General features: G+C 41.2%; 5 protein-coding genes across 11 annotated transcripts; 3 read left to right on the top strand and 2 right to left on the bottom strand.

The window, feature by feature from the left end:
- Positions 1-15267: 15267 nt before the first annotated feature.
- Positions 15268-18784, bottom strand: LOC122864713 (stathmin-like). The gene is made up of 5 exons (XM_044172326.1): positions 18670-18784; positions 16858-16901; positions 16594-16766; positions 16198-16389; positions 15268-16097 (listed from the first exon to the last, which is right to left on the bottom strand). The coding sequence occupies exons 2-5, from the start codon at positions 16871-16873 to the stop codon at positions 16035-16037; spliced, it is 444 nt and encodes a 147-aa protein (XP_044028261.1). The 5' UTR covers positions 16874-16901; positions 18670-18784; the 3' UTR covers positions 15268-16034.
- A 17939-nt stretch (positions 18785-36723) lies between these two features.
- On the bottom strand, positions 36724-65556 carry pkib (protein kinase (cAMP-dependent, catalytic) inhibitor beta). Of its 3 annotated transcripts, XM_044170962.1 has the most exons (4): positions 60664-62015; positions 57992-58178; positions 39908-40061; positions 36724-38753 (listed from the first exon to the last, which is right to left on the bottom strand). In XM_044170962.1, exons 3-4 carry the CDS (start codon positions 40047-40049, stop codon positions 38671-38673), a joined length of 225 nt encoding a protein of 74 aa, XP_044026897.1. In that variant the 5' UTR covers positions 40050-40061; positions 57992-58178; positions 60664-62015; the 3' UTR covers positions 36724-38670. The 3 variants fall into 3 exon arrangements, with proteins under 3 accessions (XP_044026897.1, XP_044026898.1, XP_044026896.1); XM_044170963.1 differs by lacking the exons at positions 57992-58178; positions 60664-62015 and adding an exon at positions 64839-65556; XM_044170961.1 differs by lacking the exon at positions 57992-58178 and having other exon boundaries at positions 60664-62010.
- serinc2 (serine incorporator 2) lies at positions 63885-72764 on the top strand. Of its 2 annotated transcripts, XM_044170959.1 has the most exons (10): positions 63900-64188; positions 65594-65755; positions 66095-66282; positions 66448-66527; positions 67189-67326; positions 67743-67912; positions 68185-68275; positions 68431-68593; positions 69358-69573; positions 69660-72764. In XM_044170959.1, the coding sequence occupies exons 1-10, from the start codon at positions 64150-64152 to the stop codon at positions 69796-69798; spliced, it is 1386 nt and encodes a 461-aa protein (XP_044026894.1). In that variant the 5' UTR covers positions 63900-64149; the 3' UTR covers positions 69799-72764. The 2 variants fall into 2 exon arrangements, with proteins under 2 accessions (XP_044026895.1, XP_044026894.1); XM_044170960.1 differs by lacking the exon at positions 67189-67326 and having other exon boundaries at positions 63885-64188.
- Positions 72765-73662: 898 nt separating this feature from the next.
- On the top strand, positions 73663-112636 carry hivep3a (HIVEP zinc finger 3a). 4 transcript variants are annotated; one of them, XM_044171940.1, is made up of 7 exons: positions 73663-73742; positions 99321-103567; positions 104184-104362; positions 106492-106661; positions 106770-106844; positions 108909-109522; positions 111298-112636. In XM_044171940.1, exons 2-7 carry the CDS (start codon positions 99710-99712, stop codon positions 111844-111846), a joined length of 5445 nt encoding a protein of 1814 aa, XP_044027875.1. In that variant the 5' UTR covers positions 73663-73742; positions 99321-99709; the 3' UTR covers positions 111847-112636. The 4 variants fall into 4 exon arrangements, with proteins under 4 accessions (XP_044027875.1, XP_044027873.1, XP_044027874.1 ...); XM_044171938.1 differs by lacking the exon at positions 73663-73742 and adding an exon at positions 74197-74290; XM_044171939.1 differs by lacking the exon at positions 73663-73742 and adding an exon at positions 89953-91026.
- Positions 112637-121446: 8810 nt separating this feature from the next.
- On the top strand, positions 121447-124897 carry edn2 (endothelin 2). Its single transcript, XM_044171042.1, has 5 exons — positions 121447-121652; positions 122291-122444; positions 122572-122685; positions 123296-123379; positions 123486-124897. Exons 1-5 carry the CDS (start codon positions 121589-121591, stop codon positions 123583-123585), a joined length of 516 nt encoding a protein of 171 aa, XP_044026977.1. The 5' UTR covers positions 121447-121588; the 3' UTR covers positions 123586-124897.
- The last annotated feature ends 19282 nt before the right edge of the window (positions 124898-144179 follow it).

Below are 144179 nucleotides of genomic sequence, written 5' to 3'. Positions count from 1 at the left end.
AAATGGATGTAAAAAGGGAGCGCAGAAGACAGCGCGCTAAAACCAATACAACAATGTTTAGGCGGTTTACTGTTGTCAGACAGCATGAATTTGCATGTCACAGTTCTCAAAACTACTAAAAACAAATTAACTGAGCACATTCGTTCCCCCCAGATTACACACCCTTTCAATTCTAATGACCCTATAGCCTTTTCCTTAGCTCCACCCTCAGGCAAATTTTTACATTTTCAGATCTACTGGTAAGGCTCTACAGTAAGAATAGCAAAAGTCAGTGTTGCTCGTTCTGTCTAAGGATTTGTTCAGGCTGATGACAAAGCAAATTGTAGGGGCAGCGCAATTGCATATTAAGTCCATGGGAAGACCATGCGGATTGAGGTGAAGAAGCTTCCATGCAAGTGTTTGCACTTTCCCAGAAGCTTTGTGCCTCCACTTCATTAACCTACAGAGACGAGAGGAAAAAAGTAAAGAAGCTACACACATGGTTGGTGTGAAGAATGCACAAATTTGCTGTGCAGTCACTTTTGGGAACAACAGTGTTTCCCAGCCTGGTGGTCGGGACCCGGACAAGAGGTTGCAAGATAAATCTGAGGGGTCGTGAGATAATTAACAGTGGGGGAAAGCAGAAAAAAATATATTTCTGCTACACAAAATGATGTTATTTTTCCAGACGTTCATTTACTTTTCACTTCATTGTTTTTTGTTTAGTTTTTTCTTGTAGTTTACTGACTAATTTTACTTTTTAAAACAAAAACAAGGGGAAATAAATCAAGGGGGAAACTGGTGACAAGGGTTTGCAAGTAGACATTGCTTTTTTTAAGCTTTCACAGACTAAAAAGGTTGGGAACCACTGCTTTACGGTGAATACCCACTAAATGTGACGAAATGTAACGGGAGTGGTATGAGAGCGAATTGTCTCTCAAAGCATTGTGGGATAGCAGGCAACGGGGGGACTGATGCAAAACCAACGCAGGGGTCAGAGGTTGAACTTTTCTTTTTAAAGATCATTTTTGGGGCTTTTTGCCTTTATTTGATAGGAACAGTTGAAGAGAGACAGGACATCGTACATGGGGCGGTACCAGGTGAGCTACCTGGACGCAAGCTACTCGCTAGCTTGTAAGTGCCCGCAGCAACAAGTGAGAAGTATCGGAGGTGATGCTCAATTTCTTCCCTTCCAGTGGGTCTTTACGTTTAAGGGCTTTGTCTCACCAACATTTATACAGTAACTGTAATATTCTGGACTGAAATTAAGTTATTTCCATTGACTTGCCATGATCAGTTGATTCAGCGTGTGGAGGCAAAGTAACTTCGTACAATGTTTTCGTTCAACTTTTGATGCAAATTCCCACCGCTGACTGCTGTCTTGACAGTATACTGAGAGTCAAAAATGGAAGAAGCTAATATATTAGCTGTGTTGCAGCAATCAGTTTTAAATAAGTCACACCAATAGAACTTTACTCTTTGTGTCCATTTTGCAAAAAATGAAACTAGCCACAGCTTGAAAGTAATTATTATGTCACAAAGTCTCCAGGACCAATTTCTCATGGACATGCAAATTGTGCAATTACTGTGCCACTTTCTGGTGTGACTGGCCACAAATACTTATATTTTTTGTTGCAGATTGGTGCATTTTCTCAATGAACATTGTTGCCTGTACCAGCCAACAGTGGAGCTTTTCTGAGACCAAAGACTTTTCTTAAGAAACAGTCACAAATGTTTGAAACTGGCTATGAAAAACCTTTTTACTGTATGTAGTTTGAATCACTCTTGTGGGCCAAAAAGCAGCAACAGACACTTTTATATGAAGTGAATTAAATTTAGATGCAGCTGAGTCACCCTGAGCCTCCATCCTGCTGCTCTGTTCACTTGGAGACTAAAGTTGTTAACTGTAAACTTAAAACTGTGGAGTGCAAGACACGGCCCATCTGGAACACTCACACCTCACACCTTTACACACAAATTAAACTGCATCTACTGTATCACAACATGTCACAAGAACAGTGGCCAGAAAGTACAACTGCAGACTGAAAGTGAGAATCTCACTTCTGGATGGTAATTGGAATCACATTTACTTTTCATATTTCTTCAGATAAATCTTTATCTAAAACTTGCAGATGTAGCCTCGGTGTATTTGGATACACAGATATTCACCCAAGCAAGCTGTGCTTGATGTAATTAGGCATTCTTCCAGTTTAATCAAGTAATCCCAACACCAGACACACACACACACACACACACTCACTTCCTCACTGTTTGAAAGCAACTCAATTTTCAGGCAGAAACATCAAGCAGCATTTTTGCCTGTAAAGTTCCTCTTCCCATTCACATTTCTGGTTATCTGCTCTTCATTACAGACTCCCTCTATCATCGCGGCTCAGAGTTGCTGCGACTTGACACCGCTTCCAGGAATGTGCTTCACCTCTTAGAAAAACAGCTGCATAGTCACCAGTCAGGATTTAGTTGACTTTTCCACAGTGGCTTTGCATAAATCAACTTTGGAAGTGATCCCTGAAGGGGGGGTTCACCATGGGCGCTGAACCGTGATAAAACCCAACAATCAGTTATTATTCTTCACAATAGTGGGAGCAAATTGCAGAGACAGCGCACTGTGCCTGAAAAGTAGATGAGATTTTTTGCTGCTTAACTGTGGGTCATCTCCTATAAGCACTGAGGCGTTTGGATTAGCTACTCCTACACTGCTGTACTGTGGGACTGTTACACGTGAAAAGTACGCATGACTCGGTGATGGCGCACACACAATGTAGGGCCTCGCTGGATACACAGCGCTGTTGATCAATATGTGTGATGCAGCTTCAAGTGAAGAGATACTTGGCTTGCTGACACCTACACAAAAACCAATGCTTACAGAGACGTTACTCTAAAACATCCTCCGCTTGACATCACTTATTTAACATTTATATCAACACTTTACCGAGCGGCTCTGATGGAGCATGTACAGCGTGGAGAACCTGAGAGGCTTTTTGAGGCTTCAAGTGTTGTACTGGTTTGCAGATATTATCAGGCCCATATTTTTATTAGATTTTATTGCAGTATGTCATTTAAGTGATTGGAGTGTGGCACACATTTGGGGCACTCCAAACATAGCTACAGACAACTGTTGAACCACCACTAAGTGTAAGTAAGTGTACAGGGTACATTAAACTGCAGGTAACCACAGCAACAATACTTAAGCTTGACTCCTCATTACCATTTAATTCATTGGTGAAAGTAACCTAACCGCCATATGTTCTCCCTTACCACAAGAGGTAAAGAGGCACGTAGATAGTTTTGGTTTTATGTGCAGAGGTTTTGAGACCTACTTCCAAAAGTTGTGCCCATCACCCCGACGCAGTGGAGGTAAAAGGAATTTTGTATGTGCTGCTCAAAGCAAGGCTGTAGCTGCCATTTATGACACAGAAGTCATGTCCTTAATATTATTTGGGGGAATTTGGATTTAGACTCATGGCCTCAGTATTTACAAAATCTGGGTACAGCCTTGGCTCAAACCAGTAAAGTGTGACATTTAAAAAACAGTGCCCCGATAACTGTGAGTAATCCACTAATCTTGCTCTGGATTACTTTTATCCATTTTTATTAGGGACTATTTCTAGTTATACAAGACCAAGGCTGTGTTCGAAATCACATACTAACATACTGCCTTCTACATACTCAAACAGTATGTACTACTGCATACTGCCTACCACTCAATGTAATATTTTCCAGGCAAATTAAAGGCTGTTGTTTGTTGTTCACGTTTGATTTAAAGAAGAATAAAGAATTAAGGTAAAATAACTATTCAAATCAAAGCTGGACCGGCATTTTAGCAGCTATGCTTTACCGAGAAGCAGAAGAGGAGGCTGCCGAGCTGCGGAGGCAACTGCAAGTTGGCTGGCTAGCTAGCTGCCCCCGCAGGCACTCGCGGAGCTACTCAACTGTGAACATGTTGGAGCACATTTTTGATTCGCCAACAATTTTCGTAAAACTGCCAATATTTGAAATCTACACAGTTGATTTCTCGCCTTAAAAATTCTCAGAAGTGATTTAGTGATGAAATAGCATATGAAAGTTGTAAAAAAATATATATATATATATATATATATATATATATATATATATATAAAATACAGTTTGGTGCTAGAACTGTCTATCTTAGACAACTTAGTCACACCCACTTCCTGTTTAAGCACCATCTACGTCCGCTTTAATCCCCGCCCACTCTGAGTATGGATACGAATACAGATCATTTAGTTGGTTAGAGATACAGATACAGATAATGGTGTTCTCGCATGAACACGTTAGTATGCGACAGTATGGCGAGTCTATCGCCATGCTAGCAGCTCTGTGAGGCTGTACTTATGCTGCATTCAGAAGAACAGGAAAAACAGCCCTTATTCTGACTTGGGAGTGTCCATGTATTATTCCAAGGAGGTTCGCCCCAGTGCTAACTTTGTATTCACACTACATAAACAAGCTAAATTAGCAACTTTCATTGTGTTACATATTTGAAGCAGTTTGTCACCAAGTGAAACTTTGAATCAAACAAACAATGTATAGGTTCTATAAAATTAGCTGAATCAGTTGTATCAGTGTTAATAGTGGATTTTATTCCGATGTAGCTGCCAGTGGTGGTGCATTTGCAGCCATTCTGCCAACAGTTTGTTGACATGTCTGTAGTTCTTATCATCAGCTGGGAGATTTCATTGGTGTCAGAAATTTGCGACTCTGATTTACAAGTTGGTGGCTGATGTGAAAGGTTTTTTCCACACAGCTGCTCATAATTACAGTGTAAACGATATGATGTGAACGCGGCATTAGGCACAGCGCTGTTTTGACATAAATGCTAATGTTAGCATGCTACTTACAATGACAATTCTAACATGCTGATGTTGAGCAGGTTTATGATGGTCACCATCTTAGTTTAGCCTGTTAGCATGCTGAATGTGATGATTCAGTGCTGAACATGAATGTCTGACCCGTTGTTGGGATATTTGAGTGTGGACCAAAGTGGTGGACCGACTGACTGCCAATTCAAGCTGCTAGCATGGTTAAAAGCCAAATTGTCTCACTATACCACAAGCGGTAAGCAATGCAGATAGTTCGGTTTCATGTGCAGTACATGTGAAGGTGGCTGGAATCTTCTTTTGTGCAGCAGTAAAATATGACATTTGAGAAACCACAACATCTCTTTCCAAAATCTATGTCCTGATTTCTTTGGATAATCCACACTGTGGACAGTTTTACTAGGGACTATTTCTTTTGCACAAAGTCAGCCCAATTAATCAGTTGTTTTCAGGATGTTCCCAACACTTATTCCTCTGCCAATAAAATCGCTAGCTGTGCAACTTCTGGCAGTCTTTCAGAGCTATAAGGAGACTAGGGATGCAGCCAGGATTTTAAAAACACTGAGGTTATGAGTTCAAGTCCCCCAAGTACACGCCACAAAAATCCAAGTCTCTACAAAATGTTTTACTTATTTAAATTTATAGTAATTTATTTATTTAACTGTTCGATGACAGCTTCTGAAAATATTATAACAACATGAAAGTCTTAATTCCAAAATCAGAAATCATTTTCTGGAGGGAAAATAGTGACTTGATTATTTATTTATTTTGCTGGCAAGTTGTAGTAAGATTTTAATTTAGTCTTTACTGGAATCAGCCCATTAAATACCTAACCATGTGTAAGTTTTCAGTTGTATAATGTGAACTCCCCTAATTGTCAGACTGACACATAAAGGTTTGTGGCCTTCATCCTTCCTTAGTAAGTGTTGCTGGAGTTTTGACTCTTTATGACTGCTTTCCCTTTTCCATGCAGGGGTGTTTTGGGAAGTTTCTATGGGGTTTTGGTGCTTATTTTACCATGTAACTGCTAAACACTAAATCTAATAGGGCAGAAAACTGTTGCTGTCCTGCTCTATATGTTCCAAAAATGTTCAAACATGTTGGATTTGTGGCCACACCCCAATCAGTGGTATCACAGCAGGTGTTTTGGCTTCGCTGTTTGGAAATGCCTGTCATGGCATTGCTGATTGGGGTGAGGCCAAGTGCAGCATGTCTGAGAGTTTCAGCCCACAGAGAGCAGTGCAGCAGCCCTTTGTGGTTTAGTCCTGATTTACCCATAAAGAGCTGTTAACATTGCCAAAAGAATTTCATTAGCCTGGCCGTCAGTGGAGCCTCCAGACCATGGTTTAAAGGCTTTTCAATCCTGACAAGAAGAGCACTGTGAGGGAAACACTGAATACATGAAACCTTTGACATGAAAATGGTCAGATTCAAACATTCTTAGCAGAAAATAACAGCAGCAGCTTTGATTCCAGAACCACACTTACAATGGATATATACACTTTTTTTCATGTATTTATTTTTTTCTATACAACCATTGCTGTTCAGTATCAGAGTTCCTAATCCACATTATCATATCCACTCTTTGTTGGTGCATAGAAACAAGGATTGACTCGCTTAAATGAAAGAGACATTGGTCATTCGTTCATTCTGCTGCAAGCACAGATATTTCTGCTAGTGCTTTAATCTGCTTTAATTGCATACTGAAGAATGCTATGACTGAAATGTCTGTGCAGTTTGTTTCTGCATTGAAAAAGGAATTGAAAACATACCAAATGAAATCTTAGCCATGACCTGCTTCAAATGAATATCTTCATTTATTTCAAAGATCAGCAGTGTAATGAGAGAGTGAATACTGGCTTATTTGAACTTGGTAGCCCCGATGCTTCCCTATTAAAAGCTTAGGGAAGTCTTTTCTCCTGTAAAACCAAAAAGGACTGTTTGAAAGCATAAATCTCACCTTTGTGTTGCTTGTATGAGTAAGTTTTCTAGTGCGGCGTATTATTCGTCTGGTGTGTCGAGCCGTAATGGGTTCATTACTGCCTCCTGTGGCTGGATTTTCCTCCAGCTCCAGAAAACACCCACTGCAACATATAGTATGTTATAGTTATAATTTGTTATTACAATATATGTCGAGTTATTATATTTTTAGTAAAAAAGTTGCCACGAAACTAATAATGTAACAACTTGCATAAAATGTAATAACATATATGCAAAACAGTTGTTACGTTATTCCCTCAATGTTTTTATTACATTATAGGCAGATTACTACATTATTAGTTTTTAATACATTTTTATGACATTATGTGCACTTATTACATTATCTGCAATTGTTGTGTTATGAGTTTCTACAGTCCCAAACGGGGCTAGGGTATTGCTTACCTTTTGCATAGAGGAATGATCCCAATGAGTTAAGATTGAAAAACAAAAAAGTGCCCCAGTGCCAAATCTGCACTCATACTGGCCAAAACCCTGAATTTAGGTATCAGAACTGACATTGGGAGGGAAAGAAGAGTGGCATTGGTCAAGGCTGGATTAGCAACCAGACAAAATGAGCAACGGTCCCTGGATCCACAGAACTCCGGGGGCCGCTGGCAGAGAGCTCCAGGTTTACTGTGTGTTACCAGTTTGTGCTTTTGTTCCCCCCCACACACACACACACTAAATTACAATATAAATTGACACGGTAAGGACCTTAGAAGCAAATTCTGGTATATTTCAACCTGGGGGGGGGGGGGCATTGTACTCACATCGTGTTAACAACAAAGTAAACACAGAAAGTAGCCCCCTGTAATAGCCATTATGGCTAACTGCATAGGCATCTACATCCAGGTCAGCTTGGCGGCTGACTTAATCACCCTGCACATTCATCCGCGGATGTGCATGTTTGTTTGTGTGAAGCTAACTTCCACTGTGTTTATATCGTCTTCTAAGGAAACTCAAAAACCTAAGTGTAATGGTGGATTATCTCGTGGACTATTAGGAGGACGATCGTGGGTGATTTCACTTTGATGGCCGACCATATTTATTCGAACCAGAGTACACAGTACATATGACAGTACAAAGTAGCTAAATCAAATGAAAGAGGAAAGACGGAGAATGGAAGCAGAGGCAGAAAGGCAACAGGACCGTCCCAAAAGACAATGTACAGTATGTCAGGAAACTGTTGGTGTTCCTGTGCTCACTGATCTCCACAGCCGTCTGAGGAGAGTGGGACCGGTTGATACCAGACGTGGAAAATCTAGGTGTGTCCACGGATGAGCGTAATTCCAGCTGTGTAACTACAACAAATGTTTGACCCACCAGTAATAAACACTAGCATCTGGTTATAGGTTTTCTTTGACCCACTATTAGCACAGTGGGCTAACGTGGCCATTCCAGGGTTAGGCTTAGGCTACTTTCTGTGTTTACTTTGTGTTGGACTCAGACACAAGTGTTTGAAATGATTCATGTAAAAATGTGGAAAGCTGTAGGAGGCTCACGCATCTTGCCCCATCTTTTGCACGAGTGCTCGTTCCCCAAATCTCTACAACAGAGGTGGAGAGTGCAAAGGGAGTATTCCAACATAGAAATTTTGTACACATTGCACAGAGAATGGAAAGAGCAGGGGTTAATATATGGGCCCAACAGCTAATTTCTGCCCTGGGGCCCCCTGGCAGGTTGATGCAGCCATGGGAATTGTGCATGCTTACGAAATACCAATGTTAAAAAATATCCATATTTAATTGCTATTGGTACAGTATCTGCTATACCAGCCTTCAAAAAGCTTCATCAGTAGTACTCTGAGAACAAAAACCCTCCAGGCAAACAACAAAAACACGACATGATTGGTCAAGCCCTGGCTGATATCAGTACGCATGTTCACTCACCTACTACTTTCAATACTAACAGCATCTCTTTGCTACATTAAAAACTCAGTCAGCCCTGTAATAGTATTTTCACGTCCGAGATCATCATTCCTCCTCCCGTTCCCATCCTGCCTTTATCGCACTCTTACTCATCATCTCTGCTGATCTGTGTTTCTCAGCCTTAATGTGCCTTCTGCACCGCCTCCACTGATCTCGCTCAGCTCCGCTTGCCTTATCCCTCCCTGCCTCAGCATATCTGCCCACCGTCTACACTCCCTGTAGTCCTGGACTTAGCCTGGCCCTATTTGTTGTTTCCCCACAGACATTTTCATTCAGATGATGTCAGGATAGACTCGATTCATTCTGCATTATGTTTACTCAAGGAGATACAGGCCGGAACATCTTTCTTCTTTGCTGTGATCTTACCAGGCTCAACGTGGCTGTCTTTAAATAAATAGAAATAATTGGAAAAACAAATTCAAATGGAAGAAAATAAGATAAGAATGTGGCAGAGAAATGATTAAGTTCTGTACATCATGGATTTACTAAGATATTGTGATTAAGATGCCAAATTAAAACATGAGAAACTGACACAAATTGCCTTTTAACTAACCTTAAAGAAGTGGTTCCCAACATGGGGGTCAGGGCCCCTCCTAGGGGTCCTAAAATAAGGAAGAGGAATCATACTGACTTCGGTGATCCCCAGACTTTTCTAGCACCACCAGCAGGTCAAATTTTTCACTTATCCTGTGAAATATCTACTGGAGGGATTTGGCACAAAATTTGATAAAGACATTCATAGTTCACAGATGATGAATCCTAATGACTTTGGTGATCTTCTGACTTTTCTTCTAGCGCCAGCATGAGGTTGACATTTGTGGCTTAGCTGCTGTATGGATTGCCATGAAATTTGATACACACATTCATGCCCCCCTCCGGATTAATTGTAATCAATTTGGCGATCCCCTGGCTTTTCATCTAGCGCCATCATCTGGTCAAAATTTCCATTTTATCTTTGGTTTATGGCCAAATACAAGCAAAACTAATGACATTCCCATCAGCCTCAGCTGTAGTTTTTGTTTATTGCTAATTGGCAAATGCTAGCATGCTAAACTAAGATGGTGAACATGGTATAAAAGTTGCTTGACATGCTGCTTAACATCAGCAAGTTAGCATTGTCATTGTGAGCATGTTAGCATGCTGGCGTTAACATTTAGCTCAAAACACTGCCTCACAGTGTTGCCAGCGTGGCTGTAAACTGTTGTATTAACATGTTTGAGCTATTATTGAGAATGAGCAGCCAAAGCTGTGACAGTGATTGTCAAAAGTAGCAAAAAAGCCGTGCACACCTCACTGAAGGTACAAGTCACCGCTGGAAGACCCACTATTAGTACTTTAGCTGGACCCAGCATGCACCTATTGGTCGTGCAACATTTTGGGTGTGTTGATTTTGATAATTTTATCAGGAGTTATTTTACAAAGCTCATTCAGAACCACAGAAGACATTATCACAGAATGAGCTTACCATGACTAGTAAGCTGACCTTTAAATGTAAAACCATTGGAGAGCCCCTGTAAGAGGGGTCACGAGCCAAAAACGATGGGAACTACTGCGTCAAAAACAGGTTCAAATGAAGGCTCCACTTCAGAGTGAGTAAATTGCTCTGTATTTCCTTTTAAGATAACCACAGCAAATTAAAACAAGCGATGATGCAGTAAATGCATGTGATTAGTACTCTGCAGGCTGTGCACTAGGAAGCAATAAGTAATAATGAGCGCCCAGTCTATACTGTCAGCACTGTATTCAGCTAGTTTTCGTCAAACTTTGTGGAACTAACACTGTGTGTATTTAACATTAAGAACAGTCCTTTCATGCTGTGTGTATCAGTAATTATCAGAGCTCTTGTGCATACAGAGCATTATTGAGCTGCCATGCAGAAGGTTGTCTTGGGTCACTCCTGCTATGGTAACAGAGCCAAATCACAGAGGGTTATTACAGGCCGTTTGTCTTTGGAGTGGGCTCTGTTTCTAGTCATGTTCAAACTCCACAGTTGGAGACGTTAATAGTGCATTTCACTTTTTAACCCACACATTCCTCCTTTCCTCAACAGTGTTGAGTCTCAATAGATTTTTCTTAATTACTCTCTTCTGTGCGAGAACAGTTTAGCAAATCAGGCATGGAGAATGAGTTCTCCGACAAGGACTTTAACAGCCATGATATTTCTTTTGTCATTCCTTTTTTTGTTCTTGTTTGAGATAAGTGCCAGGCTTTGCTGTGACACACTGATTGTCACCTGCATTACACACAGCATGTGTTCAGCCAGGCACTTTCTGTGAGGAGCCAAGAGCGGGGTTCTTATATGGTCTTAGAAAGTTTTGACAGGAATTCTACAGGATTTAAATATTTTTTTATGTATTTTGCAGTTAATAAGTAAGCTGAGACGGCGGCTCCCAAACTGGGACTCCCAGGGGTTCTTGGTGTTTTAGGGGTTTATAGACCCAGTGAGGAATAGTACATTTCTATTTTCCAAACTTATGTAATTATCTCCTCATACTGGTGGAAAGGGACTAATTTAGTCAAGTTCTGTATTTACAGTAAGTACAATTTTAAAGTACTTGAACTCAAGCATTTCCATTTTATTCACTTTATGCTTTTATTTAACTACAGTTCAGAGAGAAATATTTTTCACAGCTATAATATATACTACTTACGCTGCAGATTAACATTTTAAAACATATGATCATTTAATAAAACATGATACATTTTTAGCCGTGCTAGCAGTGTGGTTGTAGGGATGGTAATGTTGGTAGGTGGGTCGGTCCACCACTTTAGTCCAGACTGAAATAGCTCAGAAGCTATGGGACGGATCGAGATTACATTTTGTAAAATAATCTAAAATATTTCACCAACTATGTTATGGATTGTCACGAAATTTGCAGTTGTGAGTAAGGGGACCTTGAGTTAAAGGTTATATTGATGACATCACTTTTCCTATAAAATTATGATTGTGAATTACTCATTTTAAAATTTTTGACGGGTCCAAAATGAATGTTTTGTTTATCTCTTTGTTTCTGAGTGATAGGTCTGACGTTTGGTTCCTGCTTCTAACAAGAGCCAATAGTTATAATGAAGTTGGTCACGTGGTATAGTTGCCAGTTAGTGTGGAAAAAAATGGACACTGATGTTAGCATAGTATATTAGCTATCTTAGCTTAATCGTCTGAACAACAATAACCCATAAAATTGCAGTTCTGAATATTAAACCCAATATCCCAATATATTACCAGTGTGGCATGTCGAAGGTAAATTAAAGTTCAGAACTACTGTAAATCTGCTCATTATAGTGTTTAGACCCAAAACGTGACTTTTATTGAGGGTGTCATTTCATATAGCAGTCTAGCCATATAGCCAGCTGCGTTGAGCTCAACAGCTACAGTACTCACGTTGATATAAAAATCTGAAAATACTGACATGATCATACAGTCGCCCTTTCTCCCTGTAGCCATTGTTGCTGTGTGGCGCTCAGCTGTTTTTTATAATCCGCTATGAGATTTGTTTTCAGCAAGAAAACACTTTGAATAATGTTAGGTCAACACTAGCTAACGTCAGGTTTTACTGTAGCGGTCTGTCTGATGTGGAGCGCTGTGGGTTTTCATAGCATCCCTACGATGTAATGTACTGTACTTTGATTGGATTAAAATGTAAATATTTACCTAATGTCTTATAGTGTAAGGATGATTGAAATGTCATTTTACGGATAAGTGTTGCAATATAGGACCTCTATAATCATCAAATGATGGGGGAAAAAAGGGTTACCTAAAGCTAGCTAGCCATATCCTAAGATTACCATAGATAACGTTACATGAAACACCACCACACAATGTAATCTACATCTATAGCTAATGTATAGCTATATGTTGCTAAATGGATTCATTGCTGTACTCGACCATTCATTGTCTCACTCCACTCGACCATGAAATATGCAGGTTGTGCAACGAACTGGCAACCACTGCAGTGGAACGAGGGGGGGAGTGCGTCATCTAGTGGCTGGATGTTTTCAGTGTTATCAATAGCGCCTTTAAGTTGTTTTTTTTTTGTCAAACAACTTTGTTTCTTTTTGAGCAGCTTTAACAATAAAATGATGCTTACATGTTACTGCATCTGTAATAACAAACCAGTGATCTACAGTATGTATAAAATATGTATATGGCAAATACTTTTGAGCCTTCTGCATGATAAGTAAATAAGTTTGATACTACACATTTTACTGATAATACATCGTTTTACTTTAAAAATTGAAAAAATGAAAACAAGACTTTTATGTCTAATTGAGTACTTTTCCATTGTTGTATTTCTACTTCCACTACATTCAGCATGTTGTATAGTCCTACAATTCAGCACTAAATCAACAACTTCAGTTTTTTCATATGCAATGAGGCTATGTGACCCTAATGTTTGAGAAATCCATAGTCCATTACTCATACAAAGTTAGTAAGTGATGCAACTAAATAGCACTGATTACAGTTTAGTGAGGTGCTTGGAAAATTTGCTGCTGCAATCTGCAAAAGTAGGCTTTTGGTGAAAAAAAGAGATGAATTTAATCCAAGATTTTAAAGATAGTCCTTATTTTAACTGATATGATGGGTACTTGGAGAGAGGAAGAGAGGGGGGGGAGTAAAGAACAACATTGCCCTCTACTGGTCTGCTGAAGTGTTTACTAAAAAAAATAAAGAACACCATATTCTAATTCCTACAATGTGAACACAGAACGGTGAGGTGTGACACAATAAAACGTTTCCCCAGACTCAAAGACTATGAGTAGAATAAAATAAAAAAACGCCATTCACATTTAGTTGTAGTGTCTATGTAGACTGATATTGTGCCCAGTACAGTTTTGAGGTACATATACTTTGCTTAAGTATTTCCATTTTTTCCTACTTTATACAATAATATATTTTACTCTGTCACAGTTGTTTAACAACTATAGTTACTAGTTACCTTTCAGATTAAGATTTTACATACAAAACATACCGTGAGTTCATCATGTATGACGCATTGCTATAGATCTGACTACCCAGCAGCATATACAGCAGTTTTAGAATGGAGCAGAATTAGCTCCACCTTAACCTGCTACAACATTAAAGTACTGATACATATGCATACATATCAATGAATCGATAACCAGCACTGACTGATTATTCTGCTTTATGAGTACTTTTACATTTAATACTTTGAGTACATTTTGTTGCTAATACTTGTGTACTTTTAGGTTTTGAAGGCAGGACTTTTGCTTGTAACTGAATATTTTTAGTGTGGTGTTGCTACTTTTACTTAAGAATGAAATGATCTGAATACTACTTCTCTCCTTCAGTATGGCTGCCAATCACAGGAGCAGCTCTCATTAATGAGATTTGTTATTTAAATAAATTTGGGAGTTTTTCTTTATCCAAATTAAGGGTTGAAGGATAGAGGGCGCCTTATGGTGTACAGATTGTATAATCCTCTGAGACAAATTTTGGACAGGGCTATATAATATTGTGTATAAGTGAGTCATTAAATCTATAGTTCATAGTTACTAGTTACTTTTCAGCTGCTTTTTACTGAAATACACAAATGTATGTATCTCATAGACACCAGCTTAATATACTGTATAAAACTGCAGGATAACCCTCCCTTTAATTGCTGCCGTGCCCAACCCCATATAAAAATTTTAAAATATCCATTTACAATACTGTATGTGCAACTCATTATTTTGTATCGTCATTTTAATTTGACTTGTTTCTGTTATTTCAGGTTGGCCCATGCTCTCAAATCTGTAGCAACTGATCCAACTTCTTTGAATGGTTTAAGCTGTTTGAGCCAGAATAAAATAAATGCCATATTCAACGAACATCTATAGGGATGATTCGCATGAAATTGTGTCACATTTGATTTGATTCAGCTTTTCAGATTCAGAAACGCTACCTGGGACTTTAATCAAAACCACCAGCAGAGGGAGACAAAGACTGCAGTTTTTGGAAGCTGGTCCACAGAGTGGACTAGTTGTGATCATGTGTAATGATGTCACTGGTCTACAGTATGTCACCATCAACTTGAAGAGTTGTCTCTTTCAAAATGTTGGATTTTGTGGTTCTCAAATCATCAAGTCATCAAGTATTAATTCACTGCATCTGTGATTAGCCAATATTTTAAATGCATGACTACAGTTAGAGGATTTGTAAAGTCTGAGTGTTTAGGCAGTTTTTCTACCTTTCCCCCAGCAGAGGGCGACATATACCTGAGCATCCTTACATAATGAGACAGTTATGTTCAATAACCTTTATACAATCAGTTACTTTATCCTACCGGGAGACATCAGTATCTACAGAGTGGGCATTAGTTTGGTTCGGTGTCGTGTTATTGAAGCCCATTAAAAGAGTGAACAAACCAGTCTCATTATTTGTCTGCTCAAAAATTATCAAAACTGACACATTAAACCAGTTTCCTCATTGAGTGCTTGTGTTGTAGCTGAGCCCGCCTCCTTCCACAGTATAACTATACCACTCATAATATAGGACACCAATAGTTTCAACAGCAAGAAAACAGTGTTGTTTGTTATTTTTATTTGTTTTAGTACAACAGTTCAAGTCAACTAACCACGGTATCTATTGAGATGCGGAAGTGTATTGCTCTTTAGCATTCCATGTGTGGGCCCCTGTTCAGTGATGTTCAAGATGGCATCCATTTCCATGTGTGGCATGTTAATTCACAGCTACACAGCAAGAAGTCATGTGCTTTCAAGACAGCGCCATATTTTTACAAAAGCAAAGAATCAATCAGCAGCACAAAACATGATCTGCAGGAGCAAACTAGCAGAATCTGGGTAGCAAAGCGGCACTAAACACCTGCATGTATAACAGCCAACGCCTTGATCAAACCTTGTGCTACTTGTTTCGTTTGTTTTTTGTTTTTTTAAATATACATAAGTGCCGAGAACATCAACGGTTCACAGGAACATTTTCAAAAACGCACTATGAAACTGGCAGGGATGAAAGACCTATGCATAGAAACATGCTTCCTCAAAAAAGGATAAGAACACACTGCTAATTTTCAAGAAGGGCAGAAGCTGCACTGACAAGCTACATATCAAATGGATTAGACTCAACAAGGGGGGGGGGGGGATGATCCACATGTTATACCAGCGCAAGTACACTTATAGCAGGAGAATTGAAAAATTCACAAAGTGGAACTTGTATTTATTATTATTTCAAAAAGGTGGGTCGTGAACACAACAAAAATACTGGCTGAACAAAAAATAAATCAATCTTTGGATACGTAAAAAACCCTCTACAATCCCCTGTTTGTAACTTTCAGTCTTCCGAAGTGCCCTCTTTGGTTTCCTTGTTCTTTCGCACCTCTTCCAACTTCTTGTCCTATTAAAAGAACAGGAAAAATTAAGGATTAAATTCCAACATCCTGGTGAGAAAAAAAAACATGCAAGTTCATCCATTTATCATCATCTGAAACACTGACCTTCTCCTTGAATTTCTCATTCATCGCTGCCATAAGTGCTGTGCGGTTCTCTTTGTTGGCCTCCATCTTCTGATTAAGCTTCTCCTCTGCCATCTTACTGAAGTTATTGTTCTCCTCCATAGCTTTCTGTAGCACTTCCTTTTCATGCTCACGCTTCTCGGCCAAGTGCTTCAGAACCTCAGCTTCATGGTTCTGAAAAGGGATGTTAAACTAAAATGTTACCTCCAGCCCACCACATTTTCATTTCTCCAGCCGACATCCACCACAAGCACTCAAATGCTGATGAACTCAATTTGTCAGAGACTCAGATATAAACAGCTCATAGAAAAAAAAAAAAAAAAAGGGAAATGTTTAGGTTTCTAGGCTCAAGGTTTATTACACTGAATACATTTTTACCTTGCGTCTCTCCTCTGCAGCATCCAGCTTCCTCTGAATTTCCTCCAGTGAGACATCCTTCTTCTTGGGAGGAGACAGGGGGAAGTCGCCCTTGGCATCTGGGGCGGGAGCAGCCAGGATTACCTCAAAGGCTTGGCCAGAGGCCCGCTTGTCAAGCTCCTTGACCTGGATATCTGAACACACACAAAAAAGGTAATTAAAAAAAAAAGGCACAACGAACCATAATGCAGTAATAATTTACATTGAACTCTTGATATAACTCACCTTCAGAGGCTGCCATTTTAAGAGTGCGCTGCAGGTCAGTTTACCTGAAGGGGAAATATAAGAAAGACGTCAGATTAATGGGATTGTGATTCACTGTGTCTGTGGTGAATTCATATCAGATAGCGCTAAAACTTAGTGACCTCTAGCGGATGTTTTACAGCATTTCCACAAACCTTCATCTAAAAACAAGCCAAGCTAAAAAACCAAGGCACAGTGGCAACACCCCATGGCCGTCTTCAATACTGCAAGCAACCACCGCCCATCAATCCACACAACACCACTGGCATTCAAAAACTGCATGTTACACACACAATTGTTTCTTTCATCTTGTGGCAGCAACAACATTCAGATCAATCTGGGAGCACTTGAAGCGCTTCATCATACAGAGGAGAAAGCCTACCTACCGCTGCGTTAGTTGTTAATGAACGACACAAGCCACATTTTGTTGAAACAAAAGGCTGTGATCAGGGTGGGAACGCAGGCAGCGGCAGGTGCACACAGGCCTGGACTCGGCCTACGAAACAGCCAATATACACCATCCCAAATGAGATTAGTGAGCAACGAGCATATCCGGGGGGGGAAATTATCATCAGGAGCACCTGTTCCTTGCACCATGTGTTGGAGCCTCGGGGGGGGCTAACCACGCAGACTAAACATGCGAGGCGAGCCCGAGAAGCTGGATCCTTGAGCTCAAACGTAATGTCAGTCATATCATTTGAAAACTTATCGAGTTACATCTACAGAATCGCTGGAGCAATGGCAACAGCCATCATGCCATTTGGTCAAGTGGTTAATGCGAGTCATAAACTATCACCAAAATCAGATGGTGTTATTGAGTGACCCCTCCCATAATATTTCAAAAGGCTACCAACACACGCTAAATGTGGCATTTGTATAATGTTAGCTTTCCATATAACGCCATACACAAATCTCATTTTGACTTAAATAGTGCAAGGTTTGGTGAATGCCCACACCTTACCATACCAAATTTACACCCACGGTTGGCATTTTAGTGAACTGCTGACTCACTTCGCCTTAACAATGTCCTCGCTGACAATGACAGAACATCGCCTTCGTTTAGAGTCAGTTTCAGTGAGCTTCCTGGTGTCTTTAGCTCAAGCATAACAAGCAGCATCAAACAAAGGCGCATTTAACGGCAACGTGACGAACAGCTGCAAACAAAGACGGGCTGGCGGCAGTTGATTTCCACAAACATGTCGAATAAAAGCAAAGCTTTGCTCACACACACACACTGGTGTCGTTGAGGGGTGAATAATAATTGACAAAATGGGACTGCACCCCACAAATACACAGACATGAAAGAAGTCATCCAAGTCTACCTTCATCTGCCTGTCTGTCTGTCTGTCTGTCTGTCTGTCTGCCTGTCTGTCTGTCCAAACTGTGCCAGTGTCTCCCACCGTACAATAGGCTAACAACCCGCCAACCACACGCCACAAAAGAGCAGTAGCAGCAGTCTCAGTCTAATTTTTTTTTCATTGAAATAAGTTATTCACAATAAAAATAAAAATGCCGAGGTCGAAGAGATCCACCTACAACATGTCAGTCATAATGTTAGATAACGTTAGCTCACATGCTATGCTGACAAAAGTGACACATACCATTCACAACAAAAACGGTCAAGGAAAAATTCTACATACTATGCAAAAAATGACGACTAAAATATTAAACATGTCTCGCCTGCATCTCTTTACAACGGCATGAATTCAGCAAAGTCCGTAGTTAAAGACGAAAAATAAATAAATCAATCCTATGGACTTTTTCGGTTATAAGGATGCTGTCTGTCACACCCACCTTCAACAAGCTGCGGACGCTGTGCTCCTCTCTCACAGAATTGACCACGAGCCCTCTGCGCGAGCGTCTCGAGCGCGCACATAAATGGACCAAAGCGAGTGCCGTCACGCCGTCTACTGCCAATCATTGGTTGGCTCGCCCACTCCTATGTGCCTCTGGGAATTGTAGTTTTATGCGACTACGTTTAGACAATGAGCTTCAACTATTCCACGGGTTAAAATTTGATTAATAGTGTTTATTATTACAATGGAGGTAAACTGGGTGAGGCTGCAATCCATAGTAATGTATTAGAAAGCAGTAGGCCACGTAGTAGGCCTGTGGCAATGTTTAGGGTCACTGTTCCCTGTGACAGTGATTGTAGTCATTGCTCCACCCAGTGCTTAATATAATGGAGTTTGCAAGTTTCACTGTCACAAATGGTTTTTATTTTTGGCATTTAGGTTTTAATTATTTTTAAATAAAAATACCACTCAGAAAATGTGTTATGTTTGAGCTTCACTGTGCAGAATGGTGTCCATGTTTCAGATGTGCACTACAACAATGATTTTGTGACAAGTTTGGAAGAAATTCTTTTTCAAAGCAGAGTATTTGTGTATGTCTTAAAACGTGTCTAGAGGAGATCTTAGAAGTAACATGGCAGCAAGAAAAACTTTAACATCATTTCAGGGGAACAGGAGTTGACATCGTGATAAGACATGGTGTAGAAACGAGAATAAATAAGTAACGTAACATACAGATAAAAATAAGGAACGCATATTTCACATTCAAATAAAATCAAAAGGAAAACAATCCCATACACAGGAGCTTCTCAGCCATGAATGAAATCCAAACAGGCACGATTTTTCTATCTAAAAAGGTTCTCCAAAGAGACCAACTTCCAAACCACCAAGCTTCCAAATAGACTCGTATAATTATGTCACAACCATTGCATCTACCTATTCTTTTAAATCTGGAAACTGTAATCATACCCACCATGATGAGTGAAAATACATATTTGGATATATTTGGTATTTGAGATCTTTCCCCTAGTAAATAATCCAATGGTTTTAGATTGAAGGCCTAGATGTTGGAGCAGAGAGACAGCAAGCTGAGTTCAAGACAGGAAGAGACCACTCTCAAGCCCCTGTATCAACAAGCATCCACCATGGTAAAGTGTCTCTGAGAGGGAAGAGAAGGATGATGGGGTGTCAACAGGGAAAAGATCAATGTTATCTTACACTGAAATGCATACAGTTCTTGGATGTAATTTGTGACATAAATGTAGGTGACACTGGAAATTGTTAAGGAAATTTGACATGCTGCTGTGTGCTCACTGTTTGAGCCTCCATTCCTGGCACAGTGTTTGACTGAGACATGCAGCCAGCAGAAAGCCTCAAAGCAAACTGTCGTACAGAAATCTTTTGGGAGCAGTCTGCTGCAGCCCACTGTTCCTTTTCTGCTGATACATGTCAGTGGTATCAGCACAGCCTTTACTGTGTAAGTTAACAAAGCTGAATTAGCAATACCAACTGGTGCGTGATTTAAGGGTTGTACTGCTGCATTTGGAGGACCAATATGCTGGGTGGATCAGTGTACAGAGAAGTTGCACAACCCATTCTGTCATAAGCATTTCACCTCGACTGCTTAAAGGTTAGAAGGCCACGTTTAAAGGACTGGCAGGATGTGGGAGCAAAGCAAAGCTACAGAGCAAATTCACCTTAGAATTCTACACATTAACGCCTCAGAAAACAGCGCTGAAAAAATTGCCACCTCGCTTGCTTGTTTCTCATTCCTGCGATCGTCCCTTTCCTCCCTATTTGTCTATATTCTGACAAACAATTGCTCCGAAGCAGGAGTCAGCCCTGTGTGTTGCTGATTCGTTTCCAGAAAGCTGTTGTTCGTCTATCTTTCCCAGAAGTTAAAGTACCTCGCATGCTGCTGCCTTCTTCTTAATATATTAGTGTTCAGATCCAATTTAGCGCTAAACAGTAGGTTTTAGGTGATATCTCGGAATCTTTGTGGCTCCTGCTCCACAATTTCATACAGCTCTCCAATAAAACTGCCGGGCGTTATGTAAATGCCAATGCTTGGACTGAATTCAGCTTCAATCGACCTAACCCAGACTATTTGATTTCTGACTATTTTTAGCTTATCATTATTCTGACGACAGGAGGAGCAGATCAGTGTTTGTTCAGTCACAGCGATGCTGTGCCGAAAATATTTGTAACTACAGGACCTAGTTGGATCTATTTTTACTGTTGCCATGTGGATGTCATTTCATCTTGTGATTTAGGCCACTGGCTTATATTTTTGTTGAAAGCACTTTCAGTGGGATGTTTCAGTGCAGAGAGAGAGAAATCTGTCCATGCTGCACATTGGTGGATGGATAACATCCTCTCCTCCATCAGGTCACTGAGTGAAGCTCCGGCTGGACGGATCAGACGGTAACAGACGGCCTGATTCAGTCTCACACTTTACAGCAGCAGAGTCACCAACGGTGACGGTGCATGGTTTCACATCTGTGGAGAAACACAATTACTCACATCAGCACTCAGGCATGATTCTTCATTTCCCAAAGGTCGCTGGTACAAATCCCCAGGGCGAGGGTGGGAGAACTGAAAGAAAGGGCAAGATGCCTTTGAGCGCAGAAGCCGCTGTTAATGCAGTTGTTACTGCAGGACCTGCACACTGGTCAGCGATGTGAGAGGGCAGTTGGATACTGGGCAGATCCCAGTTTTAAGTAGTTCCAATCGGAGCTGAAACAATTAGCCAGTTAATCGATTAGTCGTTCAACAGACTACTGTTTTGAAAATCAAGTAATCGTTTGTAAAAGTCATTTTTTATTTTAGATAGATTAGATTTTATTAGATTATAAGAGGTTTTAGGATGAACCTCATACATGAACTCATTTTCAGTTACAGGATTTGAAAGGATGTTGATATAATTAGGATTTTAGATGCGGGCATGGATGTTATTGAGAAATCATTGTGATATGTTGATGCAACTATCACAACGCAATGTTCATAATGAAGAGTTACATATACTTATGTACAAAATAAAAATAAAAGTTTGCACACTACAGAGGAACCAGTCCAAACTTAGTTTGAGATACTGTGAGCAAAAATATCACTTAAAAGTCTCTTGAACGTCCATTGGGAACCCCCGCCAATCATGCACCAACACCACTCGTAGTCTGACCACATTCACTGGCAATATCAACCCGTTTAACAATGATGAAAGTGTTGTTAGCTTAGCATATAACCTGTTAAACAGTGAGATTATTCGAGTGAGATTAACAGTGAGGTGCTGGGAGGTGGATTTTATCGACTCGGCCATGTCTGCCATTGCTGTTATGCAGAATTATTCACAATAGCATGCTTGGTGTCATATACTGTAGTCTTCCTATAGTATTTTTCACCTATCAATAGGAGCCTGTGGTGTCCCGAGTGTTCAGTCCCAGTTAGTTCAGTGTGGCCGAGCTGCTCTGTCTTAGTGAAGAGGAGCAGATGGCGTTTGCGGCCTGCCAGCATCGGTCTCCCCCACTAACAGGATCTGTGGTGCTTCACGGGACAAAGACGGGCGAATGAGAGACAGAGACAGAGAGATGGGGAGGGCAGGGGGAGGCACAGGAGGGCTGTCTGTCAGCACAGTCCAGAGGCAGCACCAGCCAAAATTTGCAGATGTGTGTGTGTGTGTGTGGAAGAGGATTTAGGTCTTGGTTGAATATCGGCTGTGTCTGGGGGAGCAAGGTTTTAGACTTTGTGTGTGTGTGTGTTTGTGTTGTTGATTATCTTTTCATACATTCAGCCTCGTGGCTAAGATTCAAAAGTCAGTTTTGGTATTCAGGTCATTGCTTTGATTTAGGAAATTTGCTTACTCATTTGCATTTTTCGATGAGTTTTCAACAACAAAACCCAAACATGTTCTATGCCTCACTTTTCCAAAAACAGCTTGGCAGAAATGATTCATGGTTCAATTTGATCACCGGGGAGTAAAATGTGCTTGCTCGTAGTTTTTTTCAAATGTAAAGGTCTAGTTTATATGTTTGCAAGAAGTTTAGCTTTGACGTATTCGCGCTGCCTCCTCGGAAAGGAATCTCCTGCATTGTGAAAGTGAAACATTTTCACGCTGAGGATGGATGCTGTCCGACGAGGGGTGCACGGGGTTAACTGCGTGGAGATTTCAAAGCTTTGTGATAAAAAAAAGAGGACAAGTGGTTGCATGATGGGAAACACGGGGGGTTATTATTAATCTATGCATCTCCTACCGGGCTGCCACTGTGTGACACACACACCAGCAGCTGATCCACAGAGAAAGCATTCCTCCTAAGACGGCGGAGGAGTGGGACCCTCCTTTCAGAAGCACTCAGCCATCCTGGTGTGTGCTGTGGCTGGAGCTGGAAGCCTGACCCATTTTTAGCCCACACAAACACGGTGCGGGCCGCCTCCCCCCCCAGTCCACAGAGGCAGTGGGATCCAATAGTGAGCGGATCAGGGAAATGGGGGGCTGGGAGTCTGCATGTTTCCAGGCTGCGCCTCTATCGGTTTGTGCTGTAACAGGAAGCCTGGCAGGTGTAATGTTCGTCTCAGGGGCATGCAGAGAAGTGGCAGGTAGCAGAACACAGCAATTACCCATAACCCATTGAGGTACTGAGTATTGGAAGCGTAGATCAAGAAAAACAGTGACATTTGCTGCTTGTGATGAACGCTGATAAGGTACGGCAGAGAATTCAACCCTCTGAGTAATCCAACGCTGATTCACAAGGAACACAAAAGCCCTTTTTGTAAATATTGCATGCAAGACGATACAGTATGTCCTCTGTTACCATGACGCTAAATCTATAGGGCAGTCATGTTTAAATGTAGTGATAACTTTTATGTAACTGTGGGTTACATAATCACCAACTCAGCTGCTCTCCTCTCTGGGAGGCTGCAGGCTGTCTGGAAGTGGTTTCAGCATCCCTGCCCCCACCCCCATTTGCTCTGCATGTGTGTACTCTGTGTGTGTATATGTCTGAGTGATGTATCCTCATGTGCAGAATGTACTGTAGAAATATGTTGTGTTGTTATCTCTTTGTCTAAAAGTGGATAGCAAAAATCATTGAAAAAAAATGATACTGGGCAACATTTGTGACCTGTCAGATGATATTGAATTATTGCTCATTCTTACTCTTGGAACTTGGTGTTTTTCTTAAATATATCAAAACGAGTGCCAAAAGACTGTGCGATGAAATAAGAAAGAAAAACACCACAGCAAACAGAATAGAAGAAACACATCACAAAGCTACTTTTTTTTTTTTTGCTCTCCACTAAACATGACCATCTCCAAGATAAATGGGTGTATCCAGTAGATGTGGCATGATAAAGATAAATGCCTTTCATATGGTTCCTTATGCCAAAAAAAAAGTCCAACAGATCAACTATCAACATCTGTGTTGGTTAGGCCAGGTTCTCAAAGCGCACCTCAGTCATATTTGAAAAGGGTCATTAAGATGGAATCCACAAAGGCAAACTGAGGCAGGAGGACAATAACAACTGAGCAGGCACAGATGAATCTTTCCTGGGGTGAAGCCCAGCATGTGGCCCAAGACAGGAACAAATGCGAGTGATGGTCAAAGTCTCATGTCCTGCTGTGAATATAAGTCAGTATGTGGAATACATGTATGCATGGGCACCTGGTTATGTTTTAAAATGGGGGAGCAAACTTGGAAAGATACATAATTGGCAGGGGGTCTGTGGGTTCTCCCCCAGGAAAAAAACAAAAACAAATTTAAAACAAATTTCCTGCTTTTCTACATCACCTTACCTGACCTTTGGTAACAATAGAGGATAATTCCCAAAACATAAAAGAATTATAATTTCGTATAGGCCCTACTCAATCTTAGATTGATAATAATGACACATTATGAGACTGTGTGTTCCTCACTTTGTTGAATGTAACTGCATGGCTCATAAAATCCCATTTGAGCCAGTTGAAGCAGGGTTGGATGGAAAACATGCGTGCTCTAATAGAGGTTTGGGAAACACTAGTCTACGTTATTCTGCTGTTGTGTGGGGCGAGGGAGAGAGCGGGGCAGCAAATTAGCCTGAGATATTAACAGAAATTGGATCAAATCACAGAGGGGATGTAGTGGTAAAATAAAAGGTGGGTAAATGTCCGCTGGCTAAACTGTCCAGTGTTAAGTAATAGTAAACTCTAAAGGTGAGTAAACCCTATGATGCATTTGAAAAAGGTGGGTAAACTGTGTTTATGAGTGTTTACCCTCCACTGCATCCCAAATAATCAAATCATCATGGCTAATGTTGATTTTAGGTGGAAATATTAATACAAGTTGACAAGCAGGTGGGTGTTTATGGTCTTTTATAGATACTTGCATGCACCTGCTGACCCTTGAGGTCAAAGCAATTGCCCCTGTCAAGATCCAGATCCCCAACCTCAGCTAGCACCCCTTCCTCAGTGGTTTGCAGTAAAGCTGTCCCATTAGCAAATCATTTGGTCTCTGCATTACTCCTCCTGCATCACCCCTCCAGCCCAACCCTTGGTGTCGACCTCCCACTGTCCTGTCGCCTTCAGTCCGCACACAATAGTCCTGTTTTGGGTTTTCTCCCTAATGAGGCCCAACAGATGGGACTTACAACCACTGAAACAGCAGGCGGGGACAGAGCTGAGAGTGATAAACCTTTTTGTTGCAGTTGCCCAGAGAGAACAACAGTGCATGACACTGTACAGTAGTTTGTACAGCTATCACGAGAGAGAACATCGACCGGTGGTTGATGTTAGCTTTAAATGACTGGCTTAATAATCCATGCTGGCAGCACGGAGGATAACAGCACTGTGTTGGCTTTGCCTCATCCGCAATTTCTGAAAGTAGACATTCATGTCTCAGTATAACAACTCTGCCTTAAGACAGCTATTGATTGTTATCCCTTATGAGTAATCAAATCTAATCAAATTTTTCTGTGAATTTTCAAATGTACACTCAGTTTCCAGTTATACACCTAGCTCATTCCAGCTGGAGCAGGAAGGTGATTAGTCTAGCTTAGCATAAGGCCTGGAAGCAGGGGGAAACAGCTACCCTAGCCCTCTACAGAGTTATGCCTACTACAATGGCTTAATATGCCTACTCTAAAGCGTACTAATTAAAACACTGTATCTTACTCAAACAGAAATGTAAATGACAATTTGTGTTTTTAGGAGGAGATACATGGTGGATATTTCTTTGACGAACAACAGTTTATCCACCTGGTATACAGTATATACACACATATCCGGCTATAGCACGGCTTGCCAGTTGGTGAGCCCAGATTTTAGTATAGGTCTCTATGGTCTCCGTACAGACACAATAATACCACACTTGGCAACCTCAATGTGACAAGACTCCAGGAAGTCATGCTATTCCCCCCAAGAAAATAACAGAGCTAGCTGTTTCCTCCTATTTAAGCTATATTTATACTTCTGCATTAAGGGCTTATGCATGCTTAGGCAGCTACATGCATAGGCTCCGAGGTTACGTCGTAGGCTATACTGTAGCTGACGTGCACCTCCTATCAATGATGTTACCTGGCAACGTATCCTCATACAACGGTTTGTAGATATCTTACGAAAAGTAACGCACCATTTTTCGTGCATAATCCTACGAATGTCCAGCAACCAGCAACAGGCGTACCGGACCTTCGTCGTCATGGTAACAATAAACACGTGGTTAACGTTGTGAAATGGTTGTAGTTTGATTAGGTTTAGGCACCAAAACTACTTGGAAAAGACGGTTACGGTTAAAATAAGTAAGTTATGTAACTTAAAATATCACAATGTTGACTTTTGGTTTCACACAGGATACGAACCCCGGTCTCTCAGGTGAAAGTTCTCGGGTGAAAGTCCTTTGTGAAGTCCTTTTTGTCCAGCCTCCATCAGGTGCAATCCCATGCTCAACTATAAATCAAAACTTATGCCAGGGGTATCTGCAATGGGACTCCCGTTAACCCCTTGCATCGACTATAAATCCAGCTTTACAGTCTTTATGCTAAGCTAGGCTAATCACCTCCAGGCTCAGGCTTCGTACTTAATGCACAGACATGAGTGTGGCATTGATCCTCTCATCTAACATCAGAGAGAAAGCAAATTAACAGATTTCCCAAAATGTTTAACTATCTGTTTAAGTCTGTGAATTAAGTTAATTAATAGTAAAACAGTAATAAAATAATACAGTGTAGTAGTCTGGTCTACTCTTCATACTATTCATTTGTCCATCTAGGTAATTATAATTGTTCTATATTTATGTAAATTGGGCATGGAGACAATTCATAATTTATTAGAATAAGATTATTTTAAAATAGTTTAAACTCTCTTTTTACATTTATTTAATATATTGAATATTTTTGCACCAGAATTAAACCACCCAAGTCACAATGCATTAGCACATTACTGCAATATTTTTTTTTTACAATTCTCTTAAGAATGCACAGTTAAGGCGGTACCATAGGACAATAGATGATAATGGTTTACAGCTTGGGCTTAAGTGTTGCTTAGACTTTTCTTTGTCTTCATTTGCTGTTTTTATTTTTTGTATCATGTCACAATAAAAGGAATCTTTTCATGTTTGCCAGGTTGATGCCCTTTCTGGCCAGCGTACAGGATCCTTTCCCATTTTGACAGTGCTTTTAAGCAGCATTTTTTAGAATTCAGCTCAAGCCCTCAGACCTCTTAACTTCGAGTTGTACTCTTTGTTTGACATTTCTTTGCTCTGACTTGACTGGGGAAGCTATCTAGTCTGAAAAGACGGTGAAATGTAGACGGTAATACTTTGATGTCCTCCTCCATATTCATGCTTTAGATAAATATTTCATTTTGGTGTTGCCCTGATGTTTCCCAGTAATGTACTGTAGTCGTCCTAGGCACAGCCGATGGTGAAATAATAGCACTGCCCACTTGGGAGCGGTTGTTTTCAGCACAGTAAAAGCAGTCTGAGCTCCGGAGCCTGCTTAAGACCAGAGGGGTGGGGTTATTTTTTTGGGGGGGGGGTGGCAATTGCTGACTGAAACATAATGCGGTGGGGGCATAGATGGGACTACTTGGTGCTGAATCAGGGCTTGTTACCATCACAGGGCTCCACTGGGACTGTGATGTCAGCCCCGGGACAGAGGGAGGAAGGGAGGCAAACAAAGGGATGAGAAGGACGAGAGGGAGGTGTAGGTGGGGTGGGGAAACCACAGGGGGATTGACAAAGAAGACCTGAAGAGATGATCCACAGATGGCTGCTGGAAGCTGCAGGCTGAATATCAATGGAGATGTATTAGAGAGCTACAAATCAGATTTTTGTACCCCGTGATGAAATTTGTTTTCTGACTAGAATGATACATTTTATTGATTTCTTCTGAATTACACTGATTGGCTACGGAGCCCCCTGAAGGTCATGGCAAGAATTTTTTTGAGGACTACTTTTGCATTCCCTCACGATATGTTTTGCGTTACCTCGCAATACTTTTGCATTACCTCGCGCTACATTTCTTCTTCAATTCATTCTGAGCCATATGTCTTTTTGGAATGGAAGGTAGTGTGGAGATTCTCAAGTTAATGCATCTAGCATTGTTTATGGACACCTCACCTTATATGATGTCTACGGAGCCCCCTAAAGGGGACAGCAAGAATTTGTTTGAGGACTACTTTTACATTCCCTCGCAATACTTTTCTTCTTCCATTCCTTCAGAGCCATATGTCTTTTTCCACTCAGCTGCTCCCATTGCAACTCAACAGTATATCAGCTCACTGAATTTCACTTTGAACTGGGCATTAAGTATGCTGATATAGTATATGGTACATCATCAAACTTCTGGGTAGAAGCTGTATGTATAAGGAACATCAATTATTGCTCCATCTACCAAAACCTGTTTCAGCATTGAAGGTTACTTTAATTTGTGCAAAGAACAGAGGACCCTGTGCAAAAACACAAAAAGCTTTCCATCTTGCGTTGGTCTGCAGTCCTGATGTATCTCCGCAAGTGGTTCAATGCTGTCAGCTCTTTCTGTGACAGAACCACAGACTCTGACTGTTTGCAGCAGTCACATTGTTTGTTGCTTTTTTTTTTGACTCGTACAAATACAGCACATTAGCTTTATGAAGTAGATTCAACTGCACACCTGTAATTCCACCTCTGGAGACGTCTCCTTTTCCTCAGTGAAACCCCTCTGGGGTCCAGTCCAGTACAGAGCACAGTAACTGTTCACGAATGAAACCGACAGCATCCTGCAGATCACCGTACTGCTTTCTTCTGGACAGACCTCTTGATCTAAGAATTTGTTTAATTTTACATTCACTAATTACATAACCAGCAGTAGTACTACTGTATATCAGCATACTTAATGCCCAGTTCAAAGTAAAAATTCATTGTGGTGATATACTGGGGCGTTGTAGAGTGGAAATAGGCACATGACTCTGAAGGAATGGAAGAATAAAAGTATTGCGAGGGAACGCAATAGTAGTTCTCAAAAACGTTCTCGCTGTGACCTTTATAGCGCTCTGTAGATTGGCTTAATGAGGTGGCGCTAAAACATTTTATTTACATGTTACTGATCTGCCTCAGCCTTGGAAACATGTTTACAGTTAGATTAGTTCTGAGGTGGAGGGAACTCTGTTTGTGTGCTGGTGAGCGATGATCATAATCCCAATCTGGGCGATTAGTGTTATCCTGATATTATCATACCAACATCCACTCATACAAGCCAGATGTCTGCATGTGAGGCTCAGCTCAGTTCGTTTCAGAGTATTATCTCAGCCTGTCCAAGCGTTTTAGTTGTCCTTAGCTGTCATCTCTTAGACATGACACTGATCTCTTTAGCCATGCTGTGAGATGAAGAGAATCCCATACAGCTTTCTGTAATTGATGTATGAAATTAAATAAAGATGTGGAAGGAGGAACCATTGTGGCCTTTGTTATCTCAACATATAACTTTGACTGCGTCTCTTCAGTATGAGCATTTACAATAAATTTTTGTTCCTACAAGTCTGCAACATGCAGCAGATTAGGATTTCCAGTTTCAATTTGAATAATCAAACAAAGGTAGCATTACAGCAAGGCATGACAGGTGAAAATGGCAATAGCGCCACTATGGGGTTCACATTAGTGGTTTTCAGTGAAATGTCTCAACAACTATTGGATGGATTGCTATGAAATTTGGTGCAAACACTCATGTATTAATGCCATAACATTGTCATTGTGAGCATGTTAGCACAGTGACGTTAGCATTTAGCTCAAAGCACCGGTGTGCCTAAGTACAACCTCACAGAGCCGCTTGCATGGCTATAGACTATAGTGCCAATGGCTCCCAGGAGACTGTCTGAAAGAGTACGCCGTCATCCCCATATTTAGATGATCCTTCAAGTGAGGATCAGGTATAAACACTTTGACTTCCTACGTGGTAGAAAAACACGTTCTACGAGCATAACTTGACCCTTGGTCTCGTTCTTTTTCTGGTGGATAACTAGTCAAACTGTAGGCAAGACGTATTTTCAGCGCTGTTACAATGGAGCTTGATTGCATTTCATCAAGAGTCACACATAGTTAAATTCACGACAGGTGTGGTAGCCGTATCCACAAACCCCCATCTGACATGCTCAGGCATGTTCAGGAACACCATATGGGCACTGAAAAGCATTATGGGATATGTAGGTACTTCATCCTAAAATTGTTCCTGGAATACGTTAGACATCACAGATTTTTGATGTCCTGCAAGAGGTGTTTGTTGTTCCTTTGAGAGGGCACTGCAGCTAGCTTTTGAACAGTTAGAAGACATAAAATACAAACAGTAAATGCTAGTTCAATGTGCTCTGCCCACTAAAAGTCTATATAAGGCAGTCTGCAGAGTATAGCTAACAGTAAATCCACTGACCTATTACTGCACAGAGAATATTGATGAGATGGAAGAGGGACAGGGGCAGTCCTCCCTCAGAGGCTGCTGCTGAAGATCACCAATTAAGAACAGACTTCAGCTGAAAGACAGAGGAGAGGTCAGGATTTGGGAGTGGGGAAAGTCTGTCCCTTTCATCTGAGTATAATTTTTATCAAGAATATGCTGGGGAAGAGGAGGGAGATGGGACATTAGAAAGGCCAGACATGCCAGACCGCAGTGATAGCACCACATACTGTTTGTGCAAAGTGACTTGGTCTCTGTGAGAATGGGGTCAGGCTAATGCTCGTTCCATCTTATTGGGAGAGAGGGATGCCAAGCTGAGCTGTCTGACAGAGAGCTTATGGAGAGAGAGGAGTTGCGCTATCCCACTGTGTATGTGTGTGTGATGCCAGGCTTACGCTGCCAGTCTCCACCCCGTCACTGCTTGGGTGATGTCATATGTCTTTGTGTGTGTGTGTGTGTGTGTGTGTGTGTGTGTGTGTGTGCGAGCATGTGTGTGTTTCAACCTTGTGATCCAGCGCTAGACAAAGAATGAAGCCACTGCCAAGCTTGGATGCACTGGAAGGAAGGAAGAGGGGAGGCAAATTTAGAATAAAATCTGATTGGGAAATTGCCAAATTGACCTAATTTTTAGCACATTAGGTTTGTTCAGTTTCAACCCCCCTCATTTCTTGACAGTCTTGGTATTTTCCGTACATTGAGGACAGAGGATTAGAATGGTGTTTTAGTTACACTTATTTAACTCGATTAATGCTTGGCTACTGCTAAGCAGTCTGTTCATAGATTAAACAGCGAGAAAGTTCTAATCACTGTCTGTCAATCTGCTTAATTGTCAAGCACCGAATTCTTTGAGCTGATTGTTTTCCATCTTACAGTTCATGATCATTAAAGACTAAGTCTGTTATTGTATATGTGTCTTATTGTCATGAAATCCAATGACAAGAACAAAACCAACAATGTGTCTCTCATCACTTTCTGTGGCCCTCTGCCCAGAGACCTATAAAAACTTGTCACAAATGTAAAGTTTCACAAAAAGGCGCAGTAATTTCCTAAAACAGCTGAGCACTGTAGTTTCCAGCAAACATAACTCAAGCAGGAGGAAATGATGCATTTGGTGGGGACTATTTTCATTTTGAGACACCAGGACAGTGTATGTTGGTTTGTACCGAAGATTTACATCTTGAGGCAGAGTGCCACAGACAGGGTAGGGAAATCAGAAAGTACAGATGGACTAACGCATTGTTGGTTTTGGTCTATATAATATTTTGGTGGTGAATGATAATAATAAATGCAGCAACATTGCTTTGGAGTTTTGTTGAATTGATTCTCCAGCAGCTCCTGTATCGTGTGTTTCTGTGTTTCTCCCTCTCTCTTTTACTGTCATTTGCTCTCTCTCACGTCTGACATCTCTTTTTCTTCTCCATCTTTCCTCCTGAGGCTCCTGTGTGTTGGAAATGGCACATTGACTTCCACGTGAAGGCTTTTCTATTTGCTGCCTCCCTGCCTGCATGCCTGTCTGCCTGCCTGCCTGCCTGCCTGCCTGCCTGCCTGCCTGCCTGCCTGCCTGCCTGCCTGCCTGCCTGCCTGCCTGCCTGCCTGCCTCCCTGCCTTCCTGCCTGCCTGCGTCCCTGCCTCACTGCCTTCCTGCCTACCTGCCTGCCTGCCTGCCTGCCTGCCTGCCTGCCTGCCTGCCTCCCTGCCTGCCTGCCTCCCTGCCTCCCTGCCTGCCTGCCTGCCTGCCTGCCTGCCTGCCTCCCTGCCTCACTGCCTTCCTGCCTGCCTGCCTGCCTGCCTGCCTGCCTGCCTGCCTGCCTGCCTGCGTCCCTGCCTCACCTGCCTTCCTGCCTACCTGCCTGCCTGCCTGCCTGCCTGCCTGCCTGCCTGCCTGCCTGCCTGCCTCCCTGCCTGCCTGCCCTGCCTCCCTGCCTGCCTGCCTGCCTGCCTGCCTGTCTGCCTGCCTGCCTGCCTGCCTGCCTGCCTGCCTGCCTGCCTGCCTGCCTGCCTGCCTGCCTGCCTGCCTGCCTGCCTGCCTGCCTCCCTGCCTCCCTGCCTGCCTGCCTGCCTGTCTGCCTGCCTGCCTGCCTGCCTGCCTGCCTGCCTGCCTGCCTGCCTGCCTGCCTGCCTGCCTGCCTGCCTGCCTGCCTGTCTGCCTGCCTGCGTCCCTGCCTGCCTGCCTGCCTGCCTTCCTGCGTCCCTGCCTGCCTGCCTGCCTGGCTGGCATCCTCTCTGTGACCCACGTCTGGATGGCCTCAGTGGCAGTCTTATCATCCACCCTCCCTCCCTTTCTCTATTTCTGTCTCTCTCTATATGCCTCTATAACACTTGCTGTCTCCTCCACAGCAGCTAGATCACTCACTCACTGGCCTTGTCATGGGGGTGAGAGAGGAAGAGAGATAGAAATTGAAAAGGAGAGCGTAGTGGGCTACCTAAAGGCTGCAGCTGCTGTTTATTCACTTAGCTTCGATTGATAACAGAGCGTTTGGCTCTAACCTGTCTGTGAGAGGAACCACAATGCATTTCTGTGAGACAATTACACAAGTTTTCTTGAGGAAAGCCAATAGCTAACCGCTTATACCATACTATTCAATTATGTAAGAAGACAGAGAGCTTTCCTCTCCACTGCTTTTCTGTTCTGTGGAATTAGAAACATGCTGTCTAGTTATTTTTGATTTGTAAAAGTGTGAACTGTCAGGTTCACAGTATAAGAGATTAATGTTAACATTTAGGGCTGGCAGTTTGTTACATCCAAAGCTATTTTAAAATATTGTTTCCACATTGACTTCTTCTCATTTTGGTTTCTTTTCCTATTTTCTATTATAAAAATGAAAAGCTACAAGGTCAAATTTGCTCTCACTTGCAGCTACAAGGGCCTGATACCTTGCCATACCCAGTTGACATCATGCATATGCCTCCTTTGCTCATTGCAGCCAAAGCCTTCAAATCAATTCTTAACCTCCCCTCATGCTATTAAAAAGCATGACTGCATACAATAAGGCCCAAGCTTCTCTCAAGGCTAGGTTACCCTAGCAACAAGTTACGTAGAAACAGTCTGGGCGAAGGAGCTACCTCAGAGGAGAGGAGGATGCCTGAGAGTGGAGGTGGAGACTAACAGGGATATTTTAGCAAAAACAATGAGTCTCAAATGGATTACACATTTCTGTTTTGCTTGAATAAATGACCAATTTTAATACATAAATGTACCATATGCAGTAGAGCCATTGCTCTGTATTTAATAAAAAATGTTTCTGTTACACATCTATTGACCACAGCATCAGATAACAAACATAATGTATTGTACACAGTGTTTAACAGTGGTTGTGTCTGCAGAGAGACAAAGAGCCCTTGGGTGTATGGATGGTCTCATCTCCTGTCAGCAGGGATTCTGGGACGCAGCCAGACAACCAGCCTTCATGATCACAAAGGTTCACTCATGGCTTCCAAACAAATTCTGTACACACACGCCCTTCATTATAAACCTCCACCTCCACAGGTTTGGAGCAGTATTTGAGACGATTAAACCAAAACTAATTCAAAAAGTGTTGAATTTTTGTCGAATCACTCCCTACTGCTGTATGAGCATCGAGACAACACTGGGTGTGTCCAAGTAAAACTCCTTACTGGGTTTAAAACTGAACGTTATGGAGCAGGAATGTGAAACCAGAACCACCAAATCATGATTTTAGTCACCATGTTTATGTAACTTAAGGTATTTATATAAATATTGTTGTAAAAATTGCATTTCAGCCATTTTCTTTGTACCAGACATAACAAAGAAAGTCTCCCGTAGGTTTAGGAGCATGACGTGGGGTGAATGATAATTTAGTGAATGTCTCCATCTGCTGCACACCCACAGGAACTGCTGCATTATGTAACAGGAGCGTACTAACTTGGCCATTCTGGAAGGAATAGAAAGAGTGCTCGCTTCAAGTGCTCCTTATACGCTCTTACTTTACAATTCAGAGGATGTTAAAAATAATTGCCGCCATTTCAAGTGCCTTTGTGCATTTCAAGAGATGGTGGCTGTAATCAAATGGAATAGAGCAATGTAGTACTTAGCAGAAGAAAAAAGTAGAAAAGTGTATACTTTGTTTTTGTTTTAATTTGGCAAAAGCTTGATACATTACCTCCAGCCACCGAACCACCAACACCATTTTTATAGCTGCATAAGCTACATCATAAAAACTCAGGCTTCCCCTTGAATCTACTGATTTAGTTGGCCATGCTTGTGTTGTCAACCTGCAGCAGTAGTAGGCAGCATAGCGTTGATACAGTATAACATACAAAACAACCTCTGCACTATTGCAAAACAAAGGGTGTGTCTGATCAGCTGATTCAGGTAAAAAAAAAGTATTTAAGTATTTGAATAAGTATTATTATTTATAATCACTTGTAGTTAATAAAAAAAAAAGAAAGAAAAAGGAAAAAGAAATTCCATTGTCATGACACCCAAATATAAAACTGCTGTGGAGTGTGAATTTGAAAGCTATAGTCATCAAAATCAAAATTGTTTATCCTCTGAGACCATGAATAAGCAACCTGTCTATATTGAGATATCTTGGGTTCAAAGTTAATGTTTAGGCCTGAGGGTGACGCTACAGAAAAACCCATGGAGTCCAGACTGGAAAGGATTCATCCTCTGGGCAGCATGAAGCCTTTTATGGCAATTTGTCCGTTAGCTTTTGAAACTTCTTGTGTATAAGTGACACTTACTGCAGAGTTCTTGCTCTCCATTTAGTCTTATAGACAGGCTCGTTGGATCATAAACTCAGTACTCAGGACTTGTACTCAGTTTATTTACAACATTTTTGGTCCTCCGACCTTCATCAGAATTCAAAATTCATTTATTTTACCTCATTTGCGTGATGAAATCATGAATACATTAATCTTATCTGATGAAGGTCTGAGGACCGATACACCGTAAATAAAGTGAGCAAAAGTGAGCAACACTGTGTCGGATTTCTTTTTTGGTTCTTTCACTTGTGTAGAAGTGAAACCTTTGGCCTGATGGTGGTGCTTCGACCTGACGGCTGCGTGAGAGGAAAGGTCAGCAAAAGTATTAGCAATCCTCCATTAATATCCATATCAAATTTCGTGTCAGTCTGGCCAGACTAGTCCTTCAGCGTTAGGCCCCTTCGCTTGTGGGGCTCAAACTGTATGTCATTAAACACTGATATGATAGGGTTGATCAATATCATAATTACAAAAAACAATCAAATCATTATCATCATCAAACATGCAGCCATCTTTCTCATCACTATTACAAACAGCAAAACTCAAACTCAAATTTTAAAAATTCTAAAAAGAGTACGCCACTGATTTATCATTGCACTCCTATAACACTGTCGGACTCATGATGGACAGTTTTACAAAAGAATCAAAATCATTGCAGCAGAACCAGAGATGTCATCTTTTTTTATTCCACGCATTCTTCTTCCTTGTCAAAACCTGGCGCCTGCGTTACCCACAATGCAACGTGACGGGCGACAGTTCGGTCAGAGATGTTGTGCTAGTAGCGGCTAATGTAGTCTCCAGCAGAGATGAGCAGCGGGCTACAGAGGTCTGGTAAGATCACTTCTTTCTAACGCCACACCCCCAGATTTTAAAACTTTTCAGACGCAACTGATGCTGACTCAAGTGACATCACTTGAGGACATTTATCAGACTTCACACAGCTCTGTCTGGAGACACAAAAGACTATAACTTTTAACACCTTTTTTTCACAACTACAGTAGTACTCCACAAGACCTGTAAACAGACTCTGATGTGTATTATTGGTGGTGTTCCCCTTTAAGTTTTAAGACTTTTAAGTCTTTCTGCTCTACCTGCTACTAAGTAGATAGACTTAGCACGCAGAACTCCTTCTCTCTGATAAAATGAGTTTACAATGGCGACAGCTGCTATAATATATTTGGGGATTCATCAGCTACTGTTCCATGTAGACAAAGATTGTCCATACAAATGTCCATGTCAATTCACCAAAGTGGTGTACTGACCATGCCCTCCACAGAGCCCTGCCGCTAGCGTGGCTAAAGACACTCTAAATACTAAATGATATCATAATCACTTAAATATTGTCATTATTTCCAACATGCCGTGGCTATGCCAAAATGTATAGGTCAACCACTAGTATTGAGGGCCTTTCAAAGAAATGACACTATTCAACACACAGATGTATATGTAAAGCTTGTGGGTTTAATATGGCAATTTTCACCACCAGATAGAATCAACATAAAGGATCCAATCCAGCAAAGTAAAATATATGCACCACAGAGATCAGGACACTACAAAATACACCTCTGATTCATCGACCCCCAAAAAAGTGTTGATCATACAGCTTCAGATAGACCATAAACATCATCCTCATCAGAATTAGTAGTAGTACAGCATCAAAACAGAGGCTGGGCAGCAGCACACCAGGCTTTCCTTGTTGCATTTGTGAAACATCCACATAAAGACAGCCACCGGCAAAACATCTTCAAATAGAGACAATTACAGAACATCGTTTCTTTGTGGGTACAGTATGTGAATAAAGTCTGGTAATCATACAGGCAGCATGTATGACACACATTATACTACAATACAGCACAGTATATACACAGTAGCAGTGAGTGGCTAGCTGACAAATGTGGATTGCTGCGTTTCTCACTCTCCGTCTTGCATCTTATTCACAGCTCTGCTTATGTGTTGATGAGTGTGAACAGACTTTTCTCCGTGCGGAAAGTGTACTGCCATTTTCGCACTCAAAACACATTGTGGCGTTGGTGTTGCTTGATGCTTGCTCCCGTGCCCAGTCAGCGGGCATATGCTGCTGTTGCTATAAGAAGCACGCGCGAGGAGCCTCGCGCTGCAAAAAAAAAAAAAAAAAAAGCCCTGCTGAAGTTTACACAAAACTGACTGCGTTTCTGACAGTATACAGTAGGAGTGTAGGACCTGGACCAGATGCAGGTCTGCAGAATGTTACAAAAAAGTGTTTTTTCTTTCATTTACAGTTCAAGCAGTAAAGAGGTGTTATGATACCTCCTATTAAAACAGGAAATATCAGTAGCCCAAAATAGTCAATAACAGTACTTCACAGAGAATGAACACAACACAGGTTTTCGGTTGTGAACTGCCACTAGGCACATTTTCAGAGGTTTGGAAAATGAAGAGACTTTTAAAAGCAGCCTTGAGCAAAAAACAAAAGGAAATCTTTGACTTTTCTCAGTATTATAATGAAGCAGTGTGTACATTGCTGGCAGTGGGACACTATTTTCTAAAGGAATGTCTCAAGATATGGACGGCTCCACGTTATCACCTCGGACACCTAAAAAATAAATGGATCAAATCCCTGGTCGTTGTTGCTAGGATGAAAACAGTCTCGTGATGAGGGGTAAAAACTGTACATTTCTAATGTAGATATACTGTACAACAGCCTCAGATTTGAAAACATACAGTAGATCATACACATTTAGTGTAAAAGGATAAGTGAGCAAGACAACACAAAGAGTTCTCAGTTTTCTTAAATCTACAGTTTTCTTATGTCACATGTGCCATTTTGCATCCAGCTGGATTAAAAAGCTTCGAGCCACTAAAGGCTGCTATCAAAGCCCTCCTACTATTGTCAGTGTAAAATAACACACATCACTATAAAACAAAAATTAGCAGGAAATGCAAGGACATGGTACACATTACAGTTTGACTTATGAGAACCTGTTAAGTTTTAAATAAATCATACAAAAATAGTAGTGTACAGTATACAATCTGTCATGGTCCCTTTGATTCTCAGTGTAGTGTCTGCGGTGAGTGTTTAGCTCACCTATACACACACACACACACACACACACACACACACACACACACACACACACACACAGACACAGACACAGACTCACTGGTTCATAACTAAGTGATGTCTGACTCTTTTCAGATAGTGCTGAGTGCCAAACAGTCCTAAGCTCCTGGCTCCAGTCCTTGGGGAGTCGGTCCCTCACTCTCCCTTCGTGGCTCAGCTGCTTTGCAAACAGACTGACTCTCCACAAGATAATCACTCTTTCTCCCACAGGTCGCCCTCTATCTCGTTCCTCATCCCGTCTCACAGGTTATCTTTGCAGGTCTCCGGGGGAGGTAAATTAACGAGTCCCTACGATCCCTCTTTCCCCTCTGAGCTCTCCGGCGGCGCTGGAGGCTCCTCCGCCGTGGGTGACTGGGCCCCTCCCGGACCATCTGCACGCAAACCCAAAAAGACACAAGTAGAAATATGTTGCAGTCACTTTCAAGGGCAAAAAGAAAGAATTAGACTTTCCAAAGCAATTGCTGATCAATACAAATGTCCTTATGGTTATTACATCACTAGGTGCTGACATGTTTTGCTTTTGAGTCATTTTATGGCCCCTGTTGTGTGAAAAAAACAGCAAAGCCAGTTTTAAAACCGTCACAAAAATCAAGTGTGTTTCTCACACATCTGGGACTAATTTGGGGCTATAGGGGGAAAATGCATCATGTCCAGAACTCCAGGATCATGGGGAGACAAGCGTAATGTAACAAAACGTTGTTAATTAATTGGCAATAAAACTATTGAGCCTGACAGTCTGCAAGTCAAGATTTGAGAGTGCACAGAGATGGGCTTGTAAGGACAGAACAAGAGTTAGCAAAGCCAGATTTGTACTTCATACATTTTTGGAGCATGCAAGACAAATTGTGTCATCATATTTAAATTAGCAGCATGCTTGTTTGCTTGCTACCCATGTAGCCAAAAATACTCAGCCCAACAGTGCTCTATATTTGGCCCGCGTGGTAGCCACACTTATGCCAGAGTCGTGATGAATGACTTAGGATGATTCTGGCATGGAATTGGCAAGTTATAGCCAATTCCCAAGTGGCAATCCTAGCCCACAGCTGGCCCGAATGCTTCTAACTGGAGCTGATTCTCAACGCTAAGTCTTCAGGCCCAAATCTTTGCCATATCTGGCAGCCATATATGGACCCGAGCTGGGCCCGAAGGACCAAACGTCACAGCCGAGTGTGCTCAGCTACCGGGGTAGCTAGCAGTATCAGGCCTGGGTTGAGTTTAAATTAGAAGTGACGTGTCTTCATGTTTAATTTGGCTATTTCCCAGTCCCATCATCCTTTCTTTGTCTAAAAGACTTTAACTGTTAAAAAGTATATACATCCCAACAACCAGATATGGCCTGTTAAAGTTAGACCAAAGGTCATGGCAGGTAACCTTTTTACATTCAAGTACTCAGACTCTAGCAAGATTGACAGATTTTGAACTGTGCATGATATCAGGACTTGCACTACAAATTCAAGTTGATTACAGATTACAGAACGTGTGCTCAATATTGTAATAATGAAAACGAAAAGATTGCGTACTTTACCTTTGAGGGACAGCTCAGCCAGCTTAAGAGGCAGGTCGCCAGGGTTTACGCCCGCAGGAGAGCCCAGGATGTCAGGCAGGGCATTTCTCCTCCCAGAGCGCCCCGAGGAGGCAAAGTCCAACACTGGCTCCACCTCCGTCATCTCAGGACCCCTCTATGATAAAAACAGGGACACGGTACCATGTTACATTTATGCCTGACCTTGAAAATAGTGCTTTATAACAAGAAAAGAAGAGTACACTTTGGATAGCTTAGCAGTCCTGTAACAGTATGGACTGAAACAGTAACAACACACTGGTTTGTTACAATATGAAAACTTGTAAATTAGAGTGTTAAACAATATACAGTATTTCACAATAAATTCAGCAGATATCTTTCTACGCTAACATGCGATGGAAACATCATTAATTGACTATATTTCAGTGTAATTTAAAAGTTATCCGTGATATTAGCTGAATCATTAGCTGTACAGTTACAGTATTACTGCTTTGTTTGCTCTGTTAGTTCGTTAGCTAGCTCTCGCTAACGAGTCTGCTGGACAGTTAGATAGCTAATAGCAAAGGAAGCACAACTGTAGTGATTACAGTACCACACACTGGCGCAAATTACATGGGGTTCAGAGTCTTTAACTCGTAGCCATCAGTTAGCATAGATGGGAAAACCCATGTGTAGGAAAGTAAGAAACGTGAAGGAAACATCAAGTCAACTTAACATTATTCACTGTTTTTTACTGTAAATTCTCAAAGTCATTCATGATATGATATAAGCTGAATTAATATTAACTGAAAAGTTACGATATTATTGGATTGTTTGCTTGGTTTGTCCAAAAGACTAATTACTTTAGCTAGAGCTAGCTAACTGGTCTACTGCACAGGTGGATAGCTAATAGCAAAAGAAGCAGACTTGTTGTAATGTTAAATAATCAAAATGTGCATTTCAGCCTGATTTATAACAGATTGACATAAATTACACGAGGTTCAGGGTCTCATTACTATGACCATCAAACAAGTGTGCTTTTGTTATGTATGGGGAAACCCCCTGTAAGTACAGTAACTAAGTTCTACTCCAAGCACATTTTAAATGATCTTCCCTAAGCTGATGTTTACCCCGGTAATTGTAATGACATTCTAATGATATTACGTTTGAAATGATTGATATGTTAAATTTTGAGTAATACAGAGCACAGACGTGGCCATTTATCTTGACATATCTCAGAAAACAAAATGTACCTCATCTGTTCGGTGATTTGAGCGTCAAGAGAAAAGATTTATCATTGGAGCGGAGGATGTGTCTGTCTGGTCTCATGGCAACCAGCTGCTGGGGAGCCAGCTCTAGGCTGCACTCATGACAGGCAGAATTACATCCCTTGTCACACACACACACACACACACACACACACGCACACACACAAATACAGCGAGCTGCTGTTGCCATGGTAACAATACAGAAAAAGTCCCACTGGCAGGTAAACATATGACTAAAATCCATTCTCTCACTATCTCACTTTCTCTTCCCAGTCTCCCTCTTTTGTTGTGTTGCCTCGCTTTAAATAACCATACCATTCTGTGGAGCAAAATCCCATTTCCCATCGCTCTCTTTCAACAAAGGAATGACATGTGAGTTAATGTGTACTTGCAGCTATAAACTCACACACATACACACTTGCACACACACACACGCAGTCTAAATCGCCAGAAAAAGGGCCACAGGTTGGCCATCTGTTAGCCTCAAGCGCTATTGTAGCTTAGCCACTGAGCTCATATAAGCCACAGTAGTGCATTGTAGCTTTTTTTTTTTTTTTTAAATAATTCCATATTTCCTCCAACACTTTCACATAATCACATGTTGACCACTAAGCCCATGACTCTGCACACAGAGGGAGGAATGGGCGATGCAGTGTAAACATAATCAAATTGTAGCTTTTGCGTGGCTTTGTTTGATTAAAGGTGACAGATGTAGCATTTTTGAACCTCAATATATAATTTTCAAATTAATTGTGCTACCTATGATTACCAGAAATTATTGATAGTCTTTATTTAAGAGCAGAAATAATGAAATCTATAACCACATTACCCATAAGGTCTATGTCCACCCTCTCCCCTCAGCATCCTTGGCTTTACTGTACAGGATAAACATACAGTAAGATACTAATAATTAATGCAGTAATGATTTACTGATGACAAATGCTGTTGCACATTTATGTTGATGTTTATGTTCAGTTATGTTGTGCCCTGTCAAACACCTTACAACAGCCTAGTCCAATCAGGGCCACAGCCAGGGTTTAAATACTGAGGTCATAAGTCCTCCCGACGCACCCCCCACCACCCTCAGAATCATGTGACCAGAAACCAGAAAGAAGTTTGATATTTATATTTATCTAATTATTTTGATTTTTCTTTGGATTTTTCATATTTTGTTCAGTTAACTGTTCAATTATACTTTCTTTGATTTTTAGATTTCCCGACATAAAGGTCTAAATGATGTTTCAAAGCCTTGCTGAAGGCTTATTCATTTATTATTTTGTTGGCATCAAAATAGTCAAATTTAAATGTACTGAGTGATAAAATATCCACCATAGGGCTGTCACATATTTAAAAAATCAAGTTTGAATGAATCTGAATGCAATCCATGTAGCCTAATCTGAATTCCGTTCATTAGCGGTGCCTCTGCTGCCTCACAGAGTCTTACAGAGTCCTCTCAGCTCTTTTAATTACGTCATTTTGTTGCATCCTCTTCTTCTGCAATGTTTAAAGGCACCCAACTGGAGAATTAGTGCCACAAACTGTTTATCTCTATGCAGCGATTCCTAATTTTGTGGGTCAAACAGGTCAGAGGGATAGCATTTTGGGAACCCCACCACCTGTTGGAGTACAAGGGACAGCCTGTATTTCACTTTTGAAAAGCCCTAATCCACCATTAGTATGTTTTCAATTGTAGAACGTGGCTCCCCCCATGTTGCTAAACACCATAAATTTACATAAAAATACAGAGAACGTGGCCTCAATATCCTCTACGACCACTCCAACTTCAGGTCAACTGATTGTCAATGAAAAGCTAGGATTTATCTGTTAATCTGGATAATTAAAAATAGACTTTGCCTGAAATATTGACTTGCTGTTGTCAGGTCCACAGTGACCTTCTATTTAATACCAGATACTGGCCACAACCCCCCGAGGCTGATGTGACAGCTTTCCAGTGCGATGTGGGAGGATTTTCCTCAGCAGCTTCAGGATTTTTAGCCTGTAAAACCTGGAGTGGAAGATTCCTCAGTCCACCTTAAGAAGTTATTTCCCCTGCTAAAAAAAATACTTTGTTTTAACATTCAATGATGATTTCAATGTAGCTTAGAGGTTATGATTCTTTGTAATTTTTTGTGTTAATATGAACAAAACATACGAAAAGTACAAAACATGGGCTTTCAGTAGCTTGAATCCAGAACTATCCGTTTCAATAACAGCCTCCACCATTAGTCCAGTCCTAATTAGAACATCTGTTTGGTAACTTTCATTAAACTGTCGGATTAGACATTGAACAGGCAGTGACCCATCACCTGAACAGGTTTATTTTAGTTGATAATCCAACAACAGTTTAGATGGGATTATCTTGTCCAGAGAATTGACCTACATATTCTGATGCCTGCGCCAGCTCAGTCTGACACAGGAACAAGCCGCAGGTATGTTACGCAACAAGGTAGAGTTATAAAAGCCTTTTGACTGAAGAACCGTCAGAGGTCAAGGGAGAACATAAAAGGCTATCTTTTCTTTCTTCTTTTCTTTAAAACTGCAAACATGGGACGGCTCTGCAATTAAATAAAAGCTCATTAATGCTGCAAATTGCTACCTGGGCTATTTCTAAACACAGTGAGCTCTATAATTTTGCAACAAATTATACAGTATGCACTTGAAACATCCTCTGTCTTGCATGGCCGCTATGTAAATAATGATGCAGCTAAAAGTATCCTCTCATATCTTGTCAGTTGGACATGTGCAAATACAAGCCCTTTCATCCATGTCTTCTTCTATGTGTTTAACACAGCAGGTCTGTTGTGTCTCTGAACTTAAATGTTGCAGGGTAATTTTGACAGCACAGGGTATCGTCTCCGATCAAACCTCACAGTGCTCTCAATGCCGCTGTGAGTGGCTCTATTCAGAAGGAGCCTTGCTGGCTTTTGGAGAGAGCGCCTGCTTTTCTAAATGGAAATACAAGTCCAAGGACACTGAGCAAGAAAGCTTGTCTCAACAGACACTGACAGTGAATGGAGGCTTTCAGCACCACGGACAGAGCAAGAGAAAGAGCGACAAACAGAAAGAGATGCAGAGAGCTTGATAATTTGGACTTGCAACCAACACCGACATATCGCCCCTTTGTTGTGTGTAGAAAATGTCAAAACCAAACTCTATTCAAGATCCTGGCAAATAAATTTTCCTTTGGTATCGACAAATGCTTCACATCTTGCAGAACTTGACTGGAGACCTTTCAGAAACAGTCAGGATCCAGCCCTCAGTTCAGTATACAGCTAATACCCCAAGAAGCTCTTGTGACAACTTTTAGAAGTGGTTTGGTAGTCATTCCAACCAACTTCTGCCACAAAAACACACTATGTAGAGCGTTAGCAACATGCTTAAATGTACCAGTAGTTCTCAATCATTTCTAAAAGACCAAACCGAGAGCATGTAATAATTTGGCAATACTGATGCCAATACAATACATGGGGTTTAGTACCAATGCCAAAATGATACTTTTTTCCAAAACATTACTTTGAGGAATATAAATGCCCCCGCCCAAAACACTGTTGTTTTTCTTTAAACAAAATTAGCCACGTTTCTCAAATGTTAACTGTTGGCTAAACACAAGCAGTTGCACAGTAACTTTGCCTGAATACAGTCTAAATTTGGTCAAATTATATATTAAATCAGAAACTTTCTGATCAAAGAATAAGTAAAGAACAGTACCAGTCTGACTAGCCAAGGCCAGCTTTTGATACTTGACAGAAACAACCAAAAAGTCTTGAGGTTAAAAACCTAGCCCTTATAACAATTCATTGTTAGTGAATCAATTCTGCACCAGCATTTTCTTAAACCTGCATTAATTGATGTTTTGGCCAGTAAAATGTAGATAACAATTGACATATTATCAGTTGATAGCTAAACGTGTTTAGCAAACAGTTTATTTTTTACACATCCGGCAGACACAGAGCAACATTAGCATTTATTTGGCGCAATGTTTGTGTCCACCTGATGAATGTAAGGCCAATATTCACTCTCTTGTTAGCTCTGTTTTGGTCTCCACCAACTCCATACAAAAAAATCTGTCTCTTTAGCTGCTAAATGCACCATTATGTTCACCAGCTAGTTGCTAACGCTGTCTGTCTGCTGTTGCGGAGCAGGTAAAGTGCAGTGATTTTATCAGAGCTTTTTCTCCGAAAAGAGCTGCCTGCTGAAGATGACACCAAGGAAAACTAAGAGTGATCCAAAACAGTAAAGTAGTTTTGAATGTTATACCAAAACAATGAGCTAAAACGCTTTGTAAAGCTGAGGGAAACTGCAGTCGGGTGATAATTCTCTGTGGGTTTGTGACTATGAGCAACCCCTTTCACAATACACATAGTCATCTGATCCATTACTAACATAAAAATATTGATTAGAGCAGCTTTAACATTTTGTTGTTGGGTGCAGTAGTTGGTTTTGCTAAATTGTAAAGCTGATTTGAACTAGTACTAGTATACTCACTGAAACTTATTGGTTTCAGGCTTGAAAAATATATTATCAGTAATCAGGTACAATATCAAAACTATAATTCAATATATGGGTCATTTCTGACATGTGGATTGTTCAGCTGCATAAAAGAAGCTTTTAGGGAGCCACCTGTACAAAAAAATGCATGAATAAAGGTTTTTGAAAATGTCATGTCCATTACAGTCAGTGGTTATGTCATAATAAATGTGACATGTTTTCTGCATTCTCATCTGCTTGAGTGATTGCAGACACTTGGAAACAGTGTTGTGTTAAGCAATAAACCAGGACAAAGCTCTCTAAATGGGTCAGGAAAACTCTGAAATGTCTGATTCTCAAGTCTCAAAAATTTCATTTTTATTAAACCCAATACTGCAATGACTTGAAAATGGAAGTGAAATGCACAGTCTCAGACACTCCTTATTTTTGCTGGATTGAAAATGTATTAGACCGTGACACCACTTATTGAATCAAACCATAAATCCTGTGAATTTGTACGCTCTATGTGTAGGCTGATAATCAGGGAGAGTTCGGAGTGACCATCTCACTAGAGTTACACTAGCCTATTGTTTGCTCACAGCTTTGCTATCATATACTGTTTTTAATCTGAACTGTATGTGTATGTGTGTCTACATGAAAACAGTCTGTAAAATAATCAGTGAAAACTACCTTCCTTTGCATATTTTATGAAGTGAATTTTTCAGTTGTGTTTCTTATAAATTAATTCTTAATTTCAAAGCTGGACGCACTCAGTTAACTCACTTAAGTTTGTCTTATAGAACTGTTAACCCTTCAAAAAAAAAAATACAAATTTGAGCATGGAGGTTGATTCTTAACCTTGGGTACACATATCTGTATAAAATATGCTACACTCAAGGTTCACTCACAAATTTTCCCCCCTAAAGCTTTGGACTGTATCTCAAATGGAACTTGTATGAACTCCTATCACCTACTTGCCACATACTTGCCATATATTGGATTCTGTTTATGTTAAGAGGCCCTGAAATTTGGTATAACATCAATCAAATACTGTATTTTCAGCCGGAAGTATGGAAACGTCCATATGTTTATACTTTGGGGGACTGCCTGGGGCCCCAAAACCACCCATTTTGCACATTTTTCCCATTTTCAAGGGCCAGTAAATAAAAAATATGACACCTGCTTGTGCCTTTCAGTCATTTGAATCTGCTGTACACCGTTTTGTCTGTGCCCCTACCACATTTACATGTCTGAAGATATTGAGCCCTAGAAATGGCTTCCCGCCTGAGACGTTTTTTTAGGGGGCGAAAATGACAACATTCCCAGGGGCAATAAACTGTGCAATTCTCAAAATTCAGCGAAAATATTTTACAGAATTTATTTTTTGGTGTCAAATAGCATATACATAAAGTTTGAACAAAATCTAAAATGTAAACAAAAACCTCTATCTGATTTGACACAGAATGGCCCCTATGTAATTTGGTACTAATTATAGGGAAAATGTGAATTTCCTTGAAAGAAAAGCTCGACTGAAATATATGTGTAATATATATTAATTCATCATTTGTTTAGCCTAATATTAGAAACTTCAGCTGATCTGCACTACAGCCCGGCTGATACTGGATGTTTGAGGCCGATACAGATATCGACATTTGGGTGTCGTTATCTGTTATCTGTAAAATCTGATAATGATACACTGGCCCACATACATTTTTTTTAATATCAACACATAACATAAACAAACAATCTTGATACAGATCTCTTAGATTTTTTGTGTGTGACAGAGATACATACTGAGTTGGACATTTTACAGTGTAAAAATCGATGGGCAAACTATGTAATGGTGACACTGTTTCTAAATGACCTCAAACCTACTTTGAGCATTTCTGTACTGCAATGTCTTTTTACTTGTCTGCCAACATATACACTGTTTATCGCTGTAGCTCTATTGTGCACTGACTAAAAGACTCTCCAGGCTACAGTAGGAATTAATTGGAAGCGTACCACATGAACACTGTCTCTATTTTCCCTGTAATTTGCTCAAAACAATATAGTTCTTTCCAGGAAACGTCTTGCAAAATGTTAGTAAATGATTCAGAAATTACGGACCCATACATTTTAGTCTCTAAGTGTTTCAAAGGTAATTTAAATTAAATAGTACTTCCACTGTTCATCCACTGTTTATACATATAAAATACTAGCACAAAATATAAGCAACAGTATTGGCAGCTTCAGTACAAAATATCAGCACTGGTACTGGCCTTTTAAAAGCCATATCTGCCAAAGCTTTGTTCTCTCCAAACAAGAGACAATGATAGATATCAGTTCTCCGAGCCAAGCAGCCTGGCCCTGCCTGCTGCCTGGGGCTGACCTCTATTCTGTTTCTCATCAGTCTAACACTCGCAGTGTGACAGCCTCGGAGAAGCAGCCACAGTCACCGCACACACACACTACAGCTTCACTATAGTCTATACATTACAAATCAGTGCACATAACACATGAACTGACAATGATTAAAATAAACATTATCGCATTTTCTGGTCACGTATGCCATAATTTAGAGAGATGTTTAATTACAAATTGGCAAGTTGTCACTGTGGATGTTTTTCAGTGACAAAGCAATAGTTCTGAGCTTATTTCACTCTCTATTATGCAGTCCCGTTCTTATCTCTCATGCTTCATCTAATAATAAGGAAGTAGGAATAGTAATAGATTGCTTGCAATAATCCAGAACCAGTTTCCCTCACCAGACAGCCTCACCACAACAAATCCAACCCCTATATGTTCACCCAGAGTGTGTTGTCTTTGTGTTGCGACTGTATCCCCCCCTCTCCTATAGCCATGGTATTAGTCAGTCAGTAAGACCGTGGGGGTTTAGGTCAGAAAACGGCCTGCCTGCCCAACAAGAAACTGCAGGAGAAATGATGTTTACACAGCCAGCACGAGAAGTTTTAGATGAATAAATAATGCCTGGGATTAAGTCCTTTGCTATTTTTAGTCCCTCATACCCTGTGATTATTCCCTGTCCTTCTCCCCACTTTTTTCCACTGTTATCCTAAAGCTTAACATGCTCTAGCTGCCATGGAAACTGCACCATTGTTATAAAGGCAGCTATATAGTGGAGGAGGGGAGCCAAGAAAGAAGGATCTTTATACTGCATTGGTATTGTTTTTTTCTGCTCATGGAGTGTCTTTTGTTATGATAACATCGGATTTGACATTAACGTTGGGGAAACTGGGATTACTGCTGCAGGTAGCAAAGAAATAGAAAATAATGCAGAAACACAATAATCAATGTTAACAATGTAGGGCTGGGTATCGTTCAAAGAAATTCCAATATCAGTACCGGTACGATAGCTTGACTTTGATACCGGTTCCTGAACAATACTTTTTTCGATACCAATTATATAAAATCCATTTTAACAAAAAATAAATTCAATACACATTACGGTACAATTACTCACTTGACCTGGGAGCAGCTGGACAAAATGTTTTTACGCTGCGCACTTTACTCAACCTGGATAACTAGACGAAAATGAAGAAAATTATGGAATACCTGTACTGTTTTGGACTACATAAAATATAAATCAATGTCGAAAGGAACATTAATAATAAACAGTATGGCAGCAATACGTCATTGTAGCATCTAGTCTGCCTAAATCAAAGAAGAAGAACGACTATGTGGGTGACGCTTGTGGTACTGGGAAATAATGGCAGAGTGAGACCTCTTACTTTCTCTGTGCTAACGAGCAGTTAGCCCAGATCTGACAACCATCTGCTGGTCTGTAACGTTAAGCAACACCGTGTTTGCCGTCAGAAACACTCTAGGTTATCCATCCCTGAGGTGGCGAGGAGATGATGCGCCGGGGCTTTCATCCCGGGGGACGATGCCGTAAACGGACTCACCGACGAGCAGATACAGGTTAGCTGCACTGGCTAGCTAACAAGCAGCGTGCACAAAGTTCACTTCGTTATCTGTGCAGATAAGCAGCTGGCAGTAAAAAACAAAAACAGTGAGCCCCATCTCTGGGCGTAACGTAGTATTTTTCCTGCATGCCTCTACAATGTGAAATGTGTTGGACAGCCAATCACCAGCGTTATTAGATCTCGGTACAAGCATGCTGCATGCTTACTGGTGCACTGACGCTGATGAGATTTACTCCTTAGGTATCGAAATTTGGTACCGAATGACATTTTTTGATACTCTATGGTATCGAAGCAATTCGGTTGGTGCCATAAAGTTTGTTACCCAGCCCTATAACAATGTGGTATGTAGGAATGTATAGTAAAAATTAGAAATCACTATTAGCTAATCACAATTAAAACGGATTAAATAGAAAAACATTGATGAAAAATGCAGCTGAAAATATAATGATGTGAGACATACGCAGTGCAGAACTATCAAGTTATATGCAAAATACAGCACCTGAGAAAAAATGTGAAGAAAGGAAATGGGCTTCGCTCATCATATTCACATTAACATTAACAGGTGCACACAGGTCATATATATGCACAAACGCTGGAAGGTGAAGCACAACTCTGAAATCAGCAGTTGATTTTCAAAAAATCTGTTGGGTTTTTTTCCTGAGCAGCAGCAGTGGAGAGAGAGAGAGAGAGAAGCAGAGAGTTGAGACTTATCTAATGAGACAGCGTGATCACAGCCTCCCTTCAGATCTCGCAGACGTCCTGGGCAGATCTTCCCGTCTTTTCTGCTGATCCGCGCAGCCCCTTTTCTCACTATGGCTGCCTGCTTTCATGTTTCAGAAGCCAGGACACAGACAAAAACGCATCAGCGCAGGGTTTTACTTTGTAGATAATTTGCTTAGGGGGAGAATCTTTTGAGAGAGAAATCGTCAAGGTCTTGTGCTACAGGTCTGCGCATGTACAGTATAACCCAGATGATTCTCTTGGTGGGCGAAATGTCTCAAAAGGGTATATTTTTCTAGGTCTTTTATTAGAAATCAACCAGTCAATACCACCTATTTCTCAAAGGATCTGATGGATGGATATTGTCTTATCATTATTATTATCAATATTATTACTTTTAGTGTCCTGTGGTAGTATAAATTCTGTTTCAGAGGATTATCCATCTGAATATGAATTCAAATCTGGGGGATTCACTCAATTAGCTGTTTGCTAAACACCTTCTCCCAATCAGCAACTGTCCAAACCTAGCTTAGCAACCATAAACTAGGCTCCACAGGTCCTTCAAGCTTTCAAATCGTCCACATGCCAAAGCAAGAGTTTGCAGGTGGTGTTTTTAACCTTTCCAAAAGCAAAAACACAAGAGCAAAATTGTAAAGAATGCGTTGGTCAAGGTAAGTTAGAAACGTTGGCATGCCAGGCTAACTCTTACTACCTACAGTAGTGACTTAGTGTTACCAAAGCCAAGGAGCAAATCATTTGCTAACTACATAAATTTGTGGGCTTTCGGATTACGAAAAACCTTGGTTCAGGACTGGAACCTCAACCTCATGGGAGCCAATCATGGTTGCTAGGTCCATGCGACAAATCCAGCCCAATGGCCAATCTAAACCAGCCCAATACCAGAACTCAAAATATGCCCCTGCCAAACCATATACACTGCTCTTAAAATCGAATATCAAGTGGTAAATCTCCCATTGTTGTCATTGTAAACTGCATATGTGCCATGCTAGACTGGAACGTTTGACAGGTGTAGCAGATTTAGCAAATGGTCAGTTCTTGTCCTTTATTTTGTTTAATTCTAAAAGACAATAAAAAAATTCAATGAATATCAATATCCCAATTATCAGCTCTCAGCTTCAATCTGCTGAATACTGACATTGTTATTGAACCAGTTTCAGAAACTACCCACAACAATAAAAGGAAGTTACAAGCACTCACTGATATCATTCAGCTATATTATTTACTGGTAAACAGGTCCAAAGAGCACCTCCCGTTGCAGTCCTTCAAATAGCACCTGAAAGCAAACCGCCCTCTCTGTAATTAACTGTGTTTAATGTGCAATAACAACAACAAGCCATTAAGCCTACGAAATGAAGCCGACAAAGTGCCCTCCACGTTGCCAAATATGAAACAGATTGAGCAGCTTTTCATAAGGGTCAATCACAACAACAGAACACCCAGCTATTGAGAGCAATTAGCACACTTGACAGAGAGCCGTAAAGAATGGCTGGCAGGCAGAGCTGGCAAAGGCCTCAGGGATGATCGGAAGAACAGAACATGTCCAGCAAGAACACACGGTTTTGGGAGATGTACGACTTTTACACCTCATGTTCTGATTCAACTCTGATTATCAACTAATCCTGACCATACACCAATGGCCCTCCAATTCACTCCCATTAGAAAGGTCAAACATGAGAAAACCACACTGTCCTAACGTACAGAATGTCCTTTTTTTGCCTGGTGATAGCTGCACACGTGACACCTGTATTGCCATTGATGTATCGGTCTAAGACTGAGTGAAAGGGACCATAGATTTTACCTGTTTGGTAAAGATTGGTGATGTCATCAGGGTGATCTGTGCTTGGGCTTGGAGACTACATATTTTTAACAGAAAGCCTGCGTTACAAACTGGGGGCATGGAGTTTGGATAGCATGGCTGTTTACTACGCAGGGAGGGTGTAACACAGTGACACTATTGAGTTGCATTATGGGAAGTGTAGGATACAGCTTTATTGGATCATGACCAAGTGGCAACCTCTGGGGCTGAAAAATGAAGCCAATGCGGAAGTGCCAAAAATTGCAGTTCCTCGAATGGCCACTTGAGGCTGGCTCCAAAAGGGAGTCAATCTCCGATAACTCCCGTGTGAAAATACCCAACTTTACAGCAGAAATAAACATGTTTACAGCCTGGTACAAAAAACAGTTTTGGTCTCTATAGCTAATTTCCCCATTCATGACAACTGTACGGTGGGTGAATTTTTCTATAACTCACCCGTTTAAATTATATTAAGGCTTAAAGGTATGCATAATTACGACGTGGCCGCTTCGAGTGAAAGGTGGGCACGTCTTTGCCCATTTTTGGATTAGCCGGGAGCCGGTGAAGTCAGGCACTGCTGAGATGGCGTCGGCCAGAGCCACCGCACTGAGCTTCACACTGGCTCTTCAGAAACCTATGGGCGACGTCACGGGAGACTACATCCATGTTCCATACAGTCTATGAGCTTGGCCCATACCAGGAACTAAAATTCAGGATATGTCTGCCTTTGCTGCATCAATTTGACTATTCTTTTTTCATCTGTCTCGTGCAAGTTCCCCAACTTGTGGAAATGCAATGCTAAAATCACTGGAGTGCTCTTTGAATACCAGAGTGATGCCAACTATCAATCATTTAGACTGCAACTTTCATTTTGCAAAGAATAATGAATTAGTGAGATGAGACACCACTATAAAAGTTCAAACTGCAAGTATTAGACATACAATATGTTAGTGTTTTACATTACTTTACATTTATTTAGCTGACATTTTTATCTAAATTATCGATTCACAATAAGTGAATTTCAACCATGTGGATACAATCCAAAAACTGCAAGAACCATGCAAGTACATCAACTTCATTAAATATGCTGAACTGCTTCAAGTGCTACATTTAGAAACAATAAGAGATAGAGAAAGTGTTTTTTTCCTATACATTTTTATGGGCCACAGTGCAGTCTGCAGATGGTAGATGTGTTCCTGCTGTCCTGGTATCAATGGGTTTTGTGTCATTACTTGTTTGAAATTTATGGACATTGGCGCAGATATAATACCTAAGTTTAGTTACTGATACGAAATCGATACTTTTTTAGATACATTACTTTATACGTTTTTTTCCTACAAAACCCTTTTTTCCCATTTATGAAAAGAAGCCAGAAGTTCTCAAATGTTGGATGTTGTCAAAACACAAGCAGCCGTACAAGAGCTTAAAAATCTAAAAAACCTAAAGAAATTGTGTATAATGGGCAACATTTTCATTTATTTAAATCAGAATGATGCAGGTTGAGGTTTGATAACCGTCCCTCGGACTGCAGCTAACATTATTTCAATCTTTTCCTTACCAATGAATCTGATTAGTCTAAAAAAAAAGCCAAGGTTACATCTTTGAAGAGCTAATTTTGTCTGACAAACAGTCCAAAACAGGAAGATATTGAATTTACCTTGATATAAAACAGACAAAATCAGAAATATTTACATTAGAGAAGCTGTAAGCTGAGAATGTTTACCATTTTTTCTTGATAAATTACATCAAAAATTAATGTTTTATCAAAATTTTGACAATTAATTTTCTGTCAATTGACTGTTTCAGCAACTAGTTCATCCAAAACTAGTAATATCCTCTCTCACAAGCCATATATCTGTTGCACCCTTGTAGCTGCATTAAGGCCAGAAGAATAAATCTACGTGTCACACATGTCCGATACATGTGACACCCGGAGGACAGTGTGTGCTGCCGTCACATCAATATTTCAGCACAAAGCCCGTTGTTTTGAAGAGTGTAACCGAGGCCGTCCTCCACCCGGGGCGCTCTCCGGACTAGACCATCGTGTCACCAGCGATGCAGCCTGGGTGTCTGCGGCTGCACGTGCTGCTCCTGCACGCTGGCTACCACCCATGGGCCTCAAGCACTCTCTGACAACAACCCTGGCAAATGGGGCATCGGCTGAGACACACACACAATGCTATAAAGCCAACACACACACTGCCACCCTGCATCAGCAGAAGTGTCAAGCTCTTGTGTTGTTTTTGTGTTTGTGATTAAAGCTGCACTCAGCAATGGGGACAAAAGAGGAGCTGCGAACAGAAGAGGATTTCATCTCCACCGGTAGAATCTCCACTCATCTATTCATCCTGCCATCTTCCAACATTTATACAGGTCCAGAATTAACAGAGAAAGACTGACACTCACTTCCCAAACATTTCCTTCAGCTCCTCCTGGAAAATCCCAAGCTGTTCCCAGACCAGACAGGACATACAGTCCCACCTGCATGTTCTGGGACCAAACCCACCAACATCATTGAATTTGAATAATTGGCATATTTACTTAAAGAAATTACTTAAAAGATGAATCAATCATCAAATTAGTTGCCATGTATTTTTCTACCAACTTATCAATTATTACTGTTTGTTTAAGCTGTAATCTTATAACCATCATGCAGCGTTGCCTAGTAGTGCACCTTAGATGCATAAATACATTTTTGGACATTTGGGGGCAGTAGAACAAGCTCAAAAACACAACATCTCACCTTGATATGGCAAACGTGTTAGCAAACAGTTGCCTATTTACTCATCCAGCAGATTTAGAGCAACATCAGCATCGATTTGGAGTCATACGTCTGTCCACCTGACAAATGTGGGTTCAATATTAAATCTCCTTTTGGCTCTGCTTTGGTCTTCCCTCTCTTTAGCTGTTAAATGTTCCACTATGTTGACCAGCTAGTTGCTAACTTTGTCTGTCTGTTTGGTGCTGGACAGGAAGCGTACGATGAGATAATCAGAGCTTTTTCAGTCTTAAGAAGCAGTGCTGCGAGCCAGAAAACCAAAATAATGAGCTAAAAGAGACTGAAAAGCTCCCTACTGCTCAGAGAAACTAGAACGGGTTGATCATTCTCTGTGGGTTTGTCATTATGAGGGACACCATTAACATACATGCACATAGTGATTTGATTCATTGTTGATATAAAAAATATTGATTAGTGCAGCTTTAAGTTCTGCCACAGTATATTAGCGCCAGTGTTGAAGCCATCAAAGCTCTTCTCTACTCCTTCGTGACTAAATCTGACTTGGATGCAGACTGAAGACAAGATTTTTTTAATTATTATTTTACAAATTTTTCAAATATTTCCCTCTTGCTGCCATTTGAAGATGCAAATGTTCGAAAGTTACCAGGTGCAGCTGTAGAGGCATCTTAGTCTACATCTCAGTGTAAACCACGTGTGACTGTGCCTACTGAAATGCAATTCAAACAGCAAGTGCACCTCTCACCCTCTTACAGCCTCTCCATTTGCCAATCAACAGAATGAGCTCTTCAGATGGTTGATGTCTGACAAACCGTTTTGAGATGCCGTGCCTGTTTCTAGGGCAGACGGAATTCCACGCGGTAATTACAGGGGAAAACAGAGCAGCTGACTCTATTGTGTGGTCTGATACGCTGAAAAGGTCACTGATCTGTGGACTGAATGGATGCCTTGGGAATTACAATAAACCCTTTGTCTCCACAGAGAAACCATCCCATCTCACCTACTGTTCCCTTTCCATCTAATCAGTATGGAGAGGCTGGCAGCAGGAGAGATGACATTGACCAACCACAGTCCTTTCCCATAGAGCCGGGCAGAGGCATGCTGGGGGAAGTCTATTGAGTTATGCTGCCACCCCCCTGCCTCTCGTCAGGCTGGGCTGCTGAGAAAATGGGCACGGAGAGGTTGAGGTCAGAACAGTCTAACACAGCTTCTTAGGAAACAGCTCCCCTCTGTTCCTATTATTATCCTCCATCCTCTACATCTCTGCAAAACACGTCCGCCGTCTTGTATGTCCTCCAGATCCAGGTGGGGAAAGAATGGACTGACACGTTTTAATGGCAGAAAGATAAAAGTAGCCGTAGCCAAATGGAAGCCAGCCATAGGTCACAGTAAAGGGCAATGGGCTTTACAGAAGCACCAGCTCGGACTAAACTCTTATAGGTCACTGGTCAATACAGAGGAATAATGAATGACTAGAGTATAGCCCGGTAAATTACTGTTTCCATCCTCAAAGAGGCGAGGCCCACAATCAATGGGAATTAAATTTGGCGCCGGGTGGTAAAATTGTAAGTGACAGGCTGGAAGGGTGTTGTTTATCTTGCTACAAAGAGACACATTTCAGAAGTGAAGAACACTTTTCTTTCCTTCAATAGCAATTTTATGGCAGACAGCAAAAGGCCCAAAACAACATGTGCTCCTCCGCTTTTCATCTGGAACACTAAGTCTGCAGCAGGGATGAGTAGGGCTGGGATCATTTGAAATTTTTGGACACCCACAATACCAGAGTTTTGGGGCTGATACCAAAATGCCACAGTTTTTGAACCTTACTTTGTACAAGAACTTCAATGAAATAAAGTGCAGTCTTAAAGTAGCCAAATTATGGCCTGATAATCAGACTAAATTGCTATTTTGTTTCACTTAAATGTTGTTGTTTTTTATTGTCAGGGGTTGTTATTTGCCTTAACCAATCAGCAGTGACTGACGTATTCAGTTGCCTACGTTATTTTCACTTGACAGGGAAGGTGCGGTAGCAGTAGTGAGGAGCAGTTTGATCACAGAAATATGCTGATTTAAGAGTAGTTATCTGTTAAGTTGACCTACAATTAAAGCAGCCTCACCTCATGCAGAGATGTCGCCATTTTCATGGCTATTTTTTTTTTTTTGCTATTTTTCTGGCTCTGTAACACGAAGATGACATTTTTAATTCTGAACATAGCTCTGTTTGGGTACCAAAAAACTACTGCAGTTAAATAACCAGCCTTAGAAATGAGACGAGGTGCTATTGCTTGGTAGTAGTTGGGTGATTCTCTTTCACAGAAATTTGATATTTTGAATATTTTATAAAAATTATATTTTATAAAATGACAGAAAATAGTGGAAAATTACCCAAAGCTTATTGTGATGTTTTCACATTGCTTGTTGGGTCTGTCTAAAGGTGTGTTAAGACTGAGTGGCGCAAACCGAGGCAAAGATGCGTGAGTTCAAAATATTTTATTTATTATATTATAATATATTATATTATTTTTACTTTGCGCCAGTCCCGAGGCTGTTTGACTTTAAGACAAGGAGAAGAGGAAAGGGGGTCGGGAGACAAACAACTGAAAGAACTGAAGTTTCTGGTGAGATATTAGTCAGAGGCTGAGCTACCACACAAACAGCACAGGTAAACTCATACATTGCAAGCTACATTGGCTATTTGTGGGGAATAAACACAGGCTGCACCAGCAGTTCCCCGGTCAAAGTCATGCTCATAACGCAAAGCAACATTCCGCCCTGTCTGAAGTTAGAATGATAAAAAAACTGAGAAAAGCAGCACTACCTCACATTTGAGAAGCTAGAACCAGCAAACGTTGATATTTTTTGCTTGAACAGTTGTTGATCAGCTACTCAATTAATCAACTATATTTCAGCACCAGAACTGTCATTTTCGGAGATTTTTTTCATATGCAGCTGGGTGTTGTAATGAAATATCAACATAAAATATCAGCCTTTGACAGCTTCAGTCCAAAAATATCTGTATCACCCTCACATGCCCATTGGTCAAACTTGAAGACGCAGTTTGTGTCCGTCTTGGCTCTTTAATGAGGGAAAGTGTTAGACAGGGGATGAAGATAAGCTGCTCAGTAGTGTCGAGGCCACTGGAGATTAAACAGATTTTATAGGTAAAGCAGTTACCTGTTTACTGATTACAGTGGCAGCCTTTGTTCCTTCTAAAAGATGAAGGGAAGGCCGACTGGGGCTGTTCAGGACGTTAGAGATAAAGGATTGAGCAGCCAGTCACGTCTGGCACCTCTGGGACTCTGGAATCAGAACGGGTGGGTGGAGGGCACGCGGTGCGATGTCATCATCTGTCTGCCATCATCTGTGTTAACACACAGTGACATGAAGCCTGATTTCCAAGAAAGAGCAGGATGCGGAATGAGAACAGATGATAGGAAGTCAGATGATTCACCCAGCGGTGACAGAACAGAGCAGGCTGCCTGCGACGACTTCACTTCCCATGACAAAATATTAACTAAAGGAATTTAAATATGACTAGAACTGATTGTATCCCCATGACTAGAATACTGCGCAACCCCTGTGCACCATAAAAACACAGTTTATGTCTATATTGTAGTTTGCCAACCTCAGAGCTGTTTGGATCACTGTTTATCTAAAATTCTTGTATAATACATTTATATTATAGGTCAAAGCTGCATTCATTATAATTAGTTATGTGTAATGTGAAAGGTGATGCTCATGGTGACGAACCAGATAATTATCACCCAACTCCACAGTTCCCTTCAGCTCTAGAAGCCTTTAGCCTCTTTTAGCTAATTGTTGTGGTTTGCCCACCTGCAAATGTACTGCTTTGGTTTACTGCTCTCATTAGCCTAATTTCCAGCTGCAGCAGAAAAGCTCTGATAAACGCACGATGCGCTACGTGGCCAGCACCAAACAGCAGACAGAGTTAGCATTTAGCTCCTAAAGAGGCAGATATTTTTCTCAGGGGTCGGAGGAGACCAAAACAGGACTAAAGGAAAAGTGAATATTGGACTGCTAGTCTTCAGGTGGCCAGAAACACAACTTTAAATGAATGCTAACGTGGCTCTGTGTCTGATGGGTGTGTAAATAGGAAACTGTTTGCGAACACGTTTGCCATAATAGCTATATAAGGTGATAATATGTCAGTGTTGTTTTCACAGCTTGTTCTACTGCCCCCAAGTGACCAAAAACTAAATGTCATGCAGCTTTAAAGTAATACATTTTTATTACATTAAATGTTAGTACAGTATATCTGACTGATGTAAAAAATTCAATTAAATTTGTGACTGAACCTACAGCCAGTTTATAAAAGCTTTTACATTAACTGTTTTTCTAGTAGGTATTTCCTAGGAAAATCACAGGAAGCGATGTGTCTGTTTTTGGAATAAACAAAAGAAGAACTCGGAAGTTAGCGTGAGCAGTGAGAGCCTGCATGGCTGAACAGAAAGGCCACCAAATCAAGACACACAAATATCAGCAACACAAAAAAAATCAAAAGGAAAATGAAGTCTTAGTATTGCCTGTGCTGTTTGATTGACAGCAAAAACACCACAGCAGCCAGCCACTGAACCAAGACCAAGAAGTGAGACTGGTTTTCAAAAATGACCTCATGGATATGTAATTAACACAGGGTGAAATCATAAAATGAAAGGAAGTGCCTTGGAGCTAAAATGAATATTAAAAATAGGGAGGAGCTGGCTTTACTTTCCCTGACATTGTGTATCATGTTGAGGAGTCACAAAAGAGCACATTCAAGAAGACCAGGATTATAACAGCTACACAAAGACAAGACACCCTAAGAGCGTTTTAAATTCTTTTTTTGCAAACATTTTTCAGCTCCACATTCACCAAAGCATGAAGCCCGAGGCTTGTTCAAGGGCCTTTGCACACGTGGAACTGGCAATAGATGCTTTCGTAGGGGTAAGGACATGAAGGGCTAAACCACACACACTCACATACACGTTACCATTTTTTATTTCAGGGACAGTTTCATTAAGAGTTTAGCAGATTTAAGGGTTTGCCAATAATGACCTTGTGGCAGCGTCTCCTGATGGTCTAAGTGGTAAATGATGTCTATTCTTAGGATTGCAGAGTGGTCACATTTAATACAGTGAAGCACAAAATACTGTCCACTTTGGCCTTCAACAACTCAACCCAACTTTTTAACTCAGAAAAGTCATATGGGGCATTTAGTGTGAAATAATAACCAAAAGTATGCTTGTCTGTTAATACAGATTCTTCTTGGTAGTTTTAACATTTCAGATTTTAAATGTTGCTTTTAGACTAATGAACTCTGACCATGCTTCGACTTCACAGCTCACCATATCCTGATCATCGTCTGAAGGTCACGGTTTACGCACCTTTTAATGAAGCCAAGCAGATAAACCAGCTGCCATATAGCTCTCTGTTGGGAGCCAGTGGCATTTTCATTTGAACAGCTGAGAATGCTGGGACCCCATATGGAGGTGACGGGTAGGCTGCTGGAGTTGACTGGAGCCTGCTCTCGGCCTGTTTTACACTACTGTCTCACAAGTGTTACATTTTAACAAGCCTGCAGCTGATGCCAGGCATGGCTGGTGCTGGCAGATAAGTTGATCACAGGAGGATTTGGTGTTTTTATCCGTTTCAGTGCAGATAATGGCTCCAGCATGCCTCACTGATTCTTCCCTGCCCGCCTGGAATCTACTGTAACCAGCAGTCATTCCTCCGCCTGCTTTGGGGGGTTTGTCGGCGTGTTAGCGCACAGCAGCAGAAGCCAGCCTGGTGTCCAACCTGTGGAGCAGAACAGGTGACAGTGTACGTGCGCAACGACTGACACTCACCAACTGATTTCAGTGCGCTTCGCCGAGGAAAAACACCAAGGAGCCCGAAGTTGGAACTAGCCGCCAGCCACCATCTTCTGCAGGGACGAAGAGGAGAAAGTGCGGCGCGTCAGGGGGTCCGTCCGGTACGACACATCACACTGCTTCATTACAGCCGACACCGCTGGACCAGCGGCATAGTGGACTACACGGCGCACACACCGCACCGACAGCCGAGCACTTCACTGTGCGCTCAGCCCCAGCAGCAACAGGGAGGAGCGTCAAGACGCACACGCTTAGCCCGGCGGATACAGGAAAAGAAGGGATTTGGCCTTCAAAGTAAAGGCTGAACAAATTCGAGAAAGCGAAGAAGGAGGGGGGAAAAAACAAACAGATTTGATTATGTCCATGGGGAAAAGTGGAACATTGCAGAAAAATCAGATGGTATCAGGATATGCACAGAAAACAAAATATAAATAAATCATACCACAAACATGACATTTACAGCAAAAAAAGAAAAGAAAATGAAAGAATAGTCCATATATATCTGTAAGTGATGATAATATTTTGCCCAGACCTACAGACGTACACAGAATATATTGATTTCAAAATGAATTGGCTTGGTAACATTCGATATAATATCTTGTATCCTGCTCAATAGGCCTGAAAGGTTGGATAAGCTCATTTAGTTGGTGGCTTTTCTGTCTCACCAGACGCTCTAACTGTCTAGTGTTAACAACAATACTATCGCAGCTAAACAGAAGACTTCGATTTCTGCTTTTTCAGACAAAAAATACCATTCAACTTAATACAATATAATGCTTCAAGAAGACCTTCTTTTTTTTTCAAGTATTTTGTTTTATTTTGAAGTCACAGGGGCACAGTTTCCGGTGTAATTCTCGCTCACTCGGACTGTTCTGTCTTGCCGCGGCTGCTCAAAGGTTTGTACCATTGTCTTTTCAGTAAGGGGTGCACCGTATCTACACATTCAGATATTAAGAAATGGAATCGCCTTTTCACCTGTCATTTGATAGAATCCAGCCACTCAGTAATTTGTCCTCAGTCCTAAGTTATGTGGATCATTTATTTCATCTCTCCTTATCTCATTGTTATTACACGGATAATAAAACCAAGGCACTGTATTGTAGATGCTACCACTTTAAAAGAGAATCAGAAAAACAGTGGTCCAGTAAAGGCAACTGTGTTTCCACCAAAGGCTGTCATTGTTTCACTCAACAGGCTTTTTTACATTCTCAATATTTTGTTTTGTGCGTATACCCTCGACTACTCATTAACCCGTGCATTCACGTTAACCCCAATTCTTGTTTCTGTTGAGGATATTATAAGCCTGCTGTTCTTTAGACTGGAGGGAAACGAAGGGGTGGAGGAGTGGTGGTAAGTGATTATTCTCAGGTGAACACCTTCACGGCATTTCTGAAGGGCGGACCCAAGCAGATGGAGGTTTGCCCCCCCCTGTTGCTTTAAACTCACTGACCTTCATTGTCACCCCTGCTTACTCACTGTGTGCTGTCATTCCTATTTTCCTTGTGACTTTGCAATGGCCTTATTGGTGCTTTTCCCTATAATTTCCCTTTAGCTGAAAAATATAAATATGTTCTAATACATCATACATATCACTCAAGGGTCTTATTGTTTAACGTCACGCTCTTTAGTGTGCATTGAAAATTTGTCACTTTGCACACCTATGTATAAATACTGTGTACACACACATAGCTGAAAAGGACTTAATAGAGAAACCCACAGCATGTTTATACTGTATTACTCAACACTGAGTTTACTGTGTGCTACTGTATAGTATTTTATTCAGTACCCTGATGATTTTACAATAGAGTACTCAGATGAAAGAATGTGGTGACATATACAGTTTGATGTCATCATTTGCGTTCTTCTTAAATACATCAAATACAAATCTTATCTACAAAACACAAGTAGTTTCCTGAAGTGGACATTTGCAGAGTCATTTTCCTTCACAGAAAATATGTGACGCTGTCATTCTGACAATCATTCTGATTATGTCCGTTGATTCAAAAGTAACACACATCTCATTGTGTCATTTTGAATCATGTTTCCCCCCTCTCTTCTTTGTTACTCACTAGATATTGGAGACATAATAACAAGGTCCACTCAGTGGCTTAAAGAGCACTCCATCGATTTCGCTTTGCACTCCTGCAACGCTGTCGGACTCACGATGGACACTTTAAAAAGGGATCAAAGTCGATGCAGCAGAACCAGAGATTGTCTTTATCGCCATGTCCTCTTTTAGAGGACAAGTAGTATGTGAATCACCGAGGATGAATATTTAGTGCTGATGCAAACATCACAACCGGAAACAACATGACTATAGTGTCCTTGTAATCCTTTTTTCAGCACAGAATACAGAATAATGCACAAACCTCATTGGTTCAGCATGGTTATTGTAGGATATAAAGTTTCAATATAAAAAGTTTCAGTTCATGAAAAAGAACATTTAAAATTAAATATAATAAACTTAGAAAAAGGAGATGACTGGTTGCTCTGTATACTCAACCGCAGATCAAAAATGTGTCGAGTGCTCTTGGAAAACAAAACTGGAAGGCATTCCAGGCACCCCAAAATACAAGACAAATATCATCACAGAAGGAAATATTAAAAAGCCTTTATTATAGTGGCTAAATCAATAAAAAAGCCAACATGTTTCGACCACTGTAGGTCTTGGTCAGGGCTTTAAACAAACAACACATGTTTGTTATAGTAGCAACAGCCAATGGGAGACAAGCACATGATGATAATAACATGACAGCTGAAACAAATGAAAACACGAAATAACATGAGATGAGATAACACAGAAATGTTTTTTATACATCATAAATAGAAGGTTAGATAGGTGCCCATATATCTGGGGTTTAAACATAGGCTGTGAGAAACACGGGGAAGTCTATAAAATAATAAACTTTGCCTTGAATTGACCTTTTTTTTTTACCTGAATTCCATAAAACGTACTTGACGTTATACTACAGTGCAGTGTTTATGTGGTACATTACAGGACTCTCATAAACGGATGGGTTCTCTTCAGCGCATTAATATCCAATTGGTCAAACTTTTGGAGTGACGACTGATTAAGCCAATCACAGTCTGGGTGTTGAATTACAGCAGGCAAAACTGTTAATTGCAACGCCCTTTGTAAAGTGAACCCACAGATTGATATTTCCAAGTTTACCCAAACACTGGCGGAAGTACAGTGAATTTGCCGTTAAAATAAAACTGAGAATGTCAAGGTAGACGGTACAGCAACATGTCATAATACTCCGCGGATTCGTTGTATTCCATATATTTACCCACAAAATACATGTTTTGTGCATACGTATGTATCATAGATTCCACATGGCTTTTATTTTGAACGACGGATTTCCTTCTGTTCTTTTTAACTGACTTGACATCGCCATTTTGTCTCAGTTTCTTCCTGAACTTTTAAGCTTTAACGACTTTCATTGGAATTCTTAAACCAACATGGGTGCTTGTTTGGCAGTTAGTTCCCTTGCCAGTTGTGTGAGTATACATTTACCGGTTGTGGCCTTGCGACATTATATACGTAGACTTACAGGATTTGTTTGAGTAATTTTAGGTTTACGCGTTGTTTAGCTAAAACAACATTACGTTATGTCGATGATATCTACACAACGTCATGTGAAAATATTTTACTGCGGCCTGTCGCCAGGCATATGTAACGTTACATGTCTCATGTGACATTATATTTATTCTGAATAAATGAATACTGGTTACTGGTTAAATTCGGCATACATCCTATAAACCAGGTAACGTTAACTTAAGACATTACATGAATTTCTTCTGACGTTTTCAGTTTGTTCCGTCTTCCCCTGGTGGAAATCTGTAAAAAGCCCCAAACATTGAACACTAACGTCGACAAACTTGTGCTGCTTTGTTAAGTTTAACGTTATACCCAACTTAAAGCAAACTTTTAGACCGACTTGTAAAATGTTTTAGCAAAATGGCGTGATATGAGGCGAAACAATTTAACGTTACCGATATACAAGGTGGCAGTGAATTGCCAGAATTTCCAGGGACGTCTTTGTGCTCTCCTTTATATTTTATTTACAGCCATCTTATAGGGTAATTCGCCTGTTAATGTTTTGAAGTACTGCAGTCAACGAGTAATATGAACAAAATGTTACGCTAACCTGTGTCTTTCATATCTGCAAGGTGTTTTCTAAAAAGGCGCAGTTTCCGGGTTTTCCTCAGGCTCTTACGCCATCCTCCTGGTCTGTTGCTCTGTGCTTGTGTCATAATCATTCTTGCCTTTGACTTTTTAACGGTCACAGTATAAATATTTGAGATTTTTGGCACTGAAAAAAAAAAAGACTTGTGAAAACAAATTCTTACAGATTGATATAAATTAAGAACACATGTAAAAAATGAAAGTTTAAAAAAAAACCCAACTTTAAAAAAAAAATATGACCCACCTAAATCATCACCGTTGAAGGCAGTTATTAGTCCTATCTAATGTTAAGTAAAAAATTTGAATGGAGATGATCTGTTTGTAAACAACGTGTGACAAGTGATTTTACAAATACACCTATAACTGGACGATCCAACTGCTGCTTAGTCAACTTCCAATCAAAAGCTGCATAATGAAGATGAATCCCAAAGAGAGGGAGAGATCTGTTCCGATGGCAGCTCTAATCACAGGCCTGATTACTGCCCCAATCATCATTTGTCTCTCCCTTTCTGGAAGCACGCAGAAGAAGCGGAGAGATGGTGGCCCCGACAGCAGACAGTGTTATTTGTTTTGTTTTTTTCCCTCCCAACCACAGTCGTTGCAAGCCATGCATGCATTACCCTGATTATCCCACACCCCAGAGCCCCGTCCCCGAGTTTCATAAAATATGAATCTGTACGAAGGCCTTGCTAATTCTCTCCCTCGTCTCGTCTCCAGGCGTCCTGTTTGTGCGGCTCGGCCCCCTGCCTCCTGTCATCATGCTGCCCGTCAACGTACAATTCCACCATGAGCCGGCTGGCCTTCTCCTTCCTGCTGCTGCTCGGGACTCTGGTCTCTGTCATTATGATTCTCCCAGGCATGGAGGAACATCTTAAAAAGGTACATTAGATAAGACTAGATAAGATCAAATTTAATGGTCCACATGGGGCTGTTGCATCAGGCCCATTACAATCATTACATTTTCTCAACCCACATGGCATTTCCAATACAAGAAAAAATAGGAAAATAATTCAGATTGGTTTCATAAGGCTGTAACCCAGCAGCAGTGATACTGTAGAGGATTATGTGTTCGTTATCAACCAGTAGTCTCAGATGAAGTGCTTGTTTTGTTTTTGTTTTTTAAAGATATTCCAAAATCAAAGAGCGTTTCAGTTGACCAAATTTAGTCCTTGCCTTTCTTCCACCCATTATTTTCTTTGTGTGCTTTCACACCGTCAGATTCCAGGCTTCTGTGTTGGCGGCTCAACCATACCTGGCATCGAGAACAAGGTGAACTGTGACATCATCGTCGGCTACAAGTCAGTGTACCGCATGTGCTTCGCCATGGCCTGCTTCTTCTTCCTCTTCTCCGTCATCATGATCCGAGTGCGCAGCAGCAAGGACCCCCGAGCCGCCATCCAAAATGGGTTGGTACTGTGCACTGCAGCTTCAGTACCACAGATGAATGATGAAAGCATGCTGCCCTCCGCTGGCTAAACATGGCGACTGCACCTCTAAGATTGTATTTACACTGAGATAAAAATATACTTGTTCTGTACGTACTTAAAATACCTTTACTTTCTTCTTCTCAGTTTCTGGTTCTTCAAGTTCCTGGTGCTGGTTGGCATAACTGTGGGAGCTTTCTTCATTCCAGATGGCATCTTTAATACAGGTATGAAGCCCAGGTTTCAGACCAAGGAGATGCTACACTGTGCAAAGCCGCAGACTCTTGAGTCTAAATTAGGGCTTGATCTTGAACCTCAATAGTTCACCACTGAAAGCTGGCCGTGAACGCTTGTTCAGATTTCTACTTTCTACTACTTGATCAGAAAGTCTGTGATTTCAAGCCTAACGTCCAATTTTAGATTGAGCAAAGTTTTTGTACAACTGCTTGTGTTTAGATAGATTAGATTTAGCTGGCCTCTTGTTGTTTTAAGTGGTTTTGTAGAGAATAAAATGCTTGTTTTTGTCAAAGTAAGAAATGGGGGAAAAAAAAAAGAAGCATAATTTACGTATTGGTACCTAAACTCCGCTATCAGAAAGGCCTGTTGTCAGTTTGTGTTCATGGTAAATAACTACTTAGTAAAGTTTCACTCGATGTGATTAACTACTCACATCAAGTTGAAGAACTTGTCAATTCTGATGTTCATTGTTCATAAGCTAAACATCAGTTTATATAACATCCAGAACGGATAAATGTTGACCTACAACGGCACATACTGTCCTGAGAGTCTTCTGCTGTATGGTTTAGCTCTGGAACTTAATGCCTCTGTCGTTGCACAGCTTAATATGCTTCTCACAAATGTCCTGGATCTTTTTCTGTCTGGTCTCAGTGTGGTATTACTTCGGCGTGATGGGCTCTTTTATCTTCATCATCATCCAGCTCATCCTGCTGGTGGACTTTGCCCATACCTGGAACCAGTCCTGGTTGGAGAAGGCAGAGAATGGGAACCCCAAGTGCTGGTTTGCAGGTAGAAGGGCAGCACAGCCTCCATTTATCCCAGTAAACTTTGATGTGCCAGTTTAAAATTTAGGCTTTGCCCAATGGGTTAATGACAGGCAATACCTGCATTTTAGGATTCAGGCTGCCAGTAATGTGCACATTTTCTATTTCCCAAAATCACACAGCAGGGTGAAAAAGTCTGAGTTTAAACCTCTGGACAATAAAATCACTAAAACCGGAATTGAAAACCGGAATACTACTGCAAGTATATTCATGCATATGTGAATGAATTTAGGTCTGTGTACCAGTGTAGTAGTGATGAATTTACAAAGTTAAATCAGTCAGACTACATAAATGCTAGATAACTCTAGAGTGGACTAGATGTGGGTCAGGTTTCGTGTGATGGTCTAATGACTTCACTCTGTGCTCATGCTTTCCTCGCAGCTCTGCTGTCCTTCACTATCTTCAACTTTGCCTTTGCCTTCGCTGCTGTCGTGCTCTTCTATGTGTTTTACACCCAACCTGGCGACTGCACGGAGCACAAGGTCTTCATCAGCCTCAACTTCATATTCTGCATCATTGTGTCCGTCGTGGCCATTCTGCCCAAAGTTCAGGTAATGCAGAGACTTGTTGATATGAGATATAATATGTGCCCTAATCCTTCATGTAATACTCTAGCAGTGATGTATGTATATTAGCAAGAAATTAGGATATCTGCCATTTGATGCTCAGTCTACAAAACAAGCTAATATGGAATTGACATTTGTCCTAGCTGTGACCTTTTGCTATCTCTGTGAGGACCAAATTACTTGAGCAATGAAGAGAGTTTTGTTTTAGTTGGCACAATGATTTATTTTCTGACTTATCCCATGCCATGTCTCCACAGGAGGCTCAGCCCAGCTCAGGCCTGCTCCAGGCCTCCCTCATCTCCCTCTACACCATGTATGTCACCTGGTCAGCCATGTCCAACAACCCCAGTAAGTCCAATGAATCAGAGTTCCAACACAACTGTATTTTAATCAGAACTTGAACCAGGATAGCTGACCTTGGGAAGGAGTATCAAGTAGCTGTAACAATGACTAGTTGTCATACTGTCAGCTGTTTACACTGTTTTCTGTGTTTCCGACCTCAGACCGGCAGTGTAACCCCAGTCTGCTGAGTTTGGTCCAGCCCATTAGTCCAACCCCACCACCGGGACCTGCTCCTCCTACCCCAGCCCCTTCAAACGTCCAGTGGTGGGACGCACAGGGCATCGTGGGATTGATCATTTTCTTGTTCTGTACTCTTTATGCCAGGTATTTTACTGTTATTGCCGGTTTCCATGATTTGACTTTACAAGAAGATTGTAGACATTTTTAGAAACGACTTGAAACACTTAAGTTATACGTACATCACCGACGACAAGTTGCATATTTTTCCTGTTGTCAGAAACCGCACATTACCACCAGAAGAGGTGTGACTTTAGTTTAGCATGCTGCTTTTGCCAGTGCACTCGTGGAAGATGGCAAAAGAAAAGCTTATTTGGAAATAGTTTAAATTTGATACATCAACATTGCTCAACTTTAGCAACATTTCGTGAGATAATATTGATTTAGCGGAGGGAATACAACAACCCATTTAGTTACCTTTTTAAAGAAGCACCCAATTGAACATATTAGAAGCTTAGCAGTGTCATACTGCTTTAAAGTGATACATTTTTGACCCAGTGAAGTCGCTGATGGCCAGGTCAAGAAAAGCAATCACTGCCAAGAGTTAAAGGCATGACTTTGGCTTTTATCTGGGATTCATTTGCGTCTGGAGATTGTTTTTCGCACAAGAACACAAGTTTACATATACATAAACCAAAAAGATGCATTCAAACTGCAGTCAGACAAATCTCCTCCAGCATAAAGAAGGTCCTACGAGTGGACACAAACATTCAGGATCAAGTTCAACCTGGAAACACAAAGTATCTTTATCAAGAGGAAAGGGTCAGCATGCAGAATAAGACGGACAAGGTTGTTTACTGTCATTTGTTGCTGTATGTCTAGATGACTTCTTGTGCTTTCGCCCGCCACAGTATCCGCTCCTCCAACAACACCCAGGTGAACAAGCTGATGCAGACTGAGGACAGCCAGGGTCTGACCGCCGACTACGAGGCCGCGAAAGGGGAGGACGGAGTCCGACGGGCCATGGACAACGAAGAGGAGGGAGTCACCTACAGCTACTCCTTCTTCCACTTCAGCCTCTGTCTGGCCTCCCTCTACATCATGATGACCCTCACCAACTGGTACAAGTAAGTATCTGCTATCTGTTGTTCGTAGCGAACTCCTTCAGACGGCCCGACTTTCCTGCAACACTGACTTGTTCTTGGCTCCTCAGGCCCGACACCGACTATCAGGTCATGCAGAGCGCCATGCCGGCCGTGTGGGTGAAGATCAGCTCCAGCTGGCTCGGCTTGGCCCTCTACCTCTGGACCCTGGTGGCCCCGCTGGTGCTCCCCGACAGAGACTTCAGCTAGAAACGGTGAAGTCTGTCAGCATGTGGCCGCTAGCCTCTTATATTTGCACCTTGAAGAAAGATAGCTTTAGCTTCAAATTGATCTGCTTGGTTTGCTTGCAGCTCCACATTTAAAATTGGAAAATGAAATGGTAATATGCTTTGTTTTTGACATGAAGCCGTTGCATAATTGTTACTTAAATGTTGGTTTTTGTGGCTCAAGTTGAAATGTGCAGGAATGGGATTGTTTGAGTTGCGCTTTAATCACACATTCCAGTTTTTCCACCTCAGGTAATTTTTTCAGATGTTTCCTCCACTGTCAAAATATTCAGATTGAGAGCACTACATGTCTCTACGGGACACGACCAAATGAAACCTAAATGATCCCTGTGGGGTATTGATGTTTTGGCTTTGTTTCACTACATTTACATTAGTTGTTCGTACTTTTTTTTTTTTTTCTCCGCTCCCTTTAAATCAGTTTGAGTTCATGGAAAGGTGTCCAAATTTTTGATATTTACTTTTTTCTAGTTCTGTTGCACAGCTTTGTTCTAGTGCCATTTTATAACAACAGTGCCTTTATTATATTTTACACACAAGTTATTCAGAGCGACCATTTTTATTGGTTTTTACGTATTTTATCTTTCACTGGTATTTTATTTTCTGTGAAGCACTTTGTACTTTGTTTTGAGAAGTGCTCTATAAATAAAGTTGATTTCTTATTAATATCTTTAAAAAAAATTCATTCAGTTATCAGTATAAAGTTGCTTGCTCAATATACTGTATGTTCACTTTTCATTATAATCAATAAGTTTTTTTTGTCTTTAATCAGAGTGTGGGACACTTCTGTCCTGTAGGTGGGGCTGTGGTCCGACTTACCGAATTAGACTTTCTTTGTGGGAGACACGCTGGATTTCAGATGTAGAATCATTTTGGACATATGTGCTGTAAGATTTCTAAACCTGTTTGATAACCGTTTTTCGTTTTGTACTACTACTACTTTGTGAATTGGCCCATATTTTTCTCCAGATACGGCAAACACAATGTCATCAAGTCCGGTCATCAAGCAGGGATTTCCAAATGCTTCACTGCCCGCCCGCCCGCCCGCCCTAAATCACATGATCCTGTTAAAATGGGATTTATTGTGTTCCTTCGATGCAGGATTCCCCAGTGCACACACACACACACACACACACACACTTTGCAAGTAATGTAGAGGGAATGTGTTTTTCCCCTATCACAAGATCAGCATGAGCAGGGGGGCTGAACACAACACTTCATTCAAGGCTTGTGTTGGGGAAGAACGGCTAATGTCCGGCCTCTGAAGTCGAGCTTGGATAATATAATATGTTAAACAGGACACCCTCTATGACTTCCCCTGCATGTTTTTCATTCTCTTATCTGTGCCTTTCATATTACAAATAAAACCAGTTTACGTGCATTATGAGCCTTTACAGAACAACCGGATTACAGTCCCTCCAGAAGCATAGATAAACCGACAATATATGCATCAGATGTGGTTTAGCAGTTGTTTATGTCATGGTCTGATGAAGGAAATGCATTCACAATACTTCTAATGCACCACATAAACCATACTGATGGATTAAAGTCGGGAGACTCACACAAGCAGCAGAGACTGAAATATCCTGATTTTTAGTCATTGCTATAGGTCACACTCCAAAAACACTACGATACTACGTTTCCCATAATGCAGCCAATAACTAATTAGACCATCACTGCCTGATGAATGCAAATGTCTTTCAAACTCTATCAATCACAACTCAAACTCAATCACATGTCCAGTTTGTGACACAGCCTTTCTCCAAGCCCAAGCCAAAGTAACCTTGATGACATCATCGGGGGTTATTTGTTCAGATTTACTCTTTAAGAGCCTGATCATTATTCAGTCTGTCATCGTGTTCATGTTCATTTTCTGTTGGGGATATGCAAGATTTGATTGGCTTCATCGAAATAAGAATCCATCTACGTCGTACACGGATACCTAACGGTATTCTGTGCAATTAATGAAAACTAAGGGGGCGCCATCATGAAACCAAAAAATGTAAATTTCTCCCTTTTTTCCTTTTTCTCAAAGGAAGTGATTTACAGACTTTAATAAATAATACTTAAAGATGTTTGCTGCTTATTTAGTCAGAGTTATATAATGCTATAAAGAAGATAGCTTACATCATAAATACCTTTGACTTGTGAGAAGTACTTGGGTTGGTCATAACATAACAGAGAGTAAAGATGAACCAATAAAGGCATCAGGAACCCGTCTGAGCCGGTGTTCCCTCTAAGCTGACCGGTTTGTTGACATACAGAACATCAAGCAGGCTACTTCAGCACAGTGAGTGAGTGGGTTATGTCAGTAATCTGTCGTTGGTCCAGATTCTCTCCGGAAATTCAGCCTGCTCGTGCACGCTGGACTCAACACTAGGACGTTGACACGCCTGCTGCACCATGGCGCTCTCTTCACACACACACACACACACCACCATCTGTAAACAGTAGATGCGTGCCTACGGTTGCCATTTGACCCGCATTGTTATGGGTGACAGTGACAGTGGTAGTCCCCGGCCCAGCTGCGAGCAGCAGGCCGACCTAATGCTGTTATATAATGCAGAATGAGGCTCTGATCAGTTGCATAAGCCAGTTATGGCCTGTTGTGGTTTGGTATTCTGGGCCCTGCCCTGGGGGACCTTCACTATCATCACCATCACCGTCTTCAAAAGCAATCGCACCCCACCTCCTTGGAGGGTTCGAAGCACCTGGCAACCAGGAAGAAAAACAAGCAAAATGGAGCCCTGAAGGTTTTTAACGGGCAGCCCCAGTGGTCTTCATTAAACGGCTGCATGGTGTTGGATGTGTGTGAGGACAAAATGATGTCAGGATTGCACATTCCTGGAATATGATGTGGGTGTGATTAGATTGAGAAGGAAATATTTTACATTGTAAATTCAAATCAATAAAATAAATCCTAAAATCAAATATTTGTTGAATAATTGATGAGTACAACTCTTGAAGTTTCTAATGAGACCACATGAAGAATGAGATCATGTTCAGCAGATAAAAAGACTAATTGCTTTTGTGATTCATCCTGTGCTACATCACACACCACAGATGATTTTCTGTGTTTCATTAGAGCGTTTGAGTCTCCCGATGCAAAAAAATACGGGTTAAGAGACGTTCCCACACTGACAAAGTCAACATTCTGTGTGAAAAACAATAGAGAACCTAATAGTAATAATAATAATGTCAATAAAATGTATGAATGACTAAAGAAAATACGTTTATACCTGTTAGACTCTTAAAGCAGCGCAAAGATTTTAAGATTTCCTTTTATTTCTAATGTTACTGTAAGGGGGCGGGGTCTCGCGGTAGTGCGCGTGGGTTTTATGGGGTTTTTAGGCAGCAGCATGTTTGTCTCGCGCTCCAGCTGTGGCGGGATGTTGGCAGTGTCAAGTTAACTTGAATAAAACACAAACCGGAATTTAGGCAATTTAGGCATCTTCAGAATAATTGCGCAGAAATGTGACAATGGACATGATTTGATCACTTTTTATTAACATACCTGCCTTATTCATTTTCATATGATTCGAGACATTATATAACACATTATATATCTATAACGTTAATAATAGCTGATTTAAGTTTTGTCGCTATTTCATCGTTTATTTCCCATTGTGTATGTATGTCGCCCCATGTACGTTTGTATTGTATTAAATGCAGTAAAGGACGTTTTTATTGACCACAAATGCCTCCTTCTGTTTTCACAATTGAAGGCTACGTAGCTACGTTCACTGACTTTTGCTGAAAAAGTTGTGGCGGAAATGCTATGTTTTCTGTTTACCGTACATTGACGATGATGCTAGCGCTATGGCAAATTGCAGCATCAACTTTCAGGAGGATTCATTCCGTCCCGCTATCACCAGAGCATCTGGACTGGACCACTCACGTTATTAGCCGGTAACAACTAAGCTACTTCTCTGTAACAGTCTGATATGAAGCAAAACGCTACAGCGATAGACCTGTGTTGACAGGTCAGGGAACCAGATGTCAGCAGCTGGAGGTGTTACGATGAATTAGCATAATTACTGTTATCTTCTGAGCTACTGTATGTGGTGTTGCTGAAGATGCCAGTATCAATCTTGCTAAAATGAAATAGGGTGTTTCCGGTCTAAAATGCAACCTTTGGCCATCGAAACACGTCGCACTGAATGAAGCTCTGACCGAAAACAGTTGAATGTGGTTGTATTTACAACAGAAGTTAAAGCAACATGTAAGTTTACGAGTGGACTCAAAGACAGGGTTACCGTGTATTGCTTTAGTCTTTGAGCTCCACTTAGCGTTGCGCTTTTTGTCAACACTCCAAGGCATGTAGACTACCTTTCCGCTTTTATTTTGAACGCCATATCTGAAAGTTTCCTGTCTCGTCCTAACGAACCTCGGCTGACTTGACGCAGCTAGTGAAGCCGTGGCCGCACCGCAGAGAAGTGAAGTTGAGCATCCTGCAGGTAATATAAACTCATACGTGGTGTCAGTGACGCGTTGTTGGAAATATTACCATGAATTTGGTAGCTTTGTGAACAGTTTACATGTTGTGGCAGGGCGGGTATTATTATTAAGCATGTTTTCCTTGTCGCTATTTCTTCGGAATGGTAAGATAAAGGTAGCTAATGTTAAGATGGACAGCGTGACCAGAGCTAAGATGGAATGTTTTCCGGTTTCTGTAATGTTTTTGGTTAACATGTTAGAAGGGTGTTAAGCTACCTGAACTGGTCCTGGGCTTGTCCTTTCCCCAAACTGGCTCATTCATTGTCTGTGAGAGGGAGGAGGAGGTGGTGAGCAGCAGCAAGTCAGCCAGAATTGGACATAACGAGACAGGAAGTATAGTGATTTCATGTTCAAAATAAACGTATTGAATTTGTCCCGTGTAGTAAAATAGGTACAGTACGTAGTTGCTTGTGTAGAACAGCTGAGGTGGTGTTAAAATAATATAATAAAAAATATATATTAAATTCAGAGCGGGCCTATTGCTGAAACACTGGCATGAGTAGAATTGCTTGGCTTTGTGATGTAACGTTAGTTTTATTTCGAAAAGACTTTATTTGGAGGCTTTGTTATTCCTGTTAGCTTGACGCTGATTGTAGTAGCAGAACTGCATGGTTCGGTCTGTGGCACTACGTAGAATAACTGGAGTAGTCTGTCTCTACGTTGGCCAAGTGTTTTGTTAATCGATATTGCCCAGTACGGCTACTGCTGTTGCGTCAGAACGCAGGGGTGCAGGTATTTTGTGTCTCAAATAATTGGAGCTACCGCCTGTTACCCAGTTACACCATTTTAAAATCTGACTGTTTTACGCAGGTGTGTATCATATTTTGTCATGGCTTTTGGTTATTGTTGATTTCATTCGATAGCGCGTTATGTTGCACCAGGCAACATCACCGCTAAGCGCCCCGTTTATAGCAAACCAACCTCCATTCAAAAAAATCTGGCACTTTGATATATTTTATTAATTCGTCTGCAAGCGCGCATGCCCTTAAGAACATGACGTTTTATAAATTAGTGGTATTTTTTGCAAATATACCATCCACCAAGTAGCACTTCTGTTTTACCAGTTTTTATTTAGTCCAGCCCCCACTGTCCCCTTGCATTTTGGTGGAAGATCATTTTGAGAGCCAGTGCCAAAGGTCCACATTTAGTGAATTTATGAATGCCGAATTCACAAATAGACCTTCAATATTTAGAAAATACTATTATTCGTGTTTTTTTTAATATATGCATCTTGTTGAGAAGCATATTTAGACTCATATTTGTGATTAATTTAACGGAATTTGGCGTTGCCGTTTGCCACATGCAACAGAAAACGAAACCTATCTGCTCCAGCACTGGCTGCGTAATGCCTTCCCACTGCTCGGACATTTCTGCATAACCTGCTTGTGAGGAATCCAACATGACATCATGCGTGAGAAACAGTTCCACTCGGGGCGGATTTATTTATTTTTTTTTTTTTTTGTGGCCGCAGGATCAAATCGCCGATAATATTACATAATGACAACTGAGCTTAAATTGGTGGGTTGATTTGGATGTCAGTGTAGTGGCTAAGTGGATGAGCTTTAACGTCCCATGTTACAGTGGATTTACTATTTCTATTCCGGTTGAAAATAAAAACAAATCTGCATGAGGATGTGCCTGCAAAGAGCAAGGAAGCGAGCTACCATACAGATCACCCCTGCAGCCCTATAACACTCATTGCAATGATGCCCACTGGATTAGAGGGCATCTGAGGACAGCTGTGGCTTGCAACATTGCTCTGCTGCAAAAACACACAACAGGGCCTTTTCCCCATTTCGTCCATGTGAATGTGATTGGTTTATCATAAGATTTAGACTGAGCTAATTCTCCAAAGGCACGCTGCATTTCTTGGCACAAAGTGGAGCGATGTCTGTCTGTCTGTGCATTATTTGATGAATATGATGAAGTGTCTATTATGCTACCGTCTTGGAGGGAGGTAGCGTTGGTCCTGAATAGGGCTGCAAATGATGTTTATTTTCATCATATGATTGGGATAATTCAAATTGCTTCCATTTTTTCGACGACAATCTTAAAACCCAAATGTGTTAAATTTACAACGATATAAACAGAAAAAAGCAGCAAAACCTTACATTAAAGAAGCTGGAACCAGTGAGTATTTCACACGTTTTTCCTTGATAAATGATAATAATAATCGACTGTCAAAATTAGTTGATTGACTAATAGATTCAATGACTTGATGTGAGTTTTGATTTGTTTTAGGCTTGTGTAGTGTGATATACCCCATACCCTTTTCAACTCCTGTCATGTGAATATGTGTAACACGTCGATCGAAAGTAACACCGCGTCACTATGGCACAGTGGTGCTGCCACCATGATAAAGAAAAGATTTGCTTTTCTCGTTTTTACAAGATGTTTTTCATATTCATTTTCATAATGTTATTATGACATATATAGTCTCGCTTTTACTAGATACCAAATTATTCCGTTTTTTTCAAGAAACATTTCTTGTTATAACAACATATCACTTGTTATATCACGAAACCTTCTACTGGTTTGAATATGGTTTAAGTTTCATTTGATGCTTGGGACACTGCCGATTGAAGTACCTTCCGTTCATTACTGTACCCACTATATATATCACTTGTTCTGTGCAGGGGGGCAGGAGCCTGTCCCAGGGCCACAGGGAGGGTTCACCCTTGACAGACACCGGTCTATCAAGACAGACAGACAATCATACTCACATCTACAGGCAACTTTTAGAGGGGTTACTAGTTAAATATGTTGGATGCTTATGTCCGGAAAACTATAGGTACAACTATTTGTGTATATTTGAGGTTATTCAGTTTGCTACATACATTGAAACAGGCATATAGCCTCATGAGGTACAGTATGTGGTCAGGAAGGGTAGGCGGGTCTTAGACAGAGGGGGGCGCTGAACTGAATGCTCATTTAAGCGAACGGCAGGTATGCCAACACCGTACTGATGCATGGCCGCTGACAATCACTGATGCCAAATACACACACAGTTATTACACATAGGCACACAAACAATGAAAGCAACTGTTGTAGATGCCAACCCACAGCCATAATACATAAAAAACACCCTGCCACATGTCTAGATCATCATCAGTCATGTTATATGATTGCTCTGGGCTACAGTGCCTCCTCACCTTTTGCTAGTTTTAACACCATATGAAAGTTTCTCGTTATACTGTAACAAGAAACTGAGCAAATGTTTTTTTTTTGTCATGGTGGCAGCAATACGCTGCTATACATCACAGATACAAACATAATGTCTCAGGCCAGAGTACTGTCAGTGTGTCATGTCGTCCTGCCGTGTGACTCCGTAGTGAAGGGGTCGGCTTTTTGGCATTCTTTTGTCAGACTGCGTCCTCAACGGGGAATTTCTTTCCTCAAACGCTCCATGGTAAAAGCCAGTGGCTGCGACTGTGGTTGTTTATTATCATTTTTCTTTCCGCAGAGTTGTCCTTCACCTCAGGAAGGATGTACAGGGGACATAACAAGCCACTGCTGTAGGTTCTAGCAGTCAGGTGTGATGCTGTGTACCTGCATCAGTCCCTCACCCAGATGATGAGCAGGAGGCAGCTCCTGTCACTTGTTGCTGTGGGATAGCTGGTCAGGGAAACATTGAACTTGTGCATCTTTTCAAAGCTCATCTTTTCATCAAAATCTTGTGAACTGGATAAAGGTTGAATCATTATTGCTTTATATCAATGAGTAATGAAAAGTAGCAAAATGTGATACTATTGCATGAATATATCACATTCTGTATAGGCAATGTATTAATTTATGCAATATCATTTGGTAACCATTAGGGCTGCACCTTATGATTCTTTTCGTTTTCTCGATTAATCATTTTGTCTATAAATTCGCATTATCCGACTAGATATAAGCTGAATCATTATATACATTAATATGATGAAAAGTAGCAAAGTGAAGATTTATTTGCAAGAAAAATATTGTTAATGCCTGCTGTAATGCATTGTGTCTGCACTTTTATCCAGAAAAACTTACCAAGCTCTTGATGTATCTTCCAGCTTGTTTATCAGGCATAAATCATCATGGCCATTATTGACGCTGTAGTTCGTGTTAGTTTGTTATGGATCCCTGTAGGTTAGAGTTGACTCTATCAATCCTGATGTTTCATGGGTGCTAAAGTGGGAGCATAATGGCCTTATTGTGGCACCGATAGGCCAGAAGCCCAAATGGCTTTCACTATGTTTGCCACTGGAGCCAGAATGGTGTGTGTGGTTTCTTGACACTGGACATGAGCAGCACGGCTAAAAAGGCAACCAGTCTCAGAGTTAACTCTGCCCCTGCTCTTAACACATACAGTGGTGGTATGGTAAACATTTATGCGGTGTGCAGAGTCTCAGAGTGTGTCCTGAAGTCCCATGGCGTGCTGTTGCATTATAAAATGGCATATACTCTCGGTTTTTGCTGCGGCCCTGTCAAAGGTCTTTCTGTTCAGCCAAGGGCAGTGGAGCCGAAGAGGACAACATTGATATTCATGCAGCTCGTTCTTATGGAGTCACCACCGGGCGCCTCATCCCTCAAATGTCAGTCATTTCAGTGTCGTTGGTAGCAGGTGAAATGTGAGGGCACTTGTATCTCTAGAGCTTCACGGATGTTGTCCATATCACTCTTCCAGGCACTTAGTGAAGGGTGAAAACACCAAGGATTGAAATGTAAAGTGAACAGTCTTCCAGCTGAGGGAGTGGAAATGTATTTACCCAGGAGTAGGCTTGGGTACCAAACTCTGTACTTTAAAGGGTACTGACCGGATTACATACTACGAGTACCGATTAACATTAAATCAATCTATTTCGGTACCTGAGAGCGCATCTGGGTGAGCGAGTAAAGTATAGAGAAAAAGAGAGAGAGCGAGACTACGTCACCCCTGCTGCTTGTTCAAGTCACAGGGACACACGTGAGTGCGTAGTGAGTGATCAAGAGAGTGACAGTGAATGCGAGCGGTGAGCAGTGAAGCTGTCAATCTGGCAGTAAATGTACAGTGTAGGTTACAGTTTGTGAATAAAGGCTGCAGCTTCTCAAGACCAAAGTAAAGCTCCCATGTGTTGTTTCCTAACTGCTGGAATAGCGTCACTATGACGCTCAGCTCCACCTATGTTGAGTGCGTACTTTCCGCTATCTAAATCACAGACTGGGGCCGTTGTTTGGTTCACTGTAAAAAAGCAAAGCAGCCGTAATGACGGCTCTTCTTTACGGCAGTATCTCTGTGTAAAGAGGGCTGCTGGGTCAGGGCAATGGCGAGCCGAAAGCGGCTGCAAGTGTGGTTACACTTTTCAAAACTCGAGGTAGACAATGCTCGCTGCAATATTTGTAATGCGAACTGCACAGCTGGCCGGGGCAACATGTCTAACCTGAGGAAACGCCTGGTCAAAAGCAAAATCTATCTAAAAGCTGAAGAGGGTACCGTGTTTTATAGCCTGAAAGCCAAGTCCCCTGCAGCAGCCGCAGCTAACGTTAGCACGCCTGCAGCCAGCAGGAAGAAGTTAACTTACCCTCCATGGATGACTAAACTTTAAGTGAGGCAGTGAGGGAAAATGTTCTAAATCAATTACAATGTTAAAATGGAGAAGTTTGGACTTATTTTTTACAACTGAAATTACTTTTTTTTATTAGAGAGAGTATAGTACCGAAAAAAGGTACCATTGGGTACCAGTACCGAATTCCAGGTACCCGTACCGTACTGGTATCGGTTCAAATGTGAACGGTATTCAACCCTACCCAGGAGAAAATGTGCAATTGTCTGTGCCAGTCTGAACCCTGTGACGGTGGACAGTGACTAGCCAGATGTGCGGAGGTGAGAGAATAGGCAGGGATTGAACTTTTCTCTCAAGCTCTCTTCTCATTCTTCACAGAACTACTTCCGTCACTTTTTATGTGTAAAACGTGTACAACAGCATGAATGCCTGCAAGGAAAGACTGTCAGAAAGGGTTCACTGTTATCCTCGTATTCAAATTAGCCTATCGCATCTTGTTCCCTATGACAATGACTATGGCTTTTCACCCAGCCTTCGAGTGTGGCTGATCAGAACTTATCAAAACAAAGTACAAAGTGCTTCACAAAGACAGAAATATAATACCACAGTGAATGATAAAATATAAAATAAATAAAATGCATAAAAACAATAAAATAAACAGACCGCTCAGGTAAAATTTGGATATGCTTTCCGATAAAAATGTGTTTTGAGAAGAGACTTAAACGAAGACACTGACTCAGACAACCTAATTTCTTCGGGCAAGTTGTTCCAGAGCCTCGGGGCCCTGATGGCAAAAGCTTTGTCCCCCTTAGTTTTCATCCTGGACTCAGGAACAGACAGAAGACCCCTGCCCGAAGATCTCAAACTACGTGAAGGTTCATAAGGGATTACAAGGTCTAAAATATAGTCTGGAGCCAGGCCTTCAGACGTGGTCAGTCAACATGTCGTACAAACTACTTTGTTTTAAGCACACCCTGGCCTTTATTTTGGGCATGTTTTTCTACATTCAACAAAAGAAGCCAAAGTTCTCAAATGTTAAAAGTTGGTCTAAACACTAGCAGCTGTACAGAAACTTTACCTAAATAGAATAGTCTAAAATTGTCAAAATCTTTATTGAAATCAAACTAGAATTAGTTAACAAGAATAGGAATCTGGCCAGGGACCCATTCCAAGAAGCAGGTTTCCTTCATTACAATCACATCACAGCTGTTTCAGCCTCTTTACATTGGCTCCCTGTTTGATTTAGGATTGATTTTAAGATCTTATTGATTACTTTTAAGGCTCTTCGTGGCCTGGCTCCAGACTATATTTTAGACCTTGTAATCCCTTCTGAACCTTCACGTAGTTTGAGATCTTTGGGCAGGGGTCTTCTGTCTGTTCCTGAGTCCAGGATGAAAACTAAGGGGGACAAAGCTTTTGCCATCAGGGCCCCGAGGCTCTGGAACAACTTGCCCGAAGAAATTAGGTTGTCTGAGTCAGTGTCTTCGTTTAAGTCTCTTCTCAAAACACATTTTTATCTGAAAGCATATCCTGATCTTACCTGAGCGGTCTGTTTATTTTATTGTTTTTATGCATTTTATTTATTTTATATTTTATCATTCACTGTGGTATTATATTTCTGTCTTTGTGAAGCACTTTGTACTTTGTTTTGATAAGTGCTCTGTAAATAAAGTTTTATTATTTATTATTAACTGGATAACTTTGCTGAGTAAAACCTGAATTAGGTGTTTATAAACAGCATACCCCACCTTTAACCAGCAAAGTTATCTAGATAACTTTCTGTAATTTACAGTTTTGAATACTCTACAGAATTATTATTTTAAAAAAAAAAAGATTATTTTCATTATCGATTAATCTGCCTGTTAATTTCTCAATTATTCAATTATTAATTATTAATAGTTTTGTTTCTAATATGTCAGAAAATAGTGACAAATGCCCAAATTGACATATTTAACTTTTTTTTTTTTTTTTTTTGTCCAACCAGCAGTCCAAAACTCAAATAAATTCAGTTTATCATCATAGAAGACTAAGACAATCTGAAAATATTCACATTTGAAAATCTGGAAACAGTGAATCAATTTGGCTTAAGAAAGTGGCTGAAACTTGTTTATGGATTAGCCTAATCAATTTCAGCTCTTCTCTCTGGACACATATGGTCGGTTGGAACCAAATAAGTATCGATGTTCTTAACATATAAACTCTATAGTGTTCTAATGTTCATATCAGTAAACAAAGTCAGTGGGTATGTGCCCAAGCATCCTCTGGGTCTGAAGAAGCCAGTTCAGGACAGCACCACATTCATTTTGACCCTCCACTACAGTTTAAATAGGAAGTAGGGAATGACCACTCACCATTCCTTACACTGGTTACTGTACAGTAAATAAGGCTGAACTTGCATTACTCTTATTGGAACAAATCTCTTCCCAATGCAGTTTATCATCAAACTCCATGTTCTTGCCTTCGAACTTGGAAAATACTATTTTTTAACTCTCTGCAACTACAGCAGTAATAAATCATAGATTCCTTGTGCAAAACCTTGCGTTTATGATTTAAGATGTGTCATGTAACTGGCACTCACATGCGAGTTAGGATGTGTAGTGCACACTCACATACATTCACACGTAGATAATGATGACAACATTCCAGCTAGTCGTGCAACAGAGGACCCTAGGGTGGCTCTGGTCATCAATCATTAGGACTTCCCCCAGCCGCAGAGACACAAGCTTAAATGTCAAAACTGCCATAAGCGAACAGATTTCCTCGCCACCGGCAACCGGCCTAAGACAACGGGAGCGGAAATTGACTCTCGTCCTTGTTAATGAAAGGATACACTCGTGCGTGTGTGTGTGTGTGTTTCTGTGTGTGCTTACATCCTTGCCTACGCATTTGCTTGCCCGTGTGCGTGTGCACGGGAAAACGTGTTGGCACAAAAGCGTGCACGTGCGCTTTGTGAACACCGTATGCTCGGGTGTTAAGTGCTGTGTTTACATGCAGTGTGTGTGTGTGTGTGTGTGTGTGTGTGTGTGTGTGTGTGTGTGTGCGTGCGTAGAGGTGCATGGGAATCAGAGCATGTGTGCACTCGCTGCGAGTTGTTAGGCCCTTGGCTGAGCCGCAGCCCTTCGCTGGAAGGGGTTGGATGCCGTCAGTGACCCTGGAGGCGAGGGTATGGACCCAGCTTGGGTTGCTCTGCGAGGTGGAAGGGCCTCTGGTTTCTGCGACCCCCGCGGAGAGAGCAGCCTGTCAGGCAGAAGGCCTGTCAGCTGCAGTTCTCATTCACAAATCACCTAGTGGACGCACACAAGCCACCCACATTCCTGTCCAACGCTGCCCCTGCTCTCTTCAACACAAATATGCACGAGGGTTTTATTATTGCTCTTACGGATTCTTCTTATCGTTAGTGATATTTTTATTGAGATCCAATAGCCCCTTTTCACAACAGACACAGGTGTAACTAACAGCGTTAATAATGACTGCATTCCATATAGCTGAACTGATTCCAGAATTGTGATATTATGTGTGAAGGCTCACTAAAATGACACAGGGACACTTAATGGAACTGAGCAATAATTAATGTTATTAGTGACACCCGTGCTTTTCCTGCAATGACAAGGCAAAACGTCTGCTGTGAAAAATGTCTTTGGGCCAAAATATGGTTGTTATTTTCATTATTGAATATTCTGTTGATTATTTTGTTATTAATTATTTAGTCTATAAAATGTAAAAAAAATAATAAATAAATAAATAAATAAATACCCATCACATTTTCTCACAAGCGCCAGGTCACGTCTGACAAACAGTCCAGACCCCTAAGATATTAATTTTACAGGCGTATAAAACAGAGAAAGAGAAATCCTCACATTTGACAAGCTGGAACCAGCATATGTATGGCATTTTTGACTGTTAAATGACTAAAAACAATGAACATAATTAGAGTCGTTGGATATTAGTTTTCTGACAATAAACTAAACTGAGTAATCGACTAATTGTTTCAACTTCAACACTCCATGTATCATATTTTCAAGAGATTGGATGCAGCTCCAAATGATTTTATAAAATGATTCTATATTTCAGACCCGTTGCATTAATTTACCTTTCAAAATATATCAAATAAATATCAGTCTTAAAAAATCTCATGAAATCTTAGAATAAATAGTTTGAATACTGACTAAATGTCATTTTCAGGAATTTTAGGGTTGAAAATTGGCAAATTTAAAAATACTAAATGGTATCTGCTGTCACGTTCTAATAGAAGTGAAACCTTGATTCACACTTGAAAGTTTCATTCATAATTCTTTGTTAAAGACTCATACAAAATAATCCCTCTCAATCATCACTATGACCCATTAGAAGTGTTTGTGTCTGTATCTGCAGAGGCGCGGCCCTCTGCCTGTATTTTCTGAGTTTCTTATTAGTTTGCTGTGTTCGGGACGTTTCTGGGCCTCAGCCTTTGGGCAGTGTAGCCCCCAGCCAATAACAGCGCAGGCTGTGAGGTCGGGACTCGGGATAAAAACGTAGCGACGTCGCTGCCTCCGCCTTCTGTGTGCAGGGCTGACACACTCAGTGTGACTCCTTCCCGCAGGGTTGTGCAGAGGAGTGGGCGATTTTATTTGTGCTTTAGAACGTAACCACCGTGAAACAATCAGAAAATAACGTTTTATTTCTCTGTTCTTGCCAATGCTGCCCCCTTTCTTCATTCATTCATTCATGCTGGCTCTCTTTCTCTCTCGCCTGTTGAGACTGGGGGGGCCAACTTTGAATAGTATGTTTGCAAACAGCAACCAAAAAATCCTACTTATTCTGCCTTTAAAGCAGCATTAATTGATTATTTTGGCTATTTTGGTGCGTGCAACAAGCTGCAAACACAACATTGACAATTTATTAACTTATAAAGTTGTTAGTGCTGGCGAACAGACACGGAAGCAACATTAATATTAATTTGGAGTCGTGTTTGTGTTCACATGATGAATGCAAATCCAGCATTCACCTTTTAGCTCTCCACTAACTCCTGCGGGACGCTCCTCTGTGTTCACCAGCTAGTTGCTAACTGTGTCTGTCTGCAGTTTGAGGCCCCGCAGGTAACTCACAGTTATCAGAGGCTTTTCACTGGAAACAGCTGCCTGCTGCTGCTAGAAGCAAGGCTGATGAGAGTCAACCAAAACAGTTCACTTGTAGACGGCAACACCAAAACAATGAGCTGAAAGACACAGAGCCAGACATTTTTCATAGGGGTGGCCAGGCTGAGGCCAGCCCTCAGTTTGGGGTGGCACAGAAATGAGTATCTTGTTCAGTTTTTCCTGCGTGGTATGGTGCCGTACAGACGTTAGATTATGACGTTTGCTTATGGCTGAAATGTGTGACACTAAAACGTTCTGTAGGGCTGAGGGGAATGGCGGAGTCGGGTGATAATTCACCGTGGGTTCGTCATTAAAAGTGACACCTTTCACATTACGCGTAGTCATTTGAGGCATCGTTTATGTGAAAGTATTGATATAGCAGCTTTAATGCAGCGTGGGCGCATGCAGCATTGCATATATAGTGTCCTTTCTGAGGAGAAAGTATTATAGAGTGCAAGGAAACGGACCGGAGTGCATCACACTGACGTCCACGCCACACTGCGCGTCCCCTCCTCTCCTCTGCCTTCTGCTGTTGACATTGTCATCGTCGATCAAGGTCGTGTTTTCTCTGAGCGCTGAGGACTATTTGATACTAGACCGCGGGACTTTGTGTTATGTATCAGCAGTTGTGTCTATTTTTCTGGATTTGTCCCACAGTAGGTCTTTTGTCCATGATCCTCCTGTGATAGAGACTGCAGCACTGGTAGATTGCTGGCTTCATGCAGAGCTACTGCTGACTCAGCTGGTACCTACAGGTAGACCTCAGTATCATTGGCAGCCACGTCCCCACTATTGCTTTGCATCGTGAGTGTATGTCAAAATATTACAGCTGCCTACAGTAACACTAGCTTCTCCCAGTCTCTGTGTGGAAGATATAGATTCCTGGACAGGCAGGCTCTTTGGCAGACTGCCTCATCATCCCTGTCTGTTGATTCACTGTTGGTGAAATAAGAGAACATATGGCTGCTCTCTCCCTGCATTACATCACCTTGAGATCCAAGCAGACTGGTTTGCATTTACAGCCCAGCTCAAGAAAGTATAAAGCTCACTGTATTTGGACGGGTTTTATCCGAGCTGTTTTCCACAAAAATTGGCATGCTGGCCCTTTGAAATGAACTGTGTCATAATAAAGTGGGAGCACAAAAGGTCAATGACTTTTTTCTTTCTTTTTTTTTTTTTTTTTTTTGTCCTTGAAATAAAAGCAGGTTGGGATGTACTGTTTTGTACTCTGTATCCTGTTTAACCCATCACACAGCCCAGCCAGATGCATCAGGCTCGACAGTGTTAGTATTGATCCATCTGAGTTATATCACATCCTGCAGAGTTACTGCTCGCTGCACGCGTTCAGGCTCCTGTGAAGACTTTGCATGTGGTTGTTATCAGCTATTCACTGGATACCATTAGCTTCCTGATTTGGCTTCTCTCTCTGGCTCCTTTCATGCACTGTGCACTCTCACTGCTCTATATTGGTAGTGATTTGGTTTGAAAGATCTTTATGGCATCTCAACCTCAGACACTGTCTCTTCTTACTAAGGCCAAACTACTTTTATTATATGTTTATTTTGAATTCAAGAACTGAAGTATCACCAGGGCTGGGGATGGAAGTGCAGTACTTCTTTTGGTACAGACCAAAATATGTCTCAAAAACGGTAAAGTACCAAAATCTTTATTATTCTTTCATCAGATAGTGCCTGTTTTGAATCATAACTTTGCCAAAGTTCTTGTGTTTAGATAGCATTTAATGTTTGAGAATGAAAGTTCATTTTTGACGTGGTAGTTTGACAAAAAAATCCAAACTCAAGATCCACTTATTAGCTTTTTCCAGAGGCTTCAACATGGATGAAACATCCTAAAAGTACTACATATGAAATCAGCTACTAGGGCTTTCTAGATCAAACTTATGTTCGAACGTGGGAAATAAATGAAATATTTGAACTGTGACCGGTTCGAATTTGAAGTTTTCCAGTCTATTAGCGCAACAGACCATTTGAAGTAGTTTGCCTTGTGGTCCAGTAGAGGCGCTCTAAACATTTGAGAACTTTGGCTTCTTTTGTTGAATGTAGAAAAACATGCCCAAAATAAAGGCCAGGGTGTGCTTAAAACAAAGTAGTTTGTACGACATGTTGACTGACCACGTCTGAAGGCAAAAGTGTTCTGACCAGCCACACTCGAAGGCTGGGTGAAAAGCCCGTTGTCATAGGGAACAAGATGCGATAGGCTAATTTGAATACGAGGATAACAGTGAACCCTTTCTGACAGTCTTTCCTTGCAGGCATTCATGCTGTTGTACACGTTTTACACATAAAAATAAAATTCACTAGCAGCTTGACCTATTGCGTGCCTCGTTGACCTATCAGTAGACTCAGCTTTAAATAAAAATGGAGAAGGACGCTAGCGAAAGCAAAGCCGTGCTGATCGGATAATCGCAACATCGAAGCATCTAAGAAGCAAAGTGTGGAAGTATTCCAAGTTCTACACCACAGACGGCAAAATGACCAACAAAGATAAGGCTGTTTGCCCACGTTGTAAAAAGCAGCTGCTTTACTCTACAACAACAACAGATATGAGGACTCACCTGCTAGCTGCAACCCAAGTGAGGCAGCGGATATTTTCACTATATCATTACAGCTGTACCATAGTTGTATTGAAGGTTTGTTGTCCCTGTATTATGGTGGTCAAGTAACCACCCTAAGTAGTTTGTGTTTGATATGAAACCAGAGAAGGCAAAACTGCTCTGGTGTCATCAGGTAAAAAGTTTGGAGCTGCTGAGTGTAAAAGATACTTAAAGTTTTGGAAAGAGCGTCTGTGAGGATTTGCTGCTCAAGACCTGATGTCATTGCTTTCACATAAGAGGAGCAAAAACCTCTTATGTGTGTAAGCAGGTGGAATTCCTCATGCCAGTTAGCTTTCTGTCTCCAAGAATTCCAGAAATATTGCTTCACACAGTCTTACGGTCACAGTCTTGCTATTCATTTGGCTGCAGATGTAGCCTTTAGCAGTATGCCTTTGTCATCATGATGGTGATGATGAGTGTATGCAAACAGTGTCACAGTTTCAGTCAGCAGCCTTACCGAAACCCACACTCACACCCTGAAACCACCAACGCTCGCAGAAACAGCTTAACTTAGATGTGGTGACAAATATAGCACATGGCTGGTCATTTTTCCTATATTTAGCATTTCCTCTATTTTCAACTTGTTTTTTCTTTGCTTGCACAATGCCTCCCATTCTATGGTTCTTTGTGCCTCTTTCCTTATTCCTGATTTGGTTTGCTGCTGCTCTAAATATATACTTTCCCCACCTTTCTGTAAATGAACCTTTAGTCAGTAAGTCTCTGTCAGTAAATATCAATTTAACACTATTTTTATTTATAGAGTGATTGCCCTCGGTTTAGCTATAGGATGTACTTTGGGTTTAATGAAGTTTAAAGGGCAGAAAAGGAATATCCAGTATTTCTATGAATGCTGTCAAACAGAAATACTCTGGTTTTGATGGCAATATTACAATGATCAGAATGATTATTGCGAACTGTGTCACTATTTGGAAGTCACACCACTATGTGGCTAGTTATTTGAATCTTTTCCTCTGCTGTTTATAACATTTAAGGCCATGAAGTATCGACTTTTATCAGCCTGCGTTGCTGACCAAGGAACTGTAGAAACATCAGCCAGTGTCTGGCACAGCTTCCAGCGGCCTGTAAGCAGGGTTTTTCCTGGCTCAAAATAGGGCTTTGGTGGTGGACCACCCGTGCAGATCAGTATGCGGAGCATGATTGACCAAATTGTTAAGGGATTGGTTAATGCTTTGGTGGTCCATGCTTCAGATATGTCAGTGCACATCAGCTTCCTGTAAATATTGACAAGAATGATGAAGCATTTATCAGTATTTATTTCTGATGCTAAGGCATGTGGTTGAAAATAAAATACACACATTAACAATAATGTACTTAAAAGCATCAATATAAATAAAATGCACAACGTATTATTGATAGAACTCTGAGTCACTGGCGGACGATTCGTTGGCAGTTCTCAGATGTTTTGTCTAGAAACTATGTGGAATGATGTGTGTCACTAGCACTCAGATGATCTAATAGATACAGAAATTCAAAGATGATAAAACAATTTATTGGCAAAAAGTTCCTGCCCAAGTGGCCAGGCAGTCAAAAATGAAAACACACAAAATGTTATTATTAATTATGATATCGGCATGTGTGTTGTGTGTTGACAGCTCTGAGTGTTTACTTTGGCTGTTAAAGTTTCACTGACAGGACAAACTGCTGCTCAGCCCTGAAAGAAAATCTCAAATAACATGATTAAGATATTGAAGTGATGTGCTTAAAAGTATAACTGAGGGATTCCAACTATTGTTTACTATTGGCTAGCTTTAGCTTTTTTCAGTACTTTGCTGCTATTTGATATCTCTGTTGCTGTTTTGGAACAGCAAAAAGCAAAAAAGAATGCACTTACTTACTTAGATGAGAAGATCGATACCACTTTTATATTTGTCCCTTTAATATAAAGCTGGAGCAGAAAACACTTAGCTTAGCATAAAGACTGCAAAAAGCTAGCAGCCACTGTATCTATAGCTAGCCAAAACAGTTAGTATGACTCTGTCCAAAGTTAAAGAAATCTGCCTACCAGCACCTCTTAAACTTAGTAATTAACACGTTAAATCTTTTTAATCTGAACAAAGACCAAAGTTGTGGTTTTATGGGGGGGTTATGCACTCGACTATTTCTTGGCCAGAAGCAGTGACATCCCGAAGTGCTACTATCACTGATACAGGCTAGCTGTTTCAGTCACGTCTTAGCACAGTGAGAAGCAAACTGGCAAATAAAAGCAAGAAATCCAGGTAAAACCGGTAATGTATCACCATGCAAAGTACTTTGACATAATAAAGTATTTGACAAATGAAAATGTATTATGAAGCATGTTATGTAGAATTGGGAGTGTCTTGAAAAGGCAGTGGGCCGGTAGGTATATTATGGTCACGGTGCTGTGGTGCACAGTAAAAATCTTAATTATTGTACCTTGAGTACACACACAGGCCTCTTTGGTCCATAAAGGTATATTTGTACATACATGAAATTAGTATGTTATTGGAACATTTGGTAGTAGGGTTTGAACTGGCACCACCCACCACAGCTGAGCTCTGCGCAACATCTGTCAACATGGTCTACTGTTGGAAGTCAGGTCGTCCAGCAAGCTGAGACTTTTTTTCTGTTCAGACACTTTTCAGAGCTCAGATGGTTATTTCTCTCCGTGGACTCCGTAGCCTACCATGTGTTCAGTTGGTCACACTGCTGTTTTCTGTGGCTATCAGGGCAGGTTGAGGTTGAGAGGGGCATCTGTTCCGTTCTGGTTGGTGGTTGTATGGTGGAGGGGGGGTCTCTGGTCTGTCTGTGGCTGGATGTCTGGAGCGAGGCAAGGGGGCCTGTGGTTATGGTTATATGTTGGGATTTACTGGCTGGCTTTACGCACATATGCACACACATACTTGTGCAAAAAGGTACACATCAACCGTCTAGATCCAGACATACTGTTATTTTTATAGCCAGGTACACACACTGTACGTGAAAAAGGCCCTCTTCTTCTTTGCTTTCTATACTCTGAACCTACAGTGTGCACTCCCAAAGACGGGCTCTACATCAAACATGCAATCCCACATTTTCAAGAGACTGTGATAATGCATTTCAGAGGTGAGTAAGTACTACAAGCTAACTCGGTAAAGACCACCCAGTACTGTAGGAGGCCGCAGCAGTGACAGATTCTGCTGTCTCGGTGGTGTTTAGGGGCCATATGTGAAGCCCTGGACCGCTGGGATGCTGAGGAGGACACTGCCTGTGTTTTCTCTCCTCTGACAGGTGGCACAGTGCCCAGAAACTCCCTCTGTGGCACTGCAGGATGGAGCCAGCACTGTCCTAAGCTTGGATGCTGCTGCTGACACTCCACCACAAACCAACCAGGGTCGGACCGATATGTGTGTTTGCCAATAAACGTAAAATCAGATGTTGATGACCAGTCACCGTCGTCCTCCTCCAATTTGATGGAGGTTCGTACCTGACTACAGCAGGTCAGTCAGACGTCTAAGCAGAGAAAAGATTTCATTGTGGTTGTTGTGTTTCTCAACTGCATGCAGATGTTCCAAAAACAAAGGGAAGTTAGCTATTGTAGTTTAGCTCACTGATTTGGCCAGTTACAGCCGCAGTGAATAAACGTCCATAAATCTGCTTAGAAATCATAAAAAACAAACATGCTCCTTATGCTTCCAGAACTTGCCTGAGAATCATCATGTTTAAGTTTTCTTCAGTATCAAAGTAATTCGGTGATAGTTGTCTGTACATCCGTGGGAACATTGCAAACAGGAACTGCTAATAGCTAATTCAGCATACTGTTAATGGCTCTGATTGGCCAAAAAGTCAGTTGTCTACTTGGCCTGTTTCAAATGTGACCTTCCATAAATGGTGATTTTTACATACAAACATACTTTTGTCATGTTGCAATTTTCCATTAGTTTACGCAATAGCCATTGCCAGTGGTAAATAAAAAGATGGATTAAGTAGGATCTCCTGTTGGTGATTATTATACAGTAAGTCTAAAAACTACAATACAAACAAAACCCTTTCAATTTCAGAAAAGCATTAGTGTGTGCTTTTTCCCTTAAAAGACCCTTTCTTCTTAGCCACAGGTTTATGTCAGCTTTAGAAGCGGGATGAATGCTATTCTGCAAATAAAATGGTGGCTAAACTGAAATGTGGCAGATTCACCCTCTACATCTGCATCTTTAAAAATAGCCCATCATTTCTATTCAGCCACTGCTAAATGTTAATGTATTGTATAGCTAGAGGTACAAAATTAATTCTCAGTGTTCAGTTTAGCGAAAAGAGGACAGAATTGTGAGACCTTATCTTTTGTTTCCATCCCTTCCTCGTCCTACATTCCTAACAAAAAGAAATAATCCTGTTGAAATGTGTTTGGTAGCATGATGTTCACACTGTGACAAGGCCATCCAGACAAGCCCCAGCTGCACAGAGGCAAACCTCCCCTGTGAAAGAGCTCAACACTGGCAGCTCTGTCACCTCCAGAAAGGCTGACAAGTGGAGTAAGACCGATTTACTGAGCCAATATTAGTCTTCATGTCATACTCAAATAATGACAACAAACCAAAATATGTTGAAAGCAAAAACCACCTTTATTTTCAGCAGATTTAGGCCTCAATAAACAGTAATTTGTCATAAATGGCAAGGTGTTAAGGATGTTATTTGTAAAAAAAAAAAAAAAAAAAAAAAACTTGAAATAGCGAAAGTAATCCTCATATCTTGCCATGCAAGAGTTAAATGTTCAGTGTTTTATGCATCCTGCCATTTTCTGTGAAGAAAATTCTGCAGCTTGCATTCAATTATTTTATCGATGTGATTACATTTTTCTGTATCACTTATGTCTATTACAAATGTTTCTGCCATATTGCTGAGACCACACGTGCGTGTTGATGCATGTATTACCGATGATATACATAGACAGAAGTGCAGTTAGTCCTAAATGCAACAGTGATTTTCAGGATTCAGTAAGCAGAATTTAAACAAAAATCTTGTCAGTTTTATATGTTAAGAAGCAGTTCTCAATACCCAACCCTACCTCCGATATGATGGGTGTTTCTTCCTAGTCACAGCTATTAACCATGTTTATTTTTGTTCTTGTGTCAAATGTTAGAACAGACCATACCAAAGGAAACAGTCCGACACTCAAACCATACCACGTCAGAAACAGTTTCTAAGAGGTTGTGAGTGGAGACACTGGCTGTCTCGCGAGATCTCAGCAGAGATGTGATTGGATCAGTTTTTCATAATGTATTGACATAGTTATCATACGATGAATAATCAGGCTGGTTCAAAGTCAACTCCATATCATTTCACCATATGGACCAACCTAAGAACATATAGTTGTATTTTATATTGTTTTGGATATTTGTCATGCAAGAAAAGTCAGGGTCAGCAATGTAGCTAGTGTAACATTAGCTGCTAACTGTAAATAATGCAGGAACACTTATTGCTCTGACACAGATATTACTGTAGCTTGCCATATTATTAGCCACAGCCGGTTGTTGTGTTGGCTGCGGCTGTGAAGCATGCCGCCTTCATCTCGTAGCGTGCAGAGCGGGAAAACGTTCACGTCAGCCTCTAAGTTGCGATTCCAAGTCAGAAATATCAGGAATTTCTGGTAGCTACAGTATTTCCCACAGAAGTGCCAACAAAAATTAACACTAACACAATTAATTCAGCAAATTAAAATGGAGCTGTACACTGTTTATTCATATCTGCTTCCGCTTGCTAACGAACCATACAAGTATGTAACATGATGAAAATAGTTAACTTAGGCTTAATTCTGTTTATCTGGTGTGGATACTAATGAACACTCCCAAGTCCCCCCCCCCCCAAGTTTTTCCATATGCGGCATTAGTTTTGGGGGGTTGGACCTCAAATGCACTCTAGCAATGAACACAGTTAGAACATTTAGAACTTCACTGTACACAATATAATGACTTTTTCTTGGCCAGTAGCGAAGTTTCCATCCAAATTTATCGCAAATTTTGAACAAAATTCCAGAAAATCGGAAAAAGAAAATGCAAATTAATGCATTTTCAACCACTGTTATTATATATATTATAAATATTGAGAGATGACGTAACTGAAAGAGCACCAGTCAAACTTCAAACGAATGAAAACAATATGGAAAACATGATGGAGATTTGGCATTTATGTTTGTTTCATGAATTAATATATGCTGCAATTCTTTGTCTTTCCATGGAGCAGAAGCTTCAGTGGACATTTAAGTCACATGCTTCATGTATGTCATTATATATTTATAGTTTCAATTGCACTTTTGCCCATTTTTTCATTGATACAACAACTTTTTCACCTCAGCTGAACATAAAAACAATTTTTAGATTGAAACTGATTATGGCAAAGTGACTCTTAAAGGAGCTGCTTCAGAGGTGACTTTTCGGGTCAGGTCATGGTCTAAATCCTGTTACTAATGCTTTATTGACAAGGATACAATTGGCTATCAGCTGTCTTAATCCAGAAATTTGAGTACCAGAGCTGGGCTTCATATACCATTTTCAAATTTGGAGCCCGAGTCACAAGGACTCTCTGTTGCCTGGTGCAGAATGGACAACCTGGGCTCTCTTCCATTCCTCTCTCAGCTTCCCCTTTTCACGCCCGGCCAGATGAGCGGCTGACCGCCTGCCTTCATCCCACCGGCTGGTATTCCCTCAATGCTCCACATGTCTTTCAGCCTGCTGAAAAACATTCAGTTGGCGGGGGGGACCCATCCCATAAAAGAGCGGAGAGTGATGTCAGAGCTGCCTGGACTCGTTTCAGCCGGACCCCTGGCAGGAGCATGAACGCTGTGCTGCGGTGTGTGGACATTCTCCAGAGCTGCTCTTAAAAACTGGATCCCTGTGTCTCTTTTTCCATGCGGCTCCTTATATGTTTTCAAATTTTCCAGGGTTTTCTCAGAATGCAGCAGCAATGGCTCTCCACCTATGCTGGAAAATGAGACCTGAATGGGGAAACTGTGTTTTAAAAATATGAAGTAACCCCCTCCACCGCCTCTCCCAGTCAAATTAAAACACCGTCCACTCACCCTGCCCCTCTACCTCTCACCGCTTTGCCAGCTGTGCAGCCCGAGACCGCTGCCAAAAGAAACACAAGCTTACGTCAACTTCCAAATAAGGAGCTGCTACTTCACTTTGACCTGAAAGAGAGACACTAAGGGGGGTGTATGAAAGAGGTGGAGATAGACAGGGAGAGAGTGTCCCCTCCTCCTCATTCATACGCATAATATACTCAGCTACCTGTTTGTTAGCCCAGTGCACGTAGAGTGGAGACTCGATTACCCCTCTCACTTCACCGTCACTCTCATTCATCCTTTCTCTCACTCTCTCTCTCTCCTTCCCTTCACCTCTCTCTGGCTCTCTCTGCTCTCCCTGTTTCCACTCATTCACAATCGGAGGACAACACCACCTGCTACCAGGTAAAAAAAAACCCCCATTGATATCCTTTTTGTCATCTGTAGTGATTTTGATGTGTGTGAGGTGATGTGAGTGACGTGATGTGAGGACCGGGGGGTTTTCTCCATTCAAGTCTTTGTTATTGCAAGAGGCTACTACATCAATGAGCCAGTAAGTGGTGGGGAAAAACAAGGATTTGTGGAATCATACTCTATGCAAACAGACATCTGAAATGAATATTTTTGCCATTTTAAACATATGCAGATAATGCAGCTTCTGCAGTGTGTGTGTCTGTGTGTGAATGAAGGAGAGGGAGAGTGAATATAGTGAGTGGTTCGTGGGCTGTATATGTATTAAAGCTTACAGATCAGACTGGGAGTGAATAAGCTCCCTGTGTTGTGCATCCAACCTCCTATGCTTGGCATGTCCTTCTGTGGACTAGGGAGCGCTGCCGAGATGCACACACACACACACACACACACACACACAGAGGAATGGTTGTGTATGCACTGACTCCCAGAGGGCTCTCTGTCCCTGGAGAGCGCCGCTATCAGGCTGCTGATGAAGCTGCGCTTTCTGACTTGACAGCATTGCTAATGCTCAGCTGACATTGTGGTGGAAACACAACAGATGAGGGCATTCACGGTGTCGCTTAGTTCAGATGAGTCTGCAAGATGACGGTGAAATAAATCCGAAGTAGCATGCTGCTTTTATTGTGTTTCATCAAAAAATGAAATTCCTACTCTTTGTCTCAACATCCGGATGCTTTAATTGTCATTGTTTTAGTTGGAACCTAATTTTAGAAGTCGCTTATATTCAAGCCAATATTCATATTTTTACACGTAAATCTGTTGTATTTGCCTTTTGGAATACTGCAACTTTTTCACTTAAAATGTTGCCTTTTTAGGTCATGCTTAATAGGAAAAAAGAACAAAAGAAGGGTTTAAAATTGTTTATGTGGTTTAGAATAATATAGCTTAGTATGTCATGGTTCTTTGTGATCTCCATGTACAGTATGCATTCTCCTTTCTGGTTCCTCCTAAAAGAATGGAGGAGTATCAGTGTAGTACGAATTCAAGACTCCCAAAGTATTGATTTTCTTTTGAGATGTGTACCGTTCTCTCCTCAAAAAGCCATAGCTTCTAGGAGGGAGGCACCTTCCCCTGCCTCGCTCTCTCCCTCTCTAGTCGGTGAGGATGCTGGAAGATAAATTTAGCCCTCCAGCTCTCCTTCCATCTGCTACCACATGGTTTAGGGCCGTTACCATAGGAACCACCGCTGGGTGCCCATTAGTGTGAGAAGAGGAAATTGACAAGATTTTTAAAAAGCCATTTATACAATATTCTCTTTCTGCGTGGTGTGTGAATGGACGCAGTATTTCACAGATTTATATAAGAGAGTTTTTTTTTTTACTTTACTTGAGGTGATCGGTTTCAGTACCTGCAGATTCTGAGCGCACTGCAGATTGTAACTGTAACTGTATCCCCACACTGCAAGTATGTACACTCCAATCATTAGATAAAACTTAAAAATGTACTTTTATATTGTGTCATTATATAATGTAGTAGCCCGTTTACAGATTTTTGGGAAGTGTACTAAATACAGTATATATTTATGAGACGGTGTAGTCCCTCATTCGTCCAGGAGTGTTCCATCGTAGAAAAGGTTTCAGTCGGTTCGAGAACCATTTTCACAATTGAGAATGACTGAATGACGGAAACCTTTTCTACAAAGTATATATTTATATTGCACATTACAATAAGGTGTGCCAGTTCCATGAACTTGGTATTGTACACTCACTGGCTTACTGGAACACATAAATGGAACAAAGCTATAAAGTGCATAAGCTATGTCAAAATGTCTGCTGAGAAAAAAGCCTGTTGTTTTTTGGAAAGGATGTCTGACAGTAGTTGACAGGGTTCCCACGGGTCCTTGAAATCCTTGAATGAATGAATTTGAGGGAAAAAATCAATCAAGGCCTTGAAAGTTTTTGAAAATAGTCATAAATAGACAAAGGTCATTGAAATTGCCTTATAATTATATATTTTGTTGAAGAATAGAAATTCTTTTGATATATATTTTTTACTTAAAATAACATTACTGTAACACAGCACATTCAAGCCTCTCTCTCTTTTTAATTGTTGTCTGTGAGCTTCTGTAAAGCCTGCTAGTTCTCATTCTAAAAATTCTCAGTGTTGTAACCGTAATCAACCTTGATCCGTGTCTCAAACTAAAACCTTGTTGGGTCCTTGAATTTGAGGGAGTCGGGCTTGGAAAGTCCTTGAAAAGTCCTTTAATTTGATGTTTAAGAAGGTGTGGGGACCATGAGTTGAAAGAACACTCCACCCTTCAAGCATTGCACTCCTATAACATTGTCAGACTCACAATGCAACTGTGCAAGATTCGGGTGTGTTATGCTAATAGCGGCTAATGTAGCCTCAAGACGCTAGCCTCAAGCTGAGATGAGGAGCGGGCTACAGAGGTCTGATAAGCTCACTTCTTTCTAATGCCACACCCCCAGATTTTTGTTCATTTTCAAACTTGTAGTCTTCAGCACCAACCGTGCTGACTCAAGTGACATCACTTGAGGCAGTTGATCAGATTCTGCACAGCTCCTTTAAACGCAGAAAACATTACACCTGGACGTGTGTTTTCTAGCAGAGGCCTGCAATGGTTCAACTAGAGAATCACAGAGGCTGAGAGCCAAGGACGGGGAAAACAGGACCCGTGTGGAGAGAAGGGTTGAAGAAAAAAAACTGCCTGCTAGGTTCATTTGCACCATGAGAGGTGCAAATGAACAGTCTTTAGTTAGCTCTGGAATAAGTGTGACACATGCAAGTGTAAATGAGTAGATACATTGCTTGATTTATAAAATGCCACTTGGTTTTAGGTGCAAGTTCTGTACTGCCAAGTGCTCCATCTGAAATGTATTTTACTCCAGTCATTGTCACCCTCATGCAGAGTATGCGTCTGCTCTGAACGTCTCACAGTGTGAGCTCTGAGGCGTTATTTTCAGTAAGACAACTGAGTCTCTGGCTCTCCTGCAAAAGCTCTTAGTCCAGTTACACTACCTGTCTGACCTACATTTAGCACTTACTCGTCTCACTGCAAGAGATTTAGGCTTATGACATCTGAATGGTCTTCTGCAAAGTACTGATATAATATACCTATGCAGAAAGCCTGTTTTTTGTTAAGAGAAAAGTAATGTTGGTTCAATATTCGTCCAATACTGGCATGTATACTCTTCTCACAAGTTAAACCAAAGATGGTTATCAACCTGTTATAAGTAATTTGGATTTAATCCAGCAGCTTTGCCGTCTTCCACCAGAATGTGGGTGTAGAAACCAGCTGGTCAGTGCGTGGGATGCCTTGTTTACTGTTTCAGTATGCTGGCACAAAAAAACATTGGGAGTTTTCTTCAGTATCTCCACTTAGTCACCTTGTGTATGCACTCACAGTTAACAGCCACCCCTTGTCTTCATTTGGCTTGGCCTTTTTAAGTATCTAAAATCACAGTTAATCAGATAAAATTATCCATATGCTTTAAAGTAATGAAGCAGGTAGAGCAATTCAGATGCGCTCTCTACTGTAGCACTGCCTGATGATCCTGATTTTGAAGGAAGCATGGTCTGATACTGGACAACATAACATGTCAAATGTGCAGCATTAATTAGAGCATGTTGAGACACGCTGCCAGGTTCACATGCCACAGTCCCTTAGTTAATCCCAGTGTAATTAATTATCCAAAGAAAACTTCAAGCAAAGCAATTTTATTAAGACCAAAAAAGAAAAAGGTGCTTTTATGGCAACACATTTTATTAGGAGTATCTCCCTCCTCAACCAGGAGGATCTTGTATTTCCTTGTGAAAATGACAAATCTAATTTTTTTGTTCTGTCTTGCAGCAGGAAGATCTGACTCATTTTATGGGAGTGGGTGGGATATGTAATGCTGTCTGACAAAAAGATATTGTTGTCCACTATTTTGAAAAAAGTAATGCATGGTTCATTAGAAATCACTGAAAACCATGACAAATTCAAATTATGCAGTTATTGGAATGTTCCTGTCAGAGTCATCTGCCATATTGCCTCTCTCTGGGAATGTAAGCAGAATCATCATTTTTACTTGCTGCACGCTGATATATTTTTATGCAAAAAATATTACATAAACCATTCTAATTTAAAAGTATTCAGCAGCCAGGGGAAAGTGAAAGCTGAATGTTATGACACATACAGTGATTATGTAACACATGAAACATAAATATCCATACATGGCAAGCAGAGGGTCAGAGGGTTATCTGTGTCTCAAAGTTGAATTGTATGCACTATTCTATTTAATGAGTTGTTTGTCTTCACAGATCTTTATGTTGAGAAGACAGAAGAATCATATATTCAACTGAGTCAACTGAGCATCAAAGTGTGTGGAGAGCAAGACTGGCTGAGTTCTTCATGATGGGATACTTTAGGTCAGCATGGCAGAGGACTTCCTCCACAGCACATGACATATCACACAGACATTATTTGATGCCGCCGTTCTACATTTGATAGCATCATTCTGCTGTCAAGCAATAAAGTTTAAGCAAAACAAGTGAAAATTATGAAGCCCGACAGTCAACTAAAGTGGATATAATTTGATAGAATTCACTCACATTAAACCCATTATCCAGTTAATGATTTGGCTTGAACTCTGTAGCCTGGCACAGGTAGACACATCCCACTTGTCTACCTGAGGCTGTCCTTCCATTTTATGGAGGCCTTGCATAGTCGCCTGACGAGTGGGGAGCAGTCCGGAGGTCAAGAGCATTGCCAACCAGAGTCTCCTCACAGAGGCCCACCTAAGTCTCCCTCCCAGCCCCATCAGCAACAGCAAACTGGCTCCCAGAAGCCCCATGGCACACAACAGCAACCCAAACAGTCCAGAAGACAGCATCCTGAACGTAAACGTCTCAGGCACCAGAGGCAAAGCTTTGACTCAGATACAGCACTGGAACACAAACATGAGGGAACAAAAGCAACTACAGTTTCTAGTTTGTCACCAGGAGTCCCACCTTCCTCAGCAGGTGGCCCCACCCAGTCTAAACCAGAAACCCAGGAGGGCACCCCAAAACAGAAACGTGAGCGTAAGCCTCAGAGACCAGGCAAATATGTCTGCACTTACTGTGGCCGTGCATGTGCAAAGCCTAGTGTCCTACAGAAACACATTCGCTCCCACACAGGTGAAAGACCCTATCCCTGTGCCCCATGTGGTTTCTCTTTTAAGACCAAGAGTAACCTGTACAAACATCGCAAATCGCATACACACAGGGTGAAGGCAGGTCTGGTATTTGGGGAGCAGAGATCTTTAGAGGAGCAAGTCACTGAGTCAGAAGATGAAACCAGACAGCTATCATCAGCATCTTCCCATACAGAAAGACAAGGCAGTGAAGCCTCAATCAAGAGTCATGAAACAGACAGGGCCACAGATTGCACTGGAGGAAACAATGACTCCTACGCAGTGAAAAAGAGACTGGCCCTGCGTCTAAGTAGAGGAAAACATGGTCCTCGAGACTCATCTGATGAAAAGACCTCATCTCTAATTTTAGGGAGTAAAGGCAGCACAGAATCTGGCTATTTCTCCCGCTCTGAGAGTACTGAGCAGTCACAGGACAGCCCCCCAAACACAAGTGCCAAAAGCTATGCAGAGATCATCCTTGGCAAGTATGGACGTCTTGGACACCTAGAGAGGATGTCTCGGCACCATAACCAGCAGCCCTCTGGTCAGGAGGACAAAAACATCTCATTTACAGTCCCCAAGAAGCAGGTCATTGACCATATCACCAAACTCATCACTATCAACGAGGCGGTGGTGGACACCAGTAAAATTGACAGTGTAAAACCAAGGAGATTCTCACTCTCCAGAAAGAATAGTTCAGAATCTCAAAAGAGTTCATCTATGAAAGAACCGCTTATTCATAGCCCTAAAGCTGGAGATCTGGGCTATAAAAACAGTGGCTCCATCACCATGGGAGTTCCATGTGAAAAATTTCATCATCCATCCTTAAATGTGGAACAGCCAGCTGGCCAAACATCCACTGCCCCTCTGGTGAGAAGTCACTCAATGCCATCTGCAGCTAGTTCATTTGATGCCTCCAGTGGCGGCCCCAGTAAATTCCGCCTAAGTCAGTCCTTTGATGAACGACAGCCTTCCGAAACACAGGCATCCCGTCGCTATGGGATGCTAAGACGGCAGCCAGCTATTGAAATCCCACTTGGTGCCGAACTTACAAAAGAGGAACATGAGGTTTCTCATTCATTTTACCTTGACAGCGTAACCACTGTGCCTGACCACAAGCAAAGTCAACCTCAGCCATATGAGTGTGAGGCCTGTGGCACTGGATGCAAAGATTGGGAAGGTTATAAGAAACATAAGCAAAGCTTGTGCTTGGCACATTATCCCCGAAATGAGGTGGTAATTAGTCATATGGAGTGCTCACAGTTAATTAACCATGCAGTCAGAGCAGGAGCTTCAGCAGTGCGCAAGAGAAGGAAAGAGGAGAGTTTTGAATTTGATGACCCCTCTTCTCCTTCATTACCCTCTCCTGACCTCTTGTCAGGACAGTGTAAAGATGAAAAGGATGCAGCTTATGAGGGCCCCAGAAGACTGCAAACCTGTTCAGTAATTCAACATACTAGTTCATTTGAAAAACAAGAATCTTTGTGCAATGAGAATCAAAGCACTGAGGCAACAAAAAACTCTCCACCTCATGAAGAATATCAACTGGTGCCTCAGAAACAACCCCAACAACAGTCGACAATACCAACAACCCGAAAGCTGGTCCGCCAACACAATGTGCTGGTTCCAGAAATACTGGTCACAGAGGATTCCAACATGAGCACAGAGACCTCGATAGAGCCAACCTCCACAGCAAAACATTCTGAGAAACCTGATGAATTTCAGTGGCCACAGAGAAGCACCTCTCTGGCCCAGCTCCCTATTGAAAAGCTCCCTCCAAAGAAGAAGCGCTTACGTCTAGCCGAGGTTGCCCAGTCCTCCGGGGAATCCAGTTTTGACTCTATATCCCTGCCCCACAGCCCTAGTCAGGACAGTAGTGCATCTTATGCATCCAGTCGTTCCACATCCTTTGAAGAGTCAAATAGACCAGACATGGAAATAGCAACATCGGCACCACTGAGAAGATCAAGAGCTCCTCACATGTTGACAGTGCCTGGGGTCCATCAGCACAGAGAGATGAGGCGCTCAGCATCTGAGCAGGCGCCTCATGACCCACAACCAACTGTCCTAATGGCTGAGACCCGCAGTAAGTCTTTTGACTACAGTTGTCTGTCCCCTGAGCGCTCTGCAGTTGGCTGGAGGGAAAGAAGAAAATGTCTCCTTATGAGACACACTGCTATCAGAGATCCAGATGAGGAGGAGGAGGAGCAGTGTACCATACCGGGCCGTAATCCTGAACACGTCAGCCCTAGCACATCTTCTCAAGCAAGCCCAACGTCTGTGTATTGCAGTAGATCCCCTACTTCTCCTTTATCAGGTGACACAGTCTTGCATAATCCAGTAAAATTACAATGCAAAGAGATCTTTTCTCAGTGGAAACTCAGTCAAAATATTCAGTTGACAGGCAGCACAGAACTCTCCCTTACTCACTGCCCATCTGTAGATCCTGTAAAAGAAGAGGTCTCACACATCCATACAGGGCAGCCCCCTCCTCAAGCACCACAGTCCTATCCTACACATGGACCATCAGGGGCAGCCAGAGCTCGCTACCTCCCCATGTCTACAGGGCTAAAGCTAGAGATTCCCTTACTACATGATGATTATTCAGAGGTTCGGGTAAGTCACTCCCACATCCAGCACTCTGTCCCTCACATCACTTCCAGTCTGGAATTACTGAGGCCAGTCACATCTCCAGCAGTAGCAGTGCGTCTCCAAACAGACACCCTCACCCTAGCATGTGCCATATACACCACATTGTCTCAGTCTGCCTCCTCCAGGCCCCAGGAGAAGGTTGATGCCGTTTCACACAATATAGGTGTCCCAACAGCTGAATACAGAAACCATAGGAACATAAATCCAGACCTTCAATTGTGGTCTGACGATGGTCTGCGGATATCAGGCTCAGGGGGCAACAAGCGCATGCTTTCCCCTTCAAACAGTATAGAGATCCCCCCTGAGTCACAGCAGCAACAGAAACGAGTAAAAGAAGAAGAGGAGAGGGAGATGGGATGTGTTGACAAGGCATTGGTGGACACATGCAATCAGGAAATCAAAGGGGAGAATCAATCATGTCTACCCAGTGTTTGTTCTCCCATCACACATGTTGGACCATCATTTCCAAGTCTGCTGTCCAGCACCTGTAATAGCTGGTGCTATTTGAACTACATTAAACCAAACCCTTCTACTTTGGATGAACAGAAGCCCTCAGTGTATTCATCGTGGTCCACTAGCGGCTATGACCCCAACCCACCTGGCCTTTCCAGCAAGACAGCTCTGTCTCTGCTGCACTGTAAGCAGAGGCTCAGTCCCTCCATCTACACTATATCCCCCATGTCAGTCAGGACAACTGAATCAATGGAGCAAGAGGACAACAAAAGACCATGCTCCGCTGAGGTAATTACAACACTAGCTACTATTACAATTGTCTGTAAATCTGTAAGATAGCACTGTATGTAAAAATTGACCACAACGAGAGAATTTCCAGAATTTCACATTTATTAGACTGATCAAAATGTAGAAGGACACAGAAGTTTGAGAGAGAGTAGATGACATGTGAGTCACATTTGAAACCAATATACCACAATTAAATGGTGGGTGCCCAATGTTAAGGAATCCTGTAGACCCATAATTCAGGTTAAATTCATTCAAGAGTCTACCTGGCATGGTTTACATTTTCGGTAGGTTAGCATAGCAAGCCTCTTTGCTTTTTTCTCAGGTGTACTGAGTAGAAGGTGCGGGAAAGGGTGAGTAAACATTGCAAGATTGTATCTTTGCCATTCTTAAGGTAGCCTCAGGCTAGGCAGGAAGATACTTTGCTAACTTTTCCAGCACCAAATTTATGTTGATGACCTGAGTGTAAAAATCTTTACGATAACACCCAAAAGAAAAAAACATATGTGCTTTAACAAATGCTATCAAACACAACGTTCAATGAGAATTCCCAATTTTTGTCTCCCTGGGCATGCTGGAGCAGAGTTGGTGAATTTGCCCATGTCTCTTTCGAGTGTAGGTCTACAACAGCCAGTCGTACTGCAGAGACCATGAGGGAACAAGGAATGGAGAGGAGTCAGCAGATGACGACAGGTCAAACAGAAAAGAGGAGAGGAAGGAAGAGAAGAAGGAGGAGGAGGAAGTACAGTCATGCTCCAGAAATAAACAACCTCCTGAAGTTTGGATCTCTGAGAGAGGGTGAGTATGAACTAATGACAGCTCAGCACTGTGTAAGATCCATAAGAACATTAGTTTACTGGTGACATAATGTCTATATTTACACTGTTAAATCTGATGTACCTCATTACTTGTGTACCTCATTAGTGTTGAGGCCTTGCGTCACATATTGTGGTATGTTGTGGAAACTGTTGTCTGTCCACCATGTTGGAGAAGCTAAGGCTTGGCTGTCTGCACCAACAGAGCCCGTCTGTTGAGGGGCTGAAGCCAGGAAACTACTTAGCTTCCTTTGCTCCTGCAGAGATTCATTTACACCAAACATCACAGCCATTCACATGGAGCGGCAGCACATTTCATTCTCTTAGACTGACCAAAGGAATGAGTATAAAATATACAGTACGTACATGTACATACATTAGTCATTAAATGGAGCCTGCCATACTGAATGGAATTGGGGAGAAAAACAGGCAAAGTGTATAAAAAGAAAAGTGTTGGGGTTTAATAATATATTTTAAATTATATACTGTCCTTTTATTATGAATTGATTATTTCCCAGGGAGGTTAAAGGATAGGTTCACAATTTTCAAAAGTCTGTCTTAAAACGATAATCAGGTGGCCATATGAACATTGAAACAGGTTTTGTAATGGGAAGTTTTATGTCATTGCCATGGGAAGTACTTGTTTCTGATTGGCTGGCAGGTGTCTATTAAAACTGTATAACAGGACACCTCAAACAAACATCCAACAGTTTAACACCGTTCTAAATCAGTTTACAGTACAGTATATTAAAATGCTAGTAACCATAGCAACAATACTTCCGCTTAATGCTGTTTTACCAGATAATAACTCTCACTGAAATAGACCTAACATTGTGTTAAAACTAAACTAAACTTTGAAAAATGATTTACGATGTTGTTATCCTCTGGTAAGTGGCCATAGCATAAGCACGGTTACACACAAGAGGTGTCCTGATACAGAAAATAATGCACTCAGTGGAGGAAATGCAACTCTGCCATGTGTTTTTTGTCCCAGCATAAGAGTTCAGGACACCTTGCTGTGTATTATCCCTAAACCAGACACACTCAGTACTTCTGATACCCATCAAAAATAAAAACTGCGATGCAGGGGAGTGCAAAAATGTGCCATCTGTCTCATTTTGGTTTGGGAGTGTGTCTGTGAACAAATCCCTGTTGTGACTCATGTTGACACTCATCATCACAGCCTTCCTAAAAGAGTGAGTCATCCTCACGCCTGCTCGCTTTCTCCTTCTCCTTCTCAGTTCAGTCTGTGGGGGCAAAAAGACAAAACCGAGGCAGTAGTCGAACACTGCCATTTTTTCTTGTTGACATGGGGGAAGGCAAGGGCACCTGGACTGAAATCTTGGGTATAAATGTGTGCTGCATGAAAAGCCTATGAACATAGCTGCTTTATACTGTACAGGGAGTGTTTCTCTTTCAGTAACTTGAAAGTTTTTCGACACTGTAAAAGCCACCGTTTATGATACCTGCCGAGTTTATCCAGCCGTGAAGCCTGTAGTGAAAATAGAAGAAAAAACAGCCGATTATAATCAGAACGATTGTTTGTCGTAGGAATGTGTTTTCATTTTCGGTGTTTTTTCATGCTTATTTGGAGCAGCAGCTGGTCTGGGCCAGGGTTTCCCTCCCTCTCTGGCCTGTTTTTATTGGCTGGCTCCAGCAAACCCCGGACCTTGGGCCACATCGTAGGCTCCCCCTTGTTCGGACTCGGTGGTGGTGTGAGCAGTGATGGGGTTATAAGGCAGTGGTGGTGGTGGTGGTGGGGGGGGTGTTCTGGTTTTGGCTTATGAAAGCTGCTCTGTTGAAGCTGAAGCGGGTGCCTTGCTGAGGGACCCACAGTGTACATGGACATGGATGGGTGGACCTCGGGCCCAGCTGCCACAGTGTGAGCTCCATGTGTAGTCGAGGCCAAACAGATAGCGTACGTACACTGGATAAATACAGGCACTAAAAAGCTGCTTACAGGTGCTAAAGGGCCTGCAGGCTGTCTGTCAGGTCCAGTTACACTCATATTGATTGTGATTATCAACCTGAGAGGAGCGGCATCAATACACAACTGACAGGGAAATGCTCTGAGGACGAAACTGAAACCTGTTGCTCTCTTCACACCTACAGATCAAATGAGAAGTATGCTATCATGGATGGTGGAGGTGGAAGGAAGTGCCAAAGTGAGGACTGTGATTTCCACCTTAAAAATACCAGTGTGCTGCAAAAGTGCAGCAACCGCATCACAGAATCCCCACCATATAACGGCAAACACTGTAACGTTTCTTTCAAAGTCAAAGGTAAGGATAGACAATGACGTTTAAAAAAAAAAAACAAAGTCAAAGTTTGTGATGTCCGTGTTCACTGCGCATCCAGTATGAGCTCAGCCTTTCTTTTGTCTTTTACAGGAAGCCTCACTGAACACGTGAGATCCATGTCACATGGAAAAGAAACCTGTTGTTATCCGGATGGCATAGATGAAGGTATGCTATGTTGTTAATTTTTACGAGTGTGCTTAAAAAGTTATTTTTCAAACTGCTAAGAAAGTGCCAGTGCTGATATTTTGAAGTGAATGTACTAATAACCAGTATTTTCTGCCATTGCTCAAACATGGTCGCTGAATGTTTAAGTGCATTTTTCTTTGTTTTGGAACTGATTTTGCTATATTAGCTTACCATTAGCACCCAAATGAGCTTTATAGCACATTAGCTTCCTGGCTAATATCTCCTTATCTATGAGCATGGACACGTCTTGTGTTGCACCTTGGTTTGTTGATCGAGCAAGCAAACAAATATCTACTGGGGTAAAATGTTTGCAGGCTACATAGCTAAATAGCTGTACATAGCTAAAATTCAGCTGTAGCAGCTTATTGATCTTATGCGTTTCAGCAACAAAGAAGTGCTCCAAGTTGAGTCGTCTTTTAACTTCCTGTCTATACCAGAAGCGGGAATGTGTCACATTGTGCAGATTGATATCTGCTGCTTGTTATCACCTTGCACCGACATTTTGTCAAATATCTGAGCAGTTTTATAATAAAAGTTTTATAACGTAGAGCGTGAAGGGCCGACACAGCTGGAAGAAAATAAGACTTTCTTCTCTACAGCAGTCCGACAAACATCGACCGTAGTTTACATAGCATCGTTAATTAGATCACTTCTCCGCCCACACAGCACCAGGATCAGCTGTCAGCAACTTACTATTGGGTATTCAAAATTATATTATTAATGAAATATATATTACAAACGTTTATTTTAATTCACGCTGATGAATCAGATTCCAGACCAACAAAGTAAAAATCTGCTGGTTTAGTGATGTGTGTTTGTGGGGAATGAAAAATAATGTTAATAACTTAATAACCTGCATCATTGGTCAGTTGGCATCAGAGCTCTTGAAATCTTTCGCCATAGAAACATCAAGCTGCTGCTGCGACTCACAGCCAGCTGGTTGCGCTAGCTTTAAACTAGTTAACGCAGAATGTAACTTTTCGCCAAAGATTGTCTTTTTAATCTGATGTCTGTGGTGGATGTGGTGGTGTTAGGCCATATGACCCTGCTATTCATGCTGCTATACCCTTTGAGAAATGTATAGCAGGCTGTGTGAACCAATCAGGATGGGGCGGGCTGCATAAGGGCAATAAACCTAACTGCAAATGTCAAGATCGCTCGGTTTATATGCTAATTGAAGTGGTTCTTATTCTTTAGTACCACTGCTAGGAAAAATTCTGTCTGTCCATAGCTTGTAAGCTACAGTACCAGTGCTATTTGTTTACATTGTGCCTTGGTGCCCTTGATGTCTCAGCTGTCAATCAAACATGTACAGTGATCCGCCCCGCTCAGAGGCTTGGAAGCTAAAGGAGCTTTTCTGATGTATCTCCAAAGACCTTATTTTCTTCCTCTTTATAATATAAAGCATTCATAGTAAATTAGAAATTCACTTTGCAACAGATTTTGTCCACAAAAAGAGTATCTTTTGTGATGTCAGATTCTGTCTGCTTATACACTTTGTCTCTTTGATTGAGCTTCAACATTTAACATTTGTTTGAAGAGAAATGTAAACATCGGTTAGCAGCTTATCAAGATCTTGGACGTACAAGATGGAAGATATGTGGGAGAAGGTTTGCCACGAGAAACATGGGAGAGGCTCTCATACGTTACACCCAGAGAAAAAATGTACTCGGCTGGTACTAACTGGCCACAACACAGCCCACTTATGCCCGTATACTTTCTTATTATTTCCTGGACATCTCTACACGTTGGTGCAGTTAGGCAAGTTAAGACTTAAATAACTCAATGGGAAATTTAATTGAAAATAAAATACTTTTGCGCAGTGTTTCTACCAGAATTTACCGCTTGACGGTGGAGAAAAAATAGTCCTAATTAGGAAGTGATCTCTGTTGTGTGTACAGTAGATGACTGGCCAGTATCAGCCTGGTACACTTGATATTGAATTGTTTTAACAACAGAATGGAGTTGGTTGTTAGTGTAAGAAAACTGGAGAGAAAGTAAAACGAGCAAAATGTGTTGAAAAGTGAGTTTTTCCTGTCCTAGGAGTCTGCGAAGAACATTCAGCTGACCCAGATAAACAAAGAGATCATCAGTACTCTGATCAGGGGAAAAGTGGACATGATGAGGAAGATAATGCAGAGGACAAGGATGGCAGACGTGATGAAGACAACAGGTCCAAGGCAGCTGAAAGCTCTCACACTGCCTCCTCTGATAGTGAGAAACTTCATCCAGGAGGCCAGCCGATGGAGCCTGAACCCAGCCAATCCGTCCCGCTTCCCCACAAAGATTCTACCCAGAAGAGCTCGGCCAGCGCCAGGAGGGCCCTGTTCGCCCGCAGACGCCTTGACGCTTCAGCATCGGCGTCCTCCGGAGGCTCCCGTTCTCCGAGTACTGAGTCCCTGATTCCGCGGAGGGAGCCGTCTCCACCGCCACCCAGGCCTTGCCAGTCCCCTGCTCCCCCTTCCTCCCTCTCCCCATCCAGTTGTCATGTCACCACCTCCGCTCTGAGACCAGTCTCCCCTGTTACGGGTCTTTCTGGTATAACAGTCCACTCCCATGGATCGGAGTCCTCTGGGCCTCCATGCTCCCTGGCAGACACATCTGCTCAGTGTCAAGCCTGTATTCACCCAGGAGACCGACCGGCTACAGCAAGACTGGTGAGTCACTTCAACTTTGGCTTCAAAGAAACACGGTGACATGAAACTATCTAACCTAACCCAGCCATTGTTTTTTTTCTTAGTCTGAATCTGCCGTGATGCTCTGTTTTTGTCGTGTGTATAATTAACGCTGGTCAAAACGTGGCTTTTGTTCAAACCGCAGTCACTCACCTGTGACTTGATCCATCTCTGTTAGTTTAGCCTACAGTTTTAAATAAATCAGCTTTTGGCTCACAAAGCTAATCTTGTGTGGCTCAGTTAAATCCCAGTAAGTCAACATCTAGAACAAATATAGATAGGCTGGTACATATGAGGTTATTTTAAAGTCGGACATTTATTGGAAAAGGAAGGAAAAGGCAACTCTCTTGTTTTATATCACTCGAACCAAGCCTGCACCTCCGAACCTTAAAATAATGCAAATAATGCTGGCTCCCAAATAGACACAACATGTTTTCCCTGGGCAGCCGCTGATAAAATCAGAAGCAGGCCGATCGTTAAATACCAAAGATTGGAACCACATGTCGATGAAAAAAAACAACGTGGGTGAATATCTCAGTTCACCCTAATAAAATAAAATAAAAAACATGTCTACTCCAAACTTGTGGTTATGTTATGGTGTAACCTCACCGCTTCCTCCTCACACTAATATAGGTCTCATGGGAGTAGATACTAATTCACATTCTCTGAAGGGTTGTTTTTCACATCTGCACACATTTCTGTTCACATGTTAGCTATATGTGTAAACTGAGTGTATTTTGTAAGGGGAGCCATTTTTATATGCCTAAATATTTGATGTGTACATATATGACCGTCTGTAGACCTGCTACTGTGAATATATGCTTAAAAAAGTACCACCCGTGACTTTCTTTATATCCTTTCATATATAGATATAGATATATTTTTACTAATTTTAGTAATTTGATAATGTTTCAATGTTATTTTACACACCATTCTACACTAGTGTAATATCAGCCCGTTAGCTTATCATAGATATATTACTATCTTCATATATATGTAGTCCGATTAGTAACAAGAGGTCATTTAGACCTCAGTGACGCTGTAACAGTTTGTCCACCAGTAAGTTGGTTTCAACGGTAAAATGTCCCACCCAGTACATATCTTGGTCACATTCCTTTAATAACCAAATGTAAGGGAATTTCATCAAAACTGTTTGCCTATGTTAGAATTTATGTTAAAAAAAATAATATCTCCCAATTTATCATAATCAGATTTATATCGGTATGGGTAAAAATTCTCACTTAAAAACTGAATTAAGTAATGACTGAATGAACTGGACCTCTGTAGGTGAGCTGTCGGCTGCTTACTCAATGCCACACTTACACCGTAGAGGCAGCTACTAGCTAATTAGACTGAGACCCATAAGAAACATCTAGTCAAAATTTAACACATCGGCATGCTAAATGTTCTTGATGTTATTGATTAAACCATTAGCATGTGCTTTTATTGGTTAAGAACAAGGCTTTTTAACCTCCAGAGATAAAGTGTCTTTCACTGCTGGTCGCTAACTCACAGCACCTCCCCAGAACTCTTTTAAAAGTTGTTTTCTCAGCAACCAAGGCCAAGTCATCGATGAGTCATTGCTATTGATGGACAACATTAATGGTCATTGCTTGCCACAGCACTTTAAAAATCATACGTATGGCCCCTTTAAATCTGCCTCCTTGTCTTTACTGTATCCTGTTCATTTTGCTGAGTAGTGACCTAGTTTCCCCAGCAGAGCCATTTAGGTTTCATTTCATGTTGTTTTGTTGTAGTCTGTGGACGAGGTTGGTCTGACCCACGTCACCCCACATCCCATGCGGCCCCGGGGAGCCCACAACCTCCTGAGTCACCTCCCTCTGCACTCCCAGCAGCCGAGCAGGGCCCCAAGCCTGCTGATTCCCATCGGGGGAATACACATGATTCAGCCCAGGTCCCTCCTCCCTCTGTACAGCCTGGTGAGCAGCCCCGCAGCAGCCACAGCTAACCCCGCAGGGACAGGGACAACTTGGAGACTAAGTGACGCTCCGAAGGGGAGGTTTTCTCTGCTGCAGCGCCAGGATACTCTCAGAGAGACGTCGGCCAGCAGCCGAGCCAGCCCGCCGGACCCCGAGGCATCAGGGGGAAAGTCCGGGAGCAGCCAATCAGACGCTCTATTACACAGAAAGAGTCGAGGGTGCTTCGGCGTCCAACATCCGTCGAGTCCCGGGACAGAGACGAGGCATCTGGAGGTAAACACAGACGCACATGTTACAGAGAGGTGTGTTTACCCCGAGGCCACCCAAGGCCAAAAAATGGCTCCTTCCTCCCAGACACAACTCTGATAGGAGGGAGAGTCTGAAGGGACAGACTGAAAGTCTAAAAACCAGAGTCTGTTGTAAAAACACAGCACTGGTTTAGAGACCAAGGACAAAAGGCAAGAGCACTTCAGCACCGCTTCTGAATGACGCTACTATGTAATTATATGAATAATATATATAGACACTATGTTAGATATGCAGTATGTTTTGTAAATCTTTTTTTACCCTCTTGTTTGATGTCATCGGTGTTAATTTATTTATGTGCTATTATGCAAATTCTGTACTATATGCAAAAGCAGCTGGAATGAAAATAGACAACGTTTTAATCAGTTTCCCTATTAACCCCTTTGACAGCTCTAATATACTATTGCTGTGTTAATGTACTGTATTACCAAAATGGATATAGGAAGGTACTACAAATATTTATTCACCCCGACCAGTATTTTGAAGTGCAATTTTATGTCAAGATTGTGGTTTGAAATGTCATTCTGAAAGGCTGTGATGATTATTATTATTATTTGTCCGTTTTTTTGTTGTTGTCGTCTTTGTTTGTGTTCAAAGAAGCAGGGTTACGATCACCTCCTTTTCTAATGTCTTAAGGAAAAAAAAGTTTCAGATCAAGACATTTGGAGTGCACTGACAAATAATTTGATATCCAGAGGAAACCTGTTTCACGAACATGGTAGCTACGGTACCGTTTTTTTCATAAACAGATACATGTATTTTTGTGTTGTTGCTTTTATAAATGAAACAATCACTCTGTCATTTTCATGTTTGCCATTAAACTTCTCATTTTTACAGATTTATATTAAAACTGTGTTACGTGTGTGGTTTTTGAGTTAGATATTGGTCTTCTTTTCCAGTGGAACATAAGGTTTTTCAAATGCTAATTGATGGATAGAAATGAATGGAAATGTGATCGAATGTTTAATCGGAGGTTGACCTTTAAACATCTACATCTATGCACACATTTTCAGCGCTAATTATATGAAGAAGTCACATCAGGAGTGATGTCATAAAAACAAGCAGAGTGCAGTGCCAAAGTGAGCTAACCGAGGAGCATGGCTGCTTTGAGTTCCTCTCTGCTTCTCAGTCTGAACTCGCTGCTGACCTACAACAAGCTGCCAGAAGTTTTCGTTTGCTTTGTTTATTGCAATGATTTTGTTCGTTTTTGCTGTTACATTTTATTATCCCTATCATGTGTTTAATATGTGTTGCTCTGTGGCTGCAAACATTTTGTCTCAAACGTTTTGTCTTAACATGTCTGTTTTCTTCTCTGTGAATTGATGTGATCAGTGCTTGATGTCTCCGGTCTCTATTTCAAAGTCATGAAAAAAAACAAAAAACAAAACTTGATTAATTCCAGACAGGCTTTTCTATTCCTGTTGCTGCTCCTTATGCTATCGTGCTCTGCTTACTGTTTACCTTACTGAATCATTACTTTTTACTGCTGCAATGAATGAATTTCCCAGCAGAAATAAATACACTGTTCAGGCTGACTGGCTGTTTCTTGCCAACCAACTTGCTTAGTGAGGCAGACTAGTTCCTTTGAATAATTCACAGAAACACATTGGAACTACTTTCTACTGAAGAAAAAGTAGTCCCCATAACATAGCTTCTGACAGTGTGCTCTGTGGATCATCTAGAGAAATGAGGACACTGATTTTGGAAAGAGATGCTGCTGTTCAATTTTTCAAATGTAATTTTTCAATGCTGTGAGCGCTCCAAAAGAATTACACTCACTACTCACTCCAATACTTCCACTGTATTGGAGGGGAGGTAGTGGAACTGACCCTTTAAAGAGCTTAAAAGTGCAACACAGCTGTGTGGTCTTTTAAATACATTTTCAGCATATGATAACAGCTCACTTTGCAGTGCATGTCCACTGTAACAACAGGGTTAATAGTATTACCTCTGCTATGTTCGCTTACAGAACTGTCTTTTTCTCACGTTTTATTTTTCTGTACAGTGTTTTCTTTCATAAAGTCCAGGTACAATCAGTTTGCTTTCCTTATTATTATTATTTTTTTTGCTATTATTTACAACTCAATTCAATTCCTGGTAGATAAAAGAATACAGAAAAGCCCAATGTACTCTTCCTGAAACCTGCAGATACTTTGGAGATGAATGTGGCACCACCCTGTGGCTATGGTAAGATTGCACTTGTATGTTGAAATCCCCCCCCCCCCCCCCTCTCAGAATGGAAAAACTCATTTTTCTTTCTTCTCATTTTCTTCCATTTTTCTTCCACCTTGATTTAGCTTATTTCTTTTATCATTGCGTTGTCTTTGACATTGGCCTTCCTTTTCTCCTCTGTGCTGACGTGCACAGAAAGGCAGCTCGTCTTTGTTTCTGGAACTGAAGACGTCACACGTAAACCACTGGGTGGCAGGAGAAAGCAACTTGAAATCCATCTTGGCTCACGCTGCCTGTTCACTGAAAAGGATGACGTCACACACTGAAGGTATTGGCCCACATCCTGAAACCCTCTCCTTTAATAAATCATCCAGGAGATGACACGCATACAGCAGGGATAATCACATCCAGCGACGGGAGGGGTGGAGTTCATAGTTTTATCTTTAAAGTGAACAGTGATAAAAACCACGATCAACAGAGGTGTGGAGACAACAAAGGGGCTTTTTTTTTATATCGACCTATGCACCTGTTCTGTGAGTAGTCCTCCTTTCTGCAGAACTCTACAGATAACTTTCCCTGCAGGAAGGTGGTGGAAGTGATCGAATGTGTTGGATGCCAGGGGCTTCGCAGAAATAGAAATAACAAGAGCCAAAGACTCCCTTGAAAATTGTGTGTCATCTGCACAATGATGAGCAAATTATGAATTATAGTGAAAACATAGTGACGCATTTCCCAAAGGAGGAGTGCTGTGATAAGGTTCACTAGAAGAGAAGATGGGGTTAGGGTTATTCATGAAGGGAAACATTTCTTCCTTTGTGCGCGAAGTGAAACAGCATAAACAATAAATAGTAGATAAGTAGAAGACAAATGTCTCCTGAAATGTTTTTCTTTTAAAGTATTTTTTCGAACATGTTCCATTTGCAATAATGATATTAAGCCCCTAGCAGCCATTTAAACCTGATGTGAGTCAGCTGAAGTTCTTGGGAATATTAAAGCTCTGACAGAAGGGCTCAACAGAGATGGAAACTCCTGAGAAAGCTTAGTCCTGTTCCAGTTCATTTGTGGATGAGGGTCCGTTTTTTTATTTTACTGACAAAAAAAAACCCCGACGGATTTCTCCATCATCCAAATTTTTCCCAACGTTTTTTTCTTCTTCTGTAATCTCGTCATTTCGATACAGTTTAAGACTGCATCGCCTCACGCATGAATCTTCTATGGTTATGATAAATGATAAATGTCATAGGAGTCTGTTACTATAGCAATTCTAAACAACCAACAAAAAAATTAATTACATTAGGGCGTCTGCAAATGTGAAAAGGAAAGACTATATGAAATTTGAAGGCCTTTTGCCCAAAAGGTTTCCTCTTGTAAGAATGCAAAAGTAGATGCAGTTAGACAGTTCTCTCCTGGTATGACAGGACTCAGCTGAGAACCGCATTATAAGATTTTAGTTATTGCTTTATGGGAATGAGTCATAGATATCTGTAGCTACACCAATTCCAAACAAATTGACCATAACCCACAGTCTTCAATCAGTGAATGGAACTTGCTCAGTTAGTTGCTCCCTCGATCTGGGGCTCCACGCAAGATCTCACCCCGTGGGGTCAGAATGATCACAAGAACGGTGAGCAAAAATCCCAGAACCACACGGGGGGGGGGGGGGACCTAGTGACTGACCTGCAGAGAGCTGGGACCAAAGTAACAAAGGCTGCCATCAGTAACACACTACGCCGCCAGGGACTCAAATCCTGCAGTGCCAGACGTGTCCCCCTGCTTAAGCCAGCACATGTCCAGACCCGTCTGAAGTTTGCTAGAGAGCATTTGGATGATCCAGAAGAGGATTGGGAGAATGTCAGATGAAAAACTCAACTTGTCATGTTTGGAGGAGAAAGAATGCTGAATTGCATCCAGAGAACACCATACCTACTGTGAAGCATGGGGGTGGAAACGTCATGCTTTGGGGCTGTTTTTCTGCATAGGGACCAGGGCGACTGATCCGTGTAAAGGAAAGAATGAATGGGGCCATGTATTGTGAGATTTTGAGTGAAAACCTCCTTCCATCAGCAAGGGCATTGAAGATGAAACGTGGCTGGGTCTTTCAGCATGACAATGATCCCAAACACACCGCCCGGGCAACGGAGGAGTGGCTTCGTAAGAAGCATTTCAAGATCCTGGACTGGCCTAGCCAGTCTCCAGATCTCAACTCCATAGAAAATCTTTGGAGGGAGTTGAAAGTCCGTGTTGCCCAGCGACAGCCCCAAAACATCACTGCTCTAGAGATCTGCATGGAGGAATGGGCCAAAATACCAGCAACAGTGTGTGAAAACCTTGTGAAGACTTACAGAAAACGTTTGCGCTCTGTCATTGCTAACAGAGGGTGTATTACAAAGTATTGAGATGAACTTTTGTTATTGACCAAATACTTATTTTCCACCATGATTTGCAAATAAATTCTTTAAAAATCAGACAATGTGATTTTCTGGATTCTTTCCCCCCCATTCTGACTCTCATAGTTGAAGTGTACCTATGATGGAAAGTACAGGCCTCTCTCATCTTTTTAAGTGGGAGAACTTGCACAATTGGTGGCTGACTAAATACTTTTTTGCCCCACTGTACATGGTGGTCATATATGGGGCATCGTAACCCCTGACACCTGAGCATGCTCCAGTCGTTGAAGAAGGTCATGGAATACAGCTGGAAACTCCAGAAAAAGCTAGAAAGTGAACCTTAAGTTTAGAATACTCTATCACAGATATTTGTCGCCAAGGTCGAGAATGAATCCCTGCGCTCGTGTACACTGTTTCATTTAATCTGAAGCTGTTAGCGTCAGCTGTCTCATGCTGTAATTTCAGCTGCTTATATTCTCCCTGTTGGATTCATACGGAACCTGAAAGGTACAATATAACATGTTTCTTAATCATCATATCTGCGAAGGAACATGTCACATGACTCAGAGCTTCCATCAACAATGTTCTTGTTGCAATTGGTCTTCCTGGTAAGTGTCAGAACCTGCAGGTCACTGGTCGATGCAGACAGGTGTAGCGACACCCTCATCGCTCAAACCGTCTCAGCGTATTTGGTGTTGTAGTTTCGGTCTGTGTGTCTGACATGCTGGCGGCGATGCTGCTATCAAAGCCTCCATCTGCTCATACTGTGCAGGGGTTTGGCCCATATTCTTCACCTCACTCATGTGTGACTCACTGTTCTACGCTCATCTCTTACCTCAAACTCCATTAGCCGAGTTTGCTTCCTGAATTGGTGCATTTGCAGGATGACGTTGGCATTCTTCTCTGATGTGGTGTCACATTACACCGCCAGTGGTAATGCTTCAGATTTGAGTCAAGATAATTGCGTCCTGCTGATCTCATATAGAAAGTTAAATTAGCTGTTCGCTAAACCCTTTCCCCCTTATGCTGCATTCACACATTTCAACAGAATGGGGAAAAAAACAGGAAAACCTAGCTAGGAGGCTAGCCTTCTAGACACAATATTTAACTAGCCTAAATGAGCTACTTTTGTACTGTTACATATTTGGAGCAGTGTGTTAAGCAGTGAAACCAGATACAGACAAATTGTGTATATCTCCTTTTAAATGAACTGAATTGATTGTATTGGTGTTAATATTGGATTTTATTTAAATGCCAGCCATGGTGGCTTTGCAGCCAACGGTTTGTTGACACTTCTGTAGTTCTTTTCACCAAGTTAGAGAAATGGTTGCTCTTAGAAATTCCTGACATCTCAGACTCAGGTTGCTCATAATACGGTCTTTTCGAAATGACCTGAACCTGGCATTAGGTACCGTTGCTACGCCTGTCAAGCTTTTCATTCTTGCAGGCCTGCAGTATGCAGTTTGCAATGGTAACGGTGGCACATTTGCCTCTCGAAACAATAGGTCCCTGATTTTGGACAGAGGAAGAGAAAAGCGGCTTCTCATTTCTATCCTGTGCCTGACAATTTTGCCGTCCAATATGATTATGTTGGTTGAAAATGTTGTCTTTGGCTGACCTTTTAATGTTTCAAACAAAACCCCTTAAAAGGGTCTCAAATATACATTGTTGGTAACATAGGCTACATAATAACAAGCTAAAAGACTGAGGCCAAAGCTACATATCCTAGGCAAAATGTCAGCGTCTTCACCAGCTGATCCATGTAGAAGACATGGAAATAAAGAAACAGCATTGTTCTGATAGTGCAGTGTAGAGCCACTTAGCTCTAGTATTAAAAATATGATAAGAAAAAATGTCAAATCAGACTGTTATTTTGTTCTAATGACCTAGCGCATTGTACATATTGGAAAAGCAAGACGTTAGCTTTATGAGGATCAGAACAAATGGATGTTTGGCAAACATAACGCCTTGTTATCTTGGTTAATGCGTTTGGCTTGCCGTAGTGTGGACTTTCCCAAATCCAGTGTGGAGCGGGACAGAGCCGCTAACGTTATCTGCACGCTGATATAAGCTTCCTATATAGCTTCCAGAACATACTTCCATCCACATTGTGGATGTGCTAGTCATGAACAGGGCTTTTTTTTTTTTTAAATGTAAACTGTAACCCCAGAAAATGTACTTATGTAGTTAATGATATGCTAACTCTTAGCCTTGGAAGAAACCCAGAGTTAGGTTAATGCTGAAGGTAGTAAGCTAGTTAGCTGGACGTGCTATGCAACTGAGATTAGAACAGATAAACAACTGTTCTTTACTTAAACAGCGAGCAGATATTTTGCTGTTTCATGTCATGACTTCTGAATTTCCAGTTGCACTGGAACACACCTTTTCAACTTTTTCACTCTGTACTGAATGCGAGGGCTTTGTGTGTTATTGTGTCACAACCCATACGTTTAACCTCATCCTGGAAGAATTTCAAAGGATTCTGCAATCATGGCTCCGCTATTTGTTTATCATCGCACCGCACATTCCTCAGCAGCAGCCGGAAGTGGGAAATAGATAAGGGCACATTTTTTTACACTGTGACTGCAGAGTCACTGTGTTCCATTGCTGCTTTGTCTGGAGAATGCAGCAGGGGAAAGGGACAAGGGGAAGGGGAAATGAGGGGGACGGGGCACCGTCGGCCTGAGCCCATTCCTCCAGTCTGCACCACCAGACAAGTATTTGCTCTAGATGAGTATGTTTTTTTCTTCACTGTAACAAATATTTGGTCAAATGCCAGTCTTTCTGCATTGTGACAGCCTTTAGGCATTTCCCCCCATCCCTTTAACCCCTATAAACTATGACCACACACACACACACACACACACACACACACACACACACACACACACACACACACACACACAAATCTGCATGTTTCAGCAGTGTTTTTTCCTGTTTCTGTAGGTGTCTCTTTCTATCTTCTGGGTTGCCGCTGGAGCTCTGATGTAACATTCCTCAACATTTGTAAGACTTTCCATACTTTCCATAAAACTGAATTAAATCAAAACTTGAAAGGTTTCAACAGTTTCATAAAGAAATGAAGTAGAAGTTTCAAGAATGGGTCCTCTTTGGAAGCCATAATGTAAAATAATAATAAAAAATAACTGAAAGGGATGAGTTATATAAAAGTGTTACTATAATTAAATTTTGCAAAAAGGTACTTTTTTATCAATAAATAATAATAACTGATAAAGGGTTAAAAGGACGATGAAGATGTTTAAATGAGAAGAGAAACGTGGGTATAAGGTACATTTCATAAAAAGGAAGTATACACAATATGCAGCATAGTGTATGAAATAAAAATAGACATTTTTTGAAACAGGTCATTTTTGTTTACTCTAGTCTCCTGACTGATTGCCTTGATAGAATAAATCAGTTGAATAAAAACATGCTGAATTATCTGTATCTTCAAATAATATGTGGCTGTTCTTTGCATCATATGTGTCTTTGTCTGAGTTTCGTAAATCTCATTCCAGGTTCATCCTAATCCATCCGTTCTTCCCCGTGGTATCCTGTTAGCAGATACTTCATTCGTTCCTTATGACTGCACATACCTGTGGATTGGAATTATATAGTCCATTCTATAGCTGCTAAGAGGAAGGACTACCTACAGGTGTTTGGACTGTTTGGACTGTTTGGCTGTGGTCAACACCATGTGTGTTGTCTGTTTTTGTCACTGGTAAGAGATGTAGAGGCAGTGTGCGTGTGTGTGTGTGTGTGTGTGTGCGTGTGTGTGGGTTGCAGAGAGCTGAGGTGGCAGGCGGCTGCGTATCTCCTAACGAAGGTCAAAGCATGTTACACGCTGAGATATTGCTCGTGTGAGTGTGTGACAGTATAGGAGCGTGTGGGACGATCGTGCCATGACCTCACCTTCCTGCGGGGGGTGCCGACAGCCGCCCTTGACTTCATCATCCTCATATCAGCCGAGTGGCACATGCCCTCTGTTTACTGGCCCTGCTCGTCTCTTCCCCTGCTGCCTCCGGCCTCATCCTGCATGCCCAACGCCTCTGGAAAAAAAAGAAAGACAAACACAAGGCATGTCATGACCTCCTGTCTTTGTGACAGTCATCCACTCTATTCTCACTGGTTAATACAAGCGTTCGTATTATTCTTTCTGTTTTAACAAAGAAGGCTGATGAAGGCCATGAGATGCAGCTGAAAACTCAAAAACTCAAGAATGAAGCATTCAAGCTCAACGCGTCTTCGTGAGTTTTGAGCACATTTGTCTCTTGAGCGCAAGTCAGTCACAACAGCTCTCTTTTTAGCTCTCTTTTTCTCTGCAAAATGTCGCTGTTGCAGATGCTGGTGTTACCAGGCTTCTAGTCTTCTTCCTCTTCATTTATTTGTCTCTTTTTTTTTTGGTAGTACCCCATTTGTTTTTTTTCCCCTTGCCACAAACATCGCTTTGCTTTTCTCTCTTCACCCTCACACGCATCCACATACAGATTGAAAGGCACACTCATACACCAACCGTAGTTAATCAGCAAACTCCTCATTTTCATCTCAACCCACCTTTCACGAGCTACTTACACGACCACTGTTGTTACTGCACTCACATTCAACTGTTAATTGTCTTGGAAATTTGGTTTGGTTTGTTCATCTCATCTCCTAACTTTCAGGACAATGAATGTACGCCACACACACTCTCAGTCTTAGTCTCAGTCTAGGACATTCTGAATTTAGGTTTAATGTCCAGTGAAGTGCTTTTTAGCCATGTTTGCACTCTTACAAGAATTACTCTAAAGCAACACTCAATACTTAAAAAAAAATAAATCAAATCCAATTGAAATATACTACAGAAAATGTAGGCTTCTGGCTCTTTAATCCAAATCTACGACCTGTAAAAATCTCAGTATTAGCTGAGCCCTCACATGTTCTCCTTGCCCTTCTCGGCCTGTTGGGGGCACTGACGGTAACGTATGATAATGCCACTGCTGGAATGCGAGGTGGCAGGTGGAGTATGTGTGTATTGTGTAACACCACTGTTCTGCATAGACAGACCAGTACACAGAGGTAGGAGGGGCCATCATGGTATCACCCACAGAGGGTGTATAAGTAGAAGTCCTGGCAGGAGCGTGAACATTAAGCACCAGTTGCTGCTCTCCTGCCTCAACACACACAACTGTAAAGACTCGTCTACACCTCTTGGAGTGTGTAAACTGACTGCTGCTGCATTTACACATCAGAACATCAGACACGGGATGATGGCTTCCTTAATGTGCAAGACACTGACTTTATTCGTCATCTGCATGGCTCTTCAAGAGGGTGAGTAACTTCTTTTTCTGCTCGGGATTTTAGGGTGTTTGAAAAATACTTGTGACTACTTTTGTAGATTTTTGTGGGTGAAATCCAGTAAAAAAAAAAAAAAAAATCCATTAATTTGCTTCCATAATATATTCCTTTTGGCTGCAATGAATTACCAGTTCTTCCTTGACTGGTTTAGATAAAGGTTTTAGAGTTAGGGCTAGGGTTTGAGGTTTACCAAAATTAGCAATGTTACAAAATAGTTAGAAGTTCTAACAGCACAAATTAGTTGAACAAAAGAATTAAGATGCAGGTATGATGCAAACTTTTGAGCCTCTGCCAGTCACCACAGAAAGTACAATACAAGAGCTGGGTTCAGCCTTCCAGAGAATATTTTGCTTTGATAAGTTATTACCGCAGCATTATTGATACAACCACTTCTGGCCCGTCTGCAGGATTGTTTGACTTGGAGTTCCTTGACTTATAATATGAAATCTATGTTTCACTACTAATCACAATCACATTTATTCAACCGCACAAGTGGGTGTTAGCCCGTCAAGTGGACTTGTATTTACATATGATAATCACTAACTGTACAGTCACACTATAAAAGGTTTAGTTGGCGCTTTTTAATCTCGGGATACTTTGTGTTTTTCTAGGTTGTGGAGTCCCTTTATCAGTCCGGGCAGAGCTGCCAGCTCAGGCTCCGCAGCCACACCGCACGAGGACCAAACGCTGCTCCTGTAACAGCTGGGATGATAAAGAATGCATCTACTTCTGCCACCTTGATATTATCTGGGTCAACACGCCAAGGTGAGGCTGCTGAGTACTTCAGACATACACTAAGAAAGCTGCATTTGTTACTAGACCAGGACCCTAAGCCTAAAATGTATAACGCTACCCCTGACCCTAACCCTAAGAAGTTTTGTTTTCTTTACAGTAAACTCCTTCCTTATGGTCTGGGAAGTCCCCTGTCTCGCCGCCGCCGTTCAGCAGACCGTTGCGAATGCCTCAATCCAGCGGACAAAACCTGCTCCGGCTTCTGCCATAAAAGGTGAGCGCCCCTCCTTCCTTCTTCCATCCACCTAGACCTGCAGCAAAACAAGACCTTCCCATCACGTTGCTAGATCGTATCAAAGTAGCTTCTGTGTGTCCTTCCAGTGTCAGTCATGTGTGGCACGCCTGAACAATATGTTGATGTAGAGGACGAGTCAGAGAGGAGGCAAAATGATTCAGTGTGTGATAATGCAGTATAGGGGTAGCAGTCATAGTGCAGAGAATGACCCGCATTTCCCTGAAGGCCTTGAAAGAAAGGTTTATTAGCGGTGCTGCTATTTCTGGAGATTTAGATATCTGCTCAAGGAAATGTTTGTTGCGTCTTTGAATTATTGCGGTCATGAAACAACCAGTATGGATTAGTCACTATCTCTAGATATAATCCTAGGTGGTGTTTTGTAAGGCACACACTGCATTCCTGACCATGAGGCATCTAAAAATATATTAGTTTGCAATTCCAAGGAAATTGATTAGCCGCCCCTGAACTACTTTTGCTTTCAGAAATGTAATAATGCAAGACGAAAGCCTCAGTTTGTAGAGGTTTAATTCCCTGAGGCATTGGCAGGGTTATGTCCTTGTTTTAATGCTGCTGCTGTATCTGTCCACAGCTCAGAGAATCCAAGGACTGATGTCGTGGACCCACTGGTAGAATCTACAAGCACAGACAGCAACAAATTGCTGGCATCTTTCAGGTAAATGAAGAAGTTAAACCTTTAAATCCATACTGTGCTGTGTTTGATGGTCATTTCTAAGACGCATGAAGCATCTCTTACCTGTTTTCTTTTGTGTTTCCTGCAGAACTGTGGTCAAGTCCAACATGGCGATCGCAAAAGGTTTTCTGTCAACAAACGAGAACCCGGCCGGAGTCAACAGGCTGAGGAGCAGAACAAGGAGGTAGAGGACTGAGCAAACGCCAAAGGCGGTTCAACCTACACGGACCGGAGACTCCTCCAGCTGCCTTCAGTGCCAGCGCCGGCGTTCTGTAACATGTCAAGACTCTTACCAACTCTGGGGACGCGGAGGTGGAAAGATGGAAGGCAAAAGAGGCAGTGGATCAAGCATTTGATCAACAAAACACTGGCAGCTCACCAAGACAGAAGCCCTACGGCAGGAGCTATTTTGGGTGGAGACATTTAGAGTCATTTCTTGAACTCTCTTTGAACTTTTTTAAATTAACAACAGTCTGTACATGCCAAGGAAGGACCCATAAAACTAAAAGACATGGAAACTGATGTCCGGCCTTTTGGGCAACCGCATCAAGAAAGGTTACAATGACTAATCAGTCACTGATCTGTCAACCTTTTCCTTTTCTATGGACAAAGCTCTGCTGTGACTCCTCTGAATGGACAGTTTTAAATCCAAACTCACCTACACTGAGGCTCATAGGATCAATACATATTGCAGAGCCATATCAACTCTGTATTTAGTTGGGAATTGTTTGTCAATGTTTACTCAAATGTCCTTGAAACTAAACTTCTGTCTTTGCCGACCCTTGGTTCAGTTTAATATTCCTCTGTATCAGAGCTGGAATCTGCTGTCCTGCCTAATGTTTAGGGCAAATTATCAAATAGCTTTTTAATTATCAGGCAGTACTTGAAAATGGCAGCTTGTTCCCTCTTGGCACACATTGCATCAATGAAATGAAGGTCATCTCTTTGGGATTTATCGAACAAACAAGTAGCTTTATACAAAGTCCATTGTCAGCTCCTCTACACACATATACAGTATACTTTCTGCTAGCATAACAACTACAATAGGGCTATTGTGTTGGCTTGAATGTTTATTGCTCCTGTTTAATGTTTTGATTGAAGATAAGCCAAAAGGTTTTTGCCAAAAAATGCAACAATTGTTTTTCTCCCCCCGACTAATATTCAGTGAATTCCTCTGTAATTAGCCACTGGGAAATTATGACTCTCGACTTTTGTGCCATGAATCCATTCACTCCATCCGCCCTGTTTGACTGTTGTCAAGTCATGGACACATGGAAAGATAAACCTTCATTGTAACTCAGAAAATATGCATCCTTAAATATCATGCTGTATACGACGGTTGCAGCTTTTTAAGTTTACTGTTAAATGCCTAATGATAGCAACTATTGTAAATAGTACAATTTATTTATTCTCTAACTTATTCAGAGATGTATTTATATTTGTATGAATGATGCACTGAATTGTGTATGAGAAAATAAAAATGCAAGACAATATTCTGTAGCAGAATGGTGATTTCATTATTTGACTTATGATATCTAATTGCTGTGTCACTCACTGGATCTTCAGCTACAAACTGCATGTTCCAGCTAAGACTTTGAATTCTTTGAACTATTATATGGATGTATTCAACACTGATATGACAGTTTGCACTAACATGTTAGAGGTTCCACCACTGGTTCATGATCCCGTTCCCTTTCAAGAACTCTTTTTGGAAGAAATGCTAAACTTCTAGGGACAAACTGACACTGTGCACAACATACTATAGCAATTTAGTCACATATAGTTGATGAGCATGGACTATAATTGTTAAAACCCTAATAATTGCCAGACTTAAACAAAGGAATAACTATAGCTGTTAAGATTTTGGGTGTAAACCTTTTCTTTTACTTTCATGTAGTAAGAAATTGAAAATGAAGGAAATCAGTCCATGGAAGACCTATCAACATGACCAGCTGTTTCCAGAATACCTAACATACTGAAATCAGAGATCTTTCAGAAAGGCCAGTAAATCCTATAATCTAGAAATGTGATGGAAAAAATAATGTTATTTTCTCTGTTTTGAGTTGGGTAATGGCTAGTTCCATTTATTTAATGTTGGTTGAGGTTTCATTCAATTTTCTTGTCATTATTTTTGCAAGTCTAATTGCACTGCATTTATAAGTTATTGTGGAAATAATTCTGAATAGAAGGTGTCCAACATGAAAAGCCCCACACTATTATAGAGTCACACCTGACCTGTTTGGTTCGGTTAAAACTAATTCTGGTGCACCAGGACTGCTTGAAAAAGAGGATCTCGGTCCACTTTGGACTTCGGTGCATTTGTGGTCTGAAAGCAAACAGACCAACTTCAGGATTTTGTGACAGTAGATATGTGATTTTAGCATGAATTCAAAAGCTAAGCTCTCTATTAAATCCATCTGCTGACTGTCAACTGGTCAGGAAGCGATCCTGTAATAAGCAATCTATAAAGGCTAAGCAGTCTATATATTTATACAAATCATTTGGTAACCATGGTAACATGTGTCTGCGTCAGCACATTTTCCCTGATAAGTCAGAAAGTGAAGAGCAGTTTAAACTAATAATACTGATAATGCACATATGCAATTATTTCTTCGTGAGCGGCGTGATTGCATACAAAGTCACGGAAAGATGCTATTAGACCCAAATTCGCCCGGGGTGACGCAAATTGACCCAAAGTCGTGTCCATGTGAATTGAAAATGGAAAATGCTTCAACTTGAGTGAAAAATATGTGCGTATCCCTGGGCTTTATGAATCTGCTTCATAAATATACGACTGGAGGAAAATGACAGAAAGAACTTTCAGAAGTTTCTGGTGAGTTCTGAGTTCAGTCAGAGGCTGAGCTGCCACACGAATCCACAGACACACACAGACGGTGCGGCTGTTGCTAGCTTACAGCTAACGTACAGTTGTCACATTGGCTGTTTGGGGCGAATAAACACAAATGGTCCTGCAGTCAAATTCACGCAAATGACCAGAGGTGAAAATGAAAGACTTTCCCCTCGGGGAACAATAAAGTATTTCTGTATTTTTGAAATTAGTTTTGCATTCTGTCTGAACGCACCTTTAAAGTGCTGCATGACTTGCTGTCTGTCACCCGAATTTAATGTCCTCACGTGGTCCTGATGATGCAGGATGACGAAACCAAACCTGTCCAATCAGTAAGTTACCTGTCAGTCTGTAGGACTTCATGTTTACAGCTCTTCTTCTCTCCTTCAGTTCTGTGTAAAAAGCCAGTGCGAACACAGCTGGACCAAATGAACCAAACTACAGGTGTGAGAGCGCCCATAGACCATTCACTTGGTGTGTCAACGAGACCTAAGGGTGCAGCCAGATGCAAGGCTGTTGTGGACAGTTTTTCTAACAGAGTGACAGATTTGACAAATTAAATTACAAATTTGAAATGCCAGTTTCATCCCTTTGGCTCATCTCTCCACTTTCTTTGTCAGTGGTCAAAGTTTATAGTTGCCACACACAAAAAAAAAAGAATTTTGACTTTATTATTGGTCATTGCTGAATGCAAGTTTCTGCTGAAAAAGACTACAGTACAAAATATAAAATGGGTGAAAAATCAATGGATTTATCTTGCTGAACTTCAGTAAGAACCGAGGTTCTATGCAGGACCAAACTGATGGATTGTACATTTAACTATAGAACAGAAACAACCTGAGGGGCAGAGAGAGCCAAATAAAGCACATTTCCTTGTCCATAATGTAACGCGCGGTGGTTATGGATGTTTGCTTTAGATAGGCTGCCCTGCAAGAGGGACGTGAGCTCAGAACGTGTTTATTACAGAGGATGTTGGAGACTTTTGGGTTCCAGTTATCTACAGGACGTCCTAGGTTACAGGTCAAGTGTTTAAGGAATGACAGATAATAACAATAAGTGAGGCTTTAGCAAAAGGTCAGTCAGGTTATTATGGTGCTTTCTGCTTGTCTTTAATGTGTAGTGAAATTTGCCTTTGAGTTAATGTTTGTGTAAGAGGAGTGTAGGATGCACAAACAGACTATGTTATGCAGAAATAATATGCACCTGTGTCTCCATTACTTCATGTAGTGACTTCCTAGTTATTTACCCTGACGTCAGTAAGAACTCTCAGACCCCCCAGTGCGCACAACAGAGTGTGAATGGCTGACTAAGGGTGCGGAATGAAAACAGGATGCTTTTTCTGCATTCCTCCCAAATTTCTTTCGCACCGGAGAGGACCGGGAGAGGAAAAGCAACAAAGGAAAAACAGGAGCATGTCTGCTGTGTGCGCAGGGAACTGATATGGGCTGGATGGGGAATTGAGATTGCAACCTTAATCATGCCGTTGTCATAACGCTAGTTGCATTGTTTTGCTTTGTTTTAGTCATTATTCGATGTTGTTGCCTTGATTTCTTTTCTCCCCTACATGCTTGGCTGATGGTAAATAATGATTGTGTGATTATAATTGTTTGTGAAAGTCTCCCAGGGCTCCTGCCTGTTGTTTTTGCATACACACATTTAGGGTTAAGGCACTGTGACCCGTGTTTCATTGCTTACTGTGCATTTAGCAATTAAACAACTTTACTTAGGGACTGTCTAAAAATGACTGGGGTGGGGAGGCAGATTAAATCTTATAATTTATGGGGTTCCCTGGTAGCTCACCTGGTAGAGCGTGCGCACCATGATTCGTAGCTAGCCCACGGCCCTTTGCTGCATGTCATCCCTCTTTCCCGCATTTCCTTTCTCTCTTCAGTTCCTATCAGCAAAAAAAAAAAAAGAAAAAAACCCCCAAAATCTTATTTTTATAAACTTAATTTAATCAGGTAGTCTCGTTGAGACTGAGATCTCTTTTTCAAGAGGGACCCGACAACAAGAAACATTCATTACTACACAAAAACAACACAAATAAGGCCAGACAACCAGTACTGACAAAGAACTCGTAAAAACAATTACAAGAGTCATAAAAAAACATCAGATAACAAAGCTTTAAAATCAGCAAGGGGGATGAGCGAATTCAGCTTGAGGGCAGTTTGCAGTTCATTCTGTTTAAAAGGTGCAGAGTACCTGAAACGAGTTCTGCCAAGATTAGTGCGTACATGTGGATTGTGCACTGTAGTTACAAGATTTAAATGAGAGAAGAGATGTGAGGTAGTTTGGAACTTTTACCGTAGAGCTTTATAGATAAATGTGAGATGAGATGATTATTTCTTTTTGTCAGTAAGGACGTCCATCCAACTTTGTGATACAGAGAGCAGTGATGAGTACAACATTTGCCATTATGATAAAGTGTGATGATTATATTTCAGTTTTTAAAATTGCAAGACAGTCCCCAGCATCAGTGATATTTTGTTTGGACCATACTCTTGATTTAGAAAAAACTGCAATGTCCTCCCTTTAAAATCTAAAAATGTAGTACTGGGTCGGTACCCCACTCACTCCATCATCAATAACGAACCAAGACTAAGAGTCTAGAGTCATGCTAGCGGCTCTGTGAGGCTGTACTTAGGCCCAGTGGTGCTTTGAGCTAAATGCTAACGTCATTTTGGGACCATGCTCACAATGACAATGTTAACATACTGATGCTAAGCTGGTATAATGTTTACCATGTCCGCCATCTTAGTTTAGCATGTTAGCGTGCTCACATTTGCTAATTAGCAGTAAACATAAAAAGCTGAGGGCAATCCATCTAATAGTTGTCAAGAATTTTCACTTTTTTTCAAATTTTTTGCTACGATGCAGAACAAAGTGAAGGAGGAAATGACTTTTGGTAGAGACAGCATTTGGTGTGATGGGAAAAATAAATCCCTGAAACCGAGACAGGATTGTTGTCCTCTAGTGCAGAATAACTTGACATAATCATAATCATAATAAACATAATCACTTGGATTAGGTGTTTTTAACTTGTGCTACTGCAAATAATACAAAAAACATGTGATTTGTGTTATGACATTACTTGTACATGATAAAACTTTGTGACACATCAACTGTTTTTGTGTTTTCACTTGCTGTTTTACAGTTCCAGTCCAAACTGGCTGCGATTACAGTAAAAGCCAGTGTCGGTACATTCCTACTCTTCCTGGTTTTGTTTGCTGGGACCAGAGCGGCTCGGGGACAGACTGGGGACAGACTGGCCTATCAGCACCGCCGGTCCAAACAGGCCTGCTGATACCAAAACATGAAGTCTAGCCGTAGCCAAACAGCCAGGACCAGCAGGAAGGAAGCAGGCGTGGTCAAGGAGTGAAGGAGAAGTTGTTTCACTGCATTAATGGGTAACTTTCCAGACATTTCAGAGCAAGTGTCATGACTTCAAAGAACTCCCTCACAGTCCAGTGAATAAACAGTTACATAGCTGTTTTGAATAGCAGGCATTCCTGGATGCTTACTCACCAAGTTCAAAGGTGAGCTTCATTAAGAGCAGCAGCAGCAGCAGCAGTCTAATCATTCAAAGACAAATGTGTTTAACAGTATGCAGATTGTATATTTAACAGTATATGTGGTCAGTGTTTCCTTTGTCATTCTGTCATGTCATTTTTCTTGCAGAAATGGCTCCAGAAGACATTCCTTCTCCTGCTTTAAACAGACATATTTATTTCTTATTACACATGCTGGCATGCCCGTACTGGACGGCATTCTTCACATTATAGTCTAGATTGTCATCGCATCTTCTTCTGTGTCCAGACACACGTACACCAGATATAGTGATAGCCGCTCAGAGCATCTGTGTCTCACATTGCAACAGTATAAACCGTCTGTGCAACTCTGTAAACAGACGCTGTCCTCTGTGCGACACTGCAGATTGAAATCTTAATTTGCCATTCAGACACCTGACGATGTCCATCTGCTATCAGGCAGGTAAACATGTAACAGGTGAATACGTGATGAACAGTGGTAGATCAGTGTGAACGAGGGCAAAGGGACAGTGTTAATATGCACGTCCCCCAGGACCAGATGGACAAACACTATGTAGAAGACTGTTTGCATGAACTTATCATGCAAACAGTCATCTACACATATCATCTTTGGTGTAAACTACTATTTACACCAAAGATAGGCCATGTCTACATGAAAAGGGGGATATATGACATCCGTTGGGTTCATGCTATTCTGATTTACAGTTGGGGGCAATAACGAGCTAACAAATGTAGCATTGCGCTAGCAAAGCGTTAGATGAAGACTGCTAACTATCGAACACGATTGTAAACAATGCAGGTTTTAAAATATTTTTTAAAAAAATGCCTTGCAAGTGTTTTATGAGGAAGGAAATGCATTCAAGACATTTGTTAGGCCACAATGATACACGCAACATGTTACAGGGTACGGTACCTTTAAAAGAATACGCCACTGATTTAGCATTGCACTCCTATATCACTGCTGGACTCACCATGGACAGTTTAAAAAAGTATAACAACAGCAGCAGAACCAGAGATATTGTCTTTTCTTCTTCCTTGTTAAAACCCGGTGCCTACATTACCCACAATACAACTTGTCAGTTTGGTCGGAGATTTGGGTGTGTAATGCTAGTAATGGATAACATAGCTCTGCTAGCCTCAAGCAGAGATGAGGAGCGGGCTACAGAGGTCTGGCAAGCTCTCTTCTTTCTAACTCCACACCCCCAGACATTTTTACATTTTCAAACTTGTAGTCTTCAGCACCAACTGACACTGACTCAAGTGACATCACTTGAGGACATTTGTCAGATTTCATGCAGCTCCCGCTGGAGACACAAAAGGCTTTACGCAACTTTTTTCCCCTCTTTAATGCTAACCATAATAGCCTAATATGTTCATACTGGAGACGTGAAAAAATTAATTATATGCCAATGTGCATATAAAAATTGCACATTTTCTGAATGTGGTGTTGAAGGACACTGTTGTCCCACATTGCAATACGCTGCACAATGGAGGTAAAGCATAGTTTTTAACTTTTATTTGACTTTTCTTGACAGTAGAAGATGACAGGAAGCAATATTGAAAAGGAATAGAAATGTCAGTCACGGTGAAATAATAGCACACTGTAATGACTATCACTGGCCTAAGCTGAACACCCATTATATGCATGACTGAATGTGTGTGTTTTGGAAAGCTGTGACAGCTCCCCAGCCTTTATCAGTGAGGAAAACACTGTGACAGCTACTGCTTACTTTGGAGAACATTGATACTCACTCCGAGAACAATCCAAACCGTCACGCAAGGCCACAACGTTTGTTTACAAGTTGTTTTACACTTAAACAATCTTAAATAGACCAATGGGGAGGTGAGTTTGACGTTATGCACTGTCTTCCTGTTTAATAGGGACTAAACTCCTCTATGGAAGCAGGACAGGAGACAGCCTGAATTATCAATGTGCAGAAAGTAGATTCATGTTTAATACTACACACCAGCGACATCATGCATCTGTGTTTGGTATTCAAAACAACAGGACATCGCTTGAGTCATGTAATGGTAAAGCCATTGTTCATGTCATCTACACAGACAATCTCCAAAAAAGGAAATAACTCTTTTGCACTTCTACCTGCAGATGCAGACAAACATGCGGAAGTCATGCGATAAGAATTTCTACCTCCATTCCTCTCCACACTCAGTTGTTAATTAAGTGCTTCCTCGCCTATTCTAACCATTATGCGGGCCATAAATCTTCTGCAGCCTTCCACCACCTCAGCTAGAGGGAGAGAAAGTGAGCGAGCGAGCAGTGGATCAATGTAATGCAGTGTATTTGTCCATTAATCATACTGAAACGGACAACAGGCATGCAGTGCTTGTTTGATTTTCTAAAGAAGCTCACACTCCTGCAGATCTAAACCTCCACGTATCTCACCTCACACCTCATCTAACAAAGCGGAGTTTGTTTGCCCAGTGGAAGAGTTTAACCTTTTTACCGTTCCCCAGAAGAAATGGTCTTTGTCATCTGATACTAAAGAACAGAGCGTCACTTTCTCAGAAGGTCAAACAGAACTGACTGTTAAAAATAGAAGTGACGGTCACAGATGGGTTGACGTGAATTCTTTTCACTTCAGTTAAACTGTTTTGCTTATTGATTCATGTCATCCTGGAAGAGTCACTGAAGGTGTAACCAAGTAAGAATTGCACGGACTCAAAATAAACTACAGTGTGTGTGTGTGTGTGTGTGTGTGTGTGTGTTTTCATGGAAATGAAGGAACATGCCACCCAGTGCAAAAGTGTGGCTCACTGATGTGTTTTTAATTGTGTTTGGACAACAATAGAACTCAGAGGAAGAAGTTATCTTTTAAAGTCAGAATGGGACCTGATGTATAGTGGATAAGAAAGTTGTTTTTAAATTTGTGGATTTACACAAATTTGAATTATGACTGTAATGTTTACAATAAATGTATATTTTAATGTTAATTAGGATTGTATATCTTTTTTGACTTGTCATAGCAAGAAAAGCACAGGTGTGATTAATAAGGTTAGTGATAGCTCTGTTTCAGCAGGTCTCCCAGTAAACCTGAATGGAATGCAGCCATGGTTAGTGTTATCACCTGTGCTTTCCCTGCTATGACATGTCAAAATGTCTGTTGTGAAAAGGAGCTTACAGTCACTCAAACAAAATTCCAGTGTAATAAGAGGTTTTTTTTTTCTATTTCCATATTTTCTTTTGTTATTGATCATTAGAACAGTTACACATTTTACAATTTACAGTATTTTTTATTATTACAGTGAGGAAAATAAGTATTTGAACACCCTGCTATTTTGCAAGTTCTCCCACTTGCCGTGATAAATTATTATAACAAACAGAATTTTATGTCTCATGAGCTGAGTTGAGACTGAGGTGTTTGGCAAAAAATAATATACAGTGAGGAAAATAAGTATTTGAACACTCTGCTATTTTGCAAGTTCTCCCACTTAGAAATCATGGAGGGGTCTGAAATTGTCATCGTAGGTGCATGTCCATTGTGAGAGACATAATTAAAAAAAAAAAAAAAAAATCCAGAAATCACAATGTATGATTTTTTAACTATTTATTTGTACGATACAGCTGCAAATAAGCATTTGAACACCTGAGAAAATCAATGTTAATATTTGGTACAGTAGCCTTTTGTTTGCAATTACAGAGGTCAAACGTTTCCTGTAGTTTTTCACCAGGTTTGCAAACACTGCAGGAGGGATTTTGGCCCACTCCTCCACACAGATCTTCTCTAGATCAGTCAGGTTTCTGGCCTGTCGCTGAGAAACACGGAGTTTGAGCTCCCTCCAAAGATTCTCTATTGGGTTTAGGTCTGGAGACTGGCTAGGCCACACCAGAACCTTGATATGCTTCTTACAGAACCACTCCATGGTTATCCTGGCTGTGTGCCTCGGGTCATTGTCATGTTGGAAGACCCAGCCTCGACCCATCTTCAGTGCTCTAACTGAGGGAAGGAGGTTGTTCCCCAAAATCTCGCAATACATGGCCCCGGTCATCCTCTCCTTAATACAGTCCAGTCGCCCTGTCCCATGTGCAGAAAAACACCCCCAAAGCATGATGCTACCACCCCCATGCTTCACAGTAGGGATGGTGTTCTTGGGATGGTACTCATCATATTTCTTCCTCCAAACACGTTTAGTGGAATTATGACCAAAAAGTTCTATTTTGGTCTCATTTGACCACATGACTTTCTCCCATGACTCCTCTGGATCATCCAAATGGTCATTGGCAAACTTAAGACGGGCCTGGACATGTGCTGGTTTAAGCAGGGGAACCTTCCGTGCCATGCATGATTTCAAACCATGACGTCTTAGTGTATTACCAACAGTAACCTTGGAAACGGTGGTCCGAGCTCTTTTCAGGCCATTGACCAGCTCCTCCCGTGTAGTTCTGGGCTGATTTCTCACCTTTGTTAGGATCATTGAGACCCCACGAGGTGAGATCTTGCATGGAGCCCCAGTCCGAGGGAGATTGACAGTCCTGTTTAGCTTCTTCCATTTTCTAATGATTGCTCCAACAGTGGACCTTTTTTCACCAAGTTGCTTGGCAATTTCCCCGTAGCCCTTTCCAGCCTTGTGGAGGTGTACAATTTTGTCTCTAGTGTCTTTGGACAGCTCTTTGGTCTTGGCCATGTTAGTAGTTGGATTCTTACTGATCGTTTGGGGTGGACAGGTGTCTTTATGCAGCTAACGACCTGGTGCATCTAATTTAGGATAATAAATGGAGTGGAGGTGGACATTTTAAAGGCAGACTAACAGGTCTTTGAGGGTCAGAATTCTAGCTGATAGACAGGTGTTCAAATACTTATTTGCAGCTGTATCATACAAATAAATAGTTAAATCATACATTGTGATTTCTGGATTTTTTTTTTTAGATTATGTCTCTCACAGTGGACATGCACCTACGCTGACAGTTTCAGACCCCTCCATGATTTCTAAGTGGGCGAACTTGCAAAATAGCAGAGTGTTTAAATACTTATTTTCCACACCTTAGTCTCACCTCAGCTCATGAGACATAAAATTCTGTTGGTTATAATAATTTATCACGGCTAAATAAGGAAGACAATTGCATTTTGCAAAACCGCATCAGAACACTATCATCACCATTTCAGCCAAAATAGACGTATACACTGCTGGTCACAGTTTCATTTCCATGCACTTCTGGGAATGCTACAAGAGCTGAGACAAAACATGAAGGCATGACATAATATTTACACTTTCAGTATTCAGTTTTACTTTCAGTTGCAAAGTGGTCAAGGCAATTGTCAAACTAAAACAAAACTGCTGTACTGTAAATCTTTTTAAGCTATTTTTTAAACCTAAAAAAACCATAGTTCAACATTTAGAATTATACTTACTCTCGTTCTTTCCTAGAGTGACACAAGAAGATTGATATCAATCTCATGTCTGTTCATTGAGTATGAAGCTGGATCCAGGATGTGGTTAGCATAGCTTAGCATACATCCTGGAAGGAGGGGGAAGCATCTAGCCTGACTCTGTGTCTTGTTTGTTTAATCTGAACAAATCACTGAACATCCCCTGGTCCAGTGAGCTGCACAGTCACCGAGCATACAGGTATTGGTATATTCAGGCCAAATCTTTTATCTAGGGCTTTTTTCTCCCTAAACCAGTGGTATCCAGAGGGCACCACACCTTGACCCACATCTCAACTCATCTAATCACCACCATCTATCATGCTACGGCCCATTGGAGATCAGAGGATGGGTGCGACAATGACACCCTTTACCTTTTATTTGTGCCGCCTCCTCAAACCGCAGTAAACACAATTAAGCAGCTAACCTCCAAACATTAACGCTGCCTTCAGGTAGTATGACTATGAGCCTCAGCATGAACGCAGCAAATGTCTCACACCTTACTATCTAATCTTGTTTTAATGTGACCGGGATTTTTCTCAGATTCCCTCATGGTTGGATTTTTCCAGTTTTAACATGTCGTTGATCCAAAAATGTGGGAGGTAAAACCATTACAATAACCTTGTTCACAAAGGAATGTAAATTCTGATGGGTAAATTCCATCTCAGTCCTAGACACTAACATGTCATTATTGTACATGAGGGGGAAAACTGATCTAAAGCCCTGCTGAGAATGTTTATTCTTTTATAAACATTACAGACACTGGCTCAAGCCTTGATCTTATCACTCCACACCCTCACAAATTCCATAACTTCACACATCTTTGTTTTATTTTCTAGCCTAAATATATCTGACACTCTGCAGATCTTTGAGTAACTAATTATAGACTACGGAATCTGCCCTCAAAACAAAGACCTTTGCCTTGAACAACCTTTTTATCAAGTTTCCGTGATGCTCCAGCTCATCTGGGTATGCTCCCTTCCTTAGCTTTATCGAGCGGGGATGTTCAGGATGACAGGAGAGGGGGTGGCAGTAGGTCTCCGAGCTAGCTTAGCTCAGTCGCTAATGGTACTATAAGCTCACACAGTTTATTCAAAAGACGTATTGTACCGCTGACTCCTTCTCATAACTGTCTGCAAACTATTGTGAAACAGTTAATACTTAATACTACTTAAATAAAAGTAAATTATGCAACACAGCTAATAAGTTGTACTTGTCCCCAAACACAACCAAAACTCATTATCTAAAGATAGTTACTCTAGATGGCATTGCCCTGACCTCCAGCACCACCGTAAGGAACCTCAGAGTTATCTTTGATCAGGATTTATCCTTTAACTCCCACATAAAACAAACTTAAAGGACTGCCTTTTTTCACCTAAGTAACATTACAAAAATCAGGCACATCCTGTCTCAAAATGATGCAGAAAAACTAGTGCATGCATTTGTTACTTCTAGGCTGGACTACTGCAGTTTCTTATTATCAGGCTGCCCCAATAAGTAAAATCCAGAATAGAATTTAAAATCCTTCTCCTCTCCTACAAAGCTCTTAATGCTCAGGCACTAGTGTATCTTAAAGATCTCATAATACCTTATTACCCGACTAGAACACTGCGCTCCTAGGATGCAGGGTTACTTGTGGTTCCTAGAGTCTCCAAAAGTAAAATGGGAGCCAGAGCCTTCAGTTATCAAGCTCCTCTCCTGTGGAATCAGATCCCAGTTTGGGTTCGGGAGGCAGACACCATCTCCACATTTAAGAGTAGGCTTAAGACTTTCCTCTTTGATAAAGCTTATAGTTAGGGCTGGCTCAGGTGAGCCCTGAACCATCCCTTAGTTATGCTGCTATAGGCCTAGACTGCCGGGAGAGTTCCCATGATGCACCTCATTCCTCTCTCCTTCTCTTCCTTCTCCATCTGTATGCATTTATATCATTACTGCATGTTACTAACTCAACATCTTCTCTCTCCCGTAGTTCTGTGCTTTCTCGTTTCTCTCCTCTCTCCTTCTGTCGCTTTCAGCAGGTATTTCTGCCTCCGGAGCTGCAGAGTCTGGATCTGTGGTTGTGGGCCTCCTGCTGCCCCCGTGTTCCTGCTCGACAACTGCTACTACAGTTGTTGTTATTAGTCTTACTATTATTATTATTATTATTATCATTATTATTATTATTAACACTACATTACATTATTATTATTTTAAAATTATATGTACAATTTGTATTATATATGTATTTTCTATCTTACTATCTTTACTCCTGCTCTCTCTCTCACTCCCTCTCAACCCAACCCCACCCTGAGTCTGGTTCTGCTCGAGGTTTCTGCCTCTTAAAGGAAGTTTTTCCTTCCCACTGTTGCCAAGTGTTTGCTCTTGGTGGGAACTGTTGGGCCTCTGTAAATAACTTCTGTTATAAATTGGCGCTATATAAAGAAATAAATTAAATTTAATTGAATAAGCTACGATAGCTACCTCGATGGTCAGCACTGTCAAAACTGCTTGCTATTGGTCAACGGCACAAATGTGAGGACCAAAGTTCACCAAAGTTGAACTCAACAAGAAAAAGCCTCGCAGATTTACTTTGCCCCTGCAAGCTAATCCACTAATCACGGCAATTCCATTGGAATGAGATGATTGCTACAACATTTCACTTCAAATGCTGGTGTGACCAGGCCTTTAGACTGACACTGTGTGCCAAAAATTGGCCTCAAATCAGGTATTAGCTAGTTTAATCAGGTGTCCAGTAGTTTCAAAGGCATCCCAACCAGAACACATCACTGAAAAGCTGGATGCTGATAATGTTGGGGGAATTTGTGGACCTTAAAATCTTAAGCCTATTAGCTGACTGGGTTTTATTTGCAGAGGTTGTCTTAAAAGCTTTTTGCTTTTTTCATTTTGCTTTGCCAAGGTTGTTGGCAAAAGGAAGCCACTGTATTACAGAGGATGATGTAGCCTGCAGAGTCAATAATGCACTGAACCAACATATTATGTGTGTGAACAGCAAGAAGCTGCACAAAGTCACATTTTTCAATACCAATCTGGTCCATAAGAATATATGGCATTTGCAACTGGTGCATGAAAGCTTAAACCATGGACTGATTCATTTTTAGAATATTTTTTATTGGTGCAATCAACTTAGAGTAGTTCGACATTTTGGTAAATAAGCTTTTTCACTTTGAGATGAAGCCAGGAGGTGATTAGCTTCACCGGGAAGCAGGGGAAAACAGCTAGCTTGGCGTTCTTTAAAGCTTAAAAAATACACCTGCCAGCACCTCTAATGCTCATTAATTAACACCTTGTATCTTGTTTGTTTAATCTGTAAATGTAAAAATGACTAATGTGATTTTACTGGGAGTTACAAGACTTAGGCTAAGTCTCGGGAAGAATGCGAATAAGTGTGTATCCCAAAATGCTAAACTATTCCTTTAAAAGACTTTAGAATTACAGGGACCAAATCCTACATATTTTAAGACTAGTCATAGTCATAGTTAGGTCACTGTTACTATTGATTACAGTGAGTATTGGGTTGTGACTCAAAAGCAAATGTGACCTCTTTTGTTCTTGTTACACTGTGCTTCTTTTCTCCACTTTCATAATGGTATGGAATATACATCAAAGAATAGATATAAACTCATGTACATAGATGTGAACACTCCTCCCATTTAATTGCATATACAACAATGCAGAATTGAACATTAAGGCGTGTGGTGTGAAAATGGTCTTGATTAGCTGAGAGCTCTCTGAATGGGTGATCTTGTAAGTGGAGATGCCCTGGAGGTGAAAACCAGAAACGTAATTGACAGTAAATGGAACTTAACTCAGTTTAGCTACCTTTTTACAATCATATAAATCTTTTGACACTAATAGTATTCATCAGTTCTGTGCTGGATTGGAAACACGTTCAGGGAGTCTCCCTGACCTTTTCCCTCTCATAAACCTAGACAGGGAAAAGGCGAGGATAGGTAATCAATCAAGGAATCAATCCACATTTTGGTCATTTATATCATGCTGTAAGTTATGTGAAGTCTGGTTCTTTTAAAGGGTAAAAAGCATAATTCAGGGTTTTCTGCCATTGATTTTAAATTTTTGTTGGCACTATTTTACTTAAAAATGGTAAGTGGTTAAAAGTTAAACCCCCTCATTATTTTGCACTACATCACTGCCTATGGCTGCTTATCACATGAAAGGTCATTGGTCCTCTCCAATAGGCAATAAAGATGTGAACTTCTCCACATGATTTGTTGCCCTGTCTGGCCTTACAACAATAGCACCCACATGTTCTACAGCGGGACCAAGCTTACGCTATTACTTGAATGTTATGACTAGACAGTGTGCCACTGTAATGCTCCCTCTGACTGATGCTGTAATGCACACATCTTCTGTCCACCTGTCTAGCCATCATAAAACTGTGTTTGTTCTGTACAGTCACTTTGCTGCCTCTTGTCCATGAACAGACGATGTATCATCACTGACAGACAGACCTTGTTGACAAAACCTCGTCTGTGAGATGTGACTTTTCTGTTAAATTAGTTCAGATAAGGCTTTCCTAAACCCTTTTAAAAGTTATGGAAATGTTTCTAAAAAGTACTGTTCACTTTGTAACTGTCCTTATAGTCTTCTGTTTGAGCTACCAGGTAAAAAAAAAAAAAAGCTTTCAAGGTTTTACTATTGCTTTAATGGGACTGTTTTTTACAGAAGTGATGCATTTTCAGCTGATTGCAAGTGACTTTTCAGAGCTTAACTTCTGATGTTGATGCTCCATGGTCCTATCGCAGCGCTGCATCAGACATTCCTTTTGTTTCCAAATGATCCTGTCAGTCATCACATTATCGGTTGCTGTAAAGCAACAATAAAACGCATCTGCGACTATCTTCCAACGGCAAAAATCAAGACAATAGATAAAACTGACAAGAGAACTGTGTGCAAAGTCACAGTTTGGGTGAGATTGTATCATGTCTGACTTGTATCATTCCTTTGATCCCTAAAAGATTGTAATAACAGCTGTCAGGCTCATACACTATCACAGTTTTCCCATCTCCCTGTCATTTCAAATTTCACTTCTTCCTATCTACCTGAGACACATCTTAACTGAGCTCATTCCCCACTTCTTTAGGGTGGTTCAGTATTGTCAGCTGAGCACCAAATAGCCGCTAGAGTGTCTGCTGCATATTTCTTGTTGATTGGTTTGAAAAAGAATGCAAAGAGAGATGCCTAGAACAAGAAAGGTTCAGTGACAACTGCTAAGACAACTGCAGCGGCCCTATCCAACAATATCACCCGCATGAGGGTTTTAATCTCCAGACCTTACACCACACCTCTGTACTTCGCTCTGTGATAGTCAATGTGCTTATTCCACCTACAAATGAACGTGAGTTGCAAATGATGTGTTGAAACCAGACACAATACTTTGTTTGTGTTCTGTTCAAGTTTTTGTTGAACTGATGCTAAACGATTAGGTGTCACAGATTTATATTTTCACTGAATAACACTTGCAGCCCACTTGTTTTCACATAACCTTCCCCTTTTCATTTGTATTGCTTATATTTTAATATTGAAAAGGTCAAAAACTCCAGCACACTTCTTCTACAAATGTTTTACAAGTAAAAGGAATATTAGCAAAATGTACATTAAGTAATGCAGAAGAATCCCCCCTGTGACTGTTATACTAATATATATTATTGCATACTGATGCATTAATGCAGAAGTTTGACTGTTTTAGTTGCTTGAGGTGGAGCAAATTGTAACTACATACAGTCAACTATAGAAATGCATCATATTTTATAAACTCATCATATGCTGTGAATGTAAACTCTTAATTTGTAAAGTAACTAGAAACTGTAGTTGTCAAATAAATGGAGCGGAGTACCAAGTACAGTATTTCCCTCTGAGTAGTAGTGGAGTATGCGCACAAAGTGGTCGGAAATTCAAATACTCAGGTAAAGTACTTTTACAGTAAATGTAGTTACATTACATGTACTTACAGTTACATCCCACCACTGCATTCATGTAAATAATCTGTTTGCGTTGACGCATCATATTCCTGTATTTCTGCTGCAACAACCCTATCATGCTGCGGGAACGATAAAACTTTCTCTAATCTCATTAGCTTCCGCTTCAGTTGCCACAACACTTGCTGATATTTTGACTTTATATGTATTTGACCTAACATCCCATTTAAGCAGTAACATTAGGAGTATATTGTGGCCTAATTTGCACTGAAATAATTAACTGATTTGTAATTTGCTGTCTTGGATAATAGCATTATTAGTTCATTTGGCACAACTTGTAATGAACCTGCATGTGACTGATAGGGAAGTGGTGTTCATTGTAAGCTGTCATGGGTTTATGTTGTCATGCAGGTTCTAAAGGTCAGTAATGTGGGTTATAATCATGAGTCACCCATAATCTGTTTTTCAGGATTGCTTGGCATTGGCTTATCTAATATCTGAGTGAAACCGTGATACAGCAGTGTATAATGAGCCTCTGTGTCCACAGTGATGAGCTTTGTGTTTCCCCTTCTGTTTCCTGCAGGGTTGACACAAGGAAAGTGTAGGCGGCTCTATTATCAGGACAGTGGTTTCACCCTTGCTACCAAATATAACCCACATGTGTGCTTTTGCTGTTCCACCTTTATATTAGGGTTATGAGTGGTAAGTTGTTATTCTTAAGAAAGAAACACTGGTCCATGTGGAATCCCACTGAAAGGACGTCCAGCCTCAGTCTACTACAGCTTGGCTATAATTAACTCCCCCCTAATTGATTTATTATTTATTGATAAATTAGTTACAAGTACATGTACACATCTATTACCATCCTGCAGGACTGGTCCAACAAGTAAAAACTCCTTAGTCTTAATTCATCCACAGACAGTTCTAGACAATCTAGTTAATATCTCATTTTTATGTTTGGACAATATTTTGTCCTCCACAACACGCTACAGTCCAGTAAATCTGAGAGTCAGAAATCTACAAATCAAATTGCCAAGTAAGAAAATACAATGTTAAGCTCTGTGGTTTCCTACATGCCATTATCAGTGTCCACACTGCAGATGTATTTACTACATCTATATTTTTTTTAAATTTGTTTTTGCTTGGGTAAAAGTGTTTTGTTTTGGCAAAAGAAAAACAGTGCTGATCACAGAAATACTGTATCTAATTGCTGACATTGTGTGGAGAGCAGCATAAAACTCCTATCAAATATCTATTAATCTGCAATGTTCTGAAATCTGACAGGCAGCTGAGTGAGTTGAGCACATATGAAGCAGAGCCTTTTCCCTCTTATTCATCCATAGAATTTATGGTCAGATCGTTCAAGTTTGTCACAGGAAATGAGCGTCTAAAAAAGAGACACGACAAAAGCTGTAATGAAATCCTGCTGACTAATTATAGATTTGAAGACGTGGGTGTAGCTAATCAAACAGCACATGCATTGTGCAGATTCTATGCACCATGAACTGGTCGGACTATCTAGCATATTTATAGTTAGCCTTTTCAGGGTTCAGAGACGCAGGTTTCCTCTGTTTGTTCACTGTTTCTAAGTTTAATATGAGGGCGTTCCATGCAAGATCACAGCGCTGATTGGTAAATGATTCTTTTAGGAGGAAATGCACCCATGATGGGATTTTATACTTGAAGAACAAGATTGTGATGTGATGATGAATAACGAAGGGAAAACATTCCGGTCTGATTATCAGGCTAGTGTCTTCAGCGTGGCACTGGGTGGCATTGCAGAAACAAGCTGTAATATTATTAATTTCATTGTTTTGTTGGGGAGCACACTGATTGATTTGCAGCCTTTAATAGTGGAAACAGACCAACGTTTCAACGCGTCTTTCTTCGTCACAGTCAAAATGAACAAAGGCATAAGGCGAACACATATAGAGTCAACCTAGAATAGGTATACAATTGTCATTGGCAATTGGTTGAACATGATTCCAAATCTATTGGGGTGGGAGTCGCCACAGCCAATGTCCAACTGCCACAGCTCATGCACTATAATCACATCAGAAACAAAACAACACAGATATATCTTAAAGTTGCAAAGATAGAAGTACAAAAAGTACCAGTACTGCATCCATCAAGTGGAATCAATTAGAGGAAAAATAACACAGTCGGCCCTTCATTTAGGCTGAAAGGTGTTGAGAAAATGAATCTAATATGCCTCCTGCAGAGCAGTGAGTCGACTGTTTCCATCTATGGGGGGGGGGGGGGACTTTAATGATGCTGCAGGGCCGTGGCTGGCCTGTGCATAATGTCCAGCAATAGCATGATGCATGTTTCGTGTGCACTTTTGTGTTCAGATATGCAAATCTTTAAAGCTCTTTTAGTTTGTCCAAAAGAAAGCAGACCACGGGGACATTTCAGACAACATGTGTGCTGCTGCAGGTTATGAAGGATTTTATGGTGTATTTTCTACCAGTACGTGGATGTATGAAGTTGATAAGAAGTGTTCAGTAATAATTAGTAGTAATTATAGTGGAACATTGTGTAAGACACATGGATTTAATATATTTTCATCCAGCAATTATCCTGAGTGGGAGTCAAGTTTTCCATTTAATACCATTCAATTGATTACATAACTGAATTCCTTTCCTTGGCTTGTTCACTTCTAATTTTCTAATTATGCTGTGTTATGCTTCATGATGTATGTAATGTGTTTATGTTGATATGAGGGTATACAGGTTTGATTTTCATTTGTCTTGTCAATAACAATAAAAAACAAACTGTTAAAAAGTGCTTTAGAGAGAGTGCCATAAAACTGTGCTAAACAAGAACACAAGATAAAAGTAGCAATAAGATTATAAAACGTTTGGAAAGTGACATGAAAATGCAAAAAGAATCCATTTTAAAAGTTAAAAAGACAGGCTTTTAGAAGAGATTTAGAAACAGAAACAGTTGGCAAGTATAATTGAGTGGGTTGCAGTCTTCGACCTTTACTGAGCTTGATATCCCTTTTAAACAAGTGGAAGCAAAAGTGAACGCTTAATAGGTGATTTGAGAGCGCACTCTGGCGTA

This window comes from Siniperca chuatsi, linkage group LG17, assembly GCF_020085105.1.
Source record: "Siniperca chuatsi isolate FFG_IHB_CAS linkage group LG17, ASM2008510v1, whole genome shotgun sequence".
NCBI classification, from domain to species: Eukaryota; Metazoa; Chordata; class Actinopteri; order Centrarchiformes; family Sinipercidae; genus Siniperca; species Siniperca chuatsi.
This window is presented reverse-complemented; position numbering and strand designations above follow the sequence as displayed.

Bases quoted from the DNA above. Each gene is read 5' to 3' on its own strand.
- LOC122864713 (XM_044172326.1), bottom strand. The intron at 16,390-16,593 runs GTAAAAATGTAT...ATCCCTTTTCAG, and splicing joins CTGCAGAGGAGAGACGCAAG to AACCATGAAGCTGAGGTTCT. The intron at 16,098-16,197 runs GTCAGTGTTTCA...TTCTTTTAATAG, and splicing joins ATGAGAAATTCAAGGAGAAG to GACAAGAAGTTGGAAGAGGT.
- pkib (XM_044170963.1), bottom strand. From the start codon at position 40,049: ATGACGGAGGTGGAGCCAGTGTTGGACTTTGCCTCCTCGGGGCGCTCT. The intron at 38,754-39,907 runs GTAAAGTACGCA...GTTTGCGTGCAG, and splicing joins GGCTGAGCTGTCCCTCAAAG to ATGGTCCGGGAGGGGCCCAG.
- serinc2 (XM_044170959.1), top strand. From the start codon at position 64,150: ATGGGTGCTTGTTTGGCAGTTAGTTCCCTTGCCAGTTGT. The intron at 65,756-66,094 runs GTACATTAGATA...TCACACCGTCAG, and splicing joins TGGAGGAACATCTTAAAAAG to ATTCCAGGCTTCTGTGTTGG. The intron at 66,283-66,447 runs GTTGGTACTGTG...TCTTCTTCTCAG, and splicing joins CGAGCCGCCATCCAAAATGG to TTTCTGGTTCTTCAAGTTCC.
- hivep3a (XM_044171940.1), top strand. From the start codon at position 99,710: ATGGAGGCCTTGCATAGTCGCCTGACGAGTGGGGAGCAGTCCGGAGGT. The intron at 104,363-106,491 runs GTGAGTATGAAC...TCACACCTACAG, and splicing joins GTTTGGATCTCTGAGAGAGG to ATCAAATGAGAAGTATGCTA. The intron at 109,523-111,297 runs GTGAGTCACTTC...GTTTTGTTGTAG, and splicing joins GACCGGCTACAGCAAGACTG to TCTGTGGACGAGGTTGGTCT.
- edn2 (XM_044171042.1), top strand. From the start codon at position 121,589: ATGATGGCTTCCTTAATGTGCAAGACACTGACTTTATTCGTCATCTGC. The intron at 121,653-122,290 runs GTGAGTAACTTC...GTGTTTTTCTAG, and splicing joins CTGCATGGCTCTTCAAGAGG to GTTGTGGAGTCCCTTTATCA. The intron at 122,686-123,295 runs GTGAGCGCCCCT...ATCTGTCCACAG, and splicing joins TCCGGCTTCTGCCATAAAAG to CTCAGAGAATCCAAGGACTG.